The sequence below is a fragment of the Pholis gunnellus genome (genome assembly GCF_910591455.1).
Source record: "Pholis gunnellus genome assembly, chromosome: 4".
NCBI lineage: Eukaryota > Metazoa > Chordata > Actinopteri > Perciformes > Pholidae > Pholis > Pholis gunnellus.
Window position 1 is genome coordinate 8,855,570 of NC_136530.1, and position 105,767 is coordinate 8,961,336.

Below are 105,767 nucleotides of genomic sequence, written 5' to 3' on the forward strand. Positions count from 1 at the left end.
GCAAAAGCAAGCTTCTCGGACGGTGCCTGATTTATCTGCGTTGTAGATAGAAGGTGAGGGGTTCCCTGGCCGCACCGCCAACTAGTTTTCACTGGAGGTCCCAACAACGCCCGGTGCCAGTGCGCGCTCTGCTGACGCAACCACGTCGCTGTGGCTCAATTCGATGGCGGACCACAACGTCCCCAGATCTGCCCAGGGAGGGACGGAGCAAAGTCACTGAGCCACTCTTCACCGGCTTCGTTCCAAAGCTGACCACCTGTTAATTAAAGGAGAGAGCCCGCTGCCATTGCCGACCCTCCCGCGAAGTAGTATGCGGGACGGGATCTGCTCGGAGTGCACTGACCGGGACGAGACAGAAGTGGAGTGAGGAGGAGCTGAGTGCGCCGGGGCTGACGCACCGCATGTTGAGCCAGCAAGTTGACTGAAACAGCAAAAGTCGCGTCGTCGGAAGGGGAAGGAAGGGGACAGCCGCTCTTGGATTTAACGGAGGTTTGAGAGGACAGTTGTTCCGGCAAAATGAAATTCGCGGAGCATCTTTCGTCCCACATCACTCCAGAGTGGAGGAAACAGTATCTTCAGTATGAGGTGAAGTGAAAATGTTATCTTGTATTAGAAATAAACTCTTTGTAAATATGGCCATTGCCGAAACTCCCCCAAAATACATATTTTTTTTGAGAGGGAAGTGGAAGAAAAGAGGCAATAGGGCTTTTAACTATGACACAATGTGAAAGATTTTTAAACCTTTATTTCAGTTTCAGTTTAGCCTGCTACTGAGAGCAATAAACCACACGAAAATAAGGGATGTCCTATTGTTTATGGACGGAAAATTGACTGCGGGTGTTAAGCCAGAGGCAACATTCATTGCTTAATTATGGCTGTTTACTCAGTTTTGACACTTCAAAATGAACAATATGAACAATTGAATGCCTTTCTTGGAACGATTAACAAAACAATTATGTTATATATTTTTTACAATACATAGATAGTATAGATATTTCACAATATTATATACATTTTAATTTATTTTGTTTTTTGAAGGTTTAGTTTTATTTGCAAAACGAAAAATGATACCATCGATTTCATTTAGCCTGCATATTATTTTCTTCCAAACCTTGATTTCTTTTTATTTTAGTCTGTCCATCATATATCTGAGGGCTATGTGTATATTTAAAAAAGGGAAAATGGTGTTCATTGTCAATTACTTTGATAATTCCGTTCAATAAATTCACATTTTCTTTGGATTTCCGTAAAATGTGTATTATTTGCACATCCAACTGAACAACAGGGACATTTCCCAGACATTAATTATGCATTGCTGTAAAATTGCAAATATACTTCTGTATTTATTCCTTTTTTTTTACCAGAGTTATATTGTATTTTTAGTGTATCCCAGTGTAGTTGTTAATAATATTTTGCACAATTAAACAGGCATGGTTGTCTCTATGAATCAACCTGCAAGACTTCATCCAACAGGATATTCTCTCTGGTCTCTGATGTCTGCGGATTTATGGAGACCTTTGTGTGCACACATGCTCTTTGTTGGGTGGTGTACAGTACTTGAGCAGTATTTCATATTCACACTCCACTTCTCGCTGGCTCAACATTAAGAGCTTTAGTGCAGACATGCAGTGACAGGGCAGGCTGCTCCGTTCCATTTAGCTCTATGAATTATAGACAAAGACCCTGTTCTCATCAACCTCAGCAGCCTACATCCCAGACTCAACAGAGGCTCACTGCGCTGGTTTTATTTGGGAAATATGCCCTGAACAGTATTATTAAGTTAGATAATTGCTACAGCAGACATTTGGAGGCATGAATGATATGCTGTCATCATCGTGTGATAAAAACATCTTTGGACATCATAATTAAAGTGGAAAAAAAGGGGTGTCGGATATGTAGTGGACAAACTGATGAGAGGGCAACTCTACAGTGGAATGTAATTTTAATTGATTATAAACATACATTCACATCCTGTGTGCAGTCTTTGTGTGTACAGACGGACGCACACTGAGCCCAGGGACAGATGCATGGCCGTACCAGCCATTTTACACCTCCAGTCTTCGGCTCGGCACTCACTGACCTGAGATGGATGATGATAGATTTCCTCTGACATTCACATTTTGTGTTGGTATTCAGATATATCAGATAGAATGACATTAAAGTTTTAATATAGTATTTTAGCCATACATGTACGCCAGTATCTATCAACAGAGGCAATTTGATTCTGTTTTTTCACTGGAATCATGCACATCAAAGGATATTTTCATCACTTTATTACAGGAATAACTGATTTTTTTTATGAGCATGAAAGATTGATTAACTTCATCGTCTATATTTGGTACTTCTTACGTCTATAAGATTTAAATTTATAGTAAAACAATAAATCTGGCGTGAAGACAACTGTAATCGACCATTGGTATGAGACTCGCATGGAGCAGAGGCCTTTGTTTTTGTTTCCTTTTTTTAACCATCCCAAAAACCCAGTCATTACAAACATTGTTCTCACATTGGTAGCTGTTGTTGAATTATGTATAACAACAAGGCTGGTCCCCTATCCATACAATTTGTATTCTTCCTTAAATCTGAATTATACATTGCATGAAGGATGGGTTTGTGTGTGTTTGTGTTACTGCGGCTGCCTTCAGTCTTTGTCTGACCTCTGTAAAGCCCAGCACACTATAGCTGTGGGAGGGATGGGGAGAGAGCTTTCACCTACAGATGAAGGACAAACATAAACTTCAGTTTACTTTAGTGAAGTGGGTCACTGAGATAAAACCGACCTTAAAGGCAAATATAATGTCAATCCTAAAAATGCAAAATCTGGATATGCTGCTGTGGTGCAACAGAATCAGCGTCAACCCATGGACTCAATTCAATGAAGGGGACATTACAGAAAGCTGGAGAAATGCATAAAAAACATCCAGTCAATACACACAGTGGCAGCCAACCGTCCCTCCTATATTCATTCTCCATTCTGTGTTGCAGTGGCCACTGCAGCCGTCACATCAGCTGTAGTGTAACACAGTTGTCTGTCCATTAAATTACTAACGGACACATTATTCAAGCAACACAGGTGTCCATGCTGTAAAATAAGACCCTTCCACGCTGGCTGTATATGTGGTGCGCCCACATCTAAATTGACTGGTTTGAAGTGATATTCTTGCCTTTGTGTGCTAGTTGGGTTAATTAACCTGCTGAACCAGTTTTCGCTCTCCTTTTTTTAGAGCACACTATTGTGTGGAAAGCTGTGCGCTGTCTATTTAGATTGGTCAGCCAGTTTCTATGCAGATGAGAAGGATGCGGCAAATTGGCCTTTCCAGCAATAACAGTCTTCGTTTAGGAAGGCACTTCATTTCAACGTGGAGGCATTGACAAGGCGATTGAGCGATCGAGTAATTAGGTGTCTTGCGCTATCCTGTGGGATTGTAGTTATAAACCTATATGCTAAACAGCTGTTTGGTATGGAGGTGTGCATGTCGTGCTTCTGACACAGGGCAGGGGATGTAGGTTGATATGTGAGGGTTTGCCTCTAAATGTAATAGTTATTAAGTGCAAACATTAAAAAAAAGAAGTCATTTTTATGAGCTGAGTTTACTGTCTGCTTTTCAAGTAATTTTCTCTACATGCTCAAGGGTTTTTCACGCAAGACGTAAGATGTGTGCAGACAATAATTAGGTGTGGCAACTGTATTCAGATCTATATTATGAAACTAATGTGTACGTTAGAGGCATACAAAATAAGTGAGAATTAGAGATGCAGGTGTGTGTGTGTGTGTGTGTGTGGGCGAGAGAACAAGGCCACTTATGCATTTACCTCTGCAGTCTAATCACTTGTGTAAGCATGGATGAGGAGGAGGGTGCATGCAGACACTCACATTTACAATTCAAACCAGTAAAGTGACATTATGTTGACGAAAAGCAGGTGCTTGTGCGATTTCAGTGAGTGATTGCTGTTCGTTCAAAGGTTAAGCGTCGTCTTTCCCTGATTAATCGGAGTGATTTAGTTTAGATGTCTTAACCAGCACAGCGAGCTTTGATTTGTGACGGAAATAATGGAAATAGTACATAAAATATAGAGCATTCCTCTCCTCATCTGTATTTTGTGTAATGACTGTGTGATTTATCAGCATGTTCAACAACATTATGTGTACAACAGGCATGGCGGGGCAACTGCTGAGAACCCCCCCCCTTTCTATACCTCACTCCTTCCTCCCATCCTCACCTCGTCGTTCCTCCCCCACTGGGAGGACATCTGGTCCCCGACCAGACCTGCCCCTCTGCTGCCCCCCCCTCCCTCCACTCCTCCTACCCTCTCTGCTCCTGTTTCTCCATGCAGGGATCCACTCAGAGACAGAGCCCGGGATTCAATTGATCCACCATTGACATTAATTGAGCCAGAGATCTCTTCAAACTAATGACGCGCGCTGTGTGTCCGTCTCAAGCACAGGGATACCAATCTCAAGCACCTTGGAGAAGGACATGATCATCTCAAAATATTTTGCTTAGTGTCCACTCAACTTGTCAATGCTATGAAAGGATTGAACTCCATGGACAACAGCCTCAGTCCGACATATAAGTGTGCTACTCGTGTTACACGCGTGTTTGGTTTAGTAAGTATGGATCATCATCGCGTTAATGCATGGCCATTCGAACGGATGGCCCCATTAGGCTTGACTTAGTTATTATCTACAGGTTTCCCCACTGATTACTGCCAAGCCCACAGGTTTATCCCAGTTCCCCAAAGAGCCCCCCCCCCCCCTTCCCCTCCTTTCTCATCACTGCCATCACCATGGCAATGCCTCCCTGTCTGGATCCGAATGTCTTATTTCCCACCTATTAGTCAGGAGGACCTTTTTTGCTCACCAGAGATTAGCCAGGACCGGGCCCTGCTCCAATGGTGTGTGTGTGTGTGTGTGTGTGTGTGTGTGTGTGTGTGTGTGTGTGTGTGTGTGTGTGTGTGTGTGTGTGTGTTGGCCTTCTGCGATCTTTATCAGACAAGGTAGAGGACAAATGACATGTGTACCTCTTGGATTAGACTCCAGTGTCGGTCTCATTGTGCGGGTAATTCACAGAGGAATTTGAGTTTCAACAATCCAGGTTGCTGTCTAATGCACAGCAGCTTCTGAGTGGCTCCCACCCACACACAGGATTACTCACACCGCTCTCTCACTGTCATGGTACAAAAGCAGAAGGCTGTATAGAAACCTGGACACAGAGAGTGGTTAGATATGATCAGTGGATAAGTGGATAAAACATACAATCTGTCAGATTTAGATGACGGAACATTTTTCTCCTTCAATTGTTCGCCATATTTGCACGTTTTATTTACTTACAGTATGCTGAACACTACTAGGTCTAATAAAAATGTAATTTACAAAGTTAAATGTGATTTTTTCTATTTTGCAGTTGAGTCAGGAAGCATGGTTCAGTTTGAGTCTTTACTCTGATTACCACTGATATGTTCAGATGAGCCAACGTGCAATTACCTGTCAGTTTTCATTATCTTTGCGATCAATCTTAGTTCAGAGAAACAACCTCATATGATGTCTCTCTCTCTCTCTCCCTTGTTTCTGTCAGTCGGTCTGTCTGCCTGTCTCTCTCTGTGTCCCCAATCTGCACTTTTAATTAGAAAGTGTCGATCTCTGAACGTGTCAAAGAACAATTTTACTTCATCTGTAATTTACGTTATCATTGTTAATTTTGTAAAGTCTTGTGGAGTCAGGCCGTCTCCCTTCCTGTTTCACTGTTTTAGATCAACTTAATCACAGCAATAACACAGCAGCACTCTCATTCTAAACTCATCCCAAGCTAATTAATACACTCCACTTCATGTGCATAATTCTTTATTTCCAGCAATCAAAATATGGTACAGTTGCACCTAAATGTTCCCAGTTCTTTGAGCTATTGCAAGTGTAGAAATAAATGAGTTCATTCAAATTCCAGAGTTTGTGCGTTGTTCGTTATGTTAACAGCTGTGTGGCAGTTGCTGTAAGCTCTCCATATGGAGAACAACAGTTTAGTTAATGGCTGGCCTTAAAATGGCTTTAGATGGTTTGAATGCTACTCTAAAAGCAGATGGTGCTAATAATTGTGTAATGCATGATCTACTGTAATCCTTTCTTACTTGTACTGGTGTACTGTAAATACATTTGATTTGATCTGGAACAGACTCTAATCTTTTAAATGACCCCACAGTTACTCCATACATGTATTTATACATTAATCCTCCGTATCTATGGATTATATGGACTCTAATGACTTGTCATATACTTAAACCTGGCAAAAGTACATCTGTGTACAACCTGTTTTTTGTGTCGTAATTTTTTTTCCTGCTTTCCTCATCAGGCTTTCAAGGACATGCTGTATGCTTCCCAGGACCAAGCCCCATCCATAGAAGGTAAGGAGACCCCCTGTTTGCATAAACAAACACAGACAGACACACACACACACAGTCACACACTTGTTTACGCACTATACTCTGCCTGGGGCCTGTTTGGGCATCCCCAGAATAACAGCCCTCCGTCTGCTAAAAATAGGTGGAAATCATCGCTTACATGCTGCCACTCACTCCGTAGGCAATGACTCAACCAGACCATACCTTCCAGCTTACTTTCTAAGCTTTTGAACTTGCATACGAAAAAAAAACATGCCTTGAATCAAAGTTAAAAGTTTTGTTTTCTTAAATAGTCTTCAGTAACTCTCAGTGGGTTAAAACAACAGTGTGCAGTAGTCAACGTGGCAGACCAGAGCTGGAGTTCAATGGCCGGCAGTGCTGAGTGTTGCTATTCAACAAAGCAAAGATAAGAAAGGCCATTGGCTATAATTAATCTCTGGTATTAGACTGCACATGATGTGTGTGGAGGGAAAGAATGTAAACAATTTTAGATACCAGTTTGTGGAGATAAACAACTTTCTTTAGTTGCAGGCTCGAGACACGGCCTACTTTATGTGTGACTGGGGAAAAAATGGGCTTGTTCTGAAATCTGCCTGCACAAAACTGACCTCTACCGTGCTTGCATGTCTGCACTGTGATGGCATAAGCATCTGTGCGCCAAACTTGTGCGTTTGTCTGTATAGTGATAGATTTTGCGGTGTCACAGAGCTGTCGACTCACAGAGCTCAGTTACAGATGAACGTTCTCGATATGGAATGGGAGTACGATATGACTCCATCCATGATCGACAAGCATGTAACACACAGTCACAGGGTGTGTGTGTGTGTGTGTGTGTGTGTGCGTGAGAGTCAGCTTTAGGCAGACATTTGTCAACTTTATTTTTAACAGGAGCAGTAGGTGTGAAAGGAGAAAGAAATTCTATGAAATGTGTTTTAGGGGTATTAAACTCATTGGCTTTGTGCGTATATTATACTGTTTCTATAGGTTTTGCTTGCTCCTAACATTTAACACTACTGTTGAACATGTGTTTTTGGGTGTCTCTCCTTTGAGAGCTGTCTCCAGAGCCTGTTAGCCATGCTAGAAGAGATGGCGTGGATGATAAATCGTTTCCTGTCTCAGGTCTGACTTGTACCCATGGGTCACTGCTCTGCTCTGCTCTGCTTTGTCACAAGATAGATATGGTCTTCCTCTGAATGGTGACGGGATCAATCAATCAGTATAGAAAATCCTTCCGTGGCATTCATCTGTTATCGTTGTGAGGTTTCAACAGTCTCCACTAAATGATTTTGATTTGTGTTCTTTTCTGTATTTTTTTCACAAATCAAAACACTGAAGCAGGCAAGTGCAAACAAAGGTGTATCAGCAATGTCATATGTTTTATAGGAGAGAAGACTTCCCTGCATGTTTTAGACAGTTGTCTCTCTCTTTTCGTGTATTTATGGGACAGTGAGAGGCTGTAATGAAAACAGCAGTCGAAGCAGACAAACATTGTTATTGAGCCCCGTCTACTCTCTCCTGTGGCTGAGATTTTGTTGACTTTTCATAAGAGAAATAAGATTAGCAGGTGTTATAAACTTCAAGCTTACTGCAGCACTTTCTTTCCACACTCGACTAGACCCAATCTGTCAAATCTGATTGAATTTAAACTGGGGCAGAACGATATTGTGAAAAAGAAATTGCACTTATATAGCGGTTTGTTTCTTGACTTTAGTGGATATAACAGTTTGCCTATTATCCACACAAACACTTGTACATTGGAGCATCAGGAGCAATATTTGGTTTACGGTAATGCTCGAGGATATGTCACCACACATCATATGGACACATATCCTGAGCTACTTATATTATATAAAATATTTATTTGTGTTTTTTGAGTTTGTGTCATGCAGATTGGAAACCCGTAGAGCAACTAACAATTATTGTCATTTTTCATTTCATCTGCCAATTATTTTCTCAATTCATTGATTTAAAAAACATATCCTCAAATTCAAGGTGAACAGTCCAAAACACAAATATATCAATTTTCACATAAGATGGCTAGAAAGCAACAAATCCTCACAATTGAGCTCAGGATTGTTTTGCAGCTAAAGATGATCAATTATCAAATGAAATAGTCTTTAAGTTTTATGTCACCCATTGCACATGTATAGTGATATCCATTGTGAAACATTACAATTTCAACCTTGATTGTTTGATTAAATCTGCTTCCTGAGTGGAAGACTAAATATACAGGTTTGATTCTCCCTCTCCCCCTCTCCCTCCTTCCTCAGTCATTACAAAAAGGAGGATTTTTGGTATTCAGAAGGTGTTTCCCTTGCCTCAGGGAGACCGTTTACTGGGTTATAATGGCTTGCTCACCCACTCGGCTCTCTTATTGAACACCCTGCAGTAACTGATAGAGCTGTGTAGTAGAGAGACACAACACTGAACAGGCAGCACTCTGCCAAGGCCTCTGCATTCGTGTTGTTGTCAGGTTGTGAGACTGTCACCACACATGGCCAACAACATTAATAAATATGCGCAATGTTCATGGTTTGATCTTTCTATGAAAGCATATTGTCTCTCATGCGGTGTTATGTGTTGCATTGCTAGCTGGGCTTTTGTTTGAACAGACATTACACACATTAGCACCACCCACCACACAGAGCCTCTGTAGGAACATACCACATAAACTGCACTTCTTTCAGCACCATTTTTAGTCTAATGAATCATTCACCTTCAACAAGATGAATGTACAGTAATTAAGAGAGCTTGTCGCAAACCGACACAAAAACCCATGCACATTATGGTGGCTCTGCTGCTGCATATGACCCTTCACCCCTCGTTAAGATCCTTTGTTCTCATTCCCTCCGCCCCTCCACTCGTCCTTATGTAATTGTGAATTAAAACACGCCAGTCCCTGTACTGTGGCGAGCCAGAGGAAGACAACAGAGAGAACAGCTGGTTGGATCTCTGGTTCCCCGTGTCCCAACCATTAGAATGAGTTATGCCACAATGTAATTCAATTAGTCTTCTGATTATTACAGCAATCTGAGAACAATGGCCCCAGATAATAAACACACAGCTTTAACGGTAATCTCGGTGTGTTTGTGTCATTCTTTCCAGCAATGTTTGCATGCGCCACATGCCACACGTGCTTATTTGTATTGAAGCATTTTTCTAATCCCGCTGGGAGGGGGAGGAGGTTTCACACTGCAAGTCATTCAGTGGTTGTCTCAGTCATTCATTCATTGTGTCCTTCATTCTGCTACTCTGTAAATGGCCGGTCTTCTACTGTGATGGTATCTGTACTGGGTGGGAGTAAGGGGGAGCTGTGGGGAGGTGGCAGTGATGGCACTGGGAGTAAGGGTGGGGCTCCTGTGTAGTACCATAAACACACACACACACACACACACACACACACACACACACACACACACACACACACACACACACACACACTGTGTCCGAGGAGGAGAATGGGGTGCTACGTTATTGGCTTACAGCTCAGGGGACCATAGAATAGATTTTTTTTTCCCCCTGAATCACAAGGCTTAGATGTCAGGGATGAATGAATCAGACAAAAAAACAAACATATAATTAATGGATATTTCTTATCCATCTCATGTCTTTTACTTTTCTATCTTGCATAGTAAAGTAAATGTCCACCTTATTGTCCCTACTGACTTGTGGCTTTGCTGTCAGCTGCCTTATCCCTTTAGGGCTTTTCATGTTTCATGCAGTCAAATCAATAACAGGCTAAAAGCAGTGACCTGTAAATAGGATGTGTGCAGTACTTTGTGTGGCGATGGATTGCTGTACCATTTCCATCAAAAATAAATGTGATAGTAGGCTATTCACCAAGAAGTTTACTTTGCCTCCAATATTTTGTATTAACCTGATCAGTTATGTGTTTTATTGTGTTGAAATAAGACGTCCACTTTTATTTAAGGAGTCCTAACCTAACCGTTTTAAAGAACAAGATAAGAATGTTAACGAACACTCAAACCTTTAACCTTGTAAGATGTTTAATGTTTAAGTTGATGCAGGGTCCTTGATCTCAGAATGTGTTCTGTCACTAGCCATTATCCCAGCCATGTCACATTCAACTCAGAGACTGACAGTCCCATTATACTGCACACTGAAATGAAAATACATAAATAAATATATGGTGCCTGTATTTTGCTAGACATGAAACTGCTGATAGTGATGTTTTGAATGTGCATACGTTTGCATGTCTGTATGCATGTGCATGTGTGCAGGTTTGTTTCTGTGCTATGGGGCTATTGGGCATGCAGACGTCACAGCTTAAACACACAGCGGTGTGTCTGGCTTGGGCCCTAGCCAGACCGTGTTTGTGTTTAAGTGGTCCAGGGTAGCTGGGCTGCTATCGGAGTGGGAAGAGGGAACCGAGCCAGTCATTTCTTCAAAGAGCATCATGAAACCACCACTTAAACGTTGCAGTTACGTGATGAGATAAAAGTGGAATAAAATAAAACAGAATATAAATCGTACCTCTCCATAAAGCAAGATGGATGTATGGTTGGATGAAATTAATGTTTCCCGTTGAGTCAGACAAGGCACCTACACGGACAGATGTTATTTTTTCCATCCCAGACACCTGCACCATCACTGCCTGGTCTCTGCTACGCGGCTTCCGAGGCTTTTGTTCCCACGCTTCCTTTTGGACAACATTGTCTCCCTCTGATTTGGCTCTCCGTGGCTTTGATTACTGGATAATAACCAGAACAGTAAACCTGCTCGCTGTTGCACCTTTTTTTTCCACCCCTCTTACCACTTCCAAATGAATATTTTTGTGTCTGTTTGTGAGCCATCGTGCCTAATCTGCTTAATGAAAGCAGCAACATGAATCACCAATCACCTCAACCACACCTTTCAGCCAGCACTTATTCTGCTATTTTTCATTGTTGTCCATGCCGCTTGCTCGCCCGCTATTTTGTCTGCTGTTGACGAACGTAGTAGGAGGTTAGTTGAAGCCTGCTAGCCTGTGTAATACACTGCTGATTATTATTCTGCTGGTGTATTTGATGGAACAGCAGCTGTTGTTATTACTGTGGTTGATCCCCCTTGGAGTTTCTCCTGTGTGGACTGGCATTCTGATTTCTGTCATTTTCTCGATTTGGCATGTTTAAAACTCATTCATTTTTTATTCAAGCAGTCTTGGAAAAATATCAGTTTATTTCCCTTTTTAATTTTCTAAACAATGCTGTTGACCTTGCCTTGGTCTAAACCACTTGATCAGTTTGTTGCCTTTGTGATTACTTTGTTATTGCTCATCAAGTATACAAGTGATAAACAATGATACATACTGTACTAGAATGCTTTATCAATTATGGAAAAACCTGGATGCATCTATATAGTAGAGGGATAAATGAATACATGCATTTATATACATAGAGTCCCCCCCCAGCCAGAGCAGCTCAGGGATACATGCATAACAGGCAGCCCGGCTGAGAAACACATACAACTCTGCGTGTGTGGTTAAAAAAAAGACAGGCACATGCTGGCAGCATGGCAGGAGGTCAGGCAGGCACTCAGAAGGTGAGAGAAGCAATGGACGGGAAGTGAGACGGATTGAAAGGCAGACAGACAGGTAGACAGGCAGGAGGGTTCAGCAGGACAGTAGTGTGGCAGCCAGGGTCTCCCACCAGCCTGCATTATTGATCGGCTCTTTGACAAGCTGCTGCTCTCGCTCACTTCCAAGCGCTAATTGTGGGTTTTTGGTTGGTGGGGGTTGGTTTATTTGTTTGGTCCTAAATCTTGGATCCACCTAGAAGGTAGACACAGAGAAAATCAAAGCCAAACTAAATAAAGTGGAGCAACACTGAAACACGACAGCTATAAGTGAGATGACCCTAATGACCCAAAATGAGTGAGATCTTTTAGAGGACAAAACCTTATCGATAAATTATATGAGGGTGTTTTTTTGGAGCCCGTTTCTCTGCTCCATTACTTCAATATTTCCGGGAGAGGTGAAGACGTCTGAGACTCTTCATCCAGTGGCGATTATGAGTCCACAATAGACTGCCATGGCAAGATCTTTTCTATATTATACACCTAATTGCCATTCAAACAGGACATTTCTTGAGCAGTTAGGCCTACATCCGTATTCAAACATACAGAAGGGGTTTTCTTTTGACCCAAACAGGTTTAGCTTCCAGAGTGATTTAAGCAGCCTCGATCCTACAGAGCAGTAAAGGAGGGGAGGTGGATTGTGAGATTGGTCCTTTGATGAGGCTTCTAAGGGTATTATCGAGGAGGGAAGCAGGGGGGTCAGGGTCAATACAAACCTAGGATCGCTATCCCAAGGTCGGGGTCTAATCGAACTGAAGTAATGAACGATTGAAAAGGTGACAGTTAATTGGATGAAGACGGCGATGAATAAAGATGGCCAGCATTCTTTGCTTTTATGTTTGACATGATGATTGTGAAAAAAAGGTAAAAGAAAAAGGTTTGAAAACAATGATAAATAGATTGAATGGGATTGCCGATGACCAGTGTGGATCAGAAACGGATAGAAACGGAGAGCTAGAGATCCTTCAGGCAGCAGACAGACAGCCAAACAGACTGAGTGGGAGGTCCCTGGGCTCATCTCCAATGCATGTTGCCCTGCATTAGCACTACAGCCATCCCGCAAGAGAAAGACAGAGAGAGAAAGAGAACCTTGATAGATGAAAGTCTTCCATCCATCCGTCCATCCATCCATTATTCATCGGTGAATTAGATCTCGCCTGAATGAAGGAGAGGAAAGAGGCAGAGGAGAGGGGGAGAGAGGGAAATGTGTGGCTTGGTTTAGAGGACGATGGGTCTGGATTGCAACTGTTTGGTGTAAAAAAGGGTGAGGAGTTCAGATGAGGATGTGGCTCCAGCACAGGCGGTATTTTTAGATCTGGGGCATTTTACAGTCTTGAGTGTGGGAGGATAAGATTTCCACTGGTGCAAATGTGGTGTTGGCAAAATGGGGTGAAGGGGTTCGAGGTGTGGAGAAAAGGGGGCGGAGGAAGTAGGGGGCGGGGGTGCAAATATATGAAAAACGATGATGTGTTTTTGGGAGGGGATGGTTCAGGGAGAGGTAAAAGGTGTTGAGTCGAGGAGTCGAGGTAATCATGGAGCCCCCTCAGCTCTCTAATTTAGCGATGAGGGCCTTTTAAGGGTTATGGATCCTCTAGTCAATAACTTGCCTCCGTCTCTGTGCCTGCATGTGTGACTATTTACGTGTGCACATCTGTTCTGGTCATGGCAATGATCTCCTGATCCCCAGGCCTGAACATGCTGCCACTTGAATGAGGATTAACATAACTGGCTGTGATCTCTACATCTTCAAAGATGGACAGAAGCTTTGCACTCCTGCTTAAGATACACATTATATAGTTCGTCTCAGAAGCCACACCTTTAGTTCAATGACAATGCAATCGGGTAAAGATTAAACAAACATAAATCATATGAGCTGGCTGTTTGCCAGGTGCACAAGTGGAGATCATATACATAGAGCACCAGCAGAGATTTCAAGCATGTGAGGCATGTGGATGTAATAAGATCTGGCTCATGTTGATTAGAAATCAGCTGTCTAGGTCTCAAGGGTTTGGCGTATTTGTTTAGCTTTATCAGGGCTTCCAAACCTAAATCTAACCTCTGTAATGAGGCAAGTTGTGGTTTTTAATCGTCGATGCTAGCCCTAATCAACAGCTTCTGCTGTTTGCCAGCAGATCAGCCAGACTCAGCCGAGTGTAACCAGTCAGTCATAGCTGACCACATGGCGTTTATCTAGCATGGATTCACACAAGGCTGCTTTGACGGCTCAATTTTAATAGTTTTCTGTATCGACTGCGTTGCTTGGTTGAAATTGAAGAAAATCAGTAACCTGAGCAGTAAATTGAAATGTGCAGCTTTGGATGTCACGTGCACTCTTATGGCATCTGTCCCGTATTCAGTGTGAAGCAGTGTGAGTAACAATACACACCCGGGAGGTGATGATGAAAGGATAGAGCGAAGACTACAGCCATGTGACCTTGTCTCTGCTGTGTCTGTTTAGATGCTTTTGTCTTCTCACACTGCCGCTCTCTGCTGCACTTGCATACAACTGACAGTAGTAGTGGAGACACCCACACGTATGCATGCATGCAGAGAGACGCTCACAAACAGACACACACACAGGCACATAAGGAGCTGTGTGCTACAGGGGGTGTGGGTGTGATTGTGAACTATAGGTGATGACAGCGAGGCCATATGCTGATTTATTTCTGGGGTTTTTTTTGGCACTGCAATTAGAGTTTAACCAATGAAATCATTACACATTGCCCGCACTGCTGCAATCCTTCATTTTTGTATAAATGGTACGAGGAAATGATAAAAAAAAACCTTCATTGCTTTACAAACGCTTTCAGTGTGTCACTTTCTGATGTGAGATTTTTAATTCTCATGTCTAAATTAATTCTCTGCACTATAGGACTGGGAAGGTGTTTTTGTGTTAAATGACATATTTGTTATGGATGTGAGTGCAGTTTTTAATGGGCATTTGCATGTTCGAGTGATACATGGTGGTTGTATGTGGGTGGGTTTGTACTCTATGTGTTCGTGGGTAGGGCATTGCAGAAGACACAGTGTCCTTCACTGCGCCAGCGTGCTGCATCGCCTCTCTGGAGAAACGGCCAGAACCTGGCTCCGATTGGCTCGGAGGCACGAAAACTTAGTGGAAATGTACCAATCACACGTGAGACCGTCTCCTCGTCTCTATATTGCCGTATTGACTCTCAGCTCAATGTCAACACAATCACAAGCTTCAGCACTACACCTGGCAGCAAAGGGATCTATTTCAGAGCTGATATTTGATGGAAAAATGTCTCAGCCGGCAAAGACTTTTTAAATTTCGTCTTGTCCCCTTGGGGGGTCAGCTGCAGTGTGCATGGTGTGTTTGTGTGTGGATGGTGGGTTTACAGAATTGGCCTTTGTACTGTATTTGTTTTTGCTGTGGTCTCACTATATTTCATCCTCTACTGTTTTGCCCATGGTCAAAATCTGAGAGACACACTCGGAGAAAGACAAAGAAGTGGACAGGCAGGGAGAAGGGAATTGAGGGCTGAGAATGACAGATACAATGAGAGAGGAAGCATGAGAGAAAATGGAGAGGTGACATTGGTGGTAATTGGAGTAAAGGAAGCTAAAGCCTTGGGGAGCCTCCTTCCCCAAACGTTACTATTACACATGAAAGATTTGTGAAAAGAAAATGAACTGGGGGCAGAAAGACATGAGAGTCTGGCTAAAGCTCTTTCATTTCAATTAATTTGTATTCAAAGCACGTTTTAAGTGCTTTCCAAAGATGGCAGCAATAACTCGTCGTAATTTCAGTTTAATACATTTGAGGTCAGGGGGTTGTTCCTTAGGGGTCAGAAAAATATTGGTCCAAATATAATTTCTCCTCTTATTTACACTATATCAACTTCTTCTAATCCCGAGACAGGAGGAGAGAGAGAGATATCAATAATTCACATATATTGTTCCCTCCCGGACAGCCTGTCTTTATATTGAATGTTGAATTATTAACAGCGTGTGAGATTGGAAATATGGTGAATCTACCTCCTGATGCTTCAAAAACCTGTCACTGTCACTTAATGGTAGCCACAAGAGTGCCAAAAACAGGTAGTTGGTTAAGTGGAAGGTACATTAGAGGGTAACTTTAGCAATTTTACCTGGATCATAGTTTCCTATGTTTTTGTCTAAGTGACTAATGGGGACAACAATGATTAAAATTGGTTCTGTACTGAGCGAGAACGCTGTAGCCGGCAGCCGCTAAACGGATTGCAATGTAATCATATCGTGCAATTCCGCACCGCCAATTAACATCCACTCAATGTGCTAGATTTTGCCTCTGACAGGCTCAGATTGTTCTTAAGTGTCTGACAACATTATGGAAAACACCCTACAGAAAAATTGTTTTCCTTTATCATTCAAGTCTCGCTCTGAGAAGTCGCTTTCTGAAATCTTGCGTCGCCTCCATATTGACGAAATCAGCTAAATATTCAGCCCCGACATTGAAACTCTTTTAGATAACACTAAGCGACCGTTTCTGTACACACAACACAACAATCTCTGACAACAGCGACACTCCTCTCTTCAACTCTCACTCACACTTCCAACAAGTCACATGACACAATTTAAGGTGGAATAAGTGCATTTTTTGGTTGTATGGTACATTAAAAACAAGTGACGAGATTAGGCACTGATCGAAAACTCCACTGTGTGTTACTTCACACATGCCAACAGCCACTTCTTTTCATTCAATGTCTCTATCGATGTCTCTCTAGTGTAGTCAAAGTTAAAGTCACCATGTCAGGACCGTTAGTGTTTATTATTTTTAGCAATTCTTCTTGACCGTATGCTGGCCTCAAGGAATATGCATTTTTTTATGTTCTCCTAAACATGCGACTAATATATTCAGGATGTATGTTAACGATTAAAACCGATTCAGCCTGCAAAGTTGACTCACTGTTAGGGTTGATTCTTCTATGTACACTACATTTTTACTGCATGTTTGTACCTGATGGTATCTTCTCTGACTCCTCTTCATGCCATCTAAAGTGTCCTCTTGACTTCCAACCAGCTATATTATTAAAGAGAGACACCCCTTAGTGGCTTTTCAGTAGAAACAACATTTTGTCTCGGTTTTGCATTTTGTCCTCGGGGCAAACTGCACGGCTTCTTCTTGACAAGTGCCATCTGATAATTAGGCCTCATAATCACCCTATTAGTATGCAGCTCAATTGAGCAGAGAACGGCTTATTGTTCCCCTGGCATGAGCAGCAGCCTTTTGCAAGAGGATTATTGTAAATTTGTTGTTTGGGTTTTTATGAGAATGAATCATATTTGTAATGACTGAAATTGCAGTTTTGTTAATCTTAGAAGCATTTATTTTTAACGTAGCCAGGAATATGGGCTGCAACACTATATAGAGTTATGATAAACCCTTTATCAAGATGCTTTATAATATTTAAAATCACTGGAATCTGGTAGTATCAGCGTGTTTCAAAGTTGGTTTCACTAAAGGATTGCAACCTTATTTTCTGTACCTTTTCTGTGGACACAAAAAGCTGAGCTGAACTTTCTCCATCACAGTTACCATGGTATTGAAGAAAGAGACCCGAATCACTTGAGTCTTGTTTTGTTCCTGTGACTTTCGGGTCCCAAACACAATAACTGTAGAATGTAGAACGAAGGGCTGGGGTGCTAGGTTGAATTTTAATACAGTCTTGTGAAAGCACGCTGATACCTCTTGAGAACACAAACAAAACAGGAACTCAAATTATTCTTGATACTCTATAAACACAATGGGAAGTGCTTCTACCTGAGGACCTGTGTGTAGCAGGATAAAGGCATAGATCAACTGCAGTGTACTGTATATAGTATGCATATGTTTGCAGATATGCAAAGTAAAAAAGGTATTTATTATACCTGCATGTTGCTATAACTTCTGACTAGCAGATGAGTCACATTCCTGGTAATAGTGATGTTGGTTGCTGTTCTAAATATCATAATATTTTCTCTACATGTTATCAATATATCAGCAATAATAGGGTGAAATCTTTCGGTTTATTTAAAACTTTTTATCTCAATTTTTAAAAATATAGCAGACAACAGTAACATTTTTACCTCAAACCACATCCTCTGTGCATGATTCCATATTGCACTTGTTGCGTTAAATAACTAAATGGAGAAAATAAATCTATGTTTGACATGTTTCAAAGCAACGTTTTCCTGCTGTACATTTTCTCCAGGATAAAAACAAGGCTGTATACTGACAATACTGAAAATGCTCCAATACATTCTCTGGGAGTTGGGCTTTTTGTCATGCTTTTTTCCTTTTGGCTACTTTCTTAGTTACAGATGAGCTGTTTTTAGTGTGTGTGTGTGTGTGTGTGTGTGTGTGTGTGTGTGTGTGTGTGTGTGTGTGTGTGTGTGTGTGTGTGTGTGTGTGTGTGTGTGTTTGTGTACAACCCAGGTTAACAAGGAGCAGGTCAGATCTTCAAGGGTTGATTTTTGTCTGCTCTGAAAAAATACCAGGAAGATACTGTTTGCTGCAGGGCTTAAGGAGGCTCAGTCAGTATGGTTCATTCGCTGACAAGCACACACACACACACATTCACCACTCTGAAACCACAGACATCTCCGACTCTGATTTGGTGGTCTATTTGTACTGAGGCCAGATGAAGGGGATGGATGGGAATGAAGGGGATGGATGGGAATGAAGGGGATGGATGGGAATTCAGAGCTCCAGTGCTGGCTGGTGGTTGACAGACAGTGGCTGCTTCTGCTCTACCCGCTGCTCTTTAAACTCAGCTAGTATCTACCCCATGCTGCTGAGCGACACACACAGACTCTCACACAGACTCTCACACAGACACACACCACACAAATGCCACTCACAACGGACGCTCTTCAGTTTGTATTTTAACATGTATATTCTACCCAGCATGCTTGCAAAAAAGCCACATGCCCCATATGCTTCCCAAACACCCCCCACAAGAATCTATGTATACTTGTGAGGACCTTCATTGACATAATGCATTCTCTAGATTTTATAACTTTAACCATTTTTGTCAAAAAGAGATGGAAATTTCAACTGCATCATAGTCCCACTTCTTTGATCTGAGCTCAAAATAACAAAACACACTTGTCAATCTAGACACTTTTCTAATAGTTTGATGTCTGCATCCAGCCGAAAATTGCTTTAAAATTCAGATGAGGCTTATTGAATCTCAAGAGTGTGGCACATTTTGGCGCATGCTCTGCTGTGTTGCGTCTATGTTGTTATGCGTATATCTGTGTATATATATATATATATATATATATGTGTACTGGTGTGGAAACTTATCCCTCTGGGACAATAAATCTAAATCTGGTTTGAAAGCAGGCTGAAATAAAAATATTCAGAGGAAGAATTTGTATTAATGTACTTACTAATTTGCTTATGAATGCTTTGTAAAAGAACAAAACAAAACAGGTATTTCCTGCTCATGTAAATCATTTTAATGATATGACTCTGAAGCTCCAAGGTCAGCATGCTCTTAATCTCATTGAGTCAGGAAATTGCTCCTAATCTAATAATATCAAGTGTTGGATTCCTTCCTCTCTGCCTGGATGGCGAAGGTAGAATAGGCAGTGTGATGGCTCATTCATAAGTTAGAGTTACAGTATTAAAATGAATGAATGGAAACGGACCAATGGGAAAGTTGAGCTGCAAAATAGCTTTCAACTTTAACCTGATTTAACCTTGCCTACAACAATATCCAGTTTGGTCTCAGTTTATGTTGGTAGCTCACTTAGCTTTAAGTAAGTAAGAAGTCTGCTTACTTTCAGATAATCATCCCAATAGTGAAAAACTAACGGTTGGGATAAATATTAGGCTTAGCTTGGTGTTAAAATGTTACGCTATCCAAATACAATTGTGCCATGGCAGTGTTTGCATTAGTGAACAGCTAACACATCAACTACATGTGTGGCTCTAATGTGTTGATTCATAGGAATGTATATGGAGTCTGTGTTTGCATTGCTTTGACAAGACACATTTCCAAGAATACAATTTAGTTCATCTGCAATCTGTCTTTTAATCCTCACTTTCTTTCTGTACAGTGTTTTTTTTAATCCCATGTTTGATCCTCTCTCTTTGATTCTACCTCTGATATCTTCTGTTTACGCTCTTTGAAACCCTGAATGTCTTTGCTTCCTTGCTCTTTCATTCACTTTCTTTTTCCATCTCGTGCTACCTTCTCGTCTTTTCATTCCCTCTGCGACCAGCTCTAACCTCTCTGTTTCTATTCCCCTCACTTCTCCTTCATTTGTCCTTCTCTCCTTTTCATCCAATCTTTACTCCCTCCTTTGCATCCACCCGCATACTGTAAAATAAGTTATAGAAAGTTATTACACTCAGAGAGAGATACTGAGTGGATCAGGGAGATCACTTCTAACATAATATTGGCCTGTGCAGTTTATGGGATGCATTCAAGACGTTCCTGGTTATAATGTCAGCTCTGCCTGACTGCAGAGTTTCCAGCCACTGTGCAGAATCTATTTCTCCCTCTCTGAGGAAAATGCCTTGTTTCATGTCTGCTAATCTGCTAGCTTCTAAATATCTGCCATGTTACAGAAATGGGTGTGCCTGGTTGTGTGTGTTTGTGTGTGTGTGACCGTGTCAGTGTGTTTTTCTCCTAACATTTCAGTTCATTTTGTCCTCAAAGTAAAGCTGTTTGTGACTCTTATCGAGAGGCTGCAGCTGCTGTTGTGAGAATACCACGGCAGCCTGGAGGGACACCTTCACACAAGTGCACACGCATACACACCTTGGTTTACTCACACCAAGCTGACGAAGGCACACGCTCCTAAACGAGCATGAATACCATCACGTTGTTATATTTACCTGCAAAAGGATATGCAGGATTCTCTTGAGAATGAAAGAGCATCTCATTAATTGCACGCAAATTAGGTGGCACGCCGCTAAAAGCATGTTTTGTGAGCATGTACCATTTTTTATTTTAGTATCTAATGACCACCAATCATGAAATCAATAGTAATAGCAATGGTTGTTGCTGTACTGGGCTGCATATGAATGGCATGCAAAATAGCACTATTACACAAGTCTTTCAATGATATATGATGATGTATCTCAGGTGACATACTCAGTCTCATGGGGGATGATTTATTTCAAGTTATGGCAAACTCCATGCTGTCGAAGTGCTGGCTGTAACGTTACCTCTCTGACCCCCGCTGTTAATGGCGTGGCCACCCTTTAGGTTAATGGATGCGGAATTTCCTCCACCTCTACAGAGCAGCCTCGCTGCGTCTGCCGTGGTTACAGTAGTTGAGCCTGCATGGGCTCTTATTCTGCTTAGATTAATGGCCCCAGTTTGGACTATTGACACAACACTTATCTTGTTTTTATGAGTCCAGCGGCTTCTATCTATAAACCTTAGAGGCACACGTGTGCACAGCCACACACATAGGAACGCACACAGAAGACACTCACCTAGCTGCGGCTCCTACATGTACAGTTCAGTTTTAAATGCCGTTTACTCTTTGTAGCACAATTGATGTTTCCAGCTCAGTCCTAATAGCCCTTCACATTATCTTAAACTCAGAGCTGAGTTTACCTTTTACACAGTTCACCAGCCACACTATCTGTTGGAAGGTTTACATACAATTATCCTTTTGTTTAGATTACATTTCATTCCACTTCACATATTAGTAGTTAGTAGAATGTGTATGCTTTTACTTTGACGGAGTGGCACGAGCTATTTTCCTCTGGTTGAAGCATTTGAGTTGAGCTAGACACATTCTGGACCACAATCTCTGAACTGGGAGATACAGTAGATCCACACACAGATAGGTTCTAGTATTAGAAAATGCACTTTTATTACAGTTAAGAGGAAGTTAATATCAATTTGCTCATGTTTTTTAATTGATGAATCCTCGTGACTGCTCCTGACATGTCCTCTAGCTCCACCACAAGTTTCACATTTGAGGTTTTAAGTGAAAAGTCTCAATAACGTTTGGATGGGTTGGCATGTTCCCCTTTGGAAGAATTACATCTGGCACCATCATGAAGTCAAAATTTCATTTGTCCAGTACTTTGGTTTATGACCAAATACCTACAAAATAAAGACATTCCCTTAAGTCTCAGCTGTATTTGTGTTTAGTGCTAATAAGCAAATGTAAGCACGCTAACACGCTAAAGTAAGATGGTAAACATGGTAGCCATTGGCATTATAGCATTGTAATCGTGAGAATGTTAGCACACAGATATTAGCATTTAGCTCAAAACACTGTCCTATGTCCTATGTACAGTCTCACAGAGCTGCCATGGCCAGAGACTTTGTTTAGAGTTGAAAGCCTTTCAATTGCCAGAAAGAAACTAATGCAGAGAGAGACTCTAGCTTGTTTAATACATTTACAGAGAGGGTATGCAAAGCTCTGTGCATTAGTAATGTTTGTGTTGTTATGCAGTTTTGCAGCAGATCAGAGGGAAGGAGAATGAGAATGAGCAGATTAGATGTCCCTGTAGGCGTTGCTTCCTCTGTACCTCGAGGATCAAACACAAAGAGTGAACCAAACATCACAGGAGCCGTCAGCCACAGTTAGGCTAACAGATTGCCTTGCCTAAACTTATGTCTGTCAAAGTGCAGTGTGTGTGTGTGTGTGTGTTGGTGTGTGTGTTTGAGAGCGAGAGAGACAGCGAGAGAAGAGAGGCGAGAAGAGAGGAGAGAAAAATGATTACACCTAGACCACATGCATCCTCATGCAAATCTCTGGTATATACTGACACACTGAGACACACACCTACACACACACAAACACACACACTGGCTCCAACCAGCAAATATAATTTGCAATAATATGCTCTAACAGAACTGTGTTTTCATCTGACAGATCTAGATAGCTTACGATGCTTTTGAGTCCTACCAGACCAAATTGGAAATATTCCAATATCTTGTTACGTTTTAAACAATGGAATGTGTTCAATGTCATGCTCTTTCACACTTCACAGCTTAGGAACCATGTTTTTCCGCAGGGAAGGGTTAGTTTAAATGATATTTTCCACAGAGCAGCAGGATAGATTGAGGCAGATAGAAGACCACAAGGAGTCCGCTGGATACTGCAACACTAAGAAAATATAGTTTGAGGGTTCGCTAATAACCTCTCTACATATAAATGATTGGATTTAGGAGAAACAGTGACTGCTTCACAGAGGAATTAATGGAGATCCAAATAAACAAAACGGAAAACATAGTTCACTAATTGAATTTCTGTGACATGTAGTTTAGTTGTTGAAATGACTGGCCCAGAGCTGGTATTAATACCAGCAGTATTCAGCTCAGGTAGATCTAATGTGCTGTCGGCTATTGGGTGGGTGTTAACCTCTTAGATCCCCAGATGGTACCCAGACAATCGGACATTCACTTAGCTGGTTGCTTGTGATTAAAGCTCCCTGCTGAACAGCAGCTGCTTGACATCAGTCATGATTGGCTAAGGTGGGAGTTGATGGTTGTGATTGGTTGATGCCGGTTAGATACAGGCTGCTGATGCTAGCCGCACGGTTGCCTGGATACAGCCATCCCTCACTGTGTTAGTGGCCTTGGCAAAGTGACGGACAGTATAAGTGCTCTGCAGAGGAATTTGTCAATCTGTTGATTCTGCTGAGGATCTCTTTATCCGTCTTTGTAATGGATCTGTATCTCTGTATCTCTGTGACTGTATATCTTTATCTTTGGTTCTCATTCTTTTTTCTCTTCATCCCTATATGCATGTGTCATTGTATTGACACATAAGTCTAACATTTACAGTACAATATTGGCAAATGCACAAGTAAGTGTGGACGAAAAAAAAAAGGCTTCTTATGGTAGTAATTAAAGCACCAGTTTCCTATAATATCTATTGATTCTGTTAGTTTTTATAAACTAAGATAATGGTGTGTGTCTGACTCTTTAATCCAGAGCAAGATAACTTCAAATCGCCAGCAATTTGGTTGTGGATATTCATGGTCCTCAGAGAAAGATTCCTAATGTTTTTGACATCTGCCTGAATTTCCATTAAATGTGCCGTGGAAATTCATGGTTCTCAGAGGATGACCCCAAGGTTTTCAGCAATGATCAACTTTATTATCTCCTGTGAAATACATTTCTTTATATATATGTTTTTGTTTGTTTGTCGCTTCTATTTGTTATGACCAAAAGCAGTAAGGTTGAAAGAGTATCTTGTTGGTCATTATGTTGTTCCTTTTTCAGTGCTTTCTGCTCTGGCCACACTCCAGACACTGAGCCCAGCAGACCGCCTGCTAATTTGTTTCTCTTGTTGGACAGACAGAGGACTCCAGGACTGCACATTCTCCTGGACATTTGTAGTCTGTGTGGCTGGTTTTTGTCCCTCTGGACGCTTGACCACAGATTGCTACCATCCCGTGAGCATCTTCTGCTGCTGATTCATATTTCAGGCACGGTGTTAATCGTACACACACACACACACACACACACACACATATGCACTAAAATACACTTTGTATTTACTTTCATAAACACAGGATATCCTTCCAACCCTTGCAGCCATGTCTATTATAGGAGAAAAGTGCATAGGCGGAAGGAGATTGCGAGAGGGAGATGAAGACATAAAAGGAGAGAATACAGAGAGGTAGACCTTTGAGAATATCAGCAGTAAACAGAGAGAGAGAGAGAGATTTATGTCAGAGCTCTGCAGACATTTATCTGTGGACGCCCAAAGTAGATTAACTCATTAAACTTAATGTGCTCAGTGGTCAGTTGAGTGGCCAGCGGAGCATAAACAGACCTACAGATGGATCTCCTCCATAACTGGACTGTAGTTAAATAGGACCATTACGATGTCCCCTAACCTACTTTATCACCTCCTGTGAATCGGACAAGAAGCATCGAGGATCTGTGTCTTTATTTGATCTGTGAGATTATTTGAGCTGATCTTCGCCTACACCTGCACTGCGATGCACTCTTTACAGACATTGACTAAATTTCTTCCTCCTTCCTTGCTCCCAGTGTTTACATCACTTCAGCCACCTCAGCCCCCCCCCCCCCCCCCCCCTCCCTGATTCATCTCTCAAGGCCAGTGACATGCTCCCGTTGAACCCTCGCCTCAGTTGCCTTGACAACTGTTCTCGCATTGGGTACCTCTCACTTTCTCAGTGATGGTTCGATAAGTGCAACAATTATGTAAATGTTGTCCGACCAAAGTGTTCATGCAGATTGAACATAGCTCTCTGAAAAGCTTTCAGCTCTAAAGTTAACAAGCCATCCTGCATTGTTGCATCGCTGCACACCTCTGATTCTATCCCTTCGCTCTTTCACACAACATTTTTGGAGAGCGAGATAGATGGAAACTATTAATCTAAGTATATACATGGATAAATGTACAGTACTAGATATAGATCAGCACTTTCATATGCTTAAGATATGGAGGGACATGAACGAATATATAAAGAAAGAAAGAAAATGGAGACCATAGCCGTGTCTAAAATCATTCCCTTGTTCATTAACTATTCCCAATAGATACTAAATAGTTATCTATTGTGAGAATTGAATTAAGAATTTATGAATCAGACATTTTAATTACTGACAGGTGTAAACTTGCATTTAATTTTTATATCTATCATATGCCATGGACATTGCTTTTTGTGTTCCATTGTGTGGACTTTTGAGGACAGCATATACATATAGTGCATGTACTTCACACTGGGGCCTTCTGATAAAATGGCAGATAGAGAGTGATTTTGTCAGCAGCCAGTATTACCGTTATATTAGGCTACAGTTGCTATTGTGAAGAGAACAGTCATGATTTATAGATGCTACTTCATGACATTAATTATGTTGTGTTTCTAACTATTTGCATCAAACTTTTAGCTCACAAAAGAAAGACTGCAAAACTATTTGACCGTTAAAAGACAACACAATGAGTTGAAGGTTTAATTTTATTTTTTTTGTCCAAAGACCCATGAAAGTAATCTGACGACTACTGTACACTATAAGCAATTTATATATGTCTTTTTAAGGGATATGTACATTTCTTCTGTCGACTCTCATAAGTCACACGAAACTTCAGGTGTAGTTGCAGCGAATTGCCTCAGCCTCCTTACAGCAACACATTTCTTGAACTTACTGATGCATGTTTTTTTATTCACCAGTCACCCGCTGCTCTCTCATATTATCTGCTTACAACCGAACTGTGCTGTTTACAAAATCCTGTTAGCGGTGCTTTAGTTATGGCTGTCTGTTCATGTGTGCATTTTGAGAGAACTCTCTTGTTCGAGCTTTCAATAACAACCTCAGAGACAGACTCTCGGGGGGCTGCCACAGTTATGCCGGCCCTGTTGCAGCAGAGTTTGTCTTTGGCACGAGCTCCACTGCTGTTACGAGGCTTAAAGTCTCTCCCTGGAGAGCTAAGGCTTGAATCCTGGCCTGTTAGTGTGTTGTCATTCTTCTCCCTGTTGCATCTGTAGCTTCACCACCTTCTGAATCAAAACCAAGTTTAACTGTACAGTGTGTAATGTAAACCGCACTACATTTTCTTGGATTAAAACTAAATAAATGGTGTTATTGTTGAAGATAGGAAAGAGAATATATTAGACTTGCATTCATACAGTCAGAAGAGTTTCTGTCCGTGAGTGTTTGTGTGTGTGTGTGTGTGTGTGTGTGTGTACAGATGTTGCTTGTGTAGATGAAATGGAGTGGGGAGTTGATTGTTCTCCACAGGAAGTGATCCTCCAGCTAAGACCACACAGCTGATGCCACCTGCGGAGCGCTGCTTCTTCAGCAGTAGTTGTTTTTTTAAAGCGAGTCTTGAGCTTTAATATTGGAATGTACAAATGCCTCTTTCTTTTTTTTCAGGCAAACTGGTCTGAAGGTAATTTTCATTCTCCAGTTTACCATGTAGGTTGTGTGTAACAACTGTATGCAATTAATGGATGACAACAATTGCTTTAAATATTGCATTTACCCACATCTAAATTATAGTTTAGTATGGAGTTGAAGAATACTTAAGTCCTCCTCCCAGACAAAGAGCTGGGAGGAATAGATAGTGACGAATAACTTACTTAGTTGAATGTTTTATGTAGAGCTCTGTTTTATTGTGCAACTAAACCCACAAACAATGTGTGAAAAGACAGCTCTACCAGTGGGTGAAGGATGATTCAGTTTGTTTCCACATGCATGTGTGTTTGTATGCACATTGGTAGGTGCTGGGTTGAAAGCGCTTTTTTGAACTTTGGGACAGCACTGGTCTTTTGTTGTCCGTCTGTTAGTCGCCCACACTCTCCTCTCTACTCCCCCTCTAACTCACCCAGCATCCACCCATCCACTTATCTCTCATCCTCCAACCACAGCTACAGGCTCTTTATTCTCCCCTCTGTCAGATGAGGGAGGTGTGTGTATATGTGTGTATCTGTTTGTGTGTGTGTGTGTGTGTGTGTGTGTGTGTGTGTGGGTGTGTGTGTGTGTGTCCCACAGCAGGTGTACAACGGCACAAATCCGAACATTTCATCAGTAGCAATTTGACCTTTCACCTTGTGTGTTTTTGCCATTAATTGTGTGACTGGCCTATCATGTTCACGTTAGCAGTCTGAACACTGGAGATGACTGCTGTTGCTGCTTGTAAATGGGTTTTGCACATGTACACACACACACACACACACACACACACACACACACACACAGTGGAATACTCTGTAGCAGAGTAAGATCAATTTGGCCCCTGGTGTCTTTCAGAATGACATTAGAATACTAATAACCACAAAATCCGCCGCAGAGGTCCCAGTTGATAAAGGTCACCGTAGATAGGACACTGCAGGAGCAGCATCTCACAAAACACATCCCATGGCTTCCTACAACTTTGTAATTACAAAGTGAAGAAAGCTGTTTTTGTGTTGAGAATTTAGTTTTAGTTGAGCAACAGATACATTATTGGAAACTCTTGACAATCATTTAAGTAATTTAACAGTCACAAAATGCCAAACAATGGCTGGTACTAGGTTCTTATAGGTGAAGATTCATTGCTTTTATCTTATTGATATTATTGTAAATTGAAAATTGTAAGCCTCAGTTGGACACATTGGCTTGGGCTATGGGTTTTATAAACTAATCTATTAATAAAAATCAGCAGAAATAATAATAGTGCTAGAATGTTTGCTTACTAGCTAGGTCCAAGACTGAACATTCATAGATTACTAAGATGACAGGATTGTGCTCTTTTTTTTTTTATCTTCAGGGCATGTGCATAATTAGACAGGCCCAAGGTTTTCCTTGTTAAGGATTGTCCAGAGGGACAAATAGGACATAATAGGATTCACTACATTGACATCCAGCTGTATCCATGGTAATACAATGAGGCGCCCATTACAGGGCCAGTGCATTCAGTAATGTACACACACATACAAGCCACACACAAAAGCACACACGCAACACACGGAGCCTCATTAGGAATTGCGAAGGAGGGGCCGAACCCTCCTCCTTCATGAGCTGAACAGAGGAAAAATCAGATAAGAGACACGAGGAAGAGCATGTCACTTCAAAAACAAAGTGCTGTGGCGCTTTGTTGTGATTGCACATGAGAGAGATGCTTTTGGTGGTAAACACATGTGAAAGGAGTTTGTGTAGATGCTTAGTTTCATAGCTAATAATTCATTCTTTGATCGAAGAATGTCAGAGGTCGTTTAAGGAAGAAATTTCCTTCATGTACCATTTTAGTTGATTGAGAAATCGACTTGAATCTCCAGCTGTGTTTTCTCTTTCTCAGAGTTGTATCGTCCCTCCCTCAGCAGACGCCTTGTTTGTCACTTGCTCTGTTTTGCTGGCCTCTATTTATCTCCTGCTGGCCCCGAGGCCAAAGTCCCCTCAGCTGTAATCACTCCTCTTTAGCCTGCCAACCCACACAGGAGGACCTTTGCACTGTCACTACTGTTGATACCGAGGAAGGATTGCAGCAGCTAGGGCTCCTTTGGACTACATAGACAGCTCGGGGGAAGTGTTATGTAGGATATGTCTGGAAGGGAGACTAACATAATTCTGACTGAACTTGCCCTCAGATAAAGTTACAAGTGCTCACTGTCTGAAGTCTGTGTTTACCTGAAGGCAAAGATGTTGAATTGGATTAAAGTTTCCTGGCTGTGATACATGAGCTGGGTGTGTGAACATTTGTCAGTTATAGAATAACGATGGTCTCTGTATATGTGAGGGCTCTGTGTCATTTTGATAGAATTGTGTCGCTTTGGTGTTTCGTACAAAGTCCTATTCATCATGTTGTGTGTTTAAAATACACTGAGAAGCTCAGATCTAAAGGTACACACACACACACACACATGTAATGCTTCAGAGAGGCTCAGATATGCACATGTTGCACAACTACACACACCTGATGAGTGGCTAAAAACAAATAAGAGCCCCAGCAGTGACCACTGGACCTGTTGACAGACATTTGCCCTTAAGGAAACTAACAATGAAACCTTCCTATTAGTGTACAAGAGAAACGAGAGCATGCTGTCTGCTCCAGTGAACCAGTCAGTCTGAACTCAGCAGAATTCAGCAGCAGAAAGGTTACATTTATTCATGTAAATGTGCCAACCTATTGTCATCTAATTCTGATTCATCAATATTCAAAACATTTTCTCATCAAATCTAAAACATGAAATAAAACGCACAATATTTTGTGTATTCAGTGTTTACTTCAGTGTATTTCTTTTATTTCTTGCGTGATTTAGTAAAAAGTCACTTGTAGAGCAATGGCACAAATACTGACTAAAAGTATGTAAAGTGCTCTAACTGTGTAATTAATTAACTAAGTGTAATTAATTGCATCCACTCTTGTGTACGATCACCAGTTAAAGGTTACATTTACAATGACAATGACAGGTCATATTCTGTAAACCTGCTACACAGCCAGCAGCAGGGTTACCTGAGGATCCGGCAGGGCCGCTCCTGCCACATCCATCAAAATAAAGGTGTTTGTGTTGAGCACAGCTCTGCTCGGTGGCATTTTAGGGTCCATAAAGGACAGTTGAGGCCTGTTGTAATGAATAAGCCATCAGCTAGGCGTGCTCCCAGCTGCCACAAGGGCCTTCTCTGTCACATCCATCATCTGCTGGGGGACCAATCGGCACAGAAGGAGGGCCGCAAAGCCAAACGACATGGGTACAGGTGTGTGTCCACAAAGGGGGATGGTTCGTTTGAAGGTCTTTAGTCCTGCCATTAGGGTCAGTGGCATTAATGAGCCGCTGTGATTGGAACAAGGTTTGACCCCTTTTTTTGCTGCTTCTTAAATATAAATTTAGGAACAACAACTGAGGGAGAAAGAAGGGAGGAGAGATGAGAGAAATACGGGAATAGGAATGTCAGAAGGGGGTGGGGAGATCAAGGTGTGGCGGTGAGGGGGAGAGGTTATCCTGGTCCAGAGGGGTTTGAGAGACACAAAGAGCTGCGACTCCCAGAGGACTCCTCCATCAGCCCACCCTGTTTTTATTACTGGCCTGATTAAACTCACCCACCAGCCAGTAATGTAACTATTATATATGATCTCTCTCTCTCTCTCTCTCTCTCTCTCTCTTACTCCCCCAAGCACGCACACACACACGCACACACACACACACACACGCACACACAAGCTTCTCGAAGGTATTCTTGGATCCATATTGACACACCCCTGTGGTTTGGTCACATGACCAGCTCCCATGGTAACAGAGACAAAGAGTTATTAGCATACTTGATAAGTACTGTATATTTGTCTCCATATACATATCTACACTGAAAATAATGTTCTTTATATTGGTTTATTATTATAGAGTTACGTTACTCTAAAAATAGAGTCTGCTGTGTCTTCAGAAGACATTTTGTGGCGCTTTCTTAAAGGATAAAGTGTTTGTTCCACCTTTTAACATCTTAATTAGGTTTGTTGTACAGTAGTTCTACAAAGCTATGGAAATGTTAAGTCAGCTAATGCAAACTTATTCATTAAAAAAAATGTTCTTCCTCCTACATCTGTGATTTTTCCTCAAACACAGCTAGAGATTCAGGCCAACCGGGAAGTAGAGGATTTTTTTAATACACACACACTCCCAGCGGGGCCTTCAATATAAAAGGGTTTTCATGTTACCGTGCCAATGAGTGCCTGGAGTGTTGACTCTGCTATGTAAAGGGTCAGTGTCAGCCTGAAGGTTAGAATATCGCCAAATCTGTTTTGTGTCAGTGGAATTCTAGACGGGGGAAGCAAGTCTTCTTTCAGCTGTTTCTTAGGTGCTTTTGAGCAAAGCACTTCATTCACCCCACTGTGTAATGGTTGTAGAGCAGAGAATGTAGGTCCATTACAAAGACCATACAAGGTCAGTGTTGCTTATCTTGGAAATTAACAATTGTGCTGCTCTGCTGACTTTTCCCGTTAGATGCTTTGCACTGGAAGTACACATAATGCCTTATCTGCAACTAAAACGCTCTCATTTTAGGCCTTTTAGGTACATGCGTTCAGCTTAATTTGTGTTCCGGGAAACTAGGCCTGCAATGTTGTTTTATTTGAACATCTATCATGGACTGGTGATTTTCAGTCTCATTTCACAGTCAGTTGCCGTGTACTGCTCTCTTCCTCTGCTCAGTGAGATATGCAGTGCAGCCTAATCAGAAATCAGAGTATTGATTTCTAAGCACACAGAAAAAAACGGCTGTTGCTTTCCGTGCAATACAAAGGTACTGAGTAGGCCTAATCAGCACCTATTGATTATTTTCCGCTGACCGCTTCCTTCTGATGTGCAGTCTTCTGTTCGGCATGCCTGGCATGAAATGTGTGTGAGTGTTTCCCCTCTGTGTTCCCCACTGTCATGGAACATTTGCCTTAACACAGAAATAAATTGGGAATACATAAGTAACACTGAGGCTGCATTTGATCCAATAATCAACACAGACACGATCAATCATCTCGCTATCATAGAGCCAAATCCAGACATGAATGCATACACGCACAAACGCAAAAGAACACCTGCTCATTCGCATGCATGCACACAGACACACAGCGATGTGAAAGCAATTGGCTGCAGCAGAGGAGAGGCCGACTCCCGGAGTTGGTTGCTAATGGCTACAGGATCCAGGGGAGCGGAGCGAGATGTCGATAATGACAATGTCACTCCCAGCCAACCAGCTCTCAAAAATGGGAAAGGACACACACACACACACACACTGACTCAAACACATGCAAGTAGGTGCGTTTATAGTGAACACAGGAACACACACACACACACACACACACACACCTAGACGCTGAAATGGAAGAGCAATTTTGTTCCAACCAAGTGGCTGTGTTATTATAGCCGTCAAAAGGCTCCAGAGGGCCATTTTGGCTGCAGGTTGAATGTTTGAATAAAGGATGTTCTTTCCTATTTCACACTGCAGGTACCATAATCAGCATATCATTTCCTTAAATATTCGTTTACATTTCAAGGTCAATCAGCAGTTGCTTTTCTTTTTTTCTGTTAAATGACCAAATCTTTTTTGCCAATCACTGCTTTTTGTCTTTAGCTTTTATTCATATTGACACCATATTTTATTGGTCGTATTAGTGAGAGTCTGCCCTTTTTATTAAGTGTGCTCTGGTCCGTGTATTATGGGTGCTTTAGTTGTGAGACAGTTAATTTCCTTCTTCCATCCATCAGCTTTCCAAGATGCACAAGAAATCAGGTGTCAGCATCAGTTCGTTTTCCACATCGGTTCCTTTGTTCTTTCAACAATCTAATTTTGAACGCGAGTGATTGAATCTGTTGTACAATTCTTCACATATTATTTTTTATCTTATATTATAACTTTTTATCATCCAGATTGACCAGTTAACTCCTCTGCCTTGCAGCGTGCTGTGTGTTTCCCATGTAACAGCAGGCCAATGGATCAGGCAAGATTACAATGGAGCTGATCTAGATGATGTAAGATCACGCAAAACCTACAGGCTTTAATATTGAATACCAATTGTCACCAAGGGAACTGTGCAGCAATAGAGGAATGAAGTGAGACAGACCATATCTATTGTCAAATTATAATAAATGTTGACATGTAAAATGGCTGTAGCATTGCTCCATCGTCATCAGCAGAACATTGTAATGGAAAAGAAAAAGAAACATAACCCAGAGTATTATTTGTTCCTTTTGAAATTGGGAAACAATTTTACAACGCCTCCCTCTGACAGTACTTTACTGCTAAATGTCATGCATTGCAGCTGCAAACAGGACCCTGCTGGTTTCCTCTGTGGCCTTCCAGTACAGACGTGGCCCTGACATTTTCCGTATGAATGCAGTGAGTCTAGGATGCCGCCCTTATTCCTTACACTTGGTTGCATACGGATCAACTGAACAAGCTCAGTGAAGAGGAAAGATGTGGAGGGAGTTAGATGAGAGAGGAAATAGACATGCTTCTTCCTGGAAAAGAGTTGAGGATGAAGTGATGACAATAAATGTGGCAAAAAAGAAAAGAATCACTAAAGCAAGAGATTACAGGGTCCAGTCCTCTCTTCCTCTCTTGCAGTGCGGTAAATAGAGACATCAGCAGCACAGTAGAGCATATCTGAATGAGCATATCTGAACAGCCTACATGTAGATCATGATTAATATCAATTATGTTTGCATAAACCTGAGAGCAGAACATAAACCTTGTTGTTATCTTAATGAGCCATGACCAAAGACCAGCCGTGACTAATGGGGTTAAGCGGTTAGTTCACGATCTTGAGAAGAGATTGGAGACTGTACTGAATCTATTCACAGGGTTCACATTCGGGTTCACTCTCCATAGGAGATGCTGTGGAGAGAAAAAGCTGTGGAGCAAGACAGAATTAAAGAATTGATTCTTCTACGTATGAAGAGATTTGCAGTCACCCCAGCAAGCTTCATTTAGCCTTTTTTTTTTTTTCCAGCTCAATGAATAATTTTTCAGGAGCAGCCTATGTTGCCTCCCCGAGCTCTGTGCCGCCATATTGTCGAGTTCACACATATGCAAGCGTGTGTGCACTGTAAAGTTCTTGCAGTGCCATCCTAGTGTCTAGGAATATATCGATCCTACAGGAACCTACAATGCGCTGACCTCAGTAGGCTGGGCAGATGTGTGCTTCCATAACGGCTTTGCTCGCCATTCAGTCATTTTTCGGAACCTTATTGACAGTCATCCTAAAGAGCAGGCAGGAGATGTTTCAGAGGAGATGACTATCAAAGTGATGACACCCTCTAATCCAAAGACACATCGATGCTATTATCTGTAGTGCATCTGAGGCTTCAGGGAACCAGAGTAAGGTACTGGTTCCATAACGGACAGACAGACAGAAATCCAAGTAGAATTACTTGCACACACGGACACTTTGAGGTTGTACAGTTTATTGTTGTGGGAACTAACTGGGCTGCTGCGTGTATGTGTGTGTACGTTTCTCTTTATACTAGAACTGTGTTTCAGAGTGTAGATCGGTGTTTGGTGTTGCAGCGAGTGTTTAAGTTACTTTTGTAAAATAATTCAGCGTCAGTATTAATTCTGCTGTGGCTGAATGTCCTTTATAAGGTACCAAATCATTCAGATCATTTCTTGTATTAAACCTTTTATATTTGGTACATGACGGCAGAGAAAAAAGGTTATACTTCAGAAATCAGAAATAATTGGCTGCTGTTGAGTTTAATGTGAGATTTAAAAAAAAAGAAAAAAAACAGGCAATAATAGTACACACTAAACTGCATTTTGAATTAAAGGATACACAAATTAGTCTACATTTTTAGTTAAAATGTATAACTCAATACTGGAGACTCTCAGTGGAGTCATCTGACGCTCACCTTACAGGCTCCACATTGGCTCCATGAAATCAGACCTGGTCACTCAGTATTATATTTGCATCATTTAATGTTTAATACGGGATCAGTGCAGTGCGTGACTTTGCATACTGAGACATTGATACTCGTCGACATCCTCTATTAGGCTGCTGCCACAGGAATAAAGTCTGGATTTCTCCAGCTATATTGGCAATGAATATCACATTAAGAAGCTAGCATTAAAATGGCTTTAAATAAGATCCAAAGCACATGCTAATCAAAACAAATTTTGTTCAGACTAGACAGTGCAGTTCAGACCACATGTTTAATATACGGTACGCTTCATTTTAGTTTATAATATCACCGTAGCGGACGCCACTGACAGGCTCAGAATATTCTGGATCTCAAAGGGCTTTAGATATCTGACGAAGTTTGAGAGACGTGACTGAAGCAGAAAATTTCAGGCGAACATTGAGATAACCCAATGAGATGAATCCGACAGCTTTTAATTCACGCTGTTATCAGTTTGCCTTTTCCGTCGGGCTCTATCTACCTGTAGAGAGACTATCCTCTTCAAGGCTCTGTGTGGTGCTGTGAGACGAGAGAGAGAGAGAGAGAGAGAGAGAGAGAGAGAGAGAGAGAGAGAGAGAGAGAGAGAGAGAGAGAGAGAGAGAGAGAGAGAGAGAGAGAGAGAGAGAGAGAGGGAGAGGGAGAGAGGGGTCTGGGCCAAAAATGTCCTCTCTCTGACTGTCAGAGATAACACTTCACAGCATCATCTTAGTAAAATAAGAAGAGGCCGGAGAAAAACTGCCCTCTGAGGAATAAAGAGCAGGATTAATTAACTTTCCCATCAGCCTCTTGGTCAACAATATTACTGCTTTATGTCCACTTCCTGTTTGTCCCATTGGAGGAATCTGTGCCCTACTTCTCCTCTCTGTCCAATTTCACCTCATCTAACTTCTTCCCTCGTCTCCCTTATTCCCATTTAACCTCCTCTGTGCTTTCAACCATGCCCATTTAGCCCTCCGCTGAACTCTAAATCGAGTCACCACAATACTTTTTGTTCCTGTGGTGTGTGGCCGCACATGTGTGTGTGTCTCTGTGCTGCAACAGTCAACAGGCGTGAGCACATGTGGGCTTATAAGGGATACGGGAACTATCGGGGCTCTAATACAGACATGCTGAGAAAAGGCAAGTGTAACTGACAGGGCGGATTTTACATTCATAAGCAGTTTAGCACGCATGCACATATCCACAAACACACTGTTTTTTTCTGTTTTACAGGAAATACAATGGACAAAACAGTAAGCCTATGTAACAACAAACATGACCCACTTCATGTCGTTCTCAGAAACTTTGCCTATTAGTGGTCTGATATCATTGTGCTGCATCAACCTCTATGTCTGGTTTAAGAACTCACTTAACTAATTGCTATACTGAAAAGTTTCTGTCTTTTATACCTACAGTACTTCGTCATAAAGTTACTTCGGCAAAAATCATTATCTGTTTCTGGACAAAAGAGCTGAAACCAATTTTTTGTTATACGTAATTTTGTGGGACATTTACTCAGACACACACGGACTTTTCCATGTTTACTGACTTACTGACTCTATGTTAAATACACCATTTTTTTTTTTTACCACATAGTAGGAAAAGCACAAGCATTACTTGTATTAGAAACTAAGATGATTACTCTGTCTGCAGTAGAAACGTTCTGTCTGAAGTCATGATCCTTCTGTCCTGATGACCATATGTTTTTGGAATTAACACCTCAACCTTCAGGGATCAGACGCTCTAGCTTGGAAGGTTGTTTTGAGGAATACCATCAAAGACAATTCCCCGTATCAGGACACACACGCTGACTGTTCGATTAGAGGTGATGGATTACAGTTCATATTATGGTGACCACACAAGTCTTTGTAAAATTGCCTATTCCAGCCCGTTGGTGTTTGATTTCAGTACCTTAGACAGAACTCCATCCCAGAATGTAAAGCACCACACCAGTACTTTACATATCTGTATTTTCAAAGTAACCCGGAATGTTTGACCATTTACTGGGAATCATTGGATTCTTTCAATCAGAAAAATCACATAACTAGTACAACTATGAAAATAAATAGTACACAACAACAATGAGTTGTTTCAGTAATATACTCGTTCCACCTTAACATAATTGTTTTATTCTCATACTTACTTTCGACATAGCAATGCAATAAATTTACCAAGCCAGGGCTGTATAGTGTTTGCTCTCTATTTATTTTGAATTATTGGGACTTAAAAGTATTCATCTTATGCATCTTCTCCCCAGGAAGTTAAATGTATTGTTCTCTGGCCATTAATGCACATTTCTTCCCATTCATAAATTGTTGTACAGTACATTGCAGTCATTCAGACATAATATATATATAAGTATACAAATTACAGTAGTTCAGTCTAACAAAGTAGCATTTCAACTCTATTCTCCTCTCCGTTATAAGCTTTTTAAAGATGTTTAACTCTTAAACCGACACATAGAGAATACGTTCTCTTTTTTCTGTCTTATTCTCTCCCGTTTCTCCCACTTTCTGCCTCTCTTTTTCCTCTTTCTTCTTCAGTATGAATGTCCCATAACCATTCTCCAGTGCTGTGGGATGATCATCTCACACCTCATCTGGCCTCTTTCTTTTACTCTCTCCCTCTCATGATGTATTGACTTGGCTGCTCGTAAAAAACCACCACCACACCATCACATGTGCCTCACGCTCTCTCTCTCTCTCTCTCTCCCTCTCTCCCCCCTTCACACACACACACACACACACACACACACACATTTTAACACCTCTCAGAATGTGTTGAATATGTGATTCTCTCCATCATATCATTTTATGTACTCAACGCCGGTGTTGTATATGTTCTGGAGCTGCTTAGCTTGCAGTCTGGCAGTATAAATAGTACACAATGGATTGGGAGCTACAGTAGTTCCTCATCCTGCCTCCGGTTGTCCCTGGCTGGCAGTCAAGCCCAGTGAGTGTGCATTCTTAATGCTCCCTTGGCCTCGATGAGAGAGATGATTGGTAGAATTAATTGTGGCTGGAGGGCCGAATGGGAATAAGCGGAGGAAAGAAAAGGCGAGATGGAGGAATGGAGGGGGGGGTATCTGGCTGGTTTTAGTGTAGTGTTTCCTTCCTTGAAGCTTGACACCGGAGGATGTAGAAGTGGATATTATGCATGCAGTCGCACACGTTTGTACCTCTAGATTAATATTAGCCCAATCCTATTCTCTTTTATGGCTCAGTTTGTCTTTCTCTTCATTTGTGATTTACACCTGTGTGCTTGGGGGGAAGAGATAAGAAGGCCTAACACAGCAACAATCATAATGTAATGGTCTCCTCAGCTCCCCCGACTCTATTCGGCTATCAGGACGTAGTTTAAATCCCGCAGTGAGGTGTCATTAAATGAGATAAAACGAGCTTGAAAATAGGGACATATAATTTGAGTATGTCTCGGGAGTGTGAGCCTGTTTGTATTGGAGGACTGTGAGGAGAGCAATGCTGTGTCCTCTACCCTCTCTTCAGACCCCAGTGACAGATCATATCTGAGCTCCTAACACAGAGGAAACCATCGCTCTACTTCCCATTGCCTTTTCAATTATCCTGTCCCGCCTGACTTACCGCCAACAGATTTAACAGGTGATAGAGCAGAAGAATGATAGAATAAAAGTATTATAACAACAAACATCCCCCCCAAGAAATTAAGGCAGTTCTGAGTTGTGAAGCATACGACACAGGGTGACATGTATATGTTTGTGTCGATTTGCCGCTCTCCCTGTCAGCAAATTGGAGGGACTCCTTAAAGGATTTTATGTGCTGGTCTTATGGGGTCGCGTCACAGAATGCCTATATGGGAATATAAGAAGTTGGGGGTTGGGTGTGTGTTTGTGTGTGTGTGAAGGGTTTCGGGGGTTAGAGTAGGAGGGTTCTGGGGAAGCTGTCTCATCATTTATTTATACAATCTACAGAAGAAGGGGTTAGCAGAGAGAGGGGGGCTGCCTTCTACAAGCCACCCTGGGAATACTGTAGGTCAAGAGTTGTTTTTCTAGCCACCAGCACAATTCTTTGTCTGAAAACGGGGAAGCCAATGAATGAGCACACTATACTGCACTGGATTTACTCTTCTCATCGCATGCTGTACTCAAGTTTGGCTCATTATCTGGAGTACAAAACCCCTTGGTACCCTTGATACACTGCTGTTGAGGCCCCTGCATCTCCTGCTTGTTCAGACAGTCCAGCAGTTTAGCTGTTGTGCTCATGATCCTGAAACAGAAAATAAATGCGTTTAATGTCTGAGCTGCGTAATCGATATGTTGACACAAAATGAATCATTTTTAAAAATTGTCAATATGCAATATGAAGATATTACTTTGGGCTCTGGAAGCTTGTTTTGGACACATGATTTACATTCTTTTGGAAAAATATAACTTGTCTGTCATTGTTAGTTAATCTATAATTACTAGTTAATGTATAATTTAGTCTATAAAAGACAAATCACATTTAATGAGCTCAAATTTGTGTCATGATGTTTTATGTGTCCATAAACCTGAAGTAGATACTTCATAATGATAGAAAGTGGACCAAATCTGTAAATTCTCATTCTCATTTTTAAAGCTGTACCCAGCTAATGTTTGGCCTTTCAAATAATTGATTCATCAACAAGTTTAGGTGTGAGAAAGCAAAATACAAGCCTCGCCACTGCTGGCTCTTTCTTAGTACATGGTCTTGATTTAAAGGGTTTAAATGTCCTAAACCTAAATCAAACCACATATTGATTTTTCTGTAGCGTAAGATATATTACATCCTCCACGTATCTTCGTCGTCTTGACCAAAATGCAGCTCTATCAGCTTCTAGTATTTCTCAGCCCGAGCTGGTTGATCCGTTATTTAGCACAGGTCTATTTAGTTCTCTGAAGGCAAAGGAGAATAGTGTTTGTTGTTGACACTTTAAGTGTCAGTGCTGAAGTACTGACCAAAACACACAGTTTAAAGACACACACACACACACACACACACACACACACACACACACACACACACATACACACACACACACATAAAGCAGAAACATATATCACCGTACAGCCTCACAGGGACAGAACCATTATTCCTTACCGAGGTGCTCCATCATCATCCCTTTGGCGTGTCCTCACACACACACAACTCTGTTTAAGATCCAGAGTTGACTTGCTGATGAAGGGAGTATTTTGCTTCCCTCATCCTGGATGCCATGGCAACCAGGACTGGAGACCCTTTAACCTGTCATGGAGGAAAGGGTGGAAGGGCCCTCTATGTGCCCTGGTGGAGCCAGGCCACTGGTCATCTGGGCAAAACACAAAGAAAATGAATCTTGACATGTGATTCTGTCAGTGAAACGTGGCTGTTGCACTGTGAAACAGACACAATCTGTGTAGAAAGTCAACAAAATAATGTTTGTTGAATTATATTTTTGTATTGTTGAGGCTGCATGTATTTATAGATTTAGAAGAATACTAAAGCTGTTCTATTCTGTCGCTCTCATTTCCCAGGAAGTCCAAACTTTTATATATCTTCAAATCCCTCTTGTGCGCGCTGTTGGACTCTAGAAAGCCACGTATATTATCATCCACCCAGACTTGTGATAATGAGAACACATACTGTGTAGCTGAAAGAGAAGCTGTCAGATGTACATGAACACTGACCACATATATTAAAATCAAAGAAACAGTAAATGCGATAGTAGCTGCATGAATTCAGAATGTTTTTGTAATTAGGTTTCATTGCATTTAGATCTTAGGAGGCAGGTAAAGAGTTGAGACAACGTAATTCTGTTGGTGAAGCCTCAGTAAAACACAGCTGTGAAGATGAACTGGCTCTGACTGTGGTCTTTGTTGTTACACTTCACACACTTCGCACGCCTCACACACATAACTGCAGGAACAAAAAGAGATGTGTGCATGTACTGATGTGTGGAGATACGCATACACACCTCCACTGATGTGTTCAGCAGTGCACGAGATCGGCAGGAAACAAAGAGAATGGCGTGCATGGCCATTTCATAACCCCTTCTCTATCTGCAAAGTACATCTGCACTTTCATCCACCAACACACTCACTCTGTTAGTCAGCATCTAAGCGACAAAGACGGTAAACTCACAAAATATATACCGAAACATCTCTACAAATGTACTAAATAGTTTTGAAAATCACCTGAAAGTACATCATTTACTGTCATAAAATTACAGCTAATGACATTTTCATATTCTTTCCTGAGCTGGAGGGCAGTTCTAACAAGGAATGTTAAAATGTGTGTTTTTCCCGGATTAAGTGAAATCAGGTGGTTCAGATAGTTTCGTCGGATTAAATGGTGCACCGCAGTTTAAGATGCTGCCTGTGGGAATCACAAAACTCCTCAGTCCAAAAAGGCGGTTTAGATGACAAGCTGTTTTTTATTAAGATAAAGGTTTTTAATTGTGTTGCATAATTGTCAATAATTTTAGGATATATTAGATGTATTTTAAACCTAATGTTTGATGTGGGTAACATACCCTAGATGTTAAATGATCCACAGTTCACTGCTCCTCGTCTTTTTTCCCCCTCCTGTTACTCTGCGTCTCTATCCGTCAGTGCTCATTCATACAAAGTGTTCATTAGCTGTGTAACCTTTTACTTTGAATTACACTTCAGCTCGGTGTGCTGCTTGCCTGCAGGTCTAACTAAAGCAGCATGTTGGCCCATTAGTCATTCTGTCATGGCACACTGACTGGCCAGGCTCTCAGTCATCCTGCTAACCTGCTAGCCAGCCGATCGGTCAGCAACTCAAGCATGCGTCCCTCTATCCAAACAGTCATCCGTCCAGTTGTCTGCAGCAGCCGGGCCCGTCGGCCCCGTCGGCTGGCAGCTGCTGAGGTGGCTGAGCTCTTCGTCGTTGTAGGGCTGGAGGAGTTGTGACTGCAGCTGATCTGTGCAATTGTGTCGAGGTGTGAGGCAGATTGGAGACCATCTGCTTCCTTTTCTGTCTCTCTCTGTTTATGTCTACATTTCTTTCACCTCCTCTCGTGGCAGCTTCATCTTTTCCCCCTCCTTTTGTCTCCGTCCTGCATTCTTATCCTCTTTTTGTTGCCCTCTTTATTGAGTGAGGTAGTATTTAAATCTTTCTTTCTTTACTAACTCTTACTCTTCACTGAATATGTACCATTATCAGTGTACTACAAGAGCTCTGTCCCCTATTATCTCTCTATAAAAAGGTCACTGTTGATGCTAAGTAGACGTTTGTTCTTGTTCACAAACTACTACAATAATGCAGCCCCATTGTTTTCAGTTGTCATTACTGTAATGATCTTGTTTTGGATGTTTAACGAGCACTACTTTGATGAACTCATACTACGAGTAAAGGGTATTATGCATCAGGTCTCAATGCATCTGCTGTAGGAACTTATGCTCCTTAGGATTTGTCCTTCTACTTTAGGCTGTCGACAGTGTTTTCACCGTGCAGAATGCGGTTTAATTAACTTATAATTGATTATCTTAATGGGTGTGGAGGCAGTTTCTCATTTAATTACCTTGTAAAGCTGTTGGAATTGGAAGCTGCTGTTGAAAAAAATGTTTTTACCTTTTCATCACTGGCTTGTGTGTGAATAGAGCATATTGACAGGCTGCTGCCTGGGGCGTCTCTTTTTTATTACTGTGTTGAATAGAAAGCCTCTACATCCATACTAGCAAATGTATTCAACGCGGTATCACTATTGGATCTGACTCTATATGTTCCTTTATCAGCAAAACCCACACCTCTCTTTATTCTGCTTGGAAATGAATGTCTTTGTTTGACATTTAGATATCAATGACACAACAGGTCTGAGCGACAAGAAGTCAAGAAGGTCAACTGTTAATAATAGTATGTGAGACACACGGTACTGTAGATTCATTATTGTTTGATATTTAATGAATACAAGTGATGTGAAACTATCGGTGTGAACGTGACACAGGGATTCATCGTGTGTGTGGACACTATGTGGGCTCGGCAGGTGACTGGCCAAAGGCCACATTTTAAACTCCGTCAGGTGTCAGGTAGTCTGCTGTGAATGAGGGGAGGATTATTTGAGACTAGAGCATCAATGCTGATTGAATTGGCCGGTCCTGAAAAAGACGTGCAGGGTTTTGTCAGACTGAAGTGAGACGGAAGGAAGTTGTTAATCAAATTTTAACAGTGAGATTGCTCTGCTCAGACAAACCTACAGGGATTTTGGATGATTGACTGAGTTAGACACAGGAGTTTGGATTTAAATGCTGTAATGCTGTTATAAGCTACTCGTTCATTTAGACACGGGACATAGTTATTTCAGGTATTAAACAGTAAGACGAAGGCTTTCACTCACTATTGAAAATTCGACTTAATTCTGCACTAAACTACAGTAAATACTCAGATGCATTTTTCTGTTGTTCTCAGGAGAACAGACACAGGACAACTCTCACTTACCACGGTCTGTTACAAAAGAAAAAAGAAAAGCAATTGCTGTTTTTGTGGTTAAAAATATTTCATATAGATATTTGCTTGCCACCTTACCCACATTGAGATGTTGTCTCACTTATTGTCACTTCACAGGATGTATAAAAATAATAATAATGTAAGCATGGAGAGATCTATTTAGGCAATTTTCTATAGCCTCATTACTTTTGCTTTGGAACTCCAGTATGTGTTCTTCTCTATTTTGTTCCCCTCAGTTATAGAAAGTTTTGTCATGGCTTCATTTTTCACGTCTACCCATCACTATATAAACCGTGCTTTGTCATTGCTTATTAGCTATGAGGCGTGAGCATAAATGGGAATCACAAAAAAAGAGCACTGTAATCAAAATCCCGTCCGTGGGTCAAGATTATAAAAGTGCAACAGTGCATAACATACTTATCACCATTTGTTTGTTCTTCTTTCAGTCACGGATGAAGACACAGTGAAGAGATACTACGCCAAGTTTGAGGAGAGGTTTTTCCAGAACTGCGAGAAGGAGCTCCTGAAAATCAACACATTCTATTCAGGTATTTATTTACATGAATGGTTGATGCTGAGTATGTGAAATCAAAGACAATTTAGGAAAGCAGTTTCAGATCAAATAAACCGTTAAAGTGTGATAATTGGGCTGGTATTCAGAGAAACGTAATTTATTGTTGTTATAACAATTTTAGATGTGGTGTAATATATTATACAAACCATGATATAAATACTGTTATCGGTTTCAGCTGCCATCACATTATTTTATATATTAGAGTTTTTTCATAATTCCTGTGCACATTTTACTCCGTGCTAAGCTTCCAGTTTCTGTGCCATACGACATTGTGTCTAATCTTGGTCATTTGATTGAAGTAGCCAGTGGTTGTCGTGTTCAAGCGAGCAGGCCTGCTTGTGTGTATTTCAGGGAGCAGGGGAGTATGTGTGCACCGTGTAACATGAGATGGAAGCCATAATATTATCTGGTATTCTGGTACCAGCAGGTTGCCTTCTGGTCTCAAACTTCAGTTCAGGGGGAAGTGGGAGGTGTCTGAAGACAGCGAGTGCTTCCTCTAGAGGCTGTTTGTGAAACTACAGGTCAGGTGATGGCCAAGGTTGACAGGCAAGATTGTTCCAGCTCATAATGGTGGGACATAACTGGCAGATGGATGGCAAGAGGATCAAATAAATAAGATATACTAAATCATTACTGATATTGTTAGCAGGAGGTTGATTGAATGAAAAAAACGTTGATCCTCAACAGTGCATGTCTTCATTACTGACATACTGTATATGCCAGAGGCTTACTATTGGCTGCTGTAGAGGCCATGTCTCGTTAACTTGTCTTTTATTATCCTGATTCATTATCACAACATAGTTCCTTTGCTTGTGACACAACATCATGAGGGTAACTATTTAACACTATATATTTAGCAGTATATAAACATTAAAGGGCTTATAACACACTATAATGTAGTTGTAAACATATATAAGGACATTTTAATGGTTTATTAATGTACTGAATTTTTCAGCAGTTTTACTATACTGTCATTATCTGTTCATACAGCAGCAAAAGTCCTCAGAGAGTTCTGATTTGTTTATGTTAATGTATATGAATAAAAACAGAATAAGGAATAGAACCAAACAAACCATTTTAATTTCTGATGTTCTCAGTGCTACATGCTGAATCACATCACATCAGTCTTACAGTCAGTGAGTCACCGTCTCTCTTCAGCAGACCTGAGCAGTGAGGTTGGTTAAATGTTGTATATGAAAACATCAGCGTCTCCTTCCTGCTCTCAGGCGTCTTGTTTATCCTCCACACACAGCTTTATCTGATGCCAGTTACTGGGTGTGTAAGTGTGTGTGTGTGTGTGTGTGTGTGTAGTGTGTGGTATTTTGAAAAGGCTGGATAGGTTGTGAGAAAGAGAGCCGGCGGATGGATGGAGATAAATCGTGTGCTGACTTTACATAAGACACTTGCCTCCACATAGCTCTTTCCCTCTGAATAACCCTCTGAAAGGGGTCCTTGACCTCTCAAAGCCATTCTGCTGCATTGCGCTGAAATTCATCCTGTTGGACAACACTTTCATCTTGATGGGTTTAAACACAAACCAAAAAGACATTTTGGCAGAATGCTGTTTTAATAGAATATCTTTTCATCCTGAAAGCTTAGGAAGCTCAACAGGCTCTTTAAACTTCTCCAATAAAGCCATACCAGTTGAAATCTAAACCACCAACACATGTCTGTCTAAGGTCCATTAGCAGCACATAATTGAACTGTGTCCAGCCATGTCCTCTGTTGTGAAGGGCCACTGCAATCCTCAGATTAAATCTAAAGCTACTTGTCCCAGGCAGTCAGGGTCTTGACTTTCTCACGCCTCCTGCTGTTGTCATGTGTTCATCCAAGCATTGCTGTGACAGACTGTACAAGTCGAGTAGAAGGATTACTGTGAATTCAGATGTCAAAGAAGCATTTCTGGGAGGAAGGTAGTGTGATATCTGGAGAATGTGTGGGTGGGTGTGTTGAAGCAGCAAAGCCTGAAAGTCACCAGTGAGCCCTCCACACCATCACTGTTGCTTTTCCCATTTTTTATCATTATTGTTTTATTTTTATTTAATCAGGTAGTCTGATTGAGATTAAGATCTCTTTTCCAAGAGAGACCTGGGAGCAGGAAACATTCACAATAACACAATCGGCAAAACGGAAACGACACAACTACGCTAAAGACAGGATTTAAAAACAGTTACAAGAATGATAAAAAACATCAGACAATAAAGCTTTAAAATGACCAAAGGGAACGCAAGACTGTAGTTTGAGGGCAGTTTGCAGTTCATTCCATTTAAAAGGTGCATAGTACCTGAAACTAGTTCTGCCAACATTAGTGCGTACATGAGGGATCTCTAAGGTTAAGTAGCTTCTGAATTGCATATTGTATTTACTAGATTTTAATGAGAGAAGAGGTGTGAGCTAGTTTGGAAACCTCGGTCGTAGAGCTTTATATAGAGCTCTGAATTCAATGTGTTTTTTCTATAATGGGCATGTATGTCTGTCTTTAAAAATAATAATAATACATTTTATTTCTAGAGTGCTTTTCATAATTCTCAAAGGCACTTCACATTAAAATCATCATATAAAAGAAAGCTATACACTAAAATTGTAAAACACATAATATCGGTCACACGTTCAAAGCACTTCTGAATAGGTGGGTTTTGATTTGTGATTTGAATATGGAAAGGTCAGTGCAGTCTCGGATGGGTTTTGTGAAGTTTTCCAGTGCTACTGCAAGATCAGTAATAGGGAAAATTGGATAAATTTCAGAGATTGGCAAATCATTAAAACATCTTGAAGGTTAAAATAATTATAATTTCTTGTGGTGATAATTTGTGATTGGGATTAATTGTTTCTAACACAGGCAATGGACAGTTATCACTATCGTCTAGGGCAAAAACTCCAGATGCAGGCTTCAGAGTTTGGACAGAGGAGCAGCTATTAGAGCCTCGCCTCCTCAGGCTGGCAGTATGCTTCGAACCAAATCAGATTTGGTGTGTTATCAGACTGCTGCCACAAACAGCACTGCAAGGAGGTATCAGTGCTCGTATTGCAACTCCAGGTCTGTTCATTTAATGGTTTCCACACCAGCTGGATGAACTTGCCGATGTCACAGCAGGAATAAACATGACTTGCAAGTTCTCAAAATGAGAAGTAAAACTCTAGCTTCATACTTAAGATACTTAACTAGTACAAACCTAAAAATACATCAAGGAGTATGTTACCAGCCTGCCCACCAACTAAACATACTCAGCTGACTCTTTTTGCTCACAAACTGGCCATTAGAAAGAAACAAATGTTCTTAGTCTGTGTGACTGTATTCTTCTTTGGTGCTGAGTTCATAAACTGAGGAATTAGCAACTTAATAGTTCAGTTCATCGGACCAAAAAGTCTGAATTTCTGCTTTTAGAAGAATAGTGAGGATAGAAGGAAGAGGATAATGGTCAAAGGGGCAATACAAGATATGGGCTCCATTGTTCAGTAGCTGAACCTGATATGACTTTTGATTGGTTAAAAAAAGAAAAAAAGAAGCAGTGTAGAATGAGGACCAATCTTTGTTGGATAAGTAGGTAGAAATGCAAGAGAAGTTAATGAAATGCAGGTTACTGCCCCCACTCCCCCACCCATCTCTCTCTTTCTGGGTATATTAACCTATCTCTGACCCAGATAATGGTTCCTCCCTCTGCAGCATTTACATGTCAGCTCAGCCTAATCGTCTCCATGCTTCTGCTTCCTGGAACAGATGGCAGGAGAGCAGAGGAGACGAGGTGTATAAAAGTGTTTTTGAGTTTTCACCTTCTCGTTCTCTTGTCATTTCTTGTTACTGAGACCTGTCCTCTACCAAGATATCACTGGTGTCAAGCTGAAGCAGCTGGTTGACTTTTCTTGCCAGTAGCTTGTCAGGCAAAAGCCAAACTGAAGAGTTTTATTCTTTCTCTCCTTAAGGCATAATGGTTAGATCAACACTATATAGTGGAACAGGACTCGACATAAAGTTATTGGGTTACATAGAATACAACTACCGAGTAAAAATAGTGACTTCAGTAGCTCTGCACAACTTTCAAGAGTGGATATATGCATTATAGAAATGCATAAATGTGGTGCAATAATAATCCATTAAAAAAATCATAAACCTCTTTTTTAATCATTTTCTTGTCTTCCAACCTGTAGAAAAGCTTGCTGAAGCACAGAGGCGCTCTGCCACTCTGCAGAATGAGCTGCAGTCTTCACTGGACGCTCAGCGCGAGAGCCACGCCCCGCCTGGCCTGCGGAGACGCAAGACAATGTTCCACCTGTCGCAGGAGGAACGCTGCAAACACCACAACATCAAGGACCTGAAGCTAGCCTTCAGCGAGTTCTACCTCAGTCTCATCCTGCTCCAGAACTACCAGGTATCATTGCAAATTCTCAAACACGCCTGCATTCAAGGTTGAGTCAAGGCGGAAAAGGTTCTATAGTATAAATAAGGCAGGATGTAACAATTGTTTCGTCCTTGCCGTCCACAGAACCTGAACTTCACTGGTTTCCGTAAGATCCTGAAGAAACATGACAAGATCCTGGATACTCCTCGCGGGGCCGACTGGCGTGTGGCTCACGTGGAGGTGGCACCTTTCTACACCTGCAAGAAGATCACACAGCTTATCTCCGAGACAGAGGTGCCTGCTCGCATACAGACAGACCAACACACACACATACACGCTATAATACAAGAATAAAATGATTGTTTATCGTTTGTGTGTGTTTGTGTATAGACCATCGTCACCACTGAGCTGGAGGGAGGAGATCGTCAGAAGGCCATGAAGAGGTTGAGAGTTCCTCCACTGGGGGCAGCTCAGGTCAGAAGTGCAGCTGTTTACACTGGAAATAACTGAGTCATATGAGCCTCATTCGTGCCTCACAAACCTTTAGACTTATAACTTCTCAAGCAAATTAATATTCTCCTAAAAATGAGTTCAATAGTATATTTTGTCATTCGATATATTATCACGGCAGGGATTCTGCAAACTAAAATGGAATTATTAGCACATAAAGACAAAATAAATGTCCCCTTCCCTTACTCTACAGTATTAAATTACCTGAATACAAATGTGTTGTCCGCTCCTGAGAATATCTCAGTGAGAATAATCTTTGCATTCATCTTACTGTAAGATCTTTTACTGGTGGTGACTGAAGGTTAAAAACAAAAGGTGAGAGGTTTGTTATGGAAGAAATTGAGAGGAAAGGAAGATGGGAAGTTACAAAGAGAGAGAGAGAGAAACCATGAGAGCCTTTAGTATTGATTTTATAAGTGCCTTTCCATTGTTGAACAGGATATCTTTCAAGAATAATCGAGGCTAGTGGCACTTTACCCCCCTATGTTATATCAACTGTTATTAATGCATTAATTACTGTCATGTCTGACTTCAATTGTGCTATGTGACTATTGATCACGACATTTCCCCTGCAGGCATGTGTATAATAAATATATTAAAGCACATTAAAGTAGTCAGAGACACATTCATTTCAAAAGTTGTATTTACATACAAAATATCACTATTTAGCATCTGTGAGCTTGTTAATATGTATAACACTGTAATTAGGTGTCTCATTAATTAGTACTATTGACATTATTTATTACATTTTCTTTTCTGTATCCCGTCTGCCTGATTCAGCCTGCTTTGGCTTGGACAACCTTTCGTGTGGGACTCTACTGCGGCTTCTTTATCATTCTCGCCATCGCCTTCGTTCTCACCGGTAAGTCACATTAACATCCAAATTCATACATTTTTTATTTCCTGCACAATTTGTAATGTGTCACTGTAAGATAACTGGCAGTTTTGGCAGATGGTTTGAGATAAATAAGGAGCATGTTAGGCATGTATTTATTGTTGTTTTCCCTCAGATGCGTTATCAAACAGACGGTAAAGGGTTTTATATTTTATCTTTTAAAAAGCAAAAAATCCACTCTGGTTTCATCAGGTGCTGTTTTCATCCGCTTGGAGAACGTGTGGCCACTGGTGCGGATCTATCGGGGCGGATTCCTGTTGATCCAGTTCCTCTTCCTGTTGGGCATCAACACTTACGGATGGAGGCAGGCCGGAGTCAACCATGTCCTCATCTTCGAGATCAACCCCCGAAACAACCTCTCACACCAACACCTGTTTGAGGTCAATGGAAACAATTATTTATGTTACTGAATGAGAGAAAATAAACTTTTTCTCTGTAATGAAGTGTTTTCAGATTGAATTGGTGATCATGCAACATGCAATAGGAATGAATGGGGTTGTTGAGTCATCAGGGTAATCCAAATTCAAGGAATACATTTTTTTTTTTTCATTCAGCAGAAACAGTACATATCTAATTTCCACAGGGTTTTATCTATACAATGGAGTAACAAAACACAACATAATTTGCTCAGAATTATTCAGATTGCCTTGTTGAATGAAATTATATGTCAAAAGTGCTTTCTTTTAATGCCAGTTGCTTCTGTTTCTCCCCTGTGTGCTGCAGATTGCTGGTTTCCTGGGTGTGTTGTGGTGTCTCAGCATCCTCTCCTGTCTCTACTCAGAGTACACCTACATCCCCATGCAGATCAATCCGCTTATCCTTTATGGCTTCATGGTGCTCTTCCTTTTCAACCCCTTCAAGACCTGCTACTACAAATCGCGATTCTGGCTTCTCAAGCTGCTGGTCAGTCTGTACATTTATTCATTGGAGCTTCTCTTTTACTCCTCTGCGATTTCAGTCACAATGATGACATTGAACTTCGGTGCCACCAATAATGCTCACTCGGAGTGTCTGAAAATCTGAGCTGGATGAATGAGCCAAATGGTCAAGGTTCATGGATACACAAAGATTAATGTTGACAATTGTGAGCCAGCAGTAAGTAACGCTGTAGAGGACCACCATCAAAAAAATGAACCAAATGCGAACAAGATGAGACAATGTGAGACACCGGCTCATATGGGCTGAGGATTGAATATGGTATTGACACAGAATAAACTTCAATTGCAGCACAGAGTGCAGGAGCCAGGTTTAATGATAAATGTGTAGTTATTTGTACTAAAGAGAATGGTTGTTATTTTTATGCATGTATACAAAATTGCAAAAAATGTATACGTTTAGACAAACCAACAACACCAAAAGTTAACCCTGACTTTAACCAGCTATTTTACTCTTACCTTAACCAAAATCATATTTAAAACTATAAAACCCCCAAAATATTGACAGAAAACATCACCAAATGTTATCAATACAAAACCTCTAATTGCACAAATGCTTGGTGTCTCAAAAAATATCGGCATCGAATTTTTGCAGTATATAATGACAGATTTGTGATTTTTGCGAAATCTACTGTCTGTCGTACAAGTGAAGAGTCATAAGAAAGTCATAGTTAATTTAAGTTAAAGGTACTGGCGGTTTTTTTTGACTGCGTTGTCCTTAATATGTGGTGTTTGTGTGTGTATGTGTGTGTGTGTGTGTGTGTGTGTGTGTATCTCTATTCCACACAATGTATGCATGTAGATATTTATCTCAAGCCTCATGTTTACAAAACCCTCCTATGTGACACTGTTCTTTGTCTAAGCCAAGCTACAGGAGTGTGTGTGTGTGTGTGTGTGTGTGTGTGTGTGTGTGTGTGTGTGTGTGTGTGTGTGTGTGTGTGTGTGTGTGTGTGTGTGTGTGTGTGTGTGTGTGTGTGTGTGTGTGTGCGTGCCTGCCTGCCTGCCTGCCTGCCTGCCTGCCTAGAGGGGGATGTAGCGAAACAGAGGGCAGAGGGTTTGAGGGATAATAGAATGCAGCCTCGTCCCAGGGGAGGTGGAGGGTTGTGACTGTGCAATCATTACAGGCATAGATCTATCAGTATGCTGATGCCCTGAACTCCTCTGTCCCTCCTCCTCCCTCCCTACTTCTCCCCAGCAGCAGCAGCATACCCCCTCCTCATATTCGTGTCCTTTCTTTCACAGCTCCCCACAGTCCTCAGCAGCACTCCCTCAGCCCTCCTCCACTGACTGGCTCCATAATCAGCCTCAGTCTTGATTGGTCCTCAGTAATCACAACAACCTACGCAGCATTAGAGCTGATATGAGCTGCTTTTCATGGTCGTCAGACACGTTGCCTCCTAGAATACACAATAAGTGATTAAGGATGTTTCAGGAGAAAGTGTAGTTTTCTTGGAACAAACAATCTGTTGTTGTTCTTTCTAGCAGTGCTAAAAAAAAATTTCCACGCCAGATGTGGTAATTTCCTCTGACAATAAACACCAGAGGACAAAGATTTCATTAAAGGGCAAACTGCAGATCTAGCACCTGGATTACTAGTGTTTGCTCAAGAAATGAAAACCTAACAACATCACTGCATAGGGCTCAGCCTTGAGACATCCACACAGACAGAGTGGATATGGGTGAGATGGCCACTCGATCAATACAGACTTTGATTGGCAGGTTAAGAAAAATATGTAATGAGCTGATATGTGTAAAAAAGAAAAAATCAATATTCTTTGACATTTCCAGTGGAGGTAGAGTGTTTGTGGGTGTATGTCTGCAAGTGTACATAGTGAGAGGCATACAGTCACTCCTGAATGTCAGAAGTGGCCTGCGGGGGTAAATGGAAAGAGTCGAGCAGCGTTGGATCATTTTACAAAGCGCGGTCAATAAACGAGCTCCTGCCAAAAGAACATATCCCAAATAACATGCCCATAGAAGCCAAAGCATGCCACAAATCCCTGCCAGCCACATCATGCGTTTGTTTTGTGCACTAGTTAGTAGTGACACACAAATGAACAGATACATGCACACAGACTCATTAGGTTGTCCTGTGGTGTGCGGATAAGGTATGATCCCTTCATGTGTTGCAGATCATTAATAGAGGTTGTTCCCTGCTTTGCACTTCTCTACTGATGAACTGCGACTATTTCACACTAATTGTTGACTAATTCCGTCCCAGTGTTGAAAGCGCAAACACAAAATGTAGAACTCACTGTAGCAGTGCGGTCAGCCGAGGTGTTTTCTGAAATGCACCAGACATTTTTCCATAAATGACAAATGCATGTTTTTCTTAGATGCTTTTATACATTCTTCCGTTTTTCACGAATGAATGTTTCAGTGCACTTTGAGCTCATTGAGACTAGAATGAATATTGTTGTAAAATAGCAGCTTAACTTTATCACCTGCCATCGTTTCCAGTTTCGCGTGCTCACAGCACCGTTTCATCGGGTGGAGTTCGCAGACTTCTGGCTGGCTGATCAGCTCAACTCTCTGGTGGTTGTTCTGATGGACCTGGAGTATCTCATCTGCTACTACATCTTTGAGCTTCAGTGGAGCAACAGCAAGGGCCTGCTGCCCAAGATTAAAGGTGAGACGTGAATCTGAGTTCAAAATGGCTACATTTTAAAATGCATGTTCTCTGTGCCTCTGTCTGTGAGCAGATGGAACATAGCAGGAGCCAGGGAGGGGAAGGTTTGTACCAAGCTATAGAAAAAAACACCCAAAAATACAACATTGTTGTGAAAGAGCTGGGTACACTGAGATTTGTGGCTATGAATTTTCTCATTTCTATATAGATATAGGTAGCCATACGTACGTAGTTCAACCACACAATATTTATAATCCTGAGTAAATGTTTCTTATTTACTGGAGTAGAGTTCATTCCGGTTCTCAGGGGTTTGTTGCTCTCTTGGAAATGATATGAAAATATTCTAACTGAAGCAGATGTACATAGATTAGGCCTCTGAATAATTGCAACACCTATATAGAGTCAACTGCAAAACCTAAACGCAAAGAAAACCCTTGAATGCACTAAACAATAGATTGATGCTATAGATATTTGAATACATGCACTACTTTATTTTCAATAAAAGTGTTTATTCCTCACCTGCTATATCGCGTCATTATAAAGACCCAAACCATTTGGTTCTACATGTTTCAGACTAAGTTGACAGAGTACCAGACATCCGATCTGGCCTGTCAGTAAATGCGATGTGAATAAGGTTTTAATTGCTGTCCGTCCACTCCACCAACAGTGACACTTCGGCCTCCACGCAGCCAATTAACACGGAGCTAATGGATCAGAAATGTTTGGCCTCTCCGAGGTCGCCATGTGACTCTCATAATAATGAGCCTTCGCTGAGAGAAGAAGAATGTGGAGCGGACATTATGTTAGAGAAAAGGCAGAGAATAAGAGGGTTTGAACATAATCGTGCACTTTTTGTATTCTGTTCTAGACCCTGATGACCACATATGCCACAGCTACTCCTACGGTCTGCGTGCCATCATCCAGTGTCTGCCCGCCTGGTTCCGCTTCATTCAATGCCTGAGGCGTTACCGTGACACCAAGAGGGCCTTCCCTCACCTGGTGAATGCTGGGAAATATTCTACCACCTTCTTTGTCGTCACCTTTGCCGCGCTCTATGCCACACATAGAGGTAGGACACAGGACGCACAATTACATCTACACTCGAATATCTATGTTGTGTGTCATGTACCCCAGGTAGGAGGTTTGATGTGAGCTGAGTAGACATGGTGATGTAAAAATGCATCTTCGGTCAATTACAATGCAGTAAAATTTCAGCCCAGGAGAGCAAGAGTATTTGCGTATTGCTGTAAGAGAAGCATGTCAACAACACACAGGCTTTTTGAGCTTCTGAAGAGTTGTGTGTGCTGAGAAAGCAGAGTTGACCTTGAGTGCAAATGCTAGAAGTTGGCCTTGGTTCCTTGTGCCGAGAGCTTTATAATGGAAATGGGAAAGGTTTGTCCGACACAGCCACGGATAAACAAGGTTCCGCTCTCATAATATGGCATTCAATATGTGGGCACGAGGCCAGAGGGAAAGAGGAGACAGACCAGAGGAAAGGAGAAATAGCAAAAGACAAAAATAGAGAAAAAGAAAGAAAAATACTCCTCAATTGATATCTACCAGAAACAAGATTGAAAGGCAAAAAGAGAGCGGTTACATTAAAAGTCAAATCACGCTCTCCCTCCGACAGCTTCACAATTAGCCTGCAATTATTCAGATTCAGAAGCCATATCACAAAGGAGTTCATGTTCAAAGACACAGCACCCAGGCAATAAAAGCGTCCCTTCAGTATGCATGCTTTGTATTTCAGTTTTCCATCACAGATATTTATCCACGCAGCTCGTTTGAAAGCACTTTTCTTTGCCACTCGCATATTTAAACTCATCTCAGATGCCAGTTTATATATTTATTTGCCAGCAAAATGCCAGCTATGAAACTTCATCTTCAACCTTTCAAACCGCTAAATGTTATTTCCCAGCTTGACTTTATTCTTTTACGATATGAATTCAAATCAATACGCTTGCTTCCTAAGCTGACCGCCAGAGATCTGATATTGAATGAACCAGGAAGAGACAGAGACAGACAGACCTTTTTTTTTTTTTCCTCCAGCTCAGTAGGAGAGCTTTCCATTAAACCATATCCTCCTTCCTCCTCTGGTCTGAAGCCTGTAAACTAATGGCCTCTCTTCATGGGTTATTCTCTATGAAGCCGTCTTTCATTCAGCACGATAATGGAGGCTGAGACCAATCGCTGGTTAAGCAAAGGAGCAGGATGGGAACACAGATACTCATGGATAGTGAATGGATGTTTGAGGAAATTGCCGGTTGTGGAGATATTTGATATATCCGCTGCAGAAATTATTGTTCTGGTCAATTTTAAAGCCCTTGATGAACAAATATAGGCACCAATGTCAGAATATCCTGCATCCAAATATAGAAATTATGAGTAAACAGCCTCTGAAGCATTAAAAGTGCAAAGTACAGGTATGACAAAATCCTCTAGTGTAGCCTTAGTGTAGGCAGGACAGATGATGCCCAGTCTTCCTGCATTACCCATCATCTGCCAGAACAGACATCAGGGTGGTGTCGTGTTCACACCGCTGGGTCCAGCTGTAAAAGGTGGCTGGAGTGTCACTCGCTATCTGGCAGAGTTCCCACTGTCTGTCTGTGGATGTGTCACCTTCATTGCTAACCTGATCACAGCTCGGATGGCTTCCGCGTGACCTCACCACCTCACTCCTTACTGGAACTGCACACATTCAGCTCCGGGAAGGAGAGAAATAATTTAACCTTAAATGCAATGTATAAATCATTGGCTTCTCTTTAGACTCTACAGAGGACTGAGTGGTATTCAGCATCGAGTTCTTCCATTTACAAGGTACAGTCTCACCTGTATATGTGGCAAACTGTGATTCAGTTTTTAGAAAGAAACGTTTTTTGGCTGTGTTCTGTCAATGTGGGATTAAAGGCGTTAAATCGTAATTGTGTGTTGCAGCGAACGAAGCCGATTTCTCCCCTCAGAGAAACGTTCAGTTCAGTGTTGTGAAGATGTGGTTGGACTCTGTCATGAAACTGTAATCTCAGCAGATGCTCAGAGATGATGGAGGATTTCCTGGTTAAGTCAGGATTTCCAAACTCTAAAAGATACCGTGTGAGGCCTGATGATAATAAAGCAGATACTTTACTCGGATCAATACAGACTCGGCATTATGTACATTGGCTTGAGACTTATTGCTGTTTTAGATGCAGGGGAGTTACAGGCCTAATGCTAATTTAGACCTGTGGGATTTATCTCATGGACAAGCAAAGGGAGGAGAACAGGATGCTGCATGGTGGGCAAAAAAAGCAAAAAGCCTCTGACAGACAGAGAAGTGTTGTTTGGCAGGGGGAAATAACAAAACAAGGTATAGATCCTCAATGAGAAGAAATGTGAAGGTGTTTGTCCTGTCAATGTACACACGCTTTAAAGACATCCCTCTGTCTGTGGCATCAACATCAAAAACTCCCTAACCTGGCTAAAATAACCAGGAGCAGAGAGGAACATCAGTCCTGCTGGTCTCTGTGAGAGTCTGACCATGGGGGTGAGGGGGAAAATAAATTGAGTCAAGCTGCGGTGAAGGATCAGACAATTTAGAGCTGATAGATAGAGCAGAGAGGGGGAGGTACAAATGAAAGGTTAGATGGAGAGAGGAAAGAAGTAGCAGGAAAAAAACAAGAGAATAACAGAGGTAGGTGCTAAATATCGACATGAAAGGGATGATGATTCAAAGATTTATAAACATCAAAACATGAATAATGATAGGAAATGGATGGAGGAGAGGAGAGGAGAGTGTAATTACCAGCCCAGGGCTGAACACGTGTCTGCTGGACTCTGCTGGAATAGAGATGAGCCCAGAGCTGACAGCTTTTATAACTTCATTTCATGTTCTGACCCCTCGTTCATTATCTGAAGAGGAATTGCAGCACACACACACACACACACACACACACACACTCTCAGTCAAACACACACGTTAACCATTGGAGATAAATGACACAGCTCTGAGTAAGATTTCTCTCTCTGCCTGCTTGAACTCTAATTCACCTCTGCTAAAGCCAAATAGCCGTATGCAAGCACATTGTATTCTTATCCTCAAACTCTTTTCTCTGTGAGGTTTGTTCATACGAGTCGACTCTCTTAACTGCACCAACTTGTCGTACATACCTTGTCTCAGCCTGGTGAATGCCACCTGTTCATGAGGAGGTGTTTAAGAGATTTCACAATTAGCATAATCTACGTCCCTTCAGTTACAATATAAGGCTACCTGCTCTGCTCATTCTGTGGCTCAGTTTTGTTTTTAAAAATGTCACCAAAATTAGTTAAAAAAGAACTTCCTCGGTCAGTTACACAGCCTTACAAATGTATCCGTGTCAACTCAGTGGTGGTATTTAAGCACCCAAACAATTAGAAAATATGGTAAAAGTCCCCCCCATCAATTATTAATTTTGTCTTGGTTAGATTTAAAATGTTAGTGTCTACCGTATTTGAACTCCAAATTCATTCAGATTAAGGCGTTATGGTTCTAAAGTCAAGTGTTTTCTGTGTATGAAATGCATAGACTTGGTTGGATGAGGTCTGTTGTTGAGTGGTGTCCAGTTGCAGGATTCTTAATTACCTTGTTGATGGGTCTGGTGGCTATGGCAACAGATGATACATTACTCTTAGTAGCAGGGACTGATTGTTTCTGGTGTGAACCTTTTTCCATCAGTGGGAACTGAGCCTGTTGCATAAAATGAGCCTGCCGAGGTGCTCTGCCTTTAATGGTGTTTAACCTCATGAGGGCGCGTGTGTGTGTGTGTGTGTGTGTGTGTGTGTGTGTGTGTGTGTGTGTGTGTGTGTGTGTGTGTGTGTGTGTGTGTGTGTGTGTGTGTGTGTGTGTGTGTGTGTGTGTGCGTGTGTGAGCGGCAATTGAGTGTGTGTGACAGGAGCTAGTGACCACAGTTAGCCCTTACTGAGCATCGAATCAATGTCCATCTCACGATGGTTGACCTTTTAATGGTCCAGTGGCTCACCAGCCTGGTGAAAACACATCAGCCTTAACAGAAACTGAAGGGTTAAATACTTGCACACTTTACAAGCTGAGAAACTCACATCAGTGGATATTCTCCAGTGAAAAGAGTCTATTGTCCTGGACTAAGTATAATCTACGGCTGGGAAATCTCAGTGTGGCCGTAGGGACTACTTCCATCCCATCGCTCAGCTGAAGAAGCAAACAGCACAATGGGAGCAGCAGTTAACAGAGCAGCACAGCAGTAACTCTCCGTTAGAAATGTCCCCGCTCTGCTCCCTGGCGTCTCTTTGGCTGATAACAGGAAGAAGCAGTGACTTTGACAAATGGGAACGAGCCCGGTCTCTGTCTGGTGGCTGCTGTCTCCGTCTGTGTGAGTCACTGTGTTAGGCCACTGGGTGCTGATTTATGTATCGACGCCCACTGAGGAACAAGCAAATCACATCCTGCAAACACACACAGACTGCTGAGCACGGCTAATCACACTCTGACATTATACAGTACACCAAACAACTGTAAACTAGCTTAGAGCGCGCTAAATACTCGTCAGCTGTGGGCAGGTCAACACATAATGATAATAATCATCACCACAGTCAACATGTACAGTCTACCACTGTTGTATTTTGTCAACAAATGATTAAGCCTGTTTATGATGAAGCGTAGCAAACATGATGCTAGATTGAACAGTAATGAAATTACTCTATCTTGGAACCAGCAGACTTTTAGTTTATCATATAGTTATTAATCAATAACTTAACAGTTGCAGCTGCAGTGAAAGTTGATCTTAAGTTCTTACCCTTTTGAGAAGTACAAACATTTTCTCAGCCAATGAAGTGCTGAGTCTTGGTTTGGATATTTGAAGTAGGACACGCTGTGTGGGACAGAAAGATGTAACTGTCATTTATTCTTCTCTACGAGCTTTTACAGCACTGGGACACTAAGAGAAAGACAGACCTCTAGTGCACTATACAGTACATTTTACACAGAGTAAATCAATTAAATAGATATTGAATTAAACCGTATATTGATGTAAATATCTCTGCATATTAAAGTTAGGACACAAACTGTATTGGGATAAGCAAACGCATGCACGCACGCACGCACGCACACAAATATGTGCATATGTCATACAATAGATGCACATTTTAATACAAATTGGCCTCACCTCAGAAGAATATACCCTCATGCTGTAAATCTGTTAAAGAACTTATGAGGTCAAATCATCATGATTTCCGTTACTGTATGTAACTGTACTCTCCTCCATAAAGCGGCAGTAGTGGTGCAGCAAGCTAACGGTGTGTCTTTTGATGTTTGGTCATCTTCAATTTGGTGAAAGATGTTCGGACGTATGAGTGAAAATGAAACTCTGAACTTAATAGTCCTCAGGCTATTCATTATGTGCTAGCGTATTCATGACAGGAGGGCTCCCTCTAGTGGTCAAAGTATTGTTAGTTGACTCGCTTCAGTGAGGTGGTCGTAAACCTTCATTCAAGAAAATAAATGCAGTTCCTTTTGTACCAGATCTTTAAAATGTGTTATCTGCAATCACTTGTGTTTGTGTGTTTATTCCAGAGCAAGGACACACGGACGCCGACATGTTCTTCTACCTGCTGATCGTATTCTCCACTATCAGCTCCCTGTACACACTGATCTGGGATCTGCGCATGGACTGGGGACTCTTTGACCGCGGAGCCGGAGAAAACACCTTCCTCAGAGAAGAAATTGTTTACCCACACAAGGTAGAGTCTGATCGTGTAAATGACACACACACACAAACACACACACACACACAGTTACCCTAATCCTGTCTCACCTGCGTCCAGGCCTACTACTACTGTGCCATCATAGAAGATGTGATCCTGCGTTTTGCCTGGACGATCCAGATCTCTCTGACCACAACGACCAAGATCCACTCTGTGGGCGACATTGTTGCCACCGTGCTGGCTCCCCTCGAGGTCTTCAGGTGGGTCTCCATTACATGACAACTTCTGTTTTCATACACACACCTGAAGTCACACGTGGTGCTCTTTCAAACCACTCATCCCCATCACCCCCATTTCTAAAACAGTTTCACCCTTAGCGCCAGGTTCGTCCTACTCACCCTCTCACTCGCCGTCTCTCTCTGCAGGCGTTTTGTGTGGAACTTCTTCCGTCTGGAGAACGAGCACCTGAACAACTGTGGCGAGTTTCGTGCTGTGAGGGATATCTCCGTGGCGCCACTCAACGCTGATGACCAGACGCTGCTCGAGCAGATGATGGACCAGGACGAAGGCGTCCGGAACCGTTCAGGGAAGAAGGCCTGGAAGAGGTCCTACAGCCTGTCTCTCCGACGCCCCCTGCTGTCCTCCTCACTGTAAGAAACAACATGGACGCCTGATATCAGGCTCATACAGTAGTACACTCATACATATTTATTTTAAGTTTGATTTATAAACGCAGACGAGGTAAAAATGTACAAATTACTGTCGACAAAAAGCTTGAAGAGATTTTTACATTTCTTTGTTCTTTGTTGTCGCCGTGTCACACTACAATAACTATATACGAGATGCTAAAAAAAGCTTTTAAACCGGTTTAGTTTTATGACAACATTATACTACTTACTGTTTACTTTATAAAATACAATACATCAGACTTTGTCAGAGATTAAATGATGCAGTTGCCATTGTTGTCCCAGTTGTGTAAAACATAAAACAACATTAACATATCTGTTGAAATGATAGTATGAAATTAAACATAATAATAATCATATTTTCAATCCTCTCCTAGATCAAAAAAGGACACCAAGGTGCTAATTGAAGACACGGATGATGAGGCCTTCAGCTGAGTTCACAACGCCACACACACAAACACAAACATACTATACTTATAAGGACCTCATTCACTAACACCCAACCCTCAACTCTTCTCCCTTATAATAATAAAAGAGTAGTGACCCTCAGTCCAAACCTCACTTTGGACAATAGACCTCATCTTTACATCCCTGTGAGTATATTTGGTCTTTATAAGTATAGACAAACACAATCAATACACACTTTAATGCAGAAACACACATAAAGATAAACCTGCTGATAAAGCACAAACATAGTGTAATAGCTACAGTTGAGGAGAGAGCTTATGACAGACAGACAGACAGACAGACAGGCAGACAGACAGATGGATAGACAGGCATCAAGGGAAATCTTCTGCACATAAGTGGAAACAAAGACCACACTGCCCTGGGATTATCCTCCTCTTCTTTAAAAAGACTTTTACTTTGAGATATTTGTGTTTCTTTAGATTTTTTTTCTTTACTTTTTCTGGATTTATTTCAGAGAAGCTGCATCAATGACTGTTTACAATCCTTTTTAACTACAATAGGATCAACAGGGAGAAGACAAGCCAATCAAAAGACTGACTAGTAATCAATAAACCCTGAGGAAGGACTCAACACACATCACAGCATATCAAAACGATTCAACTGGTCTCAACTTGTTTCCGACGCATTTTCTGCAGGAAATGCATTTTCTAGTTCTTTTTATACTATTTTTGGTTGAGTTGTAATAACTTCAGTGTCAAATCCCAACCTCGAGGCATTTGCAGGAAAAGTGCATTTAATACACAAAACAATGGAAAAAAAAAAACTTTTACACCAAAAGAGATGTTTTGATTCAAACATTTCTAGTTTGTGAAGTTGCTTTGTAATATATTTAATATATTTTGATGTGCATTATTACTCTGTTGTAGTACTTCTACATGTGTTGTTTGTACTAGTGCGACTAGCTGAGCATCCACCTGATGATTGTTTATGTATTTTATAAGGTTTGGAATGTTTTTCTTAGTTAGACTTGTGCCATGTTTTTAATAAGCTCATGTTTAGACCTCAATTTATCCCCGACCTAAAAATAATGCTGCACCGACTTGTGAATCATCGTGTCATGTCATCTTAAAGTGCCCTATTAGATACAATATATGTGCGTGCATTGCTATTCTTTGCATTAACTACCAAAGCTTTACTTTGTGAATGTGTCCATTCAACCTTAAAATCCCAGTAATATGAGTAGTGTGTCAAAAGTGATGTGACGCACCCTTTCAAATATTCAGTTAAATAGTTAGTGAGTCAAAGTGTATATGCCAGCGGCTCTCAAACTGGGGGGGGGGGGGGGTATGAGGACCGCTTTTTAAAATGAATCTAACTAAGAGGTTATAATGACCAAACAAAAGAGCTCTGATGCTAACAAGTCTAGAAAATCAGGACACACCTTTCAAAATGGCGCATGACAGAAATAGTTTGAGAAGCACTGGTGTATCGCAACACTCTTTATACGGTCACCCGAAATACTGAGCTCTCTGACGAAAGCTCAGTATTGGTCGGTTTTGTACCCAATTGAGCAACTTATATATGTAATTATGCGTATAGAAATGTTTTTGGGTGGCTCTCAATAATTTGGGTTACTTTTGTACCATATGGGTGGTTTCCCCCAGCAACAACTTAGACTATAACCAAATGATTCGGCCTCTTTTGATTTGATTTCACACAATTATACTCATGAATCATAATGCACATGGACATTTAAACCTTTGATGATCTCATTGAGTTACTTAGTGGCAGTCAAATCTGGCACCACTGCAAAAGCTCCTTCAGTGCTTTTAAACAGTAAATATCTAGCAGCTGTGACATGTTTCACACATCCTGTCCAGTCAGCTTTCACCACATTCAGCGATCCTGTCACCAGATATATGTTGTTTGTTTGTTTGTTTTGTGCCATTTTAGCACTTTTAAAAAATAATTTCAAGTGTTGTGATTTGTTAGATCAAATGTAAACTTCTGATCATAGGTAAGGGAAGTTATTAATAACCAGGAAAAATGTGCTGTACATGTGACGTCTACTATTTACTCCCTCGGCTTATTTCCAAGCCAGCAGCTCACACTTAAAGAACTGTTGGTTATCATTTTAAAGTGTGGTGCTGCTGCTGGTAAAGGCCCCCTGGTTTCCAGAGAAAGGATGCTAATGTTAATGCTGGTTTGTGTGTTTCACTCTCTCTTCCTGTTTGACCCCCTCACTCTGCTCTGCTGTTCCTCCCTCTGGCTACATTGGCTCACCACCAGCCAGTCATGAGACGAAGCCCAGAGAGCCACAAGACAAATGTGTTACAGAAAGTCCTGTCTCTTCCTGTTTGTTTTTCCTGTAGCGGCTAACAGACCGAAAAGCTTCTATGTGAACTAGAAAGCTAGAAAGATTTTTTTTTTTTAAATATGTTAAATATGTAGAAGATGGGTAGCTTCCCGGTCCATTTAAATACACTGGAGACATGCCATAACTGTCTACAGGCATGAAACATGACACACACACACGTACACACAGCCCACATTGCACCTCTCTCGTGTCGGAGAGCACAACTCTACAGCAGACAGTTTTGTAAAAAGGCTCTGTTGTCTTGCCTGCATGCTGCTTTAGTTTTACATTGTATATAGGTCTTAATTTATTTGACATGATGTGTATATTTGCAATCACTGTTGCTACTGTGACAATGATTGATTTCATACGTCGCCATTATTGCTCCAAGACAAGCAGTATTTTTAGGTGATTAGGAGCTTTTGTTTTTGATTGATCACGATCCTGCACTCCTTTTTATGTGTAAATCTGTTGACAATGTGTTTGTAGAAAAAATAGGTAGAAAAAAAAATCCATAGAACTGGAGAATGTGATTGGTTGTATCTTGTAGGTGAGTCCTTCTTATTTCAATGCTTAAGGGGGAGGTGTGAGGGGCAGATTACTGTGTCCTGAAACTGTAAAACTGTTTGTACATTTGTGAATGTGCATGAAGATATTGTGGACATTACATCTGTTGTTGTGAACTGCCCTGCTGACAGAAGCACTTTGACGTAATGTAGGTCAGAGGAACAGACCCACACCATGACAAGATGCTGTTAAACTGATCCCAGATCCGCATGAGTTTCTCTTGAATTAGCTCATAAACAGATGCTGGATCTTTATTTTAAGCATTTTTTTAAGATGCTTCTCTTTGAGAAAAATAAATGTTTTAGTGGCTGGTGTCCGTTCACAGATGTTCAGTATGTGTAACCCAGAGACAGAAAGAAAAACAGGGTTATTTTGTACAGTTTGTGTTTGATGAGATGATCCTCAGCCCTTCCATCCAATTCTTCTCATGGGTGATTTTGTTTCCACTGCTTGCTGACACCCCCATGATGTTAAAGTGCTTGATATGTGTCGACCCCACCCTCTCCGTCTCTTGATGTTGTTCGTACCCTTTCTCTAATCTAGCTGAACGTGATAGTACCTGTAGTTTGGTAGATGGATGTTCTACTTTGATAAGATACAAAAAAAATATAATAGAATAAATACATTGTGGCTAAATGTGATTTTAAGAGACATAAAGAAAGGAAAATGTCTGACCCATCCTCCCCTGAATCCCTTTTACAGAGTAGTTTGTACATGTCGATTGTATAACACCGTTCTATGATGGTTTTCCTGATGGTATTTGTATTTCTGTATACACTTTGGTGATCCTGTCATATCTGGGTTTTATAAACCACGATTATTTTTAAAACTCGCTCTGCCTCTCGACTCTTTCTTTTCTCTTTTACTATTATACTAAGTTTCTGCTGCTCCAGTCTCTGCTAATCGTTGAGTTTCTCACAGATTCTAGTTTTGGGTCTCACGGATGTCTCTGGCCTCCTTGGTGGACAAGTGAGTTTCTCCGCCTTTAGTGGGGCTTTGATGCAGTTTTGTAAATACATGTACATGTACACATATTTATACAGCTTATTCCTTTAGCTCACAATTGTTTGCTGTGGTGGTCGGGGTGTTGCTGTTTCCTCTTTCAATTGCTTTATGTTTGTTCTTAATGTCTGTCAGAATTCTTCAGTGTAGATTATTTACTCATTCACCCCCTTAAAGTACCTTTCTACAAGTTGTCATTCCTAACCTGACAGACACTTGTTAGGGATCCGCAGTTTTACGCTGTTTTTTCGCCCAAGTGTATTAAATGTAAGATATTGAATTTTAAAGACATACTATTCTTATGATATACTAAACTATGACTTTAATAACATTATACTACGACTTTTAATTACATTTTTATGATATAGTATCCTATGACATTTTAGGACTTTTTAATGATTTATTCTACATTTTCATACAATACTGACAATTTAATTACTTTTTTGACATACCGTACAACACACTTTTAATTACTTTTCTTTATGACATAAACTATGACTTTTCTATGACAAACTTCACTATGCTTTTTTTATAACTTTTTTATGACATACTATACTTTGACATTTTCTATAACATTCTTATGACTATATGTACTTTTTGATGAAAGTTTAATGACTTGTTTATGACCAATTTTGATATGACTTTTTACGATATTTTTAATATCATACTATACTCCAGCTTTTGTATGACATACTATACCAGGGGTATTCAATTAAATTTCCAAAAGGTCCAGATTTAGAAAATCTCCTTGTGCAAAGGTCCGGAACATTACAATAATATCTAACTTGCACTATGTCGCCCCCTTGCGCACACGCAGCCTAACATTAGCCAGCAACACAAACGCATTCTTAAAACATTGGGCAACAGCAAACACATAGTCATCAAACCAGCCGACAAAGGGGGCCAGATTGTTTTCCAGGATAGACATAACTACATATTAGAAGCGGACAGACAGTTAAACAACAACACATATTATGCACCACTCGCGCAATCTTTACAGTTAGAAACACAACAACTCATTAGAGACATTACACATAGCCTACATGCCAATCAATACATCAACACCAAACAAAAACAATACCTGGACGGTCCAGATGAGCCCAGGCCTCGCCTCTTCTACCTGCTCCCCAAAATACACAAGCCTCCTGTGACGTGGACGGTCCCTTCTGTTGTTCCGGTCGGCCGCCGCAAAGTCAGCGATTGCGGTTCAGAGTCCTACAACATCACAGAAAACATTGACCATTTTATTAATCCGCTTTCCCAACTTCACCCCGGTTATCTCCAGGACACTTATCATTTCGTCAATAAAGTTAAAAACCTCCAGGTACCCGGTCATACCTTTCTTTTCACCATAGAATCACTGTACACTAATATTGAAACCCCACTTCAGCCTCATTGCCATTCAAGATATCTTTAATAAATACCCCGACCCAGACAGACCAGATAAAGAAATAATCCAACTTCTCAACATCACTTTGACTCGGAATGACTTTACTTTTAACAATAAGCACTATCTCCATGCAGTTGTGCGGGTGTGCAATATGGGCCGGAAATACTCTCCGGCGTATGCAAACATCTACCTGGCCCCATTGGGAGAGAACGGCATTCCACAAACTGCAGCACAAACCCCTTCTCTACTTCCGGTACCTGGACGACATCGTCGGCCTCTGGGACCACACCGAACAGCACTTTCACACATTTTTGGATACCTTAAATACACATCACCCCAAGATAAAACTCGAACATAACCTCCAACCTCTTTCGGTCGAGTTCCTGGACACCATGGGTCTTCTTCCAAGAATCCGGCGACCAGAGCAAAACCCTGGCCACCAAAGTCCACTTCAAAGACACCGACCGCCACGCACTCCTTCACAAATCCAGCTACCACCCCAAGCACATACAGAGGTCTCATTAAGTCTCAGCTGATCCGGTTCCACAGGATTTGCACCCTCCCGGGTCATGTGGAGGAGGCAACCAGCACCCTGTTTGGCGCATTGAGACTCAGGGGTTAGCCTACTCGAGGCGCTTCCTTAGAACGATTAAGGCAGAGGTTTTCATTGTAGACTGAACAACAAAAGGACCACAAACAACTTTCTTCATTTATTAGAAAGATTTGTGTTTTCATGATCTGATATTTCCCCCAATAACTTTTATTATGGAAACAATTAAAGTCAGAGAGAGCTTTTTACATCATTTATCATCATATCATTCGGTCACGTGAGGCGGATCATTCCTGAGTGCTTGATGAGTTTTATCATTGAAGAGAAACAATAATCATATTCTGTTTTTTTTTAATAATGACGCCACAGTCACAATTTCAAAACGTACAGACGCAAATAATTCATAAATAAGACGAACGCATTCCGCCGGTAGAAATCGATCCTGCGCTTATAAACAGGACACAGTTTGTTAACAGGCTACAGAGAGACAACACCTCTACAGTGATGGTAACTGTGTCTTTATTAGTTATTAGTATTATTAGTTACTATTATTAAGTAATCATGTGAACAGACACAAACTTCTCAAAAGTTTCTCCAGTTAAAGCCGACTGACAGCTGATCCAGCTGTGATCAGCTGATCCTCCGTCATCAGAAACAGACGTCGCTTCACGTGACGCAACTGAGGAAAGGACGTCTCATGTCTCTTAAAACATATTTCCTCGATTCTTCTCTCCTCGCATGGTTTCCTTGCATCTCTCCATGCATCCCCGGTGGGAGGGACTAAGACGCAAGGAATAGAAGATGCAAGTGAGGGAAACGGGGATGCAATTAAGAGACTTGGGATGTACCCCAGGTGTGTCTGACATGGGTAGCACAACTTATGTTGAAAAAAGTAATATTTTAGCATGTTTAAAAAGTCAGTGTAGTACATAACATTTTTTTTTAAGTAATAGTTTATTATTACATGAAAATAGTCATTGTATAGTATGACATTAAAGGTCGACAAAACGTCATTAAAAAAGTCAAAGTATAATTTGTCATAAAATGTTATTCGGGTTCAGATTACATTATTGTCCTTTATATTTACATGAAATTAAAATGTGTCTTTGGCACTGGCATATAAGATGACACACACACCATACGCAACAATACTCAACATACAAACACCAGTGCACAACAATTATTCATAAAGTCTTAAATTGACCAAGTGGAAATTATTACAAAAGGATTGTAAGGATTGTTCTCCCACGAGTATTAAAACAGAACAGAAGATGATACCCTGCAGTATTTCAATAAATATACACTAAAATAAATGAGTGTTGGTTACAGAATGTTCTAAGAAGCAGCCTTGATGCTTGGGAGGGGGCTTAGGGGAAGGGTTAACGTAAGAGGGGTGTGTGTGTGTGTGTGTGTGTGTGTGTGTGTGTGTGTGTGTGTGTGTGTGTGTGTGTGTGTGTGTGTGTGTGTGTGTGTGTGTGTGTGTGTGTGTGTGTGTGTGTGTGTGTGTGTGTGTGTGTGTGTGTGTGTGTGTGTGTGTGTGTGTGTGTGTGTGTGTGTGTGTGTGTGTGTGTGTGTGTGAATGAATTCCAAGGGAACCCATTTGAAGAGGCTCTTGGTGAAAATGTTCACGGCTGATGAAATGAAGGATTTCTTGGAGTTGTTCTTCCTGGCCATCCTGGCTGATGGTGGGTGGGAACCATTGTAGATTCAGATTGCCTTCTTGTCTGTGAAATGAGAAAATAAAGTCTGGAGTTGGAGTTGTTTGTGTCCAATGATCTTGCTGACCTGATTGGAGACATGATGACCGTAGTAAAGTAAGACCTGAAAATGTCAGAAAAAGTCATAGGAGAGTATGTCATAAAAAGTTACAGTATAGTATGTTGTATTAAAGTTATAAAAAAGTCATAGTATAGTATGTCATAGATAATTCATATACAAAACATTGTATAGTAATTAAAAACAAAAGTTTAAAAAGTTATATAGTTTGAGATGAAAAATTGTTAAAAATGTCACTCCAAAGAATGTCATAAAAAGGCATAAAAAAGTAAAAAGAAATCTGTAAAGTCTGTCATAAAAATGCAATATCTAAAAAGCCATTAAAAAGTCAGAGTAAGGTATGTCATAAAAAACATTGTATAGTATTAAAAAAAAAAGTCGAGGTACAGTATGTAAAAAAAAGGAAGGTCATAAAATATGTGTTACAAATGTCTTAAAAAATGTCATAACAAAGTCATGGTATATATATATCATGAAAATGATAAAAAGGTCACAAGAAAGACAGAATATTATGCCTAAAAGAGTCGTAGTATAGTCTGTCACAAAATGTTACCAAAAAGGTCATACTGTAGTATAGCATGAAATACAATTTCAAAAAAAGTATAGTAAGCCACCAAAAAAAGTCAGTCATAGTAAAGTATGTCATAAAAAGGCATAATATATGTCAGTGTATAGCATAAATATGGAATACATAGTTATAAAAAAGCCATAGTATAGCATGTTATAGTGTAGTCCATCAGAAAGTCGTAAAACTCATTAAAAATATTTCACATTTAAGTATGTCATAAAAGACAGAATAGTATGTCATAAAAATTTCATAGTATACTGTCATAATGAAAATTGTCAAAAGAAATGACAGTAAAGTATGTCAAAAATAAATAGATAAAAGGTTTAAAAAGACAGTATAGTATGTTGTAAAACATTCATAAAAGTCACAGTGAAGTACGTCATAAAAAGTCATGAAAAATGTGTAATATAGTATGTCATTAAAAATGTGAAGAAGTAATATTAAAGTATGTCATAAAAATATAATAAGTCTCATTGTGTAGTGTGTTGGTCAAAAAGTCAGAGTAAAGTGTCATAAAAATGAAATATATAAAAAGTAATAAAAATGTCATAGTAAAGTATTTCTTAAGAAAGTCATAAAATTGTCTCAGCGTAGTACTAGTCAATAACAAATGATATGTCACAAAAACGTCATACTATAGTAGGTGATAAACAAGTCATAGTTTAGTATGTCATAAGTCAAAAATACATTAAAAAGTCACTATACTGTCTTAAAAATAATTTAAAAGCAATCCAAAAATCCAAAAAGTAATTTGACGCTTTTATGAAAAAATATACTGACTTTTTAAATTACATTTCTATGACATACTATGCTATGATTTTTTTATCATGTTTCATTATTACGGATTAGATGAGTAGCTTTCCTTTCGTTCCAGTGACCGAGTCCGATGCCGTTATGTTCAGTGTGCCAGTAGCTGTTGACGGAGTGGAGGCCCTTACTTAATTAAAAAGGTGAACACAGTTGGAACTTTTAACGGTATCACATCCCTCAGCAAATTAAGTTTGCCTCAATAAATCTAAATATAATCTAAATCCCAATGTGTAAACCAGAGAAGACCTGAAAGTGCTCAGAAAAAATGGAAATTTGGAAATGTACAACTGCATGACAACTCCACTTAAATGTAGACTTAATACAAGGAAAAGAGCTATTGTTGAATTAAATTCAACCCAGCACAACAGCCCTGCAATAAATCCAATTTAACGGAGCTCATTTCTAGTTTAGGGCTTAAAATAAAGATAGATTAAGTAAAAGATAAATCAACTTAAATAAAGATTAAGCACATTCGATTTGTCTATAAAATATTGGACAATTGTGAAAAATACCTCCATTTTCCAGAGCACAAGGTGACAACGTTTGACTTTTGTTTTGGTTCCATCAACAGTCCAAACTAACATTTCATGAGCTAGAAACGGCAAATTCCTCCCATTTCCATTTTAAAAGTAAAGGAAATTATTATACAATTAACGAAATAGTTGCAGATTCACTTTCTGTAGATCAGTATTCTATTAATCGTGTCAGCTGTAATTTAGTTTTTTTGATACGGTGTCAGAGATCTGTCGGCCATGGTCTTTTTAATGGTCTTCTATAGCTCTAGTTTCTATTTTTTGCTATAAACATTGCAAATGCATGTTAAACTTTTCTCAAGCCAACAAACAACCTGCCAGTCAACATCTAAGAAGGTCACAACTAGGTTGTTTATTTTATGATAACTGATACAGGATAAATGTTATACATTCTATTTTAACACTGATATTTTGCTTTTATTTTCAATGTCAGTATGCAAAAAAAGACAATACAAAGTAAACATTTAGTATCATGAATATGATACATAATTTGACGGCTTCCTCCATATTAAACCAATTCATTTTAAGGTCTACTTGTTGCCTTGGTGATAACTCGTTTAGCTACAACACAAAAAAGGGGAAAAAAAACAAAATGCAAAACATCAAGAGTTGGCTGACAGCAAACACTGTAAAGAACAACATGATCTTAAGCTGTATCAATCAACTCATGTAGATGCATATATAAAAATACAGGATCCCTGTTATGTATATATATATATGCACATACAGTAATAATGCAATTACGAGAGTTGTAGAGCCTGTACTGGGCATAGAAACAGACAAAATGAAGAGAGCAGGATACACATACATACACACGTTTACCATTATCTCTCCATATAAACACGCATAAACCAACCAACCAACCAACAAACAGAAGGCTCTCTGGCTTTAGAAGCTAAAAACTACACTTGACTTTTAAAAAAAAAAAGAAAAAAAAGAAGAAAAAGAAACGGACATTCACATTTCTGAAAAGAATTTCATGATCTCATAACTTCTCGCCTGTTCAACTACCTCCGTGTCCATCAACTTTTAGTGCCACCAGAGAAGCTAGAATGAAGATGATGAAGATGATGATGAGCTCCGTTTGTGCCATCGTGTCCGACTCGTCCCATCAATCAGGGCCGAGTTCAATCTCATTGATTACTTCACTGTCTGTGTTGGTCCTTTTCCTCCACGTCATCGCTCCTCTCACTGTGCACTCATTCACTGACTCACTGTCCACTGGTATAAACAGTCCAGAGTCTGCACTGTGTTTCTTCATCCCTCAGCGAACGTGATTGAGTGGACATGTTGTGGAGGAAGGTGGAGAAGCAGGACTGCAGCTGTTTATGCCTGTGTTTAGTGTATGAATGTCTTGTACGTCCATGCATTTACCTGTTTCGTGTACTGTCTGTCCACCTCTATGCAGGCCTCTACGGGGAGGCCGGGGCTTTGCTACCGCTGTAATGAACTTGGTATCTGTTCACGGCTTGCCCTTTCAGCTCGGTCGACAGGCAGGTAGTCTTGCAGGGGATCATGTCCTCTTCCTCCTCGCCCATTAGCCAGTTCTGCACGGAGCGTTCAGCCACGGCCGTAACGTGATTGGCCTGCCAGCCCTGGTGCCACTTGTCAAAGCGTTCATGTTGGCTCGCTGCCACCCTGTGCTGCGACTGTGGGGGAAGAGGAAAAAACTGTCAGACACCAAACAGGATTTCACGAGCAGAAAATGTACAAGCGAGGTTTGATTTTCCCCGACACACATCGTCACCAGGATTCCCCACATCACATCTTAAAGTCAGACTCCAGCCTACCTTCCTGGCCTTGACCAGCGCTCCTCTGCGGTACATGTAATCCTCAGAGTTCATTACAAACACCATCTTATGAGTATTGAGTTTAAATCTGCAGTCCAGACTCCCGGCGTTCTCCACGCCCAGCTGTCGGTGCCACTCCCTCCTGCAGCGCATCGCCTCCACCTGCCTCACCTGCCAGCGACGGAAGCGACGCAGGTTCCTACAAGAGAGAAGAGACACATTTATTAGACCTTAACATGCTGATCAGATTACAATATATATGACATCTTTGAGAGCAGCTGAATTACATATAGATTAGTCCCTGTTCTTTTTTACAAATGTTAATCCGAGATGACAACTATAACACTTAAATGACTTCATGTTTGAACAGAAACGTAACTTTTTCAGAAATCAAAAATTGCAACTTAATTTTTCCCGGCTCAAAATGAGGCAAAGGTACGAAATAGTAAATTATTAAAGTTTTTTTTTTTTTTTTTAAATAAACCATCTCTACTGTGCAAAGTCCATCTGAAGGATATGTTTTTTCAGCATTGATAACGTGTACATTGACTTACAGGTACTTAACCGATACTATCTTAATACAATCACACACATTTTACCCAGAAGGTTAGTACGAGTAGTTTCTGTTGGTGAGACTGAAATGTGTTGATTCAACTCGATGGATCTTTGTTACATCATGTCAATCATATGAAACATTGCATTTTCAATGAACTTGGTTCTGACAGCATGTGGAAATTCAAACTTTCTTTTGGTGTTGACATATTGGATGCACTGTACTAAAAGGTGTTTCAAATACTTTGTCCACTATGAACAATACATTAGAAAAACAAGTGGGGAAGCAGTATGAGGCCCACGAAGATCAGTTGGAAGTGCATGGAGCGAGTGACCACAAGCTGGTCTGGCTGTTTTACTTCTACAAGACGAGGGAATATAAGATTAGTGTATGCACAGCTTAATGAAGTCTTAACCTCCAGATATGTTAAACTGTTATACCTGGGCAGAAATACAGGTTTGAAGAAGTAGCCGTCTGCTTGACACAGACTGGACTCTGTTCCTACAAACTGCTCCATGTAGCTCGACAGGCACTGAGGGAAAAGACAGCAATTATTAATAATAGCAATAACTGTACAGTTAGGTATCCGAACAGTCGTTTTGTAAATGTGCGTTTACCTGTACATCTAACGGGTCATCAGCCTGGGCCTCCTCAGTGTCCAGCAGCTCAATAGTCATCGTCACATGACCTTTGTTTTGGAGAAACATCACCTGATAACACAAGGAAACATCTGTAAAACACCTCAAATCAATTTACAACACCTGAACAAAACCAAGAGATTAAAGCTTTTCAAATATCTAAAGAGGGCTTTGGTTCAAGAGCAAGGTGCTCCATTATATGCAAGTGAATCTAAAGAGGCCATGTTCATCTTGCTGTAAATAAGCAGCGTCACTTCCATGTCCATTTTAAAGGTCGAGTCTGCGGTTCAGCAAATATCTTCTCATGGTCCAGGGTCTGTTCTGTGTGTGCACTAAAAGAATCTGGTGTTCCTACACAGCCCCGGCTCTGGAAATGGGAAACAAACACTATTCCAGCCAGGACAGGGGAAAGGCCATGTACAGTATGTATAAATAGAAGTGTGGGGGAGATGGACGGTAGTCTGGTACATGCTAACATCCTGAAGGACCACCGTACGCAGGGGTGCATTTGTTCAAATATCAATACTCTTTTCTCCAGAATTGCAGACTCCACATTTAAAGATTAGTCATAACAAAGAAGGTAAAACTATAACTATGTGTGCCTGTAGCTCTTTCTGAACTATTAGTGATGTGCTTTGCGTTTCTGGATACATTAGTGTTCTGAGATTCTTTTTACAAACTATAAAAGTGTAACCGCATATTACCACTGCAGCGGAGGTGGAGTTTGATGATAGAAATCGTTTCATTGTCTCAAACAGCAGCAAAATGTCAGGGCCAAATATGTAATTCAGTGCTGCGTTCACCAGGACTCTGTGCTCACCTTGAAGCAGTTCTCCTCAGCCATGACTCTCTCAGCTTTCCACTGGAAACTGGTCTCCCAGGCGGCTCTGACACACTGCGAGGACAGGTTTCCCCCCGCTGCCCCCCTCTTCCTCTCAGCCAGGTAAAGATCCACCACCTGCAGGCACACCTCGTCGCTCACGAGGTGCTGTAGCTAAAGTCAAAGAAAAGTGGGGAAAAGTATACGTTAAATGTTGTAAATAAAGTCACATAAATGTCACCATGGTCAGCGTGGCCGTGGACTCTGCTTACCTGCCGAATGATGTTGTGGATGACTTTGTCGATGGTGAAGCCGATGTAGGCGTGGATAGTGAACATCTCTCTCAGCGTGTCTTCGTACTGTGTGGAGTCCAGGTTGCCATCCAGCAGGCTGCGCACCATATCAAGGAAGGCCGGGTAGTACTCCTCTAACTCCACCTCACCTGTTGCAGAAAGGGATGTCACATGAGTTAAAACAGCACGTAATAACAACGTAATTAAGTCATCTGTGTGGCGGTGGACTGTGGATCTGTTGTGACAGAAAAGCGTGGGCAGGATTTGGACACCCTGTCGTCGCCTCTAAGATGAATACATTAAGTTCAAATTAAGTTTCCTACCAAAAGCAGCACTTAAAATGAAAGTCCTTGTTGGTATCATTAATTCAAACTGCCTGAATTGCCACTTCAAATGTTGGCAGGGCAAAGAAAAGAATAGCACACAGTCTTTCCACACATCTGGAATCATTTTCTAACAAGCCTCTCTCTTCATCGTGTAGTGTTACTATAACTCAACACCGTGTCTACCGGAATAATGCAGGTGAATTGACATCTGACACCGATTTAAATGCACTTTCTTATTCAGTGCCCACTAATTAAACATAATTAACTCCTGTCATATATTACAGCTCTTGATCAGAGTTCCAGGATCTAAAACACAACCCCCTAAACTAAGCTTATTTGTCCATGCTGCGTCAGATGTGGCAGCTGGGTTGAACCAACTCATGTTAAATACTTGAATCGCACCATTTTAGGATTTGCATAACCAACGAGTAGATTAACTTACTGGGCTGTTTGAGGCGGAGCTCCATGGCGAGGTCACATGCCTTTTCTCTTCTTCCTTCTGCCATGAGCAGCCTCTCCCTGCTCTGCTCAGCTCGGTGCTCCAACAGCTGCTGCTCTGCCTGCCGGTAAACCCGCAGCAGCCGCGAACACAGGGTCTGGTGCAGCCGCAAGAAGAAATACCAGTTGTTGTTGACGAAGAAAAGGTTGTAGACACCGTCCAGCTCCTTCTGGTGCTCTGCTTCAGGGTCGCGCAGGTCCACCTTCTCCCCGGGTACACCTGAACCCGTCTCCATCGCCGTAGATCCGGGGGTGGATGAGGCGGTCCCTGCAGGCTGGCTCGTGCTACTGGAGGTGATGGAGGCCTCTGTGTCTGCAGGTTGAGATGGGCTGCAGCGTCTCCGCCTGGACTCACCATTGAGCTGCTGCTGGGGTTGGGACTGGGACTGGGTCTGGGACTGGAACTGGGTCTGGGACTGGGTCTGGGTCTGGGACTGGGGCAGTGATTGGGCAGGTTGGGGTTGAGACTGACCACCTGTGGCTGCTGGTGCTCCTAATGGATTATTAGAATTACCATCTCCTCCTCCTCCTCCTCCTCCTCCTCCTCCTCCTGCTGCTGCTGCTGCTGCTGCTGCTGCTGCTGCTGCTGCTCCTTCTCCTCCTCCTCCTCCTCCTCCTCCTCCTCCTCCTCCTCCTCCTGCTCCTCCTCCTCCTGGTGCTTCTCCTGCTGCTGCTGCTGCTGCTCCTCCTCCTCCTGCTGCTGCTGCTGCTGCTGCTGCTGCTGCTGCTGCTCCTCCTCCTCCTCCTCCTCCTCCCCCACCTCCGCCTCCTCCTCCGCCTCCTCCGCCTCCTCCTCCTGCTGCTCCTCCTCCCACTGCTGCTACTACTGTTGCTGCTGCTGCTCCACCTCCTATTGCTCTCTCTAACCCCTCCTCAGGTTCAACCTCGTCGTCTGTCCAGTCTTCAGTATCACTGAGCTCGCCTCGGCGGGAGAAGAACAGGTCGGGGACAAAGTGCTGGATGATGCGCTTGATGTGGTCTTTGTCATCTTTGTGGATGGTGGGCTGACGTTTGACATGGTAGATGATGAGCGAGGCGGCGTCCTCCAGGATCTGTTTGTCCTCGTACGTAAACACCATGTGAGGCTCGCTGGATGAGGCTGCGCCGGAGCCGTTGCGACTCTGCTGCCCAACGCCGCCCTCTTCTGTGCTCTGCTCCTGACGCTGAGACACAGAAAAACGCAGAGATGAATGCAGGCAACTTCAAAAACGCACACCGACAATTGATTTTAATGGCGAGTTGCATTTATCCAGAGAAGTTACTCTCTGACAGAGATTTCTGCCTGTATAAAAGTTAAGAGAAAAACTTTTTCTCTAACATCTGCACGACACAAAGGTTGAAAAGAAAACAACATACTAGGAAATGACAAAACAATATAAACTAAAAAGAGAATTACTTGCTCGCTCACATGATCCTCACCAGCCGACAGAGTATAACTATGATATTCTGACTGATTCTTGTGATTGTGTCAACTGCTGTTTCCGAGGTCAAGACTGAACTGTAAAGATCAACTTTACAAGAAAAGTTGTAAATATAATAAACAAATATATGGTGTCTCTACAACCTAGCACAAACACCATACTGAAGTGGAATTTTACACATTTGCCACCGATTATCTTTTCATATTACGACAGTCGGGATGGCAGACAGGAGCGTTTACCTCGTCGTAGACACTCTCGATCTCATTGAGAAGACTCTTTGACCGCAGGGCCTTCATGTCATTCTGTTTGAAGTTGACTCCTTGGTGATCGAGGGACTTCAGGTAAGCCTTCTCGTATTGCTCCCTCCAAATCTTATTGAAACCCTGCTGGGCCTCTCTCCACTCCTCTTCCTTGGCTTTCAACCTGCAGAAGAAGACACGCCTTTAATGTAGAGACTTCACAAAACACAGCTACGTATATATAAATGCGTGTCCTAACAAAAACGTCTGTACGTAGATTAGAAAGGGTTAAAGCATCTGTGGGAGGGAACATGTCAGCTTATCAGGATGCATTCTTTATGTGAAAGCCTGCCACGGGTAAAACACATTTCAAAGTGCCTACACACCGAATACACACTTTTTAAAAACAGCTGTTGCCGATATACAGTAGTTCATCTTTGTTGGCATGAAGTTCAAAGATCGCACTTGTATCAACACTGCCTGTTGATACAAGGGTCTCACTCACACTGTCAGCAAATAAACATTTCTAACCAACTTGCACTTAAATCTTAAACACTTAAACCTCCCTGCTGATGTCAATTAAAAGTAATGCAAGCAACAACCTCCTTTCCATATTCAAACTGTTGATATACAAGAAAATGAGCATTCTATCAATATGTCTAGTTGACAGTAATAGTAGTGCATGCACATCCAAATCATAAACTGAATTTCTGCCATTGAACATTTTAGCGGTGAAGAAATTGGAAATAAAAAAATAAAGAGTCCTGACCTCTTGAGCACCACAGGCACAGCGGTAGCCGGACTCCGCTTCAGTCCCTCGATGATCTCGGGGGCTTTGTCACCATAGATACGATACACAGCACGACGCTGGATGACCTCAGAGGTGCCGCCCAGACAGTCGTCTAATCTGAACCGGTCCTGGTCCTCCGGGGAAAGCCGGGAGAGCTTCTTCTGTACGCTCTCTAGCACCCTGATGGTGGCCAGGTTCGTCTCCAGAACCACATCCAACTGTAAGGGGAGAGTTACAGACACAGAGAGTTAAGAAGGCAGTCATCCACTACAGTATAGTGCCATGTGCACTATGTGATGTTTACACAAACGTCCCCTGCTCTACAAGAAGCGCAAATAGAATAGTTGTTAGGATGTACGCACCTCAAATCTTTCATCCTCGCAGCGATGCAGCTGCTCCTCATAAGGAGTCTTCTTCGAGCTGACGAAGGTGGAGTCCTCTGACCAAGAGGGAAATGACACCCAGGTGTCGTTCAACACCTACACACACGCATACAAGGAGTAAAATCATCAATGGGAAAACCTATTTCCATAGGAGAACATTTCACAATGACATTCTATTTCAAGCATTTTTAGAATTCATTACATTTATGCTAGAAAACACAGAAATACGCCAGCAAAAGTCAGGGAAGAAGAAGACGGCATGTAGACAATGCATGTTTCAAACTCTGAAGTGAAACCTGCTTTGCGAATGTTATTTGAGTACGGAAATCCATTCAACAGACCTCAAGGATACACACAATGCGTCTTGGTGAGTGAAATTAAATGTAAACAGAAGCTTTGTTTACAAGAAAACTCCACAGATTAAGCAATACACTGATGTAGTGAAAAAAAAAAAAAAAAAGAGGGGGTATACCTCCTTGCACAGGGCAGTGCGCCCGCTGCATTTAGGCTGCTGGTAGGTCTTGGGCAGCGCTCTGTAGCTGGACCCCAGGCGCTTGCAGGAGGCATAATCCACCTCCCTGCCGCCTCCCCCCTCCAAGTAGCGATCCGACAGCCCTGACACCATATGAGAGAGCTCTTTGTCCCCCAGAAATGACTTGAACTGTGTGTACAGTTCAGGAAACTTCCTAGAAGGAGATTGGATGAAATCATGAATGAGAGATAAATCAGGAGAAGAAAATAGCTGATCGAAAACCAAGCGCTCCATCAGAATAATCCCACCAATGAGTGTAGTGTGAGAAAAAAAAACGGCATTATGTCATGTTAGTTTTATTTCTTCTGGCACAGTTTGGTTCACAAGTGATCAGATAATATAAGTTCCGTATGTTCTGATCATATAAGATCAGTAGAAAGCATTTCATACATAACATTTTTACTGTGGTTACCCCCCCCTGCAGTGATACCAGTATAACTCTTCTACAAGACCACTCAGTAATGTAAACTCCCTGCAGCTACTGTATTTACATTTGTCTGATTTCAAATAAACAATTCACACATCAGCTCAACCATCTTTTCATCCACTCACCCCAGGAACGGAGTGACTAGCTGAAGCAGCTCTGCTCCCGACACTACTTCCTGGTTAAACAAGGCAATGCAGCGCAGGAAGTTCTCATACACCTCCTGGCTTTTAAACAGGCGACGAACCTGAAGGATGAGAGGGTTTGACCAAGGGAAGTCAATTAATAAAAAAGACAAAAACTGTGGCAGTGGGTTAAAAGAATAGCATGAACCAAGGAAGAAGGGAATTGCCATGACATGATTGGAAACTGGTGTCTCACCTTATCAAAGAAAGAGAATTCTCTTAAGACTCCGTGTTTGCCAACTGAAGCAAAGGACTGATCTTTGGTACAGGAATACTTCATTTTCTTCTGAAAAAAAAAACAAAGAAATTAATGATCTTTATATATGTAATTATTAATGAAATGTGTTGAAGCTTTTGAATCGTTGCTTTAGGAACAATAGAGAATGTTGAATCCTTTTCAAGGACACGTGTACATATATTGGTGCATGTCCTGAGGCTGGTATTCTAAATTGAGAGTTTACCTTGAGCAGTGGGGACATGTGCTGCAGTAGGATGGGCCTGGGCCTCTTTTTGTTTTGTTTGGTTAGTGAGTCCTCTTCCTCCAGCCTTTTCAGCTGCTCTTTGCCTCCTGTCAGTGAGCTGCCTGTGAACTACAGCAGATGAAGCACACGGGAAAAGTGTCACAAGATAGTGTAAAATGCCCATCACAAAATCTCCCAGAGCCCAGGTTGACGTATCAAAATATGCTTGTTTTTCTTGCAACTAACAGTCCTTTGAATGTACTTTAATGTAAAACTTTAAAATAAACGTTTTTGTTTGAAAGATGACTTTACCTTGATAAATCAATTATCAAAATAGTTGCCAATGAATGTTCTGTTGATCAACTTTTTACTGAATTCAAAGGATGTTGAGTAAAAAGCTATTATTTTCCAATACATTGACTACTAAGAATATGCAAAAATTGAATTTCTGTAAAGAAAATGAATTAGCAATTATGTTGATTTCTACATTGCATGCTGCTGCTTCTACTGACCAATGATCTCTTGGCATCAGGTAAGAATTGCCCGAACTCAGCCAGCAAGTCTTCTTGCCCTTTGAATAGACTGGCAACTTTAGAAAACACCTCATCTTCTGTCATCCCACTGCTGCCACGGTTGCCTCGACTCTCCTTCACCTCCAGCTGCTCCTTCTGAGGGGTGGTATGGGGGAAAATGGTTTGAAAGGTGAGAAATGTAATTCAATTTAAAAAACAGAAGATTCAAGTTGACAAGCTTAGGCTTGGATACACATGGTAGTCATAGGCTGCTGTAGGAATTTGATACGGGACAAAAACACTTCACCATCAACCCTTTATTTATTTGTTCAATTCTTATCTAAAATACCATAAAGCTATTTAGAAGAGGACTGAAATTACCACTAGAATAACAGTGCGGTGAGACATCTGCTTTGCTAAAATCCTACAAGAACAGTCAAATATGTGAGGTGGAATAGGAAGAATGTCAGAAAAACTTGGTAACTGACTAAAAAAAAATAACCTACATTGCCTATATTCTGTCATTATATGCAAGTTAAAAGCAACTTAAATGTCCACATTTCCTCTCCACAGTACCTGATATGTGTGAAGAATCTCTAGGAAGGCTCTGTAGATCTCTGGGTGATCCAGGAAACGGTTCTTAATCTTGTTTACATAGCTGATGGCACTGTCGAACTCTACGGGGCTCGTCTCTGAGGCAGGTGGGGATACGGACGACGTGGTCGCCTGGTTCTGGCTCTCTCTGCTAGTCAGGGGAAGAGAAAGCCTGCTGGAAGGCTCTGGAGGTCCTGCTGGGGTTGAGGAGGATAGGGACTCTGATGAGGCTGCCTTCACTTCACTGGTCTGTGCAGGTCCAGCTTCAAGGTTGGCGGCAGTGGCACTACCTGAGGTTGCTGTCACTGCAGGGGTGGTAACGCTCTTCCCCTGCTGGCCTGGGGATATCTGGACAGATGAAGAATGAAGAAGTTGAGCTGCTTGGTTAAAAGTGCATTCATTTAGGTAACTAAAGTTGTTTACGTCAAATAGGATTTGGGGAATAATATCTGGAAGTAAATACCAGCCCAGATGGCACTTAAGCAATGTTAATGCTAAGAAAATGTACATTACACTTGAATCCTAACAGTCTGAAAGGATGGAAATTAAGAAAAACTACAACCCTCAGTAACAAAAACATTTGTATGAATAGTATCTGTTCACATCTATAAAATGTGCATTGTTGGATTGTTGTAAGTTGAAAGTAGTCGACACTACATTTCCCTTTGCGTTGTGAGAATTCTTTAGGGCCCTAGACAGTGCATAAATTTGACACCTAGAATTGGAACGCTCAAATAAAATGGCCGACAGTAAATTTGGTGCACTATATATAGTAAAGATGGGGGGATTTCAGACACATTAACTGTTTCCCTTAAAGCTACATCGTTTACACTATTGGACAACATTGTGCATATATTTTGTCTACTGTTTACTTAAATAGTACCACACTTATATGGACTGAAATATTTACAGATAACATGCTGTTTTTGGAAACTTAATATGGGCAATACGGCTTATTAAATACAAAAACATTCATCCAAATCATATTCAGTGACTAATTGAATCAACACCGCCGCCAATAACCGTTTTGATGCAAATCTCAATTAACACTCTGCAAGTGTGTACAACACACACCTCTGCTGGTCCTAAGGCTGCCCTGAGAAATTCTTTAGTTCAAATAACAAAATCTCTCATAGAAAATAATAATAATAATAATAATAATTGGCATTTGGTTCTTGATTTGTTTGTTTTCAGTTGAGGAATGTTATTGGACAGCAAATGCATATCAAAATCCAGTCTGGCATGCTGGTCTTCCTCAGAGTGGCATAAGAACGGTAATTTCTGCAACTATTTATTCATCTTCAAACACACCTTGAAGTCCTCTGGACTTACTGCATGTGAAACTGATGCACCTGACACTGGTGTCAGCCAAAACAAAAAAAAACACTTAGATTAATGTATAAATAAAATATGAAATCATACCAAATGTGAAGTAAATTGAAACTGAATCTGAACTGAAGCCAACCACATCTGCTCAGTTTCGAGCCACAGTGCATCAAAACATTAGAAATGTACTCTGTGTTGTAGACAATGTATCTAAATATAAATAAAGTAAAATATATATAAACTGTCTAAGAGAAATACCCACCCATTACCATCATTTTTTAAACACATTAAATACCATCAGTTGGCACTTTATTAAATACACCTCGCTAAAAGAAATGCAGTCTAATACAACGGTCCTGTAATAAAGCTTCATGAAGATATAATGTTCATCGAGACTGTTGATTCAACTTTAGAATAAATAAACTGGAAACTAAGTGTATGTGTACGATTCAGCATGGATCTAGACTGCAATTTAAAAAAAAAAACACTCAATTGAAATTCAGTGCAGAAGAAGCAACCCGGTTCCTCTTAAGAAATGTAGAGTTTATCATACTGTACTTTCAGATGATGCACCTACTGAAAGTGCCATAAATAAAGCATTAGTTTTGGGAATTTGTCAACGTCAGTCGTAGAGTATCTCACCTGTGTGGAGAACGGAGATTGGAGGAAAGCCACCCCATTTTTGGGGACTTCTATCCGATACCCCGGTGGTAGAAAGGCATTGAAGCCCAAGACTAGGTCTGGGTGTCCATGGAAGAGCTGCGACACGCGGTTTATCACCCCCGGAGTATCGATGCTATTTCAGAGAAGAGGCAGACACAAACATAAAACACAAAAATAAAAATGAGCTCGCTTTCTCATATGCAGCATGACGACAACCACTTCCTGATCAAAAAGAGTTGCAGCTTAGTTTAAGAGGAAACAAGAAACAATTTCTGTCAACTCACAATTAAATGTAAGAGAGAATATAACCTGCTGGATAATTAGTCTGGGATACTATCTGCAATTCCTGAAGCGTAAATGTGTGGTTGATCCCTCTGTCCTTATATCTGCAGTGTAATCAAAGTCTGCACACAAGCTCTCCACAATTCGGTGTCTCAAGAGACTTTATTTAGGAATACAGTCATTTAAAAAGGTATAATTAAAACTAATAATTTAGTAAGTAACGTCTTGCATAAATACCTCTGTGATTTGAACTCTTTCATGATGTCGAGAAACTTGTTGTATATGCCAGGATCATTTGCAAAACGAATTTTGACTTGGTCCAGATAGGACAAGGCATCTTCAACCTAAACACAGGAAGAAGAAAAAGGTCATGAATTCAGCATAAATTACAATCACTGTGGAGAAGCCTTTTAACAAACACCCTGTTTGTGCTGTTGAACATGTACATTATATATTAAATCTCGAGGAGGTGGCACCAACAAACGGAACTATTTCCTCAACACTATATGTGGAAACGTATTCACATGAAGTTATATAAATAGGTAATGTTTGCTTTCTTTATCGTCACGCTGAAGTGCTGTACAAGCTGTACAAGTAACCGTTGAATAAAAAAATAAATAAATAAATGATCAGGCGAATACAACAAACAACAAGCTGCTTTTTGTTCACATGACCTCAGCTTTCCTTTATTCACAACATCTAAACTAGTGTAGGTTACGATTTAAAAAAAAAAATCTAAACGTGATCACACAAAGCGTTGTGACCAACAGTGCACATCTAAAGAGAGGGTTGTTGAAGCTAACGTTAGCCAACAGACACTCAACTGACGGTAATAACTTAACACTTACACATACAAATCTACACAATACGTTTGGTCACAGCTGGTCCTTAGCCAACAGTATCGGGTTGGCAAAAACAGCATCACAATGTTCCACTAACGTTACTGCGATAACAAAGAAACGTGTAATGAAGCCGCTAATCAACTGAAATAGCCGTTCTTGTGCTAGCCTGGCTGACGTCCTCCACTTTGTTCAGGGTGGCTGAGAAAAAAAAAAAAAAAAAAAAACGAACAAGGAGGAACTTCCCACAACCGAGGTTTGAGTTAACGTTTGCTCACAGTTGACTGTTATTGACATCGTAAATAAGAAACTACCACTAACTGTGTCACTCGACTGTCAACTCAGACGTGTACTCGTTTAAATACAGCTTCCACATTTCATCTCAAATGTCCAATTTTTTGGCTGCTCGGCAATGAATTAACGTTACTTTTTAATAGGCCACCGAGCTAACCGACGTTAGCCAGTCGTTCCTTTCACTACTCTCGACGTGAGGGGAGAAAGAGAAAAGCCTCAAATCCAGTGATCCGACGAACAAAATGGTTCTGACTCTGAGGGACTTTTCCCTTTTGTCGTGTCCGTTGTCTTCTTACCTTCAGCTTCTGGAAGTGCTGCTGCTGCACTTGCTTTTGTGTTATAACGTAAGGCTTGTCTTGGATTTGGTTTATTTGCTTCGCGGTGCTGTGCGCCTGAATCTTCGCCATTATCCCCGGCGACAGGAGGCTTGAGAGCCACCACCACAACTTGAGAGGGAAAGCTTCGCTGTTACCTCCAGTTGTTGGCTAGCCGACAAACCTTCCTCTCGGTCGGGAAGCCAGCCTGCCAGCAAGCAAAACCCTACTTTGCCTAGCTGGACAGTCTCTGCACAGCGCAAAAAGGACGGACAATCCAGCAGAGTACACGGGTGATGACAGACGAGCTGCTACTCGCTGCGACTTTGATTAAACATCATCATCGATTTAAAACAAGCTGATCCAAGAAGCGTCGGAAATTGAGCTAGGGGGGACAATGGTTGCCGTTTATCGTATTTAAAATAACTATCGCCTGTCTCTTTAAATTCGGCGGCAGCGGTCTGTCTTGGCGTCCGGAAGCCAGAGTAGGAGTGAAAAATTGAAAAAAAAGGAGTGAAAAATTGAACTGCGCAGCCGCAGAGATGGGGAGGAGCTGAGGTCTCAAGAATCAGATTGCTCCACTCCCCCTTCACTGCTACAAAGGAACAATGTTGCCCCGTGCACGATAGCTACATACTACTACTACATTGTGTTTTTAAAAGCATTTCGAGAAAGACAGGAGCAAATACTTGGATTCTAAAATGATTTATTGGTGACAGACGATCACATGGTAAAACATCAAGAGAAGCAATGAGCATGAAAAAAAAAGAAGTGTGCATTTTCTAACTATTGTAGCATCGTCATGTTGCCACTGAAAGGTGCGGTGAAGGATCGCCTTCCGATTCTCTAAAGGATGAGTCGCCCCCTAAGAGGCTTTGGCAGCAAGTTTCCACCTTTGTAGCCACTGTTGAAAAGTCAGTCCTCCTTTACTGACATCAGGCAGCACATGCTGGGCTGGCCCATCCCACCTGAATGTATGAACAAAACAGACGAAGTTAACCAGCAAACCAGACCCGAAACTCTTGACTGAAGGTATTGATCCAAAATAACAAATGACGTATTTATCAGATAACAATTTTGAAGTTAAACACAATTATCGACACCACTTCTTTGGAAAGCAAAATCTAAGTTAACACATCATCCATTGCATTGGAAAAACTGTACGTGTACACACAATTAAAGTGTGTACACATACAGAGTTCTTTGAAAACTAATGGATGTAAATGATAAGGCAGTACAAGTGATTCACTTTTCACATTCACTTGCAGGTGTACTCCACATTAGAGCTGTGCAAAGGGGGCTCACCCCCGGACCTCAGCAATTAAGCTGGTTTGTAAACAGTGTACTACGAAAACAGACACGGATTGAAAAATAATTCTCCTTTTCAGACATTTTGAAAGGTAACGACACACAAAAAAAAGGCCAAACGTGTTTTACGATAGGTGATCTACTTTGGAAATGGGCCTCACCAATAAGAGATGGCCGTTTTGACCTGGACCCCGTAAGAAAGGCCTTGGGAGCAACGTTGGTTGAGGCATCTGACTCTCTGCACATGAGCCTCCAGAAGCTTCTGATCCTCTTCTATGACTTTGGACAGCAGAGCTAAGAGCCACAGTGTAGACAAATGCATCATCATTCTGAAAACTTAAATTCTTCTTACTGTGTCTTTTAAGCATGATAACATCTTCACTCTTGTTGACTTCCCCTGATTACCTTTTTGATCGGATGCATGCAGCAACTCTGTTTCCTTCTGAATTTTCCTCAAAGTAGCCGAGTGGAGTTGCAGTGACTGACGGAGAAAACGTAACTCAAGCTGCTGGGAGCGCGCCTGGGAACACAACTCCTCTGGAGCCTGAGTAAGAAGAAGGAGAACATTTGGTTTGTGTCAAAGAGAAAAGGGGAAATTAACTTGCATCGACATAAAAGCCACAGTGAGCGTTTGTAAGACCAGCAGATATCCTGAAAACAATAATTCACAACAGCCTATAAAGTACAAGGCTGTTGATGTTGTGCAGTAAAACAGACTTTAATGGATAATATCTATATTAGCTACGGGTCAAGCAGCGGCGCTGACAGTCAGCTCAGCTATTCAAACCCACTCTCGGCATGTGACGTTTAAGGAGCGGTGTGAACTTCAAGAGCTGCTAGCACAACGTTCATAGGAATGCAGCTGCAGGCAAACTTCACAAGCAAAGCTACACATCAATGGTCTGCCACTTTGAAAACATACATTTGTGGTCTTTTGTACAGTAATTCAACACTTTTGTAGCAGTTTTTAGAATGTTTGAAATGCACGTTAATAATCATCTATTTCATTATATTTATCACATTTTCTACCATTTAAAAAAGAGAGATACTTTTCTCCTGCATAGTTCCACAGGTTTACCAATTACACGATTATAGCTGATATAAATATAGCTTATAGGGTACCGGGTGGCCTTTGAATAAAATGATCAAATAGTGGTCTACTAATATGGGTTTTTAAAGAGCAGGACTGAGAATGGACGATATTTAATGACAATATCATGTTTTTTGCATCTGATAAAATACAACACTATAAGAAATTTAACAAAATTGCTTTACTTATTTAACACTGCTATTGTCTGCATTGTCGTTGTTTGCTTAAGTAGATCTGCAGTGCACCTATTTTAAACCCCAAAAATGTATCAACTAAATGTTTACAGGTAACCCAAAACTAAACTTTGTAAAAGAGAAGAACTTAGAATAACCTTAAAATAATAGTTTGTTCTCTTAACAGCATTTTTTTATTCAGACAGCAGCATCTCCTTGTTTCTGAGAGAGAACAGCAATTTGTAAACTTGCATGAATAGAAAATAAATAACCAATGTTAGCTTAGTGACCTTCCCCGGTGTTGGCTTGGTTAACCTCTTTCCACAACAGCCACACTGACAATAGCTGCCTGCAGATGTGTCTCTGCTGATATTTTTAATTGGCCTTGTGAGCGCAGGCACTGTCCGATGCCGATTTCCTCAAAATGGCATTAATTGGCCGACCGATTAACTGATCAACCATCAAACTGACTAAACAGCTAAGTTCTCACGAGCATATATAGTGTTGCTCTGGGCAAGAAGACGTATAAGAAGTTCTCATTGTTGTTACAACACACTGTTGCATTATCTGCCCGGACTCACCCTGTAGAGTGGGAATGCCAGGTTCTGACACAAGCTGCTAAAGGTCGGGGACTGCAAGCGATGGATGGACAGCCACGATGCAGGGATCCTTTGCATTCTGAAACAACAGAAGACATTTTGGAATGACTGGGGTTTACCCCTTCAGGTGTCTGGCTACTTGTACTTACCCATCAACAGATCTACAGTCCAAAGCAAGAAGCGAAATCGTTCCCAACTGTCTGGCCTCCTTGGAAATGGAGTTTCTTTGACTGCTGGCTGCAGTGGTGACCACTTCAAACTGTGGCACCAGTTTGCCCCGGACAAATTCCTGCAACTGCAACAAGACAGAGGGATAGATGAGAGCATTAGGGATTTTATTAGCTTAGAGAGGCCTAAACATTTCTTTCACCACAGAATCAACAATCTTTCTACTTCAGTGTCATAGATGGAGCACATTCACACCTCTGTGTGCAGACGAATCAGCTCCGTTTTGGCTGTGGAGTTCCCCTTAATCAGACCTCTGATATGCTCCTGTCTGAGAACCTGGAGAGACAGGACGACAACAACAGAAAATGTTTAATGATGTATGTTGAAGAAACACCGACGCCTCTGCGCATTCAAATAACTAAAGGTTTGGCAAATCAAGATGTTTTACGTCTCACATAGACCACATTTTCCTAAATACTAATATGTTTTGAAATATGTACATGTGCTTGATCCTGGAGTAACACTGGCAATTAAGGTTATGAGAGGTCTCATATTGTCAATTCACTCTCACCACTTGTTGTCTGAAGTCGAGGATGCTCTGCCACTGGCTGTGGAGGTTCCTAAGCGCCTCCTGTCGGCTTCTGGCATGCTGGTCAAGTTGGGTACACCGCTCTCTGATTTGATCCCTGGCTGCTGCCTGCATCACACACTGAAGTTCCACATCTAGAGCTGACCTGACAGAAAAAAAGGGAAAACACAATAAATGCATTAAAACATGTTTTTAAATTTGACCAGATCCAATCAGTCTCTAATTGAATGCAAAATGTCTGACTTCCTGTTGTTCTTGTTGGTATATCTCTAGAGGCTTTTGTGCATCTCCATATGTTACACCTGTCAACAAATGTCCCTACATGTAGGTTAAACTGCCATGAGGGGTTACATTTGTCTAACCTCGTAGGGGAAAATACACTCTTTTTACTACGTGTGGGAAGCTCATCATCAAACTCTACAGTGAGTCTGCTTACAGTGCCAAGGTGTTGTTGTGGAGCTCATCCGCAACGCCAGACACCTCCTGCTCAGCCTTCTTCTTGCGGGCCTGGAGCTGGTTGTGGAGCTGCTTGACTCTGGAGCGAGTCTGGGCCAGTTCCACCAAACTCTGTTCCACCTCTTCCCAAGCATCCTGCAAACAAAAACAACCGTACAGATCCGCAAATAAAAATGTTGTAATCACAAATGCCAGGAAACACATGAACATGTTTTCTTTGCTACTGTGAACTCCCTGAATATCACATGACAGTGTCAATGTGTGTTTGTGTTTAGCACCTCTAGGAGAGTCTTAACCGATGGCAACTCATTGTCCTCTTCTCCCGACATGTCCAGCAGGTGATTGCTTTCATAGCGGAACCTGCAATTAAAATGCTTCATAAAACTTTGGGGTTTTTATAGTCAGAAAGGAAAAGAGAATGTTATAACAATGTAGAAGTTTACCGTAGAGCTGTCACATCCTGCGTCACATCCAGAGAGGCTAGTTTCTCCTCTAGTTCCTTCTGCTCTCTGGAAGCTAAATACTCCAAAGCCGAGAGGACATGGTTTGGAGGATAACCGCCCAACATGTTCTGATGACAGGACAAGCAACAAGTTGTTAATTCAGGGTGAAAATTGGAGTTAAGTACCAAAATATTTTGTGAGATTGAATAAAAATACAGAAACCTCCACAGCACTCAGCCAATACTGAAACACAGCAGTCCTTTGTTCACGAGTCATACTGAGAGAAAACAAAGAGATAAGAGATTTTAGATCAGAGAACAGTTTTAATACTGGATTTCTTAAATACTGTATCCACGGTTGTTCTTACTGTTTGGCTGCAGAGTGTGCCGTTTTCAGTTCACTCTCTTGTAAAGACTGATAGAAGTGGACCCTGACGTCACACAGCTCTCTTACTTCACGCTAACGGGAAAAAGAAAAGGGATGATTTCCTTCAGTCAGCAGCTGACACATAACAGGCATCTTGGTCTACATCAGTCATAATTATGTAAATAGTTGCTGATCAACTGGTATGACGCAACCAACATAGCATTTTTGTCAGCTTTCACTCTTTATTTTTCTGACTGAAACATGTATTAATGGATAGTATAAGTACACCAATGTTGCATAATATGCAAGATAAAGTGCACCCAACTCATCCCTACCCAGTAAAATAGAGACAAGAATTAGGCAGCTCTTACCAGGACCTGTGCTTCTGCTGCGTCTTGAGAGTCGAAGTTGTCACCATCACTGCTGCTGGGGGGCTTATTATCAAACAGCACCTCAATCTCTGCTTTCCTGCAAAACACAATACAGTTCTCACTTAGTACGGGTATGTAAATGATCTCACTTCATTCATTATTATTTGACTTCAACTTTCTGCCTTACCTGGCTATTTGTTCCATGGCCTGGCAGTGTCCATTGATCTCTTGCGTTTCTCCAGAGAGCACCTTGCGGCCTAAGATGCAGCGCTGCCTGAAGGCCTGCAAGAGCAGCTCTCTGCGCCGACTGTCCTCCACCTGGGCCCAGGTACGGCTGATGGACTGCTCTGTTAGTAAACAGTAGACAACACTGGTGTAGGAGATCACTTTGAATATTGTTAAAACTATGCAAGCTCAGCAAACAGCAGCAATGAGCAGGCTTAGGAGTAATGTGGTTTGATCAGACACCCAGCCCTTACTCCATGTGACGAACTAACCTTGTGTAGCCAACTGTTCCTCCGTTCCAACGATCTGAGAGTCCAAGTGACTGATCTCAGCCCTCAGCTGCTCTATCTTCCTCTGAAGCTCTCTCTGCTTAGCAGCCTCACTCTGGCCCTCAGCCTGTTCCAACTGAGCATGCAAAAACACCAGCAGATAAGAGAACTCCGACAAATTTTAGTTTAGTTTATTGTTGGCTGTCATCGTCGGTGTGATCACCCAAAATTAATCAAGTACTATATCAAGCAGGTATATCATGAAATGTAAGTGAACCACAAGGAGGGGGAAATAAGTCTTATCCTACCTCTTTGTCTTGAAGAACTTTGTACCTTTAAGATCATAATGTCAAGGAAATTGCAGGATAAATGCTAAACACAGTGTCCATGGTGCATGAGGGAATTCCGAGTATTGAGCAAGATACAGACTATCTTCTGTCAAAGTGACCTCTCACTGACATTTACAAGAGCAACTAAATGACCAAAATACACATGACGTTGCCATGGCCACTGTAAAGTGTGTTTAAAATCCACTATCAGGGCAGGAAAGGATACCACTGGAGATTGCCACGCATGATCCGCACGTTTCTGGAAAAACAGAGAAACAGTCAGGCAGCTGTAATACATGTTCTATAACATAACAGAGGGTGAAATTGCAGTATATTTTAGAGATGTACTGCAAGACAATTAGGGACTGAGTGTTCTCTAGGATGGCATACAAAACCAGCGTTAACATTACCTCCAACATAGTTACAGTGTAAAGACTAACCTCTGTTGAAAAACGTGTTGGATGACATATTTCCATATTGACTTTCCTGACCCGATACAGAGCCTATAAAACAAATGATCAGCATTTGTTCAAAGCTGCATTAAGCATTAACTGTCCTTTAACAACACGGTTAAGCATTGACGTTGATAGTAAATACCAGCTGATACCCACGTTTTAAAGTAGCCGTCATTCGGAAGACTGTCCGGGGACAGATTGAACTCCTCCGTCGCCCAACGTTTTAATTCCCACACAAGGTTTTTGTCCGCCATCCTGACAGGCAACAGAAAGTAAACAACTCGTAGCGAGCTCAGTTAGCTAGCTAGCACCACCAGCAGGCTGCTGTTCGTGTCAGCTAGCGTAGCTATTTAACGTAAGAGTCGTTGACCACATTTAGCTCATTTGGGTCCTTTAACTTACCCTACTCGTGTGAAAGATGCAGCTTTACTTTATTAACGTTATGCAGAAGTTACTTAGTAATAGCAATATGTTTTTATCCAACATACACAAACTTTCAACTTCCCGCCCGTTCACAGAACTTCCGGTCAGCATATCCGTTGAGACAGCGCCAGCGCCCCTGCTGGTTGTAGTCGGTAGTTTGATGTTTCATGATTACACAGTATTGTGGATGCGGTTTTATTATTCCATCAAAATAATGAGGGAAACAATACAATGTATTTACAAATCATGACACAAATACATAATGAGTTAGTTGATTTAACTCTCTTTATTATTTTATCAAACGTATGTGTAAGTGTGTGTGTTCCATTGGTATAAATACCAGCACATGAAAAATTGCAAGTCGACCACATACCCAGGAAACAGTCAATTAATCTGGATGGCATAGGTTTTAATTGTGAAATAAAAATGCAAGCATGTTAAATGTTGCAAAATCAACACTAAAAAGTAAAATCTTGTGAATCTAATCTGATGTATTTTTTTTATGTGGATGAGATATATAAACAATCATGCTTTTTGAATTGTAATTTTAAGATGCAGCATAACAAAATCTAATCTAACAACAAAAAAACTAAACTAAATAAAGGCCAAAAACAATCATTTGTAAAGGTAAAAAAGAAATATACACCAGTTATTCAGTTCTATCATCTTTTATTTCTTCCTGTACTAAAAAGAATTGACTAAGTAGTATATGTCTAGATGCGCAGCATAAGACTTTCGGTCCACAGGAGCAAAACTGCATTATACCAGCCAACCACTCTCAACCTTAGTACTCCAAGGATCACAGTAAACATGGTGCACATATTGTAAAGGCCATACTAGGTGAATATGTTAAGGGTTTTATGTTGTACGTTTGTCATTGTATGTAATGGCATTTTTTTCCATTGTAGCTCACTACGTTAGCTTTCACTGCAGCGTTAAATAAATAAGACCTGAGTTTAACAAAAACTAAAAATGCTCTCTGCACATTTCAGATTCCACAACACAAAATATTTGAAGTAATGCCAATAAATTCTTGTAATGAATACAAAAAAAATGGAACTAAACCCACTTATACATTTTTGTATAAAAATGACTACATTCATAATGAGAGCACAAAAGTCAAAAACAATTGCCCAAACAATTGTTGGCATGAAAAGAAAGTGCTCAGTTGCTCTCCTTGACGTTTCCTCTGTGAAAAAATGTCACAAGTTGCTTGTTTTAGAGTTTTAATTTGCTTTAAGTTACCGTATCCTGGTAAAGAGATTTAAAACTGATACCGATTCCTGAAACAAAAGATAAAGAAACTTGGTTAATTATTTTGCAAACAGTGATAACAGAATGCTGTTCCCAAAAAGTGCTTTTTCACCTTAGTTGACCTTGTTTTACTGAATACGTTCCAGAAGCGTAGCGTCTCATCTCCAGCTCCCGTCACAATGGCCTCACCATCCGGGGACATTGCCTAATATTAAAAAAAAAAAAATAATAATAATTCACCAGATGTTCTGGCCAGCTTTTCAATTAATATGACCATCGGCAAGATCACATTCGCATCATAAAAGAGCACAGAAACTGACCAGGTAGAGCACTCTGTACGAGTGTCCTGTGAGTTTGGCAACCTGAGTGAGAGCTGGATATTTCCACACCAAGATCTGGTTCTGAGAGTAGCCATGGGTGCTCACCTGGAAAAAAAGAGAGGCAATGATATATTATGCAGTGATGGTCTTGTTATTTGGCAAAACATTTTGCACAGTGTGTATCTGGAGTCAACTTACTAGCTCATTAGCATGTTTGGACCAGGCCAGGTTGCAGACCTGAGAGCCGGTGTCCATACACTGCAGCGGCTGTGAGGTCAGGGTGTTCCAAAATCGGATGCAGCGGTCAGCAGTGCCGCCCCCAGAGGCCAGCAGGCCGTGCTGGTGGGGGGACCAGGCAATGGCTTTCACTGCAGCCAGGTGATCCATGTATGTTTGCACTGGGCTCAGCGAGGAGTGGTTCCAAACCAGCAGCTGAGATGACGAATAACAGCCACGTCAATAAACACAATGAGTAAATGCATGAGACATGTTTAATAAGAACAACACCTGTACCTTGTTGTCGTTGCCACCAGAAGCAAGCAGCTGATGGTCAGTGCTCCACTTTAAGCCACACACTTCCTGTCTGTGTCCCTGCAGCCGTCTCTCTGACTGGAGTGGAGGGGTCCGCACATCTCTTTGAAGAATCATACGATCACGGCTTCCAGAAGACAACTGGTCTGCATTCCACGCTAACGCTCCTGGAAACAGATTACATTTTAATTTTGCTTTGTCACACTCTCAATATTTGTCCAACGGACACAATTATCGAGAATGTCAAGCATTAATGAAATGTTCTAGTTTTTTTGTTTTCAGTTCATTTGATTTGATTGTGACTTGCGCATTCCTGTTAAGGCACTTTGTAAGCCATGTTTAATCACAGCAAACATGTTCTTACCAACTCTAGCTGTGTGTCCTTCCAGGGCAAAGAGTTTCTTCCCAGCACCAGCGTCCCAGATCTGAACAAAGCCTTTGTGAGTCCCCACTGCCACCAGGTTACCCTAAAAACATGAAGAATCCTTTCATTTAAAGAATAACTAACTAACTTCAGATTACCTTGATAGTTTCCTCAAGGCAGTGGGCTGTGTGTACTTACCCTTTCGGACCACCCAACTGACGTGACTGAGTCTCCCTCCACTGATAAATCACACAATCTTGTTACCTGAGGAAAAGACAATTCAACAAGCGAGTCACTGTGGTGTAACATAGTGATGAATGCTGCCAAGAATCAAAAATGTTGCCGCACGCACGCACACATGCACGCGCACACACACACACGTTCTAAAATCAGTTGTTTAAACACTCTACAGTACCTGGCTGGTACAGGCACTCCACAGGTAAACACATGTACCCAGCCCGACACTGAGCACATTGAGAGACGACCAGTCCACCAGGTTGAGGTAAAAGTCATCCTGCAGCTCTGGAGCATCCAGGACTTTAAAAGGGATCTTTGAGATCTTGCGAGTTGGCTTTCTTGGTGAACGTAGTAATTTCTGACTGCGACAGGAAAAGTGGGACATTGTGAAACCCTGAAGTCAAAATGCACCACGTCCTTGCTTGCAGTGTCAACAACATGCGACAAAAAGTATGTTTACCTTTTATTGCTGACAGGTGATAGAGAGTAGGGCGAGATGTTGGTGCCATCGTCTGGTGACGGCCTCTTGGTATTGAGCGAATACTGCAAAGAACACAAGTAGAAACCACCACATTCTATAAAACACTGAAAAAATAAAACTGTACACTGACTGAATAGTGGGATACTACTCTAAATATCGTCTCCCCCCACACACTCAAGTCTCTGTTCTGATGATTGTATGATGGGCTATATCCTGTAACTCAATACGTAACGAGTATGAGATGAAATGTTCATACAGTGAAGAGACTTCTCTCTTCTGGGGTTGATGGCTGTAGACGCCTGTCCTCTGTCTGAGGGTCCTGGATCTTTTCGATTCCTGCTCCCAGCAGCTCATTCTTCAGCAGAGCAGAGTACGCCTGCCCGTCTGCTGCATGAACACAAATGTGTTTTAGAACAAAAGCACAAAACTACAATCCTGGGTGCACACGGGCAAGTAACAGACGTAACAAAATAAGCTTTACAACATGTATTCACCTTTAAGGTTATCAGTGGCGGCATCCTTTGTTTTTCGGTTCTGACTTGGTGACTTCTCATTTTCCTTAAAATCACAAAGATACTGACGTTACTTTGACATTCAAACAGTGGTTGTTCAGTCTCAGACAGAACATTCATACAGTAATCAACTTTACCTTAACACCTTTAGACATCTATCTATCTATCTATCTATCTATCTATCTATCTATCTATCTATCTATCTATCTATCTATCTATCTATCTATCTAAAAGCAGAGACACACTCCTCCACAAATGTACCCACAAACTGTTCATACATTGATCCGGTGGAAGTTGATACTCCAGTTTGCCCCCGCTCTGGTTGGAATGAATCGGTCTCCAAGCTTACTGGGTGAAGATAACGGGGAGCCGGTGGGTGTCCGACTCTGTGTCCGTTTCTGCAAAAACGACACAATACTTTACATATATAATATCATTATAATATCACTTGATAATACCACAAAACTAGTGTTGATGTAAAACATTCACATTATTAAAGAACACAGAAGGACTCACAACAGGGCTCAAGTTGTCACTTTGAATGTTGATTTGACGGAGGAGGCGATGTTCATATTCTGGATCCATCTTAACCTGGAGTCTTGATCCCACAGCCACAGGCTGGGAGGTTGGAGACCTGTCCAACAAGCACAACAATGATATAAACCGTTACATTGAAATGCGTTTTGTATTGCTCGTCTTCTGGAGGGTAACAACAAATGTAAGGTTAGACAGTTAGCCAAAATGTTATGCAAGTTAACTGAGTCACTAGTATCCTGAAACTGCTGATTTAAACCCGTAAAACCAGATAAATAGCTAGGTTTTGAATTGTCATTCTGTCTGGCATGTTGTTAGAAAATAACAACATTTCACATAGATCCCAGCACGTTTGAAAGATATCCTGATTATGTCATCTATTCAGTGTTATCTTAAAACTCACAGATGATGCTATATTTGATGGAAGAACAGATGAGCTACCTTCCGTTTCAGCACGACTAACTTTCAGGCAGTTCAAGACAAATAACTACATTTATGAAAGCCTTGTTCGTAGCTAAATGTCATCAATTAATCTTCTTTATATTCACGTTTAAACAAAAAAGGGAGAAAAAAAAACTAGGTAACGATAACTAGCATTAGCTAATTTAGCTAGTGGCTAGTCATACCATATTTTTGCAATTGACAACATACATACAAAAGCAAGCCAGTCCCCGAATATCACCACACGAACGCCAAACAGGACCAACAATTCACGGAAATATCAGATGAATAGACTAATCGTTGTATTTCAAGCTATTCACTCTCAGATCTGTAGCGAGTGTACTTGGGTTTATTTCAGGTACAAAAATCGCATTGCATTGTGGGAGTTTTGTCAACCCCGTGACGTAGGAGTTTCAAATCAAAACACGGAAATGCTTGCAGTTAGAGGGAGGTTTTAAAGAGCTCACCACTTTGTGAAGTGCTTCAAGTATTTCACAACCAATATTGTACCATCGATCCTAAAATGTACGTCCCCGCGTACATTATAAACTTTTATCTAACAGTAATAGTCTGCAGGTGCATAGATACATTTTGCAGTAGCCTAAATCAACTAGATCTGTAAAATATAGGAAATTATATAGATCAAACTAGAAAACTGCATATAATGAATACAAGTGAATATACTGCATGTATGTGTTTTTTTTAATTGGTTATTGTGTGGGTCAGTTTCTTGTCATGTTCAAGTACAACACATAGAGGGCGTGCTAGTTCTATTTCCAAACTCTCCAGCCCTTGCTTGCCTGGGTCCAGAACTTTGAAACCGCTCATCCCACCGTGTTCGTGCGTAACGAGTTGACAATTCTGTCAGGCAATGTGCTGTCATTTCTGACAGAAACACCTAAACCAGCCTGCTTTCTTTCTTTCTTTTTCTAAACTAACTTATTTTAACATAGGCTGGTCTTTACACCCCCATCCTCGCCAGCAGTCTGAGAAACACACATTCTTATTCTATAATCAAGACATTGTGAATCTCAAATTGAAGACATGTAAACATTATCACATGTAAACAATATCAATTAAACAAGAGAAATAAACTTCATTGATCCCATGCAGGGAAATACAAGTGTAGTAGTAAAAAAGTAGTAACTGATATGTAGTTGTCTCAAATGTTTTTATTGTGAAGCATCATTTTCAAAGATAACAAAACATGGCATGGCCATGCTTGTTTTCCATACAAACAAAGGAAGAACACATACAAAATATTAAATTACTTGAAGAGATAAATACATCAAAGATAATATTAATAATGGGACTTATTTTCTAACTTCAGTAACGAATATTCAGTGGTGAGATATAACTAACCTACATTTATTCAAGTAGCCTCCTGTAATTAAGGACAATTTTGACATATTATTTGATTCCATTTTATGCTTTCTACTTCTACTTCCACTACATTTCAGATGGATATATTGAACTTTTTACTGCACTGCATTTACTTGACATGTATAGTTCCTTTTTTACATTAATAGCACATGATATGCTTATCATATGATACTGTACTATACTACTGTAATACCTACGTTCACAATGACAAACTACTGTATCAGTAGGGGACAGTGTCAATTTTGGGTCATTAGTGTCAGTTTCAATTTTAGGAGGCAAAGGACCCCTCCAAAACCAGTCAGCATCAGGGGAACAGAGGTGAATATTGTCGAGAATTAAAAATACCTGGGCTTTCACATAGACAATAATATGGACTGGACTAAAAAACACTGAGGCTTTGTATAAGAAAGGTCAGAGCCGCCTGTCATTTGTGAGGAGACTCAGTTCTTTTAACATCTGCAGAAGCATGCTGCAGATGTTTTATCACTCTGTGGTGGCAAGTGTCATGTTCTACGCTGTAGTGTGCTGGGGCAGCATGGTGAACTCAGCTCATGCTAATAGACTTGATAAGCTCATCAGGAAAGCTGGTTCTGTCCTTGGAGTCGAACTGGAGTCTGTGGTGGAGGTTTCAGAGAGGAGGATGTTGAGGAAATTACTAAGTATTCTGGACAATGCCTCTCATCCTCTGCACACCACACTGAAGTCACGTCAGAGCACCTTCAGCCATAGACTAAGCCCACCGAGGTGAACCACAGAACATCACGGGAAGTCTTTTCTATCTGTGGCCATCAAACTGTATAACTCCTCTCCCTTCTGCAGGAAGGAAAGCTGAACAATCTGACACTTATAACAATAGAAACCACATTGTGTAATATTACATTTCAATTTCATGTGCAATATTATCTTCATTAATCTATGGGAAATATAACTTTCCACTACTTTTTCACTATCAATGACAATATCTCTCTCAATATGCTCAATATTACTTTTCTATTTTAGTTTCCATTGGTGTTAGTATCACTTCTTATACACTTTATATTTTTACTCTTGTAAATAACCTTTGTTGTTGTATTTTACTTTTTCTATTTTAGTTTAATGCTTTTTACTTTATTTATTTACCTTACTGTAATTGCTATTGTGTTCTATTTTGCAATGGTGTCAGTATTATTATTTTCCACTTAATAATTGTTATTCTATTGCTCATACTTTTACATCTTAATTCTATTTTTGCTTGTTTTTTGCTGTTCTTCTGTTGTAATTTTAATGGAACTCTGGCACAAGAATTTCCTTCGGGATTAATAAAGTTCTATCTTATGTTATCTTATTAAAATGCTTCATGAAAAGGGTTAGGGTTAGGGTATATAACACTGTGAATGATTCCATTCTGTATGACTACATTTACTTTTGATACTTACATAACGTACATAGCATTTTGACTTCAGGACATTTATTTGTAATGGTGTATTTTTAGATCACCATATTTCTACTTTTACTTACTGTAAGTGAAGGATCTGAGAACTTCTTCCACCACTGCTAATATTGCAATACAATACAATACTTTGTCAGACCATAATGTCTATTACTGAACATGTTTCATGTAGCTTAGTGTAATGCCTTGCTCAAGGGCACTTCAATGAGGTGGATGCCTGCTGTCTGTGGGATTCACTCCACTGAACAGGAATAGTTGGAGAGTTGGCCAGATTTGTCCATAATCTCTGTCAAACAAAGAACAGGGAAATCATGACTGTTCTGAGAAAAAAAAAAACTGCAGATGCAGACTTGTGATGAAATATTTGTTAATCTAATCAGGTGTGAAGCCTGGTTTTGGTTCATGACAGGTCAGTTTTATTTTTAGATCTGATGGCTTGTGTGCCTTCCTGCTATTTCAGATTATACTGTAACAGGATTATAAATTCATAATGTGTGTGTTTATGTCTTTAACTTTGCTTACATGTTTAGCTCTCATCCAAAAACACGACTGAATGTCCTTTTCTGTCACCACCCTGTTCTATTCAACAACATTGTCTCTGCAGTGCACTGCTAATGAGCATGTAGCTATGACAAAAGACTGAGCACTGTGTCTTTAATGCTGACAAGTGTAGTGATAATAATCACACACAGAGGGCCCCCTGTGAACTTCACTGTGTGTTTTCTGGTGAGTGAGCCTATAGAAATTTACCACATCAGACACACAACATAGTTCTACAAGTGTGAAGGAAGCACCCCTCCCTCTCTCTCTCTCTCTGTCTGTCTATCTGTCTCGCTCTCTCACAGACACACCCACACAACACTGGCGCCAACAGGCAAATCCCCGCTTCCACCCTCACCCCCCCCCCCCCCCACCCTAACTGACCTCTAATTATGTCATGCGAAAAAGCTGTGTCCCATTGAAAAGCTCTCTTAATCAAACCCAATTAATTCCGCTATTTTCCCTTATTGTCCCTGGCGAGGAACGCGTCTCTCCAATAAGACTGTTAACTCCAGCCGTGGCCCTTTCAGATCTACTTGGGTGCAGGAGCGAAATAATAGACTGTGCAATTAATCAATTAGTCATTATGGACTCAGCGGTTGCTAATGAACACAGTAACTGTGAGGTGAGTTAAGGCTTCCTCAAAATTACTAGTCTTCCTATTTGCAATTTAGTCATCAACCTTTATATCTGTGGAGGAAGACATGAACGTGTGCAAATGCTAGAATGGATCACCTTCATGCAGTCATATTGTTATTGATAATTCTGAAAAACATATTCTTTAAAATACCATTGCTCTGCTCCTATAATTACCAGGCTACCTGTATTATCCTCACTTATTTGCAGAGTTGTTTTTAGCTTTTTGGTGCTACTGAAGTCCAAGTCAATTCGCACGTCTTTACAAGCTAACTGGAGGACAATTTCAAGTTTTTTTTGAGTAAAAGAGAACGGAGCAACTTCCAAATACACTAACTAAACTCTTAGTTAGCTTACATTTGATTTACTTAGAAATTTTACATTTTTCATGTTGACCTCCAGCTGCTCAAGTCACTGAATGTTGACCATTAAAACTACAAACCTTTTGAATAAATCTGTTTTTTAAATTTATTTTTTATAGCTGGTTGATTCACTGCATAGCCCTAATAATTAATTATTCAGGTTGTGAAGCTATGCAAGGCAATTCATTTTCTCAAGTGAGGTCAAATCTATAAGTCATGTGTCAGGTCTCAATTCTTTGCTGACTAGCCAATGGACCCAGTCAAAAGCTGTAGGGATAGCTAAGTAAGTCGACATTGCGTTTAGAATATTTATCACATGAGTTTTAAGGTCAGGCATGAATCTCCATGCTCAAATCTCAAGTCCACATTTTTCTGTGAATCAAGTCCAATATCTCTGCCTCTGTGTATTTGTTTGCTTTTACTTGCAGGTGATTACCGCATTAAGGCTTTCATTGGTTATGTTTCATCATTGTGTGATTGATGTTCAGATTTATTGTCCAGTATGGTCAGGAGGATTAAAGGCTGTGTTCCTGTGTTTTACCACCACAAGACTTGACATCAAGCAGCAAGCAGACAGATTGATTTTCAATACAATCCAGATCAGATTAGGTTATGTTTTGGATGTAATGCTGTTTCAAAATTGATGCGTCAGCAAGAACCACTGAGAAAATGTTAACATTATATGGTAGTCTTTCTTAGATGTTCTCACCTATTTTTCCTTGTGTTCTTTTGGGACTCTGTTTACAAATCCTCAATAATTTCAGGAAATATGTATATTTTTTGAGAAGTTCAGCGCTCAGTAAGTAGAGAGTAACTTACAAAAGCAGCAGATAAAATCTTACTTGGCTCACATTTGAACACATTTGCAATTTTGCAGAGTGGAGAATACCTTTTCACCAGAACCTTTTTTTTCTCCATTTTGATCTGTCGCTGCTCTTTTTCCCATGCTTTACTTCGAGCCACTCACTCCAACTAAACGCATGCCTACCCCGAGCCCCTGACTGTGGCTACAGCCCCGACCCGGCCCCAGCTGAGCAGTGCCAAGCTGTCCAGCAGTAAGTTAGTGTCTGTTCAGGCCCGGCCCAGCCCAGCTCGGCCTGGGTACTAATCCTCAGGCTGTCAGAGGACCCCGCTCTGAACTCATCCTGCAACACAGGAAAACGCTCTAATTGGGGGATTTTCTACATCATTAACTCTGATGAGCAGCCATCCCTCCCTCCCTCCCTCCTTCTCCTTCTCCTCTTCCTCTCCACTCTTACTCCTTCTGTCGCCCTCTTTCTCTCTCTCTCTCTCTCTCTCTCTCTCTCTCCCCCACTTTTCTCCCTTAATCTCTTTCTTAATGTTTCTATTTTTCCTCTCTCCCACTCTGACTTCTTCACATTCTCTGTCTCACCTTTTATCCTTTCAAGCATTTTTTTTCTTTCCTTTTTCATCAATTCAGCGTAATGTTCGTTCATCTCCTAGTAACACCATAACCTGTGATCTGATCAGCAACATGTGAAAGTAGTGCAAGTGCCTATAAACCTTACTAGTCTTACCTGTCAACTTGTTACATCTTTAGTAAAATGCAATTTGTGTGATCCCTGAAAGTTTAGCTCAAACATGAGTTTTCTTTTGTTTTTCTTTACAGATCCAGTTCAGTCACATGATTTACTTTTGCTCCCTACTAACAACTGGCCCCAGTTTGTGCCTCTCGCGTGTTACCATTACGTTTGAATCACAGAGCCATCCCGTTTCCTGACAAAGAAATATCTGAAAACTCCTGAAGTTAATTCAACAAAACTCGCTGCTGTTCAGGATGTATTTCCAGGATCCCCAAAGACTCCTCAAAACATCTGGATGAAAAAATAAACTGTCCGCTGCACAATAAATAAGATTTTGAACCTGTTTTCCAAATTGCAAGAAATTTGTCCTAATCCAGATAGCTCGAAATGACATCTGACCTTACCACGCAGAAAATATATACACATTCTTTTGTAGGAAAATATAAAATACTAGAAAAACAATAATAAAACATTTTTCATCCAGTTGGTTATAAAAGTCTTCGAGAAGTGTTGTTAAATGGCATTTGGAAAATCGGATGCTCAGCTCTGTGACTTGAGTGTAGCCTAATAGTAATTGATGAACCACTGTGTGTAATTCAGTATCTAATCAGTTCAGGGCATATAAAAAAAACATTTATCTGTTGCATCCACTGGCCTATCCATATGGCCCTGGTACTGAGGTTTATCCAGGCCTCCATCTGTCCAAGAAAGTGATTCACACGCTGAGGAGGCCAGCTAGCATGGCGGCACCGGTCCCTCTGTGAACATGTGTTACAGCGGGTGAGCCTGCTGGTCTGCCTGGGGGCAATTAGGGAGTCGGGCCCTGCGGTCAGAGGCCCCCCTGGGAAGCGCTGATTGATTGGAGTCTCATCTTCCTAACAGGCTGGCACCCTGCCACCAAACCATGGAACAGCAGAGAGGATTGGGAGGGGTACAAAAGGGAGAAAGAGCTCTTATATGACAGAGAGAGAGACGGGGCACAAGTGTTAGAGGAAAAGAAAGAAAAATGTCTCTGCCCATGTATGTCAGATGATAACGATTATACTGTAGTAATCTTGGACTGCTCTTTAGACTTACCGGGGTAAAAAAAAATAATACTGTGACTGTGTGGGAATGAGTGCACAGGTCAACATGAAAGCACTGCAGTGAGAAGGTGGAGATACATATTCTATCAAACTATATTTATTTTCAGTAGATCTTCATTCTTTCCAGAATATGGACATCAACGACCCCAGACAAAATCAAAAAGAAAGAAAACAATGAGATCAGGAGGACAGATAAAGGACATGTAAGAAACAAAACAGCCATTCAAGAAAATAACCTAAACATTTCCACATTAAAAAAAACTAAAACTATCAAACTTCTAGTGCATTTTTGTCCATTATCTAACCTTTGGCTTATTCTTGGTCCACATTTACTGTATGTAGCATCCTAAAGAAGCTCTTAATGTGCAAGGTAATCCTCATTCCCTCTATAATGTGAGGTCCTGGCATTGTCCAATAAGGAGTCTAAACATCACTAACCAACAGCATTAAAAAAAATGAATACCTGGGTTTTCCCCCTCTGTTAGTAGTACAACAATGGGTATTTAAATGAAAACTCCCGAAGAATGAAGAATCCCGTCCTGTTGTTGTTGCGGCTGTAGTCAGTGTGAATGTATGACTTGCTGTCAGCACAACTTTTATACTTTTATATCATATCAAAATGAAATATCACAAACATATAATAGGTAGTTGGGGGGGGGGGGGGGGGGGGGTGGGGGGGGGGGGGGGGGGGGGGGGGGGGGGGGGGGGGGGGGAACTTGTCTCCTTTATACATAAAAAGAAAAGAAATACACATAAAAAACAAAAGTGAGTCTGAAATTGCACTTTAAGATGAAGGATTTTCTCTCCCTCTTGTTCCACAACAAAGTCAAAAAAATGTACCATATAGCTTGTATTTCTGTACATATTCAGTTATTTGAGATGCTACCTGCAGATGCAAAAATGTCTCATTCAAATCTATTTAGCTCTCCAGCTCATGTGAAACACATATCAAGACAATTAGAGCTTGACTCTGTAACAGATGGGAAAAGACCAATATTGTGTCACTAATGACCATAGCAGCTACAATCCATATTTCTCCTCCTTTGATTGAGAAAGAAAAAAACTTTCATGACAAAATGGTTACAAGGGCCTATTTAGTGCAGCCTGAGACTGTCCCCCCCCCCTCCCACTGCCTCTTTCAGACAAAGGGGATACACTTGGATCAATTGTGAAGGACAAAGACTAAACTATGTGGGGTGACGCATCACACAGGGCTCTTTCTGCTGCCCTGCACGTACACGCAGCCACCCAACACTGAGCTGCCAACAGGTCTTCTTCTCCAACAGCCACTCAAGCAAAAAGAGAGTTACACTGGTCTCTAGTCTTTATTTCTTTCTTTTAGACTTCCTTCCTTCTTTAAAGCATCTTAGCACAAATCAGAAACTGTGCAGAATTATTTTTGGTATATTTTCAGCCGTGGTCCACTTCAAAGGTGCCAACACCTCTCTGACTCTAATAAACTTTCCCACCAAACAATTATCTATTATACAGCATAATTGGGAGACTCTCTTTTTCCTGTATATTGAAAACCACGACAGTAGGCCCCACTGGTCCTTGGCTGTCATCCTATTCCAGTCATACCAGGTTATCTAAGCTATACACTCAAATATCTAAACTGGGTATCCAGTACAAACCAACTATAATAGGGAGTTAAGCTTAAACATATCTTTTTATAAACCAAAAGATTAGTGAGACCTGCATTTAACAGACAAAGTCGGAGATGCTGCCTTGATTTTTAAACGCTGCTCTCACGTCAAACTGAGACTGGTCTTTCATCAACAAAGTACGCTGAGGCTCTGATTAGACCCATGAAAATGCTACAATTGGATTAATTAGTAAAAACACAAACTTGGTGAAAAAATAGGAAAAAGGAAAGAAGCTGAATGTAACAGTTTGACAGGAATAACCGCAAAGTAATGAGAACAATAATAATACCCATATTTGGGTGATTTTCAAGATATCTTAATTTCCTGTTTCCGGACAGCTGTCTTCTTAAAATATGAGGCATAAAGAAATATTTAGCCATTGCTTTCATATGTGTTCAAAGTGTTTGTGACCCCTGAAAACCTGCTGCCTGCTATCACTAGACATGCTGTTCAGGAATACGCATTTATCCATAAGGAATTGTGGCTGTAAAGATACGATTGTTTGTTATAAAAATAAAAAAAAGGTTGATCAGGAAGACATTTTCTTGCTTTCCCGGGTGCAAGAAGACATTTTCTTTTTAAAGCACCCAAGGCGACGCTGAACACTTTAATATTAGAGGGAG

General features: G+C 41.1%; 4 protein-coding genes across 6 annotated transcripts; 1 reads left to right on the forward strand and 3 right to left on the reverse strand.

Annotated features, from left to right (window-relative positions):
- Positions 1-467: 467 nt before the first annotated feature.
- On the forward strand, positions 468-60,879 carry xpr1a (xenotropic and polytropic retrovirus receptor 1a; the record flags this gene model as incomplete). Its single annotated transcript, XM_079157236.1, has 15 exons — positions 468-585; positions 6,345-6,396; positions 43,635-43,736; positions 47,909-48,129; positions 48,244-48,393; positions 48,490-48,573; positions 49,390-49,471; positions 49,697-49,884; positions 50,228-50,407; positions 52,900-53,068; positions 53,937-54,137; positions 59,628-59,794; positions 59,879-60,018; positions 60,184-60,408; positions 60,822-60,879. Exons 1-15 carry the CDS (start codon positions 517-519, stop codon positions 60,877-60,879), a joined length of 2,088 nt encoding a protein of 695 aa, XP_079013362.1. The 5' UTR covers positions 468-516.
- Positions 60,880-70,736: 9,857 nt separating this feature from the next.
- Positions 70,737-84,961, reverse strand: sin3b (SIN3 transcription regulator family member B). The gene is made up of 20 exons (XM_079157220.1): positions 84,564-84,961; positions 83,372-83,478; positions 82,832-82,985; positions 80,846-81,211; positions 80,270-80,425; positions 79,758-79,886; positions 79,493-79,582; positions 79,240-79,358; positions 78,628-78,841; positions 78,135-78,251; positions 77,752-77,990; positions 76,983-77,166; positions 76,170-76,485; positions 75,267-75,890; positions 74,478-74,647; positions 74,206-74,379; positions 73,365-73,457; positions 73,188-73,279; positions 72,195-72,393; positions 70,737-72,053 (listed from the first exon to the last, which is right to left on the reverse strand). Exons 1-20 carry the CDS (start codon positions 84,672-84,674, stop codon positions 71,817-71,819), a joined length of 3,891 nt encoding a protein of 1,296 aa, XP_079013346.1. The 5' UTR covers positions 84,675-84,961; the 3' UTR covers positions 70,737-71,816.
- A 309-nt stretch (positions 84,962-85,270) lies between these two features.
- haus5 (HAUS augmin-like complex, subunit 5) lies at positions 85,271-91,933 on the reverse strand. Its single transcript, XM_079157544.1, has 20 exons — positions 91,825-91,933; positions 91,579-91,677; positions 91,408-91,470; positions 91,194-91,226; positions 90,947-90,971; positions 90,642-90,774; positions 90,332-90,491; positions 90,145-90,241; positions 89,775-89,866; positions 89,630-89,684; positions 89,408-89,535; positions 89,243-89,324; positions 88,945-89,099; positions 88,491-88,653; positions 88,175-88,255; positions 87,901-88,046; positions 87,734-87,830; positions 86,295-86,433; positions 86,051-86,183; positions 85,271-85,549 (listed from the first exon to the last, which is right to left on the reverse strand). Exons 2-20 carry the CDS (start codon positions 91,674-91,676, stop codon positions 85,447-85,449), a joined length of 1,983 nt encoding a protein of 660 aa, XP_079013670.1. The 5' UTR covers position 91,677; positions 91,825-91,933; the 3' UTR covers positions 85,271-85,446.
- A 221-nt stretch (positions 91,934-92,154) lies between these two features.
- LOC306695080 (fizzy-related protein homolog) lies at positions 92,155-96,871 on the reverse strand. Of its 3 annotated transcripts, none has more exons than XM_079158218.1 (14): positions 96,734-96,871; positions 96,061-96,178; positions 95,823-95,942; positions 95,527-95,590; positions 95,289-95,419; positions 95,012-95,094; positions 94,730-94,913; positions 94,513-94,578; positions 94,315-94,417; positions 93,933-94,117; positions 93,618-93,851; positions 93,420-93,524; positions 93,212-93,304; positions 92,155-93,128 (listed from the first exon to the last, which is right to left on the reverse strand). In XM_079158218.1, exons 2-14 carry the CDS (start codon positions 96,127-96,129, stop codon positions 93,087-93,089), a joined length of 1,479 nt encoding a protein of 492 aa, XP_079014344.1. In that variant the 5' UTR covers positions 96,130-96,178; positions 96,734-96,871; the 3' UTR covers positions 92,155-93,086. The 3 variants fall into 3 exon arrangements, with proteins under 3 accessions (XP_079014344.1, XP_079014343.1, XP_079014342.1); XM_079158217.1 differs by having other exon boundaries at positions 95,289-95,416; positions 96,730-96,871; XM_079158216.1 differs by having other exon boundaries at positions 96,730-96,871.
- Between the last annotated feature and the right edge of the window lie 8,896 nt (positions 96,872-105,767).

Excerpts from the sequence above, each read along its gene's own strand:
- sin3b (XM_079157220.1), bottom strand. The coding sequence starts at position 84,674 with ATGGCGAAGATTCAGGCGCACAGCACCGCGAAGCAAATAAACCAAATC. Across the intron at positions 79,359-79,492 it reads AATTCTCTTTCTTTGATAAG|GTTCGTCGCCTGTTTAAAAG; the intron begins GTGAGACACCAG and ends CTCATCCTTCAG. Across the intron at positions 74,380-74,477 it reads TCCACAACATCATTCGGCAG|CTACAGCACCTCGTGAGCGA; the intron begins GTAAGCAGAGTC and ends CTTTGACTTTAG.
- haus5 (XM_079157544.1), bottom strand. The coding sequence starts at position 91,676 with ATGGCGGACAAAAACCTTGTGTGGGAATTAAAACGTTGGGCGACGGAG. Across the intron at positions 91,471-91,578 it reads AATGACGGCTACTTTAAAAC|GCTCTGTATCGGGTCAGGAA; the intron begins GTGGGTATCAGC and ends TTTGTTTTATAG. Across the intron at positions 90,492-90,641 it reads GGAACAGTTGGCTACACAAG|AGCAGTCCATCAGCCGTACC; the intron begins GTTAGTTCGTCA and ends GTTTACTAACAG.
- LOC306695080 (XM_079158216.1), bottom strand. Across the intron at positions 95,591-95,822 it reads TCAACTTCCACCGGATCAAT|GAAAATGAGAAGTCACCAAG; the intron begins GTATGAACAGTT and ends TGTGATTTTAAG. Across the intron at positions 94,914-95,011 it reads TCACCTGTCAGCAATAAAAG|TCAGAAATTACTACGTTCAC; the intron begins GTAAACATACTT and ends TTCCTGTCGCAG.